General features: G+C 39.3%; 2 protein-coding genes across 5 annotated transcripts; both read left to right on the top strand.

Moving 5' to 3' along the window:
• Nucleotides 1–5,391: 5,391 nt before the first annotated feature.
• On the top strand, nt 5,392–118,097 carry LOC137252977 (uncharacterized). Of its 4 annotated transcripts, none has more exons than XM_067789165.1 (6): nt 5,392–5,670; nt 70,034–71,037; nt 73,651–79,396; nt 111,672–111,800; nt 117,125–117,531; nt 117,588–118,097. In XM_067789165.1, the coding sequence occupies exons 2-6, from the start codon at nt 70,051–70,053 to the stop codon at nt 117,795–117,797; spliced, it is 7,479 nt and encodes a 2,492-aa protein (XP_067645266.1). In that variant the 5' UTR covers nt 5,392–5,670; nt 70,034–70,050; the 3' UTR covers nt 117,798–118,097. The 4 variants fall into 4 exon arrangements, with proteins under 4 accessions (XP_067645266.1, XP_067645265.1, XP_067645267.1 ...); XM_067789164.1 differs by having other exon boundaries at nt 5,610–5,849; XM_067789166.1 differs by having other exon boundaries at nt 5,610–6,105; nt 70,034–70,776.
• Nucleotides 84,145–85,554, top strand: LOC137252978 (ATP-dependent DNA helicase pif1-like). The gene is made up of 2 exons (XM_067789168.1): nt 84,145–85,405; nt 85,476–85,554. The coding sequence occupies exon 1, from the start codon at nt 84,170–84,172 to the stop codon at nt 85,130–85,132; it is 963 nt and encodes a 320-aa protein (XP_067645269.1). The 5' UTR covers nt 84,145–84,169; the 3' UTR covers nt 85,133–85,405; nt 85,476–85,554.
• Nucleotides 118,098–121,536: the final 3,439 nt, after the last annotated feature.

The raw sequence follows: 121,536 nt of genomic DNA, 5'->3' as shown, positions 1-121,536 counted from the left end.
GAATTTTCAATGGGACTCTTCATTTAATCTTCCACCTTATACTAATCGATTAAAACTTATCAATCCTCCAACTCTTGCTAGTCGTAGAGAAATGCTTGGTGTAATATTTATGACAAAACTACTGAATGGATCGATTTCAAGCCCATTTCTTCTGAATGAAGTGAACTTTAGTGTTCCCTGTCGCACGAAGAGACACTACAAACCTCTTCTTTTAAAGCAATGTACACCGAATTTCGAACTTAACGAATCTTTCCGGTGTTTTTGCCAAGATTATAACTCTCACTCAAACACATTTGATATATCGGACTCCCTTTTTTCTATAAAAAAGACTGTCCTCATCTCTCTTAGCTGTTAATGCTGTATATTCTATATTCTATTAATTAAAGTTTTACCCTCAGCTGATGATATTTCTTCTGTAGCTGAGCAGTTCTAGATCTCGACGCTTGACAAACCACTGCCCATCAATGACTCGGCCACAAAAAAAAAAAAATTAAAAATATGCTGCCACAACGTCGAATTAAAATATTGCCAGGTTACGCGAGGTGATAACACTAGAAAAATCGGGAGATAGCTGTTTATTTCAGAAACAGGCGGCCACCGTGGTGTGATGGTAGCGTGCTCCGCCTACCACACCGAATGCCCTGGGTTCACACCCCGGGCAAAGCAACATCAAAATTTTAGAAATATGGGTTTTCAATTAGAAGAATTTTTTTCTAAGCGGGGTTGCCCCTCGGCAGTGTTTGGCAAGCACTCCGAATGTTTTCTGCCATGAAAATTTCTCAGTGAAAACTCATCTGCCTCGCAGATGCCGTTCGGAGTCGGCATAAAACAAATAGGTCCCGTCCCGCCAATTTCTAGGAAAAATTAAAAAGGAGCACGACGCAAATTGGGGACCCCCAGCGGGTTAGGGGATCAGAATATACCCGCGGTAGGTATGCCTGTCGTAAGAGGCGACTAAAATACCAGATTCAAGGGGCTGTGTAGCGCAACCCTTCAGGTTGACAGCGCAATATATAGCTTCTCCAAACCCAATTGCCAACCTCACCTATCCGCGGCGAATCCTGTTTCACTAACAGACGAGGCTCTGGCGACCCCAAGCTCCTCATGGAACTTGGTGGTAGGGAGGGAGGGAATGGCCTGAAGGCTTAATGTGGCCACATAAATCGTTCCCGAGATGGTCGGGCTAGTACCTTAATGGTGCTATGGTACCGGAGCGTACCGGATTTGTATCCGGCAAAGGACCATCACATCGATGACACTCCCCAAAGCCTTCTAGGAGCAACTTTATCGCTACAACAACAACAAAAACGCAAATTGGGAGACAAGCTCGGCCTAAAATCTCTTCAGTCGACGGCATAGTACCTTCTTCGGGTGGGGAAGAGAGTTTTGATACGTAGAAATTAAACCGAAAAGGGGATAGGACACCAACCTGCACCCGGTACAGCCAGTTAAATATCCTTAGGCTTTGAGATTTCGTTCCTAAATTGATCCGACGCCTGCCGACCGTTCAGATAATTTGCGTTCGATCTTGTGAAGTGTGTGCCGTGATTGACTGTGTCAAAAGCTGTATATTGGAACGATTTTCGGGAAACCGGTTTCGGCGTTGTGCCATCATCAGTGTCGATTTTCCTTGCCTTTGACTGTCGTGCCAAGTGTACGAGCACCGTCCTGTGATGTGGTTTTTCCTGATTTAGTCCATAATTTATCTGAGTGTTTATGGCGTTTAGCGCCGTTGTGGTGTTGTTAATTTTGCAGAAGCCATTTTGGTGGGTGGTTAGGCAAAGATTTGCCGTGAAATGAGAGAGCAAGACGGTTTCCAATGTCTTAGCTACTGGCGGAAAGAGTGATATCGGTCGATATGACTCGCCTTCGTTAGCTAGTTTGCCATGCTTTCGTAGTGGAATTATCCTTGCCATTTTTCATTGTTCGTAAATGACAAAGAACTTCAGCGACAGGTTGAAAACGTGCGTTAGGTAGTTTATTCCCTCAGCGCCAAGGGTTTATAACATTGAAATGGCTATTCTGTCTGGGCCTATTAATTTAGAGGGCTTGGCTTTATGGATGGCTTCATCAACCCCAGTGGGGGTGGCACGTCGTGTTTGTTTTCATGTGCCCGTCTGCTTGCAAGACGTCTGGCCTTGTCTACTGAAGAATGCGATCGCGCATTTCTTCGAGCCCGATAAAGTTTTATCGCAGAAGGCTATGGATACTTTACCATTGTGTTTTGTTGGATTGGAAAAGGATTTGACGAGTTGTCTCGCCAGGTCACATTCTCTAGCTAAGTTTGCAGCTTCAGCCGGGAATTACGGTATGATTTCAGGCATTCTCCCGGCCCGAATAAAGCGTTCAGTTGGAATAGGGAGGGCAGCAAAATATTGATTTGTTAAGGTTGTGTAGCCTTCCCAGTTAGCTTTTTTGAAATTAATAAGAGTCGGCTTTTCAGATGTGATAAAAGTAGCAGAATATGTATTGAAAAGAATATGAGCAGGTGGTAAGAAGCTACAGTAATCACCGGATGCCCTTCGAAGCAGTTTATGAACTCTGCGCTAACGACGGAAATGTCTGGCGAGCTATGAAAATTGCCTGCAGTTATGGTGTGGGCATCGCCGTTTATCGTCGAGTCGTTTTGTATACTTGCTGTGCTAGTTGCTTGCCTCTAGTGTCGACTGGCAAGCTGGAATGCCAAGGGTCGTGATGACCGTTGAAATTGGCAAGATTAAGGCGGTTTTCGCCACAGAGTAGCGCACTGATATCAGGGCCATAGCCACTAGGAAAGCTGGTGGCAGGAGGGATATAGATTACACTGGATCACAAATTCCAACTTTTTTTCTGCACCAGAGATGCCATTATGAAATTCCTATGTAACATCACGCCCTATTCCGAAAATTAAGGATATTTTTAATTCTATGGTAACGTCATTTGAGATATTTACGAATTACCGTTTAAAAAAAAAAAATTAAAATTGGGTCCACTTAATCTTATATATCTCAAGAACGAATTGAGCAATTTCTAAACGGTTTGAAGCCTTTAAAGGCTAATAAAATTTGCCATAAACTGCACATACAACACTTTTGGCTACACCCTGCAGATTCAAAGATAACGAAAAATCAACACGGATTTTTTCAATTTTTTTTGTAAAAATTTAAAAAAAATGTTGCTTTGCGAGGAAGGATCTCGAAAACTTTTTATTTTTTGCAGATTTGTTTTTCTCTCTCTCTAAGCTATGTTTTATTACAAAAAAAATAAGTTTGCATTCAACAAAATCGATGGACTAGTACAAAAGTTATAAGCATTCAAGTAAATATATCCATTTAATACTTAAGTACCCTACTGGTACATATGTCTTAGTATTCTTGTGTAAAAAGTTTTCGAGATCCTTCCTCGCAAAATACAAATTGTTTAATATTTTTACAAAAAAAATTGAAAAAATCCGTAATGATTGTTCGTTATCTTTGAATCTGCAGGGGCTAGCAAAAAGTGTTGTATGCACAGTTTATGGCAAATTTTATTACCTTTTAAAAGCTTTTTTTGAAAAACGGTAATTCGTAAATATCGCAAAAATACTATAGAATTAAAAATAAGCTTGATTTTCGGAATTAGGGGTTGATTTTACATAGGAATTTCATAATGGTGTCTCTGGTACATTTTGGCTGTAAACCAGTGTTATTTATAGGTCAACAATGGCTTACCGGATGGTTATGCCTTCACTTTCTAAGGTTTTGTCCTTGCGGCTGATGTTGCATTAAAATATACTATATTGCACAGTGCGATGAGTGCTAAATGTAGGGTTATGTTATTTTAAAAACGTATTGTAACAAACATTTGGGAGTCGCTAAATAAAGATATTTTATAAAAATAAAATAGTGTGTGTATAATTAAATAGTGGTATATTTATCGAATACCACATTGGCGATCATCCAGTCTTTTTAAAAGCGTGCAAAACAACCCCAAATATAACTACAGCAAGATTAGCAGAAAATTTACAAATGCTCAGTGCCATTACTCGGTCATCTTGTTGAGATCCTGAACGCTGAATGTATAAAAAGCAAAAGCATTAGCAACAACAGCAAGAAGAAAAAACGCTCCTCGTTGATGTAAATTGCTAGATCAACAATTAAAAGCAGAAAAATATCTCAGCTAAAGCAGTAACGTTGGTTCATACACAATTTTCATTTTTTATATGATATCAAATAACAGTAAAACACAATAGTTGGAGCTGAACAATACATATTGAGCTGAGAGCGTAATCCTTGTGCATTTAAGCCAAAATTTGATTCAAAGCCAAAAATTAAATACACACAATAAGCAGTGCGATTTATTATTCTTATTTAAAAATTGAAATATAAAAAATTAAGAAGAACGAAAATTGAATTTCTTTAAAGTAGATTCATTTGAAGTTGAATATAAATATAACCAATGTTAACATCATGAGTAAAATGACGTAAACCTACACTAAAGTCAAGGCCACCACTATTGTGCGATATGACCCTTGGATGTTGTAGCCATCGTAAGTTCGGAGGTCCGAAATGGCAGTTAGCTTTGCTTCTTGAATTGCTGCTATACGGATATTATTTTTTATTCATGTAGCCAACTATCTGCGTGATCTTTTCAGCGAATCCGTTATAATTTAGTTTCAGAATGCTGAAGTACAACGGGGAGCCAGTCGTCACTTTGGAAGTCAGAGATGTGTGGATGCGCCTTGGAGGATATAGGCTTTGTCGAGTGTGCTGTCCGATTGCTGCTGGAGTACCTGGTATCGATGGGTTGGTACTAGTGTTTTGACAGCGTGTTGCAACGAATGCACCGGTCGGGCGGTTTGCCTTTTCTAAGCCCAGAGCATCTATGAAGGTGGCATCGGTCAAGGCATGAACTGCATTGGGCCGATGTCGCGATCAAAAAAAATTATAGTTGGCATACGGAGCACATGGTGTGAGGTACCAGTAGTTGATGACTCCTTTTTACGCGAGTGCGTGTGTCGGAAAAGGAGGGGTGGGGCAGGGGTTAAAGCTGGTGCTCGGCATTGCTACTGTCCATGCTTCGTAGATTGTAGTGCTGGGTTGGAGCAGCCACGTCTCGGAACAGAAGGGTATGGAGCAGTCCAGCTGCAAATACCTGCTCTGAGGATGACAATTTGTGGGAGGTAGGCAATAAATTAAATGGGGTTACACTGAAGTGACGGCCCTTGGTCGGGAAAAAAATCCCGAGCCGTTCCGTTACATAAAAACGGCTGTTGTGGGAAGTGATGAACAGTTGTATGAGCTGAAAGCGCTAATTATCAATATATTTAACGTGACCGTAGCCTTATAATAAACAGTTAATTTCTTTGCAGTCCTGATAAGTGTGGTCAGTACTTGCACGGTTGCATTTGTAATGACAACACGTCATTCGGATGGTTTAATAAAGCATTTGTTTTTCCTAGGATATTTTAATACGGCCACTAAATAAATAACATGATATTTGCGAAATTTTAAGAATGTATTTTAGTTATTTGTGTCGAAGGCCGCTTGTAAAATTCTAATACATTTTTCAATGCCAAGTTCGAGCAGGGCTGTATGGTTCGTACTAGTTTTCTTCAAAAACAACAATGGTCACACTGTCGTCTTTTTCATTTTTATATCGTCGTCGTTGTCTCGTTTTGTGAAAATGAAGCAGTGATTTTAAAAAGAAAGAGTAAAGATAATTGTAATAAATATCCTAAATTTAAAATCTCCAATATATGAATATTTCGGATTGTATATATTACATATAGATAATAATTTGTAGATTTACTACTTCAAAATAACTACATATATTCGGATATGAAGGAAACGTTAAATTGTCCAAAGTAGGCCAAACAACAAGTCAAGCAGGCAAGCACCCGATCAAAGAAGACAAGTAGAAGTAGAAATTTTTTGCTTTTTGCTCATTAAATTTTCCTCAACAGCAAGTTGCACAGCTAAAAGTAAAGTAAAATAAAATATGCAAAGCAGCATAAAGTCAAATCAAAAGCAAATGCAAAGAAAAACGAGTCTTCGAGTTTTTTTTTTATTATTGTAAATGTGTCGAGAGGCGATTTTTTGTTAATAATGCGGGGCATAGTGGAAGTGATCAATCATAATGTGTAAAGTGAGTTCTAATTAAAAGAAAGTATGAAGAAAACAAAACAGATAAGCCTTTAAAAATCATTAAAAAATAAGCGAAAATGTAGAATTTGCTTCAATGACCTTTATTGTGAAGATGTTTTTCAAATTTCCTACACTGTATGCAAACAGCAAAAGTACATTCGAAATTAAAACTTGTGTTTGGGAAAACGGTTTGGTGCAAAGTAAAAGTACTCAAAAATCAAAAAAAAAAAAACCTTATTTATTAAGTACCTTATCTTCCCAAATCTTTTTCAGAAGATTTCTTTGTTTCTGCTTGAATATACATGTTTTTTATTTGTGAAATTTGTATTAATATGTGCATATATACAAATATACCTACATACATATATGGTATGTCTACACAAAGCGCTAAATCGACATTCAAGATGATCACATGTACACCCATATATCCTAGATATATACATACGTATGTAGGTACACTTGTGCACAACTGGTGCCCAACTTGAGTCAACATCTACTTTGTATTCATCCAAATGCTCCGCTAATAGCACCAGCCTTGGTTTTATCCACTGGTGGATCGGTTGAAAAAGAAAGGGTAATAGTCTAGTTGAGGGGTCGACTGCTAATACGCTACCAAAAATATCGAGTGAGGTGTCAAAAGACGCGTATTAATCTCGAGAACAATAATCCGAAGGCGGAAAAGAAAAATTTTATCTCTGTCCGGAGATATTTGCAGTTGAAGTTGGCGATTTCCATGTGGTTGTTGTTGTGTTGTACCCACAAAAAAAAATTGTGCATCACCGTGGCGGTAGCCACGGTTAAACCACACACCCGGACGTGGCATGGCGTAGCCCAGGGTTATTTTTTATAAGCGCGGCCGAAGGCCGCCAACGCTGAAAGGTTTTCTGCGCAAAAATACTATGGATCCGACCCCCGGTTTCGGAGGTACCCGCGGGTCTTTTTTCGGTTTTTCGTTAATATCTTTTGAACGAGTTAATATTTTTATTTTCCGCCTTCGGATTATTAATACTGATGTCAAGACGCGTCGTTTGACACCTCTCTCGATATTTTTGGTAGCGTGTTAGCAGTCGACCCCTCAACTAGACTATTACCTCCAACAGAAGTATTTTGTGAAAGAACTTCCTCCAGGCAGACACATCAATATAAGTAACTGAACAAATAATTATTTCGAGTTTTGCGGTAGTGACAGTCCTTGGATGGGCCGTTCTTATGCCAGGTATTTGAATAACCGCGCAGGTATTAATTTCTAAAGTGGTTTGGGATAATGCTTTTCAGCTGTTTACAAAAACGAATTCAGCGTCGACAGCCGAATCCCTGCCAGCCTTCTCTATAGCGCAAGTTATCTATTCGATATGACACTTCTGAAGAAATGATTGCCGGAGATATCGCAGTTGTTTCGACTTATCAGCCTTCGGGCAAATGGCAAACATTTAGACACGAAAGCGACACAACCTTAAATATTTATTTCGATAGGAATAGGAAGTAACTAAAGCTGTAACTCGAAAAATGTCGAGGAAGGTAGTACATATTTTTGTATCCTATTCGATAGTACATTTTGAGAAGTGGAATAGGCAGATTCATAATCATGAGAGAAAATCTTTTGACAAAAGTTGTCATGTTGCCATTTCTGGGCCAAAGAGACAAACCGTCGTCAAAGCTGGGTTAACAGGAAGCACTACTGGGAAGTCAGGTAAAACACGATAAACTTATCAGAAAATTGCTGGCTTTTCTCGCGCACCTTTCTATAGTCTCTAAGGATGGAAGCTAATAATTATGACCGTACTACCATTGCAAAGTCTCCTTTATTCTTATTTAATTTAATTTATTTATTCTCTTATTTATAATCTTTCTAATCTAATCTAATCTAATATGCTGTCGGAATGCCATGTGATTCCGATCAGCATATTTACTAGCATGACAAATGGACGAGTCTGGGAGCCACTCTTTAAGGGAGGTTAGAAATACGCATTTCCAATCCTCCAGTGCTCCCAGCATCAGGCAACAAAATTTTGAACATATATTTTCATTCATGACGCTGTCGGAATGCATGAAGATTCCGATCAGCACAGCTCAAAATATTATGGGAGGTTGAAAAGGACGTGTTTCCAATCCCCCCTGTTCCAAATTTTGTTTGGTCTTATTTTATTTTATTATGAGTGGTATCTCAAAGTGATGAGCAATGTTTATTGGAAGGTTGGAAAGAACGTGTTTCCAATCCTGTTGTTTTTGTTGTTCTAGCGATAAGGTTGCTCCCCGAAGGCTTTGGGGAGTGTTATCAATGTGATGGTCCTTTGCCGGGTACAGATCCGGTACGCTCCGGTAACACAGCACCATTAAGGTGCTAGCCCCACCATCTCGGGAACGATTTATATAGCCACATTAAATCTTCAGGCCATTACTCCCCCCTCACATAAAGTCACATAAAACTATTAAACTGAACAATTATTATTATTATTAGCTTCTTTATTTAGCCGTAGATATTTAAAACTTTCAGGTACAGCTTAGTAATACAAAATCAGTAATCTTAGCAATAGCTAATTGGCTCATTGTGAGCTATAATGTTCTCTAATATGATATATTATCAGTCTTTTAAATACGTTAATATTTCTTTCGTTTTTTATATTGCTTGGCAATTCATTAAAAGGTTTTAGGCCTTTATACATTAAAACATTTTGTGCCTTATTGGATTTATAAAATTTAATTCTAAATTCATCCTTGTTCCTTAAGCCGTAGGGTTGCACATCTCCTACATATTTGGCTATTTGGCTCGTTAAGTACTTTGGTAGTAGGTGATATTTCATTTTAAACACAAAAAGAAGTACGTTCATAATTGTTCTTTGATTAATATTTAACCATTTCAAGAGTTTCTAACATATATGTGATTGGTGTCAGCCTATTACATAATAGTGTGCACCGCATCCCTTTGTTTTGTAGTTTTTGCAGCCTGTTTTTCATCTGTGTGGATCCCAGGAATAAAATGGTTGAACAAAATGGTTGAAAAATCCAATTTTTTTCGAGATTTTACTGCAGATATAATCTATATGCTTATCGAAATTAAATTTTTTGTCGATGACAATGCCTAGATATTTAATTTCGTCAACTTTATCTATTATTTCATCAGCTTGTTCATACTAATATGGTTATAGATAAATTTTAAGTTATAGTTCAACCTAGCAATACACTCCTGACATGAATTTCCGGTAGTATATAGTAGTGTATCATCTGCAAATTGACAGATTTCAACTCCTTGTAGTATATTTTCCATATCATTAATATATATTAGGAACAGAAGAGTGCCAAGCACTGCACCTTGTGGTACGCCTAGTGTTATTTGTGCAGGCTCCGAGATGCCTTCTGCGAATTTCGTGCGTTGCCATCTGTTACTCAAGAAGCTTTCGAACCACTGATTTTCGACTCCATCAATTCCATACCTTCTCATTTTCTCTACCAAAATAGACCTATCAATTGTTTCGAATGCTCGCTTGAAGTCCAGTTAAATGACACAGTTTTTCATTTCCAAATGTTAAGCGCAAAGGGGTTACGGGTTGCACGTTGCAGTGCAGGTGTGCAGTTGCAGTTTCCAAATTGTATTTGCTGGTCGGCTGCTGTTCTTGACGATGATGAATTTGCCTCTGATTCGTTGGAATAATGCAAAAAGAAATCGTACCCAAAATGTCTATCCAAAGTATGTATGTATTTGGGCTATATGCGAGCCGGCAAACTTGTCTTTCGTTTTGGTATAAAATGACATTGCAGAAATGCAGGAATGCAGCGATGTGAAACTCAAAACATAGAGGTACAGGGTGCCTCTACACCACGCCCACCGTGAATCATCTCGGGATTCACCATCCAATCTCAGAACTGCCAGTTCCGAAGCTGGACGACGTAGTACCCCGCCCACTGTTTTAACTTCAGCGAAACGTACTTGACCATCTTTGGCTGGAAACACTCGTGTAATTCACCCTTTCTGCCACTGACTACGCGGCTGCATTGCGTCACATGTTAACACCAAGTCCTTCACCTTTAAGGGCTCAACTTCTTCCTGCCATTTTTGACGCAAAATTAACTGTGGTAAATAGTGCCGTGTCCATTGTTTCCAAAATCTATCTTTGAGACTTTGAGCTATGCGCCACAGTTTTCAAACATAGTTTTTCGTCTACTGGTTGTGGCGTTTGCGTCGAATTGGGACACCCCAAAAGAAAGTGATTTGGTGTAATTGGAGAATCTTCCTCTGATGAAAAAGTTACTTCGGTTAATGGCCTAGAGTTCAATATGTTTTCCATCTCTATAAGTACGCTGCGTAGCGTCTCCTCTCTTGGCACCTCGCCGCGTATGATTTTGAGCAAAAGTCTTTTACGGTTTATATGAGGCACTCCCAGCAGCTACCAGAACTAGGATTAGAAGGGCAATTGAATTTCCAGTCTATTCCGCGTTGGGAAACGTCGTTAGAAATGCGTTCAAAATCTAAGATGCGTTCGGATTCTTTTAGCTCTTTCTGGGCGCCTATAAAATTCGTACAGCGGCGGTTGATAAAATTACGTAGGGTTAAAAGAAAGGTATCTGTTGACAAGTCGTGCGCAAGTTCTAAACGAGCAGCCCTGGTGGTGAGGCACGTGAATATGACTACCCATCTCTTTGCGGCAACCTATCGCCACATTAAATGAGCCGAATAGATCAACCCCTGTGTATGCAAAGGGCCTGAAGTAAGGCGTGACTCGGTCTTCCGGCAGTTGAACCATTAAAGGCGGTTTCGGTGTGGCTCTATCAATTCGGCATTGCGCACAACTTCTTTGCACAACTTTCAATAACGATTTAGCGTGAGGAAACCAATATGTTTGACGAACCCCATTCAAAATTACTGAGGCATTCTGGTTATGATACTTTTCTGGTTGTTGTTGTTGTTGTAGCAATGCTCGCCCCACCTAATAGCCGCGACCGATCACAAATTGTCATCAATATCCTTTAACGGGAGTCCCAGGAAACTTGCCGTTTCAACAGGGGTGGACCATAAGGAAAGGGGTGTTAGAGGCGTTGGTTCCACTTTACAATTAAAGAGATGGTTGGTGTCATGTGGGGACACATTGCAAGCGGGGCATACATTTTGTATGTCGGGGTTGATTCTGGATTAGATTAGATTAGGTTAGGTTAGGTTGCAAGGGCTGAGCTGAACACTATGGTAACAGCTCACTACTTAGGCCACCAGTGGGCCCATTGTAATACCCTATACGGTCTCAAAAAGAGGACCCCTACCCTGCCTAAAGCGGGTCAAACCACCTCGTGGAAATTATAAATTTTGCCAGAGCCTTTACTTCATAGCAAGAGACCTCAGTGAGGTCATGTAGAAAAGGTTTACCGAGGATAGCCATCCTACGCCTACTAAGCGCTGGACAGTGACAGAGAAGGTGCTGGACGCTCTCTTCCTCTTCTGTACATCTGTAGCTGCGACAATAGTCGAGCACCCAGATAAATTGCGGTTTAAATCAATACTACCACCATAGAACAGTACTCGTAGCGCTAGACCTATCAAAAGCTTTTGATACGGTCAACCATGGCTCGTTACTGCAGGACCTGGAAGGGTCTACCCTTCCCCCATGTCTTAAAAGGTGGACCGCAAATTATCTTGGTGGTCGGCAGGCATCGGTGCAATTTAGAAACGAAACATCAAAACCAAGGAGAATTAAACAGGGGGTGCCACAGGGTGGTGTCATATCCCCACTTTTGTTTAATTTCTACATATCTAAGCTACCTTCACCACCGGAAGGAGTCACAATCGTTTCCTACGCCGATGACTGCACAATAATGGCCACAGGCCCAGGCCCAAAGATCGATGCGCTATGCAATAAAATAAACGGCTACCTCCCTGATCTCTCCAGTTTTTTCGCCTCGCGAAACCTGGCATTATCACCGACTAAATCTTCCGCGACCTTATTTACAACATGGACGCCCCAAATGTCGACCATTTTGAACATCCACGTCGATGGCACTACGCTACCGACTGTCCGACACCCCAAAATCTTGGGTGTGACGTTTGATCAGGATCTACATTTTGGTGAGCACGCAGCCGCAATTGTTCCGAGAATTCAGAGCCGTAACAAAATCCTCAAATCCCTCGCTGGCAGTACTTGGGGAAAAGATAAAGAAACGCTCATGACTACATACAAAGCAATTAGCCAGCCGATTACGTGCTACGCGTCACCCATATGGTCGCCAAGTCTAAAAATCACTCACTGGAAGAAACTACAGGCCTGCCAAAATACTACTCTCAGAATCTCCACGGGCTGTCTTCTTATGTCTCCAGAACACCATCTGCATAATGAGGCGAGAATACTCCCCATCAGGGAGAGAAATGAGATGCTGACCAAACAGTTCCTGTTGAATACCCAGAAACCTGGGCATCCCAACAGACATCTGATTGATGAACCAGCACCGCCTAGGGGCTTAAGGAGTCATCTCCGTAAGCATTTTGAGGAAATACGGCACCTGAGAACCCAGCCGTATGAAGTGAAAAAACACAAGCAGGTCCTTGGTGAACTCCATAAACAGGCGTCGGACCTTTATGCCGGGAATTGCCCGGTGAATCCAGTACTTAACGAAAATTATCCAAAACTTGCGGAAGAGGAACGCATACTCCCCAGGGAAACGCGTGTTACTCTTGCTCAACTTCGTTCTGGATACTGTAACAGGTTAAACTCTTACCTATCCAGAATCAACCCTGACATACAAAATGTATGCCCCGCTTGCAATGTGTCCCCACATGACACCAACCATCTCTTCAATTGTAATGTGGAACCAACGCCTCTAACACCCCTTTCCTTATGGTCCACCCCTGTTGAAACGGCAAGTTTCCTTGGACTCCCGTTAGAGGATATTGATGACAATTTGTGATCGGTCGCGGCTATTAGGTGGGGCGAGCATTGCTACAACAACAACAACAACAACAATAGTCGAAGGTCGTTACCCCCATTCTAGCACCGTTCGTGCCTATTAAGCAATGCCCTGTTAGAACCCTTATCAGGGACGAAAGAGCTGATTTGTTTAAAATCAGAAGCGCTTCTGTGCACCCCTTGTCATATGAGGGCTAGGTTTGCCTGGATGTCTCACACGATATGGCTGACCATATTCCATTTGCGATTCTTATAGTGCTTGTGTTCACACGAAGCCTGAAAGGGGCCATGGGTATGCCTACCGAATCATTTCCCGGAAGGATATGGTCGGTGGTGCCTCTTCTTGCCAATACGTCTGCTCTGCAATTGCCCTCAATATCCCTGAGCCAAGGTACCCATATAAGGCTGATACTGAAGTGCTGAGCCATCTCGTTAAGAGATCTGTGGCATTCAGTGACCGGCTTTGCGTTGTCGACGAATGAGTCCAGGGCCTTTAATGCGGCCTGGCTGTCTGAGAAAATAAACACCCGTTTACCATCCTTAAGCATAGACCCGAGATGGTTCACAGTCCAGTGTATTTGCCAGCATTTCCGCTTGGTAAACACTACAGTGATCTGGTAGGCGAAAAGAGACCGCTAGACCCAGATCCGGCGAAAAAAGGCCTGCTCCCACCTTCCCGTCAAGCTTAGAAACATCCGTGAATATGTTGATGGCACCCGGTACCGTATGTTGTCTGGTATTCCAGTCCTGTCGCGATGGTATATATATACTATAGTTTTTAACTAAGACGTTTTTTGGCGTGCAGTAGTCAGTGCGCACAGGTATTGGGACTGTGGCGTTCGTGCCCAGGATTGTTGCGTGTCCACTAGATCCATTTGACCCTTATGCGTAGAACGGCGATGACCGCTATTTCCTTCGCCACCAGGTCAAGAGGTGGAAGGTATAGCATTGTGTTGAGTGCTTCAGATGGAGTGGAGCCGAGAGCCCCGGTGATGCAGAGCTCCGAACTCCGTTGCACCTTTTGAAGCGTCTTAAGATAGGTAGTTTTGGCTAGTGCAGGCCACCAGACCAAGGCACCATAAAGAAGAATCGGCCGCACAATGGCTGTATAAATCCAGTATGTCACCTTGGGGGAGAATCCCGAGGAGGTGCCAATTGCCCTCTTGCAGGTGAACAGCGCTGCTGCTACCTTCTTGCATCGCTCCACTATATGGTCACTCCATAATAGCTTCCTATCCAGAGTTACTCCCAAATACTTGACTCGATCGCTAAACGCTAAAAACGTACCCCCAATTCTTGGCGGTGTTAGATTTGGTACCTTATACCTCCTCGTGAAGAGGACAAGCTCGGTTTTATCCGGGTTGACTTCGAAGCCTGTGGCTGTGGCCCAGTGCGAAATTTTGGATAGTGCCCCTTCCATTAGGTTGCAAAGAGTTTGCGGAAATTTCCCCCGCATGGTGACGCAGATGTCATCTGCATACGCGATCACTTGGTGACCTGATTCCATGAGGCGGGGTAGTTGGTTGACGGTAACCACCCAAAATAGCGGAGAGAGAACACCTCCCTGCGGAGTGCCTCTGCCGACCGGTCTGCGGATCACGCATCCACCTAGCTCAGTTTTAATCTGCCTACGCGTAAGCAGATTGTATATAAACTCCACCAGGCACGCGTCCACACCCAGATCGGTCAGCGCCGAGGTGATGACCTCCGGGAGAACGTTATTGAAGGCACCCGCTATATCTAGAAATGCCACCAATGTGTATTCCTTGAGGTCTAGTGACCTTTCGATAGCGGATACCAGTGAGTGCAAGGCCGTGTCAGTTGACCTGCCCTTAGTATAGGCATGCTGTGCTTGCGAAAGAAGCGGCGGCTCAATCCTCCTCCTAATGTGGCCCTCTAGAAGTCTTTAGAGCGCTTTAAGCAGAAAAGAAGATAAGCTTATAGGCCTATAATCATTTGGTTTAGTGTGAGAGGGTTTCCCTGCCTTGGGGACAAAGACCACGTTGACTTCCCTCCACGATACTGGTACGTAATTGAGCCTAAGACAACCTATAATCATCCCTTTAATCCAGGGCCTTATAAGTTCGGCAGTATACTGGAGCTGAGTCGGAAAAATTCCATCCGGCCCCCGCGATTTATAGGGCTTGAAGGTCTGTAAAGCCTAATCTATCCTTTTATCATCTGTGATTTCGCTTATCAGCTGATCATTAGGTGACCCTCCGCTGACAATACTTGAAGACACGCCCGTACTTGCTGGGAAGTGCGTATCCATTAGCAAGTTTATGGTTTCAGCGCTGTAGTCCGTCCAGTTCCGGCTTTTGGACGTAACTCTAGCTGAGTTGGAGATTTCGATGGCACCTTCCTTAACCGGAAGGCCGCGGATCTGGATTCAATCCTGCCGCAGAAATCCCTCAAGGAGGATCTCTTTCCATTCCGGATTGCTTTGTTATATATACTTATTTTCGCTTTGCTTTATTAAAGGCCGCCCTACATGACTTCCTAAGTTTATCTAGATCAGACGACCACCATGGTTTGTGAGTTTCCAAAACCTTTTTAGCCGGGCAAGCCCTATCTAAAGCATTCCTGCAATTTTGACTGAAATTATTTACAAACACGTCTAGCGCCTCCTAGCTTTCTGGGACTCGTACCTCCTCAGATAGCTTTTTACCTATAATCTTCTTATAGTAGCCCCAGTTAGTTCTTCTAATATTTTGTATGTACTTAGGACTTGCGTGCGCCTGCGATATAGAAAAACTTATATATCTATGGTCAGAAAAGGAGTGCTCCTTTAGAACTCTCCATGAAACGATCAGGTCACTGAAAGAGTTTGTGACCAGTGTTATGTCAAGGACCTCTTCGCGGTTCCTCGTAATGAAAGTGGGATAATTTCCCCTATTACATATACTCAGATTAGTGCCTAACATATAGTTAAAAAGATACTCACCTCGGTCATTTGTATCTCTGCTTCCGCCTCCGAGTAGGATGACATCGTTTCGTGGATTTCCCGCTCTCACGAACTCCTTGAAATTATCCGGTGTTAATGAGCCTTGGTGATCGTGCGCTAGGGGGAAGGAGGCAAGTTTAAAGCTCCTCCCTAGCACCTCGACGCTGACGGCTGTCAAATCCCCATCGCTATAATTGGGTAGAAGAAAAACATTAAGAGTAGACTTAGCCAATATACATGTGCGAGGCTTACCATTTTCCTGAGCGCTATAAAGCTTATACGTTGGTGTCCGCAGGCCACAGATCCTATTGCCAGCGTACCACGGCTCCTGGACTAGAACGATGTCTACCGCACCTGAAGACAGGTGCAGTAGGAGTGCAGCTGATGCTGCTTTGCAGTGATGCAGGTTTATTTGGAGGACCCGGATCACTGCTTGTTTGTGCTCTCCTCCGTGAGCGTCGCGTCGGAATCGCCATCCTCCAGAAGCTGACCCTCAGAGTAGAACCCTCTGAGAGTCAAGCTTCCGCTCGAACCTGACGAAGCATAGCCACCAGCTTCTTCGCCCTCGTCTACCTCCATCTCGTCTTCACTGGGGGGAGTTCAGCCACCTCCGTACGAGATGCAAGGTTTACCAAGGCTTCAACGTCAGCCTTATAAACATTAAGGTTTATATTTTTGAAGCCGTAGCTTACCCTGAAATCCTGCCTTTTCAACGCTTCGACACTTGCGCTGTCGAGCAGCAGGACTATCTGCATCGTGGCCCGTTCAGTCTTCTCCACGTTAACCACCTTTCAGTTTTGGGTCGGGAGACCCGGGTTGTACTCCTGGAGCAGTTCCAGGATATCAGCGGGGTCCGATGGCGTCACTGGAACCCAGGCTCTCGCCCTTGGTCGTGAGGGGATATCACACGCCTCCACTACCTTGAGGCGCGCGGTAGGATACACCTCCCCTATCAGCGAAACGGCGGCTTTGTAAAGCTTCGCCGACCTGGTGTCGTCACACGTAATTAGTTTTATATTGCCCTGGAACCACCCCGCATCGGTATAAGAAGGCGGCGGACCAGGGTTATCTTTTTTGACCTTAACGGCCACAGTAGCGAGCGCTGCCTCAATTCACTTTCACTGCTGTTTCGGGATCCTGCCATCTTCGCTGCTCTCGTCCATAACACCAATGATCTGCCGATCCTTGGCTATTTCGGCGAAAGACCGAGTCCAGCCTCCCTTCATCTTGGCCCTTTTCGGCGCCGTAAGGTTGGATTCATCCATAGACCGCTGGCGTTTCGGGGCTTCATCGCTCTCGACCCAGTCCGACCTGAACTCCGGCAACATCTGCTTCGCCCAAGCAAGATCGCGCTGAGCCTTCGCCCAGTCCTCCGCGGAAACTTCCCTCTCCCTTATCGGCGAGGAGGCATTCCTACGCAGGATCCGGGCAGCCCAGCGCTTGTCCTGATGACTGGGCTTTTTGACTCCCTTGACCCTAGAGAGAAAACACCTACGAGTCGACGGTTTGGGGTGACGCCCGTGAGCGCAAGGCGCAAACACCCCCATGAAAGGCAATTATCTGGGTGGTGGGCAGGCATCGGTGCAATTTAGGAACGCAACATCTAAATGTTATAAATACACCTACATACTAGCCTTAAGTATTAAACTCGATACTATTAAAAAAAAAAAAATAAGTATAATAATCGATACTAGCATTGAACTGTTATCTCTATTATTGAAATAAAACTAAGTGATTCTACAGCTTTACAACAAAGTGGCGACGAGGACGGTAGAATTACACGTGGAGATATCCAACTATTGTCCATATTTTGTCTAGCCACCGCTACTCGGACAAATCGAAATTTATTTCCTACATCATTATACAAAATTAAAATGACTCAACCACAGCAAAGTCCTATAAACGGCGACAACACGAGGAAGTCACCATTTTTTCAAATTCGAGGAATTTGACAAGGAAAAAATACAATTTGCTGCTACATCACATCGGCCATGCAACGTACAATACATTGTGCGACAAGTTAGCGCCGGCCGAACCGGAGAAGAAAAAATACGACGAAATTTGTAAGACACTGGCTAAAATATTTAAGCCAAAAGCCGCTAGAAATCGTGGAAAATTATCGTTTCCACCTAAGCCGGCAACATGACCATCAGTTGGTGGACGAATTTTTGATTGAACTGAAGAAAATAGCTACGCATTGCAATTTCGGTTCATATCTCGAGACAGCCTTAAGAAATCAACTAGTTTTCGGGCTGAAATGCAAAGTTATGCGAAATCGGTTGCTAGAAAAAACGGATTTAACACTCGAGAACACATTAAAGACAGCACGTGCAATGGAACTGTCTGAAAAAGGTAATGCCGAAATGACACATAACCTCAAAGATGTTGGGCAAGTATCACTCAAGGAAAAAACAAATCGTGCATCGAGAGGAAATCGGTCGAAGAATACCAATAAAATAAAACACTCAGGAAAAGAATCGAAAAAAAGCTGTTATCGTTGTGGCGGACCACATATTTCGCGACAATGTACAGAAAAAAATTTATACTGTACGGAATGCCGCATATCCGGACACACAAAAAAAAGTTTGCATCAAAACGAAACGGAAGCAGAAGGATCAAACGGTGGCTAACTACGCTGAGCATCGGGAAGTGGAGGAGATCTGCCATATCATCGGAAACAAAGCTAAGCACACACCAAGGGAAAAATTTTGGATTACAAAGCAAGTAAACTCTTTCTTTATAGATTTTGAAATTGACAGGGGCGCACCGGTCGCAATTATGAGCAAACTCGATTACAATCAGCAAATTGGACGCATTGAAGAACAACAACTACACGAACCGGACATAGACCTGGTCAGCTACACTGGAAATAATATCAAAGTATTCGGTTTCGTGTATGTCAAAGTCGCTTCTAAGGGGAAAACGTATGAGCTACGATTATACATTGTCGAATCAAAACGCCATCCATTATTGGGGCGTGAGTGGTTAAACCTATTGCCGTTGGACTGGAACAAAGTTTTTCTGGGCGAGCATATACTCGCGAAAATCGATGCCAAAATGTCTTTAGAAGCATTGAGGCACAAGTATCCACGAGTGTTCGACACAACATCAATGGGCAAGCTAACCGGGTTGAAAGCACGTATTCACTTGAAACTTAACGTAACAGCAATTTTCAAGAAAGCAACGCGACCAGCGTTCTCAATGCGAGCACGAATCGAAAAAGAAATTGACGACTCGGTACAAAATGGCGTATTAAAAAAAGTTCACACCAGCGAATGGGCAACACCAATTGTTCCAGTACCTAAAAGTAACGACAAAGTTAGAATTTGCGGCGATTATAAGATCACCATAAACCCTTGCATTCTCATCGACGAACATCCATTGCGTCTATCGAAGAATTGTTTTCACAAATGTCTGGTGGTGAGAAATTCACGAAAATCGAACTCACCAAAGCGTATCTTCAAATGGAAGTGCAGGAAGAAGATCAAAGGATTCTCACACTTTCAACACATAAGGGACTATACCAGCCGACTAGACTAATGTACGGAATTGCAACAGGGCCAGCAAAATGGCAACGCGAGATCGAGAACATTCTTAAAGACATCGATGGTATTACGGTTTTTCTGGACGACATCAAAATTACAGCACCAAACGATACATTGCACATTCAACGTCTAGAAACCGTACTACAACGCCTGGAAAAACACAACATGAGGGCAAATTTCAATAAATGTGAGTTCATGACAGACTCGATCACATATTGCGGTTATAAGATCGATCGTCACGGCATCCACAAAATAAAAAAAAAAATGGAGGCAATACAACATATGAAAGAGCCAACAAACAAGGATGAGGTACGTTCCTCTATCGGTTTAGTAAATTATTACGGCAGATATAACTTACTCAAAGACAAAGTGCCATTCGTTTGGAATGACAAATTATCTTTTAATACGGTCAAACAAAAAATGTCATGTCTCAAGTTATTTAGTACATTATAATCCAACGTTACCTTTAGTACTGGCAACAGACGCAAACCCGGTAGGAGTTGGGGCGGTTTTAAGCCACATGTTGTTGTTGTTGTGTTGTAGCAATGCTCGCCCCACCTAATAGCCGCATTTACCCAGACGGTACCGAACGACCAATACAATCGCTTCCCAAGGCAGTCGGTTCTATGTACCAGAGCGACTCGGGATTTCTCGCGACCAAGGACTGTCATTTCAGTGTAACCCCATTTAATTTGTTGCGACCCTCCCACAAATTGTCATCCTCCCAGCAGCTCCTTGCAGCAGGACTGCTCCATATTCTCTTGCTCCGGGAAGGTATCGAATCCAATCCGGGTCCGTCTCCTGAGCCCGGTCCTGAGAAATGGTTTTGCTGCATGTGCCGGAAAAGAATCTTTTTAGGACGGTCATACTCTGTTCAGTGTGTCTCGTGTAAGGGATGGTTGCATCGGACAGGTTGTTCTGGGCTTGACTCCAAAACTCGACGTCCACGTAAATTTTATAAATCTTTTGTGGCTCCTTGCTGTTCACGCCCAAGGGCGTCCCGTAGTCTACGCTTAAGCTCCCCCCCCCCCCCCCCCCCCCCACCTACCTGCAGCAGCCCCGCTGCTCAGCAAGCCACAACAAGTACCCCGCTGCTGCTCGCGCCCCACGGCGACAACAACTCAAACAGCTGCTACCACTCATAACTACTATCTTCGTAGTAGAGTCGGTAGCAATGCTGAGCATCAGCCCCTTCCCCCGTCTTCTCCCCCCTATTTTCCGGCAGCAATCGTGTAGGTCAGGGAAACAGACTTTTAGTCCCTACCTCCGTTTGCACCGTTTGCCAGCACAGAATATATACGTTTGCGACATCCGCCCAATGCGGCTCCTGCCTTGGGTGGTACCACATTCCTAGATGTTCTGGTCTCCGCGACGGCAGCCCCCCGACGGGTTTCATCGCGCTATGTTGCCAGGTCGCAAACCCAAATCATCCGGGTACCCCAATGCTTGCCCAAGAACGCCCAGTCCCATGGCCACAACAGCAATTGCGTCCCAGCCTTCCTCAACCCAGGCGTAGTCACCCGTCACTTACCCCCAGATTGGCGACGTCCCCCCCTATGCACTTCAGAATTCTGCAGTTAACCTGTAATGGACTAACTGGGAAGATTACGGAGATAGTCGATTTCATGAAGCGGCATAACATCCGCATTGCTGCGATTCAAGAGACTAAACTCACAGCGAGATCTGCATTGCAGACCTGCTCTGGGTATGATTTCCACAGAAAAGATCGCGAGAGCGGAAATGGAGGTGGCCTCGCGTTTATCATACACCACTCTGTGCAATACTATATATTTGATCCTGGCATCGACCGCAGGGACAATGTCTTAGAACGTCAAGGTCTATCTGTCCGGTCAGGCGATGCAAACCTAGAAATCATCAACATCTACATCCCTCCTGCCACCTGTTGCCCCAGTGGATACCGCCCTAATATCAGCGCCTTACTCACTGGCAACAATGGCATTATCTTAGGCGATTTCAATGCCCATCACGATCTATGGCATTCAAATTTGCGGGCGGACAGTAGGGGGGCGATGTTGGCGGATCAAATAGAAGAAACGACGTTCTGTACAATAAACGGAGACGCCCCCACACTTATGGTAGGAAGCTGTCACAGTTCGTCAGATATCTCAATCGTGAGCGCAGAACTCGTAAACTGCGTCAACTGGCAGCCAATGGTAACATTGGCATCCGACCACCTGCCTATACTTATTTCATAAACTTCAAAAAAGGAAAGTGGGACGAATATAAATCTTTTACAGACAACCTCTTTGCTGCCCTCCCTATCCCGACTGATGCCCGCCAAGGGGAGCGTGCCTTCCGCAAGGTCATTGAATCCGCCTCGGCACGTTTCATTCCCGCCGAGAGAATTCCCGAAATTCGGGCCCACTTCCCGGCGGAGGCCGCAAACTTAGCGAGAGAACGTGACCTTATAAGACAGCTTGATCCAGGCGATCCCCAAATAAGGGATATAAACCAACGCATCAGATTGCTTGTGGATGAACACAAGCGGGCGAAATGGGAGAAGCACCTAAGAGGTTGTAACCTCTCTACCGGCGTGGGTAAACTTTGGTCCACCGTAAAGTCCCTATCGAATCCGTTTAAGCACAAAGACAAAGTTTCCATCGCCTTTGGCGATAAAGTCCTGTCGGATGAGAAAAAATTCGCTCGCGCTTTCTGCCGACAATATATAATGAATTCTACGGTCGACAAAGATAGACGGTGGGCCAACAGACACGCACATAAACACAAATTCAGCGCGTCACCAATCACCATCACCGCTAAAGAGGTTGACGCTATTGGTCACGCTAAACCATCCAAAGCAGTGGGCCCAGACGGCATGCCATGCCGATGCTTAAAAGCCTAGGGAAATAGGGTTTCAAATATTTAGCGCATGTCTTCAACCTGTCTCTTTCCACTTTTGTCATACCCGAAAAATGGAAAATGGCCAAGGTGGTCCCGCTACTAAAGCCTTGGAAACCAGCTAACATAGGACAGTCGTATCGTCCGATATCTCTCCTATCGCCAGTAGCAAAGACGCTTGAAGCCATTTTGCTCCCCTATTTCCAAGCAAATTTACACCTAGCCTGTCATCAGCATGGCTTCAGAAAACTCCATAGCACTACCACCGCGCTAAATGCCATTAGCACCCAGATAAATTGCGGTTTAAATCAAAACCCCCACCATAGAACAGTACTCGTAGCGCTAGACCTATCAAAAGCTTTTGATACCGTCAACAATGGCTCTTTCCTTTTTTTTTTTTTCGCATCCCAAGGCAGTCGGTTCTATGTACCGGAGCGACGCGGGATTTTTCTCGACCAAGGACTGTCATCTCAGTGTAACCCCATTTAATTTGCGTCCCTCCCACAAATTGTCATCCTCCCAGCAGCTCCTTGCAGCAGGACTGCTCCATATTCTCTTGCTCCGGGAAGGTATCGAATCCAATCCGGGTCCGTCTCCTGAGCCCGGTCCTGAGAAATGGTTTTGCTGCATGTGCCGGAAAAGAATCTTTTTAGGACGGTCATACTCTGTTCAGTGTGTCTCGTGTAAGGGATGGTTGCATCGGACAGGTTGTGCTGGGCTTGATCCCAAAACCCGACGTCCACGTAACTTTTATAAATCTTTTGTGGCTCCTTGCTGTTCACGCCCAACGGCGTCCCGTAGTCTACGCCTAAGCCCCCCCCCCCCCCTGACGGGTTTCATCGCGCCATGTTGTCAGGTCGTAAACCCAAATCATCCGGGTACCCCAATGCTTGCCCAAGGACGCCCAGTCCCAGGGCCACAACAGCAATTGCGTCCTGGCCTTCCTCAACCCAGGCGTAGTCACCCGTCACTTACCCCCAGAGTGGCGACCTCTCCCCCCATGCACTTCAGAATTCTGCAGTTAAACTGTAATGTACTAACTGGGAAGATTACGGAGATAGTGGATTTCATGAAGCGGCACAACATCCGCATTGCTGCGATTCAAGAGACTAAACTCACAGCACGATCTGCATTGCAGACCTGCTCTGGGTATAATGTCCACAGAAAAGATCGCGAGAGCGGAAATGGAGGCGGCCTCGCGTTTATAATACACCACTCTGTGCAATATTATATATTTGATCCTGGCATCGACCGCAGGGACAATGTCTTAGAACGTCAAGGCCTATCTGTCCGGTCAGGCGATGCAAACCTAGAAATCATCAACATCTACATCCCCCCTGCCACCTGTTGCCCCAGTGGATACCGCCCTAATATCAGAGCCTTACTCACTGGCAACAATGGCATTATCTTAGGCGATTTCAATGCCCATCACGATCTATGGCATTCAAACTTGCGGGCGGACAGTAGGGGTGAGATGTTGGCGGATCAAATAGAAGAAACGACGTTCTGCACAATAAACGGAGACGCCCCCACACGTATGGTAGGAAGCTGTCACAGTTCGCCAGATATCTCAATCGTGAGCGCAGAACTCGTAAACTGCGTCAACTGGCAGCCGATGGTAACATTGGCATCCGACCACCTGCCTATACTTATTTCGCTCGAGCGTACCGCCGACTTCATCGTCGCCGAAAAGGGATATAAACCAACGCATCAGATTGCTTGTGGATGAACACAAGCGGGCGAAATGGGAGAAGCACCTAAGAGGTTGTAACCTCTACCGGTGTGGGTAAACTTTGGTCCACCGTAAAGTCCCTATCGAATCCGACTAAGCACAAAGACAAAATTTCCATCGCCTTTGGCGACAAAGTGCTGTCGGATGCGAAAAAATGCGCGAGCGCTTTCTGCCGATAATATATAATGCATTCTACGGTCGACAAAGATAGACGGAGGGCCAACAGACACGTACATAAACACAAATTCAGCGCGTCACCAATCACCATCACCGCTAAAGAGGTTGAGGACGCCATTGGTCGCGCTAAACCATTCAAAGCAGTGGACCCAGACGGCATAGCCATGCCGATGCTTAAAAGCCTAGGGAAAGAGGGTTTCAAATATTTAACGCAGGTCTTCAACCTGTCTCTTTCCACCTTTGTCATACCCGAGAAATGGAAAATGGCCAAGGTGGACCCGCTACTAAAGCCTGGTAAACCAGCTAACGTAGGAGATTCTTATCGTCCGATATCTCTCCTATCGCCAGTGGTAAAGACGCTCGAAGCCATTTTGCTCCCTTATTTCCAAGCAAATTTGCAGCTAGCCTCTCATCAGCATGGCTTCAGAAAACTCCATAGCACTACCTCCGCGCTAAATGCCATTAGCACCCAGATAAATTGCGGTTTAAATCAAAACCCCCACCATAGAACAGTACTCGTAGCGCTAGACCTATCAAAAGCCTTTGATACGGTCAACCATGGCTCGTTACTGCAAGACCTGGAAGGGTCTACCCTTCCCCCATGTCTTAAAAGGTGGACCGCAAATTATCTGGGTGGTCGGCAGGCATCGGTGCAATTTAGAAACGAAACATCAAAACCAAGGAGAATTAAACAAGGGGTGCCACAGGGTGGTGTCCTATCCCCACTTTTGTTTAATTTCTACATATCTAAGCTACCTTCACCACCGGAAGGAGTCACAATCGTTTCCTACGGCGATGACTGCACAGTAATGGCCACAGGCCCAGGCCCACAGATCGATGAGCTATGTAATAAAATAAACGGCTACCTCCCTGATCTCTCCAGTTTTTTCGCCTCGCGAAACCTGGCATTATCACCGACTAAATCTTCCGCGACCTTATTTACAACATGGGCGTCCCAAATGTCGACCATTTTGAACATCCACGTCGATGGCACTACGCTACCGACTGTCCTACACCCCAAAATCTTGGGTGTGACGTTTGATCAGGATCTACATTTTGGTGAGCACGCAGCCGCAATTGTTCCGAGAATTCAGAGCCGTAACAAAATCCTCAAATCCCTTGCTGGCAGTACCTGGGGAAAAGATAAAGAAACGCCCATGACTACATACAAAGCAATTAGCCAGCCGATTACGTGCTACGCGTCACCCATATGGTCGCCTAGCCTAAAAATTACCCACAGGAAGAAGCTACAGGCCTGCCAAAATACTGCTCTCAGAATTGCCACGGGCTGTCTTCTTATGTCCCCAGAACACCATCTGCATAATGAGGCGAGAATACTCCCCATCAGGGAGAGAAATGAGATGCTGACCAAACAGTTCCTGTTGAATACCCAGAAACCTGAGCATCCCAACAGACATCTGATTGATGAGCCAGCACCGCCTAGGGGCTTAAGTAGTCATCTCCGTAAGCATTTTGAGGAAATACGGCACCTGAGAACCCAGCTGAAGCGAAAAAACACAAGCAGGTCCTTGGTGAACTCCACAAACAGGCGTCGGACCTTTATGCCGGGAATTGCCCGGTGAATCCAGTACTCAAAGAAAAGTATCCAAAACTCGCGGAAGAGGAACGCGTACTCCCCAGGGAAACGCGTGTCACTCTTGCTCAACCTCGTTCTGGATACTGTAACAGGTTAAACTCTTACCTATCCAGAATCAACCCCGACATACAAAATGTATGCCCCGCTTGAAATGTGTCCCCACATGACACCAACCATCTCTTTAATTGTAATGTGGAACCAACGCCTCTAACACCCCTTTCATTATGGTCCACCCCTGTTGAAACAGAAAGTTTCCTTGGACTCCCGTTAGAGGATATTGATGACAATTTGTGATCGGTCGCGGCTGTTAGGTGGGGCGAAGCACTGCTACAACAACAACAACAACCAATACAATTCGCCAAGCAAACTCTGACAGCTACGCAACAACGTTACAGCCAGTTCGACAAAGAGGCATATGCTATAGTGTACGGCGTAAAGAAATTCTACCAGTACGTCTATGCCAGACACTTCATTCTACAATGTGATAACAAACCAGTTACACAGATTTTTCACCACAAAAGGGTCTCCCTATATTATCAGCAATAGGGATGCAACATTACGCAATTTTTTTGTCTTCGTTCGACTACGTAATCAAGTACCGAAAATCAGCCGAGCATAGCAATGCGGACGCATTCTGCCGGTTACCACGAGCACAATCGGTAGCAACAATTTCCGAAATTGATATTATAGAATTAAACTGCATACATAATATGCCTGTCACAGTGGACGATTTGGCTAGAGCTATAAAAGATGACAAAATAGTAAGCAAACTTGTGCTGGGACTAGAAACAGGAAAACCAGTTGCTAAAGAACACCGATTTGGAATAGACCAAGAGGAATTTGCACTTCAAGAAGGATGTTTGTTGAGGGGGACACGCGTTTACATTCCACCACTACTGAGGAAAGCTGTGCTTGAGGAACTACATCAGGCACATTTTGGTACATCAAAAATGAAAACACTGGCACGTAGCTACATTTGGTGGCCTGGGTTAGATTCGGATGTTGAAAACATCACTCTAAACTGTAGCCCTTGCCAACAAAATCGGAAAAATCCTAGCAAAACTTCAGCACACGTTTGGGATCCACCATCAAGTGTCTTTGAAAGAGTTCACATCGATTTTGCAGGACTGTTTATGGGGAAGTATTTCTTCATTCTGGTAGACGCATACAGCAAATGGCCAGAATACATATAATGAATAATATCACAACACAGTCGACAAAGTTTGCCGCCAAATTTTCGCAACGTTTGGAATTCCAAAAGTATTAGTCAGCGACAACGGGACACAAATCACGTCGAATGCGTTTAGTCAATTTTTGCGAAGCAATGGTATTACACATAAACGAAGTGCACCATTTCATCCGGCGACAAACGGACAGACCGAGAGGTATGTGCAGACGCTGAAAGATAAGCTCAAAGCTATGCACAGCAGTACGAAAGACATAGACACAAAATTGGCACAATCCGTCGTACCGTCGAATGGTAAATACATCCACGGGCGTATCACCAGCACAGCGAATGTTTAACAGGCAGATTCGTTCAAGATTGGATTTGCTATTGCCAGTAGCACAAGAAGATCGAGAAAAACAAATTAAACCGGCGAGTCGGAAGTTGTACGAAGGGGAACGTGTATCAGTGCGAGATTAATACGATAAAAAATATCAATTTGGTCGTATTCTCAGAAAACTTGGGGAATTGCACAATAACGTTCTCTTGGATGACGGCAGAATATGGAAACGACACATCAACCAAATTCATCGAATCGGCGACAGTATTCCCGAACACAGAAATGATCATTATGGTGAGCTACCAGATGAAGAAATCGCTATCTCAAAGACCATCGTTTCCAACCACGGCTCAAGACACCAATACTCAAGCTGAGGTAGAAGAACCACCGACATCGTCAGAAAATGAAAGTACTACTGAGGAGCAGACAGTATCGGAGCCCAGACGGTCGCAACGTCAGCGCGTCCCAAAACAACGTCTAACGTACGATGAAAATTTTCAGCCTACGAAGAATAGATAAACTGAAAGCTACACTCATCTCAACGTAATTTAGAAGTTTTCTTCTCTGAGGGGGGAAAGTTGTTATAAATACACCTACATACTAGCCTTAAGTATTAAACTCGATACTATTAATAAGCATAATAATCGATACTAGCATTGAACTGTTATCTCTATTATTGAAAAAAACTAAGTGATTCTACAGCATTACAACACTAAACCAAGAATAATTAAACAGGGGGTGCCACAGGGTGTTGTCCTATCCCCAATTTTGTTTAACTTCTACATATCAAATCTACCTTCGCCACCAGAAGGAGTCACTATCGTTTATTACGCCGATGACTGCACAATAATGGTCACAGGCCCAGGCCCACAGATCGAGCTCTGCAACAAAATAAACGGCTACCTCCCTTCGCGAAACCTGACATTATGACCGACTAAATCATCGGCGACCTTATTTACAACATGGACATCCCAAATTTCGACCACTACGCTACCGGCTGTCTTACACCCCAAAATCTTGGGTGTGAAGTTTGATCAGGATCTACATTTTGGTGAGCATGCAGCTCAGCCGAAAATCCGGAGCCTAATAAAATCCTCAAATCTCATGCTGGCAGTACTTGGGCAAAAAGATAAAATAAACGGTACAATTTAGAAATGAAACATCAAAACCAAGAAGAATTAAACGGAGGGTGCCACAGGGTGGTGTCCTATCCCCACTTTTGTTTAATTTCTACTATCTAAGCTACCTTCGCCACCAAAAGGAGTTACTATCGTTTCCTACACCGATGACTGCACATTAATGGCCACAGGCCCAGGGATCGATGAGCTTTGCAACAGAATAAACGGCTACCTCCCTGATCTCTCGCAGTTTTTTCGCCTCGCGAAACCTGGCATTATCACCGACTAAATCCTTCGCGACCTTATTTACAACATGGATGTCCCAAATGTCGACCATTTTGAACATCCACGTCGATGGCACTACGCTACCGACATTCCTACACCCCAAAATTTTGGGTGTGACGTTTGATCAGGATCTACATTTTGGTGAGCACGCAGCCGCAATTGTACCGAAAATCCAGAGCCGTAATAAAACCCTCAAATCCCTTGCTGGCAGTACTTGGGGAAAAGACAGAGAAACGCTCATTACTACTTACAAAGCAATTGGCCAGCCGATTGCATGCTACGCGTCCTCTATATGGTCGGCAAGCCTAAAAATAACCCACTGGAATAAGCTACAGGCCTGCCAAAATACTGCGCTTAGAACTGCCACGGGCTCTCTTCTTATGTCCCCAGAACACTATCTACATAATGAGGCGAGAATACTCCCCATCAGGGAGAGAAATGAGATGCTAAACAAACAGTTCCTGTTGAAAACCAGAAAACCTGGGCAACCCAACAGACATCTGATTGATGAGCCAACACCGCCTAGGGACCTAAGAAGTCATCTCCGTAAGCATTTTGAGGAAATACGGCACCTGAGAACTCAGCCGTATGAACAAAAAAACACAAGCAGGTCCTTGGTGAACTCCACAAACAGGCGTCGGACCTTTATGCCGGGAATTGCCCGGTGAATCCAGTACTCAAAGAAAAGTATCCAAAACTCGCGGAAGAGGAACGCGTACTCCCCAGGGAAACGCGTGTCACTCTTGCTCAACCTCGTTCTGGATACTGTAACAGGTTAAACTCTTACCTATCCAGAATCAACCCCGACATACAAAATGTATGCCCCGCTTGAAATGTGTCCCCACATGACACCAACCATCTCTTTAATTGTAATGTGGAACCAACGCCTCTAACACCCCTTTCATTATGGTCCACCCCTGTTGAAACAGAAAGTTTCCTTGGACTCCCGTTAGAGGATATTGATGACAATTTGTGATCGGTCGCGGCTGTTAGGTGGGGCGAAGCACTGCTACAACAACAACAACAACCAATACAATTCGCCAAGCAAACTCTGACAGCTACGCAACAACGTTACAGCCAGTTCGACAAAGAGGCATATGCTATAGTGTACGGCGTAAAGAAATTCTACCAGTACGTCTATGCCAGACACTTCATTCTACAATGTGATAACAAACCAGTTACACAGATTTTTCACCACAAAAGGGTCTCCCTATATTATCAGCAATAGGGATGCAACATTACGCAATTTTTTTGTCTTCGTTCGACTACGTAATCAAGTACCGAAAATCAGCCGAGCATAGCAATGCGGACGCATTCTGCCGGTTACCACGAGCACAATCGGTAGCAACAATTTCCGAAATTGATATTATAGAATTAAACTGCATACATAATATGCCTGTCACAGTGGACGATTTGGCTAGAGCTATAAAAGATGACAAAATAGTAAGCAAACTTGTGCTGGGACTAGAAACAGGAAAACCAGTTGCTAAAGAACACCGATTTGGAATAGACCAAGAGGAATTTGCACTTCAAGAAGGATGTTTGTTGAGGGGGACACGCGTTTACATTCCACCACTACTGAGGAAAGCTGTGCTTGAGGAACTACATCAGGCACATTTTGGTACATCAAAAATGAAAACACTGGCACGTAGCTACATTTGGTGGCCTGGGTTAGATTCGGATGTTGAAAACATCACTCTAAACTGTAGCCCTTGCCAACAAAATCGGAAAAATCCTAGCAAAACTTCAGCACACGTTTGGGATCCACCATCAAGTGTCTTTGAAAGAGTTCACATCGATTTTGCAGGACTGTTTATGGGGAAGTATTTCTTCATTCTGGTAGACGCATACAGCAAATGGCCAGAATACATATAATGAATAATATCACAACACAGTCGACAAAGTTTGCCGCCAAATTTTCGCAACGTTTGGAATTCCAAAAGTATTAGTCAGCGACAACGGGACACAAATCACGTCGAATGCGTTTAGTCAATTTTTGCGAAGCAATGGTATTACACATAAACGAAGTGCACCATTTCATCCGGCGACAAACGGACAGACCGAGAGGTATGTGCAGACGCTGAAAGATAAGCTCAAAGCTATGCACAGCAGTACGAAAGACATAGACACAAAATTGGCACAATCCGTCGTACCGTCGAATGGTAAATACATCCACGGGCGTATCACCAGCACAGCGAATGTTTAACAGGCAGATTCGTTCAAGATTGGATTTGCTATTGCCAGTAGCACAAGAAGATCGAGAAAAACAAATTAAACCGGCGAGTCGGAAGTTGTACGAAGGGGAACGTGTATCAGTGCGAGATTAATACGATAAAAAATATCAATTTGGTCGTATTCTCAGAAAACTTGGGGAATTGCACAATAACGTTCTCTTGGATGACGGCAGAATATGGAAACGACACATCAACCAAATTCATCGAATCGGCGACAGTATTCCCGAACACAGAAATGATCATTATGGTGAGCTACCAGATGAAGAAATCGCTATCTCAAAGACCATCGTTTCCAACCACGGCTCAAGACACCAATACTCAAGCTGAGGTAGAAGAACCACCGACATCGTCAGAAAATGAAAGTACTACTGAGGAGCAGACAGTATCGGAGCCCAGACGGTCGCAACGTCAGCGCGTCCCAAAACAACGTCTAACGTACGATGAAAATTTTCAGCCTACGAAGAATAGATAAACTGAAAGCTACACTCATCTCAACGTAATTTAGAAGTTTTCTTCTCTGAGGGGGGAAAGTTGTTATAAATACACCTACATACTAGCCTTAAGTATTAAACTCGATACTATTAATAAGCATAATAATCGATACTAGCATTGAACTGTTATCTCTATTATTGAAAAAAACTAAGTGATTCTACAGCATTACAACACTAAACCAAGAATAATTAAACAGGGGGTGCCACAGGGTGTTGTCCTATCCCCAATTTTGTTTAACTTCTACATATCAAATCTACCTTCGCCACCAGAAGGAGTCACTATCGTTTATTACGCCGATGACTGCACAATAATGGTCACAGGCCCAGGCCCACAGATCGAGCTCTGCAACAAAATAAACGGCTACCTCCCTTCGCGAAACCTGACATTATGACCGACTAAATCATCGGCGACCTTATTTACAACATGGACATCCCAAATTTCGACCACTACGCTACCGGCTGTCTTACACCCCAAAATCTTGGGTGTGAAGTTTGATCAGGATCTACATTTTGGTGAGCATGCAGCTCAGCCGAAAATCCGGAGCCTAATAAAATCCTCAAATCTCATGCTGGCAGTACTTGGGCAAAAAGATAAAATAAACGGTACAATTTAGAAATGAAACATCAAAACCAAGAAGAATTAAACGGAGGGTGCCACAGGGTGGTGTCCTATCCCCACTTTTGTTTAATTTCTACTATCTAAGCTACCTTCGCCACCAAAAGGAGTTACTATCGTTTCCTACACCGATGACTGCACATTAATGGCCACAGGCCCAGGGATCGATGAGCTTTGCAACAGAATAAACGGCTACCTCCCTGATCTCTCGCAGTTTTTTCGCCTCGCGAAACCTGGCATTATCACCGACTAAATCCTTCGCGACCTTATTTACAACATGGATGTCCCAAATGTCGACCATTTTGAACATCCACGTCGATGGCACTACGCTACCGACATTCCTACACCCCAAAATTTTGGGTGTGACGTTTGATCAGGATCTACATTTTGGTGAGCACGCAGCCGCAATTGTACCGAAAATCCAGAGCCGTAATAAAACCCTCAAATCCCTTGCTGGCAGTACTTGGGGAAAAGACAGAGAAACGCTCATTACTACTTACAAAGCAATTGGCCAGCCGATTGCATGCTACGCGTCCTCTATATGGTCGGCAAGCCTAAAAATAACCCACTGGAATAAGCTACAGGCCTGCCAAAATACTGCGCTTAGAACTGCCACGGGCTCTCTTCTTATGTCCCCAGAACACTATCTACATAATGAGGCGAGAATACTCCCCATCAGGGAGAGAAATGAGATGCTAAACAAACAGTTCCTGTTGAAAACCAGAAAACCTGGGCAACCCAACAGACATCTGATTGATGAGCCAACACCGCCTAGGGACCTAAGAAGTCATCTCCGTAAGCATTTTGAGGAAATACGGCACCTGAGAACTCAGCCGTATGAACAAAAAAATACAAGCAGGTCCTTGGTGAACTCCACAAACAGGCGTCGGACCTCTATGCCAGGAATTGACCGGTGAATCCAGTACTCAGGCAATAGTACCCAAAACTTGCGGAAGAGGAACGCATACTCCCCAGGGAAACGCGATTCACTCTGGCTCAACTTCACGTCCCTTATTTTAGCGGCGATAGGTTGGCGGAATAAGTTGAAAATTTTACATAATTAGTAGCTAATTAAATGTAAATTAAGTGCGAGAAAAAAAAATTTATAGCTTTACAAAATTTTTTTTTATGACATTCTGCGCTAAAATAAGACTGAAGTTAGCGAAACCAATCGGCGAAAAGTTGGCGGAAGAAGTTGAAAATTTTACATAATGAGTACCTAATTTATTGCAAATTAGCAGCGAGAAAAAAAATTTATAGCTTTATAAAATTTTTTTTTATGACATTCTGCGCTAAAATAAGACTGAAGTTAGCGAAACCAATCGGCGAAAAGTTGGCGGAAGAAGTTGAAAATTTTACATAATGAGTACCTAATTTATTGCAAATTAACAGCGAGAAAAAAAATTTATAGCTTTACAAAATTTTTTTTTATGACATTCTGCGCTAAAATAAGACTGAAGTTAGCGAAACCAATCGGCGAAAAGTTGGCGGAAGAAGTTGAAAATTTTACATAATGAGTACCTAATTTATTTCAAATTAACAGCGAGAAAAAAAATTTATAGCTTTACAAAATTTTTTTTTATGACATTCTGCGCTAAAATAAGACTGAAGTTAGCGAAACCAATCGGCGAAAAGTTGGCGGAATAAGTTGAAAATTTTACATAATGAGTACCTAATTTATTGCAAATTAACAGCGAGAAAAAATATTTATAGCTTTACAAAATTTTTTTTATGACATTCTGCGCTAAAATAAGACTGAAGTTAGCGAAACCAATCGGCGAAAAGTTGGCGGAAGAAGTTGAAAATTTTACATAATGAGTACCTAATTTATTGCAAATTAACAGCGAGAAAAAAAATTTATAGCTTTACAAAATTTTTTTTATGACATTCTGCGCTAAAATAAGACTGAAGTTAGCGAAACCAATCGGCGAAAAGTTGGCGGAAGAAGTTGAAAATTTTACATAATGAGTACCTAATTTATTTCAAATTAACAGCGAGAAAAAAAATTTATAGCTTTACAAAATTTTTTTTTATGACATTCTGCGCTAAAATAAGACTGAAGTTAGCGAAACCAATCGGCGAAAAGTTGGCGGAATAAGTTGAAAATTTTACATAATGAGTACCTAATTTATTGCAAATTAACAGCGAGAAAAAATATTTATAGCTTTACAAAAGTTTTTTTATGACATTCTGCGCTAAAATAAGACTGAAGTTAGCGAAACCAATCGGCGAAAGGTTGGCGGAAGAAGTTGAAAATTTGATATAATTAATAGCTAAGTAAGTGCAAATCAATCGGGGACAATTTTGTCTCTGATGTAACGTGAGTTACCATGGAAGTGCCCATATGTATGTTCAAAGGCGCCGTCCGTGGAATTGATTGATTTAGATCTATGTATATGGTATAAACATACATATGTCATGGCGCCGCAGCGCAAAAGACCAATTTCTTATGAATTACTGTGTGACATCCCAGTAAGCCGCTGAAGCTGCCAAGTATCAATACTTTCAACCTAACATTTCACCTGTGAGGCTATACAACTTCAACGACTTTTCTCCATGACTAACGCACGGCGATGGCCGTCTACTCGTACCAAAGAGGATAAATATAATAAGAGCCGCCACTCGTTATTTTTGAGGCATTTACTCTATGTAAACTGTGAGGTAGTCGCTACTTTTTTTTGGGCGAGATGTTTATAAATGTCTTCTACACATTTTCATGGGGTATTTGTGTTTATTTTTTCGACTGTATTTAATTAATTATTTAATTCTCTTTCCAAAAAACACGTTTGCATAAAGTGACAACACCGCATGGATAAATGGAAGGAAATTCAAAAATGTCCCTCATAAAACAAAAGTAGCGACTACCTCACAGTTTACATCGAGTAAATGCCTAAAAAATAACGAGTGGCGGCTATTATTATATTTATCCTCTTTGGTACGAGTAGGCGGCCATCGCCGTGCGTTAGTCATGGAGAAAAGTCCTTGAAGTTGTATAGCCTCACAGGTGAAATGTTAGGTTGAAAGTATTGATACTTGGAAGCTTCAGCGGCTTACTGGGATGTCACACAGTAATTCATAAGAAATTGGTCACTTGCGCTGCGGCGCCCTGACATATGTATGTTTATAACATATACATAGATCTAAATCAATCAATTCCACGGACGGCGCCTTGGAACATACATATGGGCACTTCCATGGTAACCCACGTTACATCAGAGACAAAATTGTCCCCGATTAATTTGCACTTACTTAGCTATTAATTATATCAAATTTTCAACTTCTTTCGCCAACCTTTCGCCGATTGGTTTCGCTAACTTCAGTCTTATTTTAGCGCAGAATGTCATAAAAAAAAATTTTGTAAAGCTATAAATTTTTTTTCTCGTTAATTTGCAATAAATTAGGTACTCATTATGTAAAGTTTTCAACTTATTCCGCCAACCCTACGCCGATTGGTTTCGCTAACTTCAGTCTTATTTTAGCGCAGAATGTCATAAAAAAAATTTTGTAAAGCTATACATTTTTTTTCTCGTTAATTTGCAATAAATTAGGTACTCATTATGTAAAATTTTCAACTTCTTCCGCCAACTTTTCGCCGATTGGTTTCGCTAACTTCAGTCTTATTTTAGCGCAGAATGTCATAAAAAAAAATTTTGTAAAGCTATACATTTTTTTTCTCGTTAATTTGCAATAAATTAGGTACTCATTATGTAAAATTTTCAACTTCTTCCGCCAACTTTTCGCCGATTGGTTTCGCTAACTTCAGTCTTATTTTAGCGCAGAATGTCATAAAAAAAAATTTTGTAAAGCTATAAATTTTTTTTCTCGCTGTTAATTTGCAATAAATTAGGTACTCATTATGTAAAATTTTCAACTTCTTCCGCCAACTTTTCGCCGATTGGTTTCGCTAACTTCAGTCTTATTTTAGCGCAGAATGTCATAAAAAAAAATTTTGTAAAGCTATAAATATTTTTTCTCGCTGTTAATTTGCAATAAATTAGGTACTCATTATGTAAAATTTTCAACTTATTCCGCCAACCCTTCGCCGATTGGTTTCGCTAACTTCAGTCTTATTTTAGCGCAGAATGTCATAAAAAAAAATTTTGTAAAGCTATAAATTTTTTTTCTCGCAGTTAATTTGCAATAAATTAGGTACTCATTATGTAAAGTTTTCAACTTATTCCGCCAACCCTTCGCCGATTGGTTTCGCTAACTTCAGTCTTATTTTAGCGCAGAATGTCATAAAAAAAATTTTTGTAAAGCTATAAATATTTTTTCTCGCTGTTAATTTGCAATAAATTAGGTACTCATTATATAAAATTTTCAACTTCTTCCGCCAACTTTTCGCCGATTGGTTTCGCTAACTTCAGTCTTATTTTAGCGCAGAATGTCATAAAAAAAAATTTTGTAAAGCTATAAATTTTTTTTATCGCAGTTAATTTGCAATAAATTAGGTACTCATTATGTAAAATTTTCAACTTATTCCGCCAACCTTTCGCCGATTGGTTTCGCTAACTTCAGTCTTATTTTAGCGCAGAATGTCATAAAAAAAAATTTTGTAAAGCTATAAATTTTTTTTCTCGCAGTTAATTTGCAATAAATTAGGTACTCATTATGTAAAATTTTCAATTTATTCCGCCAACCTTTCGCCGATTGGTTTCGCTAACTTCAGTCTTATTTTAGCGCAGAATGTCACAAAAAAAAAAATTGTAAAGCTATAAATTTTTTTTTCTCGCACTTAATTTGCATTTAATTAGCTACTAATTATGTAAAATTTTCAACTTATTCCGCCAACCTATCGCCGCTAAAATAAGGGACGTCTCAACTTCATTCTGGATACTGTAACAGGTTAAACTCTTACCTATCCAGATTCAACCCCCACATACAAAATGTATGCCCCGCTTGCATTGTGTCCCCACATGACACCAACCATCTCTTTAATTGTAATGTGGAACCAACGCCTCTAACACCCCTTTCATTATGGTCCACCCCTGTTGAAACAGCAAGTTTCCTTGGACTCCCGTTAGAGGATATTGATGACAATTTGTGATCGGTCGCGCTTTTAGGTGGGGCGAAACATTGCTACAACCCACTTACAAAGCAATTGACCAGCCGATTGCATTCTACGCGTTCCCGATATAGTCGCCAAGCCTAAAGACTACTCACTGGAAGAAGCTCAGGCCTGCCAAAATACTGCCTTCAGAACCGCCACGGGTTATCTTCTTATGTCCCCAGAACACCATCTACATAATGAGGCGAGAATACTCCCCATTAGGGAGAGAAATGAAATGCTAACCAAACAGTTCCTGTTGAATACCCAGAATCCTGGGCATCCCAACAGACATCTGATTGATGAGTCAACAAAATAAAATTTGAAAGATAAAGCGAAGAATGATAAATTAGAGGAATGAGGGATCTAAGAAAAAGGAAGAAGAGGTAGAGGGTGTAAAAAAGAAGGGGGAGGGATAAGGAAATTATAAAGGGTAAGAATGAGAAAAATTTGGAGATACATTTTGTAGAAGATCAATAAAATCTTATTTTAAGCGACGAACCAATAAAACTCGATATTACGATCTTCACTTTCTCACGTTTGTTCATCAACTGCCTTATATTTGAAATAGTTTCACCTAGTTTTGCCACAATCCCTTGAAATGTATATTACTATTGATGCCAATCGTTTATTATTTTAAAAGTATTGATAATGCTGCCACATTATATACTGATTGCTTGACTTTGAGTAACGGGAAGGAATGCGTTAAAATGCACCTTCCTATTTAGATTAGTATCTGCCCAACCCGAGCAACGCCGGGCACCCTGTCCCATATAAGATATAGATTCCCTTGCAGCCGCTGTTCTTCAAAAATTAAGTCGGAAATCATCTGCATTTCGTAGTTGTCGAAATTGTTGCATGTCCCGGACATAAGTGACTTTTTCTGTTAAATACTGTGGCGGTTTTTATGCTTGATTTCAAAAACAAAGAGTAGTGTACGCATTTTAAACCGCTTCCTTACGTTCAATCATTTAAGCGTAGTAAGCATTGTGGCAATTGGTGTATAGCGATAGCATCTAAGCTACACTTCATACCTTTGTTTTGAAGCTTCTATCTACTAGCGTAGCATTACAACATGTACACATAGTTGAAGCACAATATTCGAAATGTGGTTTTATCTATTTTATTGCGAATTCTCTTAAGGAAGCCAATTTTCTTACCGATTTTAATATAGACTATATGATTTTTAATTTTAATTGAGTATCTATTATAAGGCCGAGATATTTTATTTTCGGCACATTATCAATGTCTTTATTGTTTATCCTTATATTAATAATATCGCGTGTGTTAAACATCATTTTTGTCTTTTGTTCATTTAATTTCAATTTGTTCATACTGTGCCATTCATTTACCCCCTCAATATCACTTGTTTTTTATACTTGCATTCATTTAAATCTACACCTTTTACATATGTAAACGTGTCATCAGCATACATGGTAATTTTAGAATTTTTTATCACCATAACCATATCGTTTATATTGTAACGAATTTAGGGAAACTCCGCTTATTTCACAGCTTCTCCTAACATTCGTATCGCTAAACTGTTGAATAAATAACTCCAATAGTCAATAATGCTAAATGGTCTTTATTAAAGTACTTCACAATAACACTTATACTTCGCAACCAATAGCGTGCTTAAATCAAACTGATTCCTCGTGCCTCAGCTGGTGCTGCTTTTATACTCTTAGGTATTCTTGTTGACATATTTCTAGGCGTTTCTATTTCTAGAATTTACTACTTGTTTACCAGCTATAAATTTACCAGCTATAACTACAGATGCACGATTATAGCTTTTCGCATAGCCATATGCGCGTGTATATGTGAGTGATACTTCCACCGATGATTGCCTACTTTTGGGAGTATCTCAGATATATGCATGTGTTTGCGCGTTTCTCTCCACTGCTTGTATGGACATATGTGTAGACATAATGATTGATTTGTTTATGTGCATACAAGTCAATCCTTAGTTTTGGCTTAGAGATGATAGTATCCCTTAGTGTTGCTAATATTCGTCACAATATATATAATAAATAATAATGCGCCTAACACTGGACCCTGGGGGGACAACAAATACCACAATACGGCTTTCAGATATCGACTCATTCACTCTAGTTCGTTGAAATCTTTGGTCAAAAAACGACCTAAACCAGTTATTTTCAATCTTTTCTATGTCTTACATGTGTAGTTTTTGCAACAGCACATTCCTGTCGGTTGTTTCGAACGCCCTTTTAAAATCCAAAAATATAGCCATATTTTTTTGTTTCGATTCATTGTTTTTTAATTCGGTTAGCACATATATGTAATATATTACATATATGGTTTAGCACGAAGTTCGCTGCACTCTCGCATGAGTGATTTTTTCAAAAACCTGGGGCCGAAGCGTAACTTACGATCCGTGATCGAATGCAGTTTTCAAAATCACAATAGCTCCGAAATGGTGTGTCGGATTAATGAAATATGTGAACTAGGGACGAAGCGTACTCACTAGATCTATAATATATTATTGTTTTTTTTTTTTAAATATTTGGATAGCCTAATTTTTATTGCTTGAGCAAAAATAGTTTTCGGTCCGTGATGGTATGTTACGATTCCATAGCTGACTGGTATTTTGAGAATAAACAGGTCTTCCATATAATTCTGTAACTGTTTATTCACAATTTTTTCCAATAATTTTAATGCCATTTATAGGTCTAAACTCCTCACATTTTGTACTTGTACTTTTAACTTTTTCAACCTGCGTTGATGTTCTTAACGATGTTTGAAACTCACCAGACATGATCGAATTATATACTATCTGCGTGATGGTATCACGTAGTGTATACCAGTTATGTAAAAGAATCTTAGGACTTATTTTATCATAATCGGCTTTGTTTTTAAATTTTTTACAAGTTTCAAACACTTCGGTGTTCGAAACATCCTTGAATCTGAATCTTTTGTCTGTTCTCGATATAACATGAGTATATTGCACCTCAGGTATAGAAGAATATTGGCTGCACTATTTACAAAATATGCGTTAAATTTTTTGGCAGTATTGTTGTTATCAGTGTGCTCTTCACCTCGAATTCCACGGCTCTAATAATATTTTTTGCTTGTTTCAGCACCAGATTTTTGATATTACTCCACATTTCCTTTTGGGTTTTTGGATTTACCAATTTTATTCATGACAAAATTATTTTTCGCATTAGTAATACTAAAGAGCATGCTGAAAAGGTGGATTTTGCTAAATTGTCACATGCCGGGACCCCCTAGCAAACAACTGCTTGATCTAGTCCCGCCTCCAAGAGGTTTAACAGAACATCTCCATAAGCAATTTGATGAGATCTGGCACCTGCCAACACAGCCATTTGATCCAGACAAGCATGAGAAGGTCCTAGGCAAAATCCACACAGAATCGGTAAACACCTTTGCCAGGACGAGCCCGGTGAACCCTGTTATCATCATACAATATCCTACTCTTGCAGAAGAAAAAAGCACACTATAAAGGGAGACACTAGTAACCCTGACCCAATTTCGTTCTAGATACTGTAACAGGTTAAACTCTTACTTGTTCAGAATCATCCCCGGCATACGTAATGTATGTCCTGGATGCGAAGTGTCCCCACATGACACCAACCATATTTTCAATTGTTATTTGGAACCCACCCCTCTAACACCAATCGCCCCATGGTCCGCCCCCGTTGAAACTGCCAGTTTCAGTGAACTTCCGTTAGGGGACTTTGATGACAATGAGTGGTCGCAAATATTAAATGGGACGACGCACTGTTAACACAACAACATCAACTTAAATTATATGGACTATTAATACATGCTCTACCGGTTTGGTCGAACCCTACCATGATGAAGATTGTATTCACAACAGTTCAATGACTGCAATGCATCCTTGGCCACAACATATTCCAAGGTTATTGCTCCAAGTTGCCCAGTCTCTCATCAGTTATTCATATCTTGGAGTTTTATTCGAAAAAAGGATTTTGAAGTACATACATATATTACGTAAATACAAATAAAATTTTCAAGACAAGAAGAATCAAAGAATCCTATTTTATATACAAACATACACTCATAATATTTCATGCACATATAAAACTTTTTCCGTTCGGGTACCAACCTTGCCAGCATTTTCTATCGCGCAAGTAACTAATTCGATGCGACATTTATGAAAAATTATCGCCGGAGATATCGCCGTTATTTTGAATTCTTATCAGCTTTCGGGAAGAACTGTTCGCCCAAAGCGAAATGGCATTTAAATACGAAAGCGATATAGCACTTGGAAACTATTTCGACAAGAATTAAAGCGATAAGGCGAAAAATGTGGAGGAAGATAGTATTTTTGTGTCACGAAAGTGGCTAATTCATAGTATTTTTGTATCACAAAAGTGACTAATCCATAGTATATTTCAGGAAGTTGATACTGGTAAAGCAGATTCTTACTGGAGTGAGAAAAACTTTGGGCAGAAGTGGACTGAAACATGGGAAGCTATTTGTGAGGCAAAGAGAGATACCTTCCTCCATATCTGGCCAAAGCTGTGTTAACAGCACCACTGGAAAATCAAGTATGTAAATGCGAATCAATTCATGCCTCATAAATATGAGTGCCAAAGTGTGTTCTTCCAAATTAATAGATTGGGGAAACATCTAGGTGTTTCTCATCTTTGGACCATTCACAAAAATAAAATGTTTATTCAAGTTCAGGAAATGAAAAACATGTAATTCTCAAAATTTATTGAAATAAATTAAAACTAAAAGCGTTACAGTTATTTATTACCTAAATATCTGCTTGGAGGAAAATATTATGTTAAAGTATTTTTTTGTTTGTGAAATGAGTTTAGATCGCCTTAGTAACTACCCAACGTTTCAAATTAGTTACTTCTTGGCGATACACGATCAAACTATCAGAAAATTGCTGGCAGGGAATTAATTATTCTTTATCTTTATCACTAATATAGCACACATACTTTTTGTATAATTAAATATGTTTTCAATTTAGTAAATATGAATCTCACCTTCTTTTTCATGTATTAGAATACATATATCCTACCTATTCAGTAACTGTGAGTTTTAAAATGTACACTTTTTCTTCATATAATTTGTATGAAAGAAAAATGTACATTTCAAAACTCATAGTTACTGAATAGGGGTCCTGGATGCATACAACTTATTTCAACTGCGTACATAAGGGGATTCTCTCTGTCTAGATACCATAGAAAACGTAGAAAGTTTTCCATTTTACTGTCAGAAGCTTTCTACACGCAACAACAAAATACATTTGTGAAAAAATGTCTACAGTTTCTACATTTCCTATATTCAACCCCGTGTATATTTGAATAGTAAATTTCATATTTTGACAAACTTGCTGAAATCTAAAATAAAAAAAAAAAAAACAAGAATTTTTGTGCGCGGCAGGATTGTGTATAAAACAAGTGTGATATCTTATCCGTCAACTACCTGACAGGATGTTCAAGATGGATACTTTTAACCGTTTTGGCAACATTTTGACAGGATGCTCAATATGGCGACGAACGCCGTCGGCTATCTTCAGCAAGTGATAGAAAGAGATATAGGATGAAATCACGATAGTAACTTTAAAAATCGGGTGATCCATTGTATTTTTAATTTTGACGTCTATGCAGAAGATATCGCACTTGTCTTATCCACAATGCGCGGCAGCTTCTTAAAATGCTTCATTGCAGAAAATATTGTTACGAATGTTGGCGGCACTAAGGGGTACTGCCATCTCTAGGCCGATGCTAAGCAGTACGTGAATTCACATCAATAATTCAAACATTAAGTCTACACATACGCGTGCACGCGGCGGAGAAGCAACGCACAAGCACATGCAGATATCTTATATGAAATGATCCTAAAGCTATGCAATTGTGATTGGGGAAATGTCGCTCACACTTACAAGCGCATGGGGTATGAGAGAAGCTATAAAAATTATACATCTGTAGTAGAGATATACGCCGCCGATAAACGCCGCCGCCGCCGCCGATTTTGGTCGTTTTTCGCACGCCGCCGCCGAATGTCAAATATATCGGCGCGACGGCGCGGCGTCCGGCGCGTTGCTATATTTTCTACTCGTTTAAGACTGTTTAGGCCATTTATTGTTTATGTCGAAAATTGGTCGGATATGGTCGAAAGTGGTATCAACGGATGCGCATCACTGGAGGTTATAAGAAATTAATTGCGAAATTTAACTCTTTATAACTATTCAAAAGTTATTTAAAACAACAGGCGCTTTCGATGTCAGCTTAACACGGACTTTGCATCACCCAATTCAGCAAGTTATTAAAACAAAACACTAAAAGAAAAGTTATATAATAAATTGATATGCTCACTTTGCATTTTTGAAAAAATTAATAATGAACAATTAATTCAAATAAAATGGCCCAAGGCGAACATGTTTTTAAATTGTCCTCTAGAATAAGCGAAATCAGTGATGCAAAATCTTTTAGTAGGTTCTAGGGGCATAAACACTCCTTTGAAATTATTCTTACCTCATACTTAAGTTGGGGATATATGTACTTATGAGAACGGTTTGAAAAATCACTAAGTCTTGCAATCAAACATCTGTTGTTTATTTGCGAAACTATACAATAGCGTCTGAAATGTTAATTTTGATTTTCACACTTCATCCTTCAACACCCAAGTCTCCCGGTTTGATATTTCCTAAAGTTGGCGGCCCTATCCAAAACTAGTCCCTTGGAGTGAATCACATTGATTATAGCCTATCAACCAAGTTTAAATATCACCTATACGTTACGGCTCCTTTTACAAATGTGAATACGTAGGCACATATGTCTACCAGGTGAGGCTTTCTCCTTCGCAAGAACACTCAGCTTTCCCAAGAGAGTGGAACTAATGACCGCGTGTGATACTACCCTAACGTAGTGGACATTCGAACTTGTCTGAAAACTGAAGCTACGCGGTAATCCATAATGAGCTCCTATATCGTAAGGCCGGAAAACAGTAGTTAACAACTTTCAACTTAAAATCCGTCGACTTTCATTCTAAATTTGATTTAACGAAGACTATTGAAATCAATGTTGTGAACACAAACGTTCGCAATCTTTGGTCTACATTTTAAAAATTTTATCGAAGGTCCTTGTAAAATTTTAATTATGTAGATGCGCCGAGGATTATACGATTTTCACCCATGACGCAATGACATCCACTTAGACTGCTTATGATTTCGAGGGCGGCATCCTTGGCCGAATAGTCACTCCCTAACGTTTAAAGGTGTTTCTCTTGTGTAGCTCGGCAGCATAGCGCGACAAAAGCATCCGTTGGAAAGTCTTCGGAGCTACACCTAGAGCTTCTAGGAAAGTGACGTCGACGAAGGTATGAGTTCGAAGTCGCAGTCCTATAGCTTCTGTACTGGCATATGGTGTGAGGCTCAGGAGGCGTGGTAGCGATTGGTGGTAGGGATTTCTACTGTTCGCACATCGGGAATTGTAGCTCTTAAAAACAGCCGAAAAAGCTGGAGGCGCCCTGTGCCACGTGAGTCATGAGTATTAATAGACCATTAATAGCAGCCCTAAGTCGCCTTTAAAGAAATTGTGTTCGCGACGATTATTAGGAGTTAACCCTAGGTGAAACTACGCTTTGCACGAGATATACAAGCAAAAGTGTGACTATTTTATGTATCTCTATTTCTTTTCAGCAGACGTAGTATTACCAATTCCAAAGACCGGGGTTAGGTTCGAAGCCTCTCTGGAGCAAGCGAACGAGGGACAATTCCTTCGCAAGGAGCTACCTACTCCTGAAAATTTTTGAACGGTCTGCGGGATTTTGATGCAAAAACTCCGGATCTTTCCGAAATGTCCAACACGTTGATTTCCTTAAATACATATAAACAAAACCTTTCCTAAATATTATTTTTTTAAATAGAAAAATCAAGCTTTTAAAGTAAGAACACCGGCGTATATATAATAGAGCCTACGCCGCCGCCGCCGATTAAGTGATCGGCGTAAACCTCTAATCTGTAGTTGTAGCTGAGAAATTTATAACTAACTAGTAAGTTCTGGAATTAGAAAAGCCTAGAAATATGCAAGGAGGAGGTCGGACAGTATAAAAGGGCGACAACATTGGAGGCAAAGGTTGATGGAGATTGTGGGACAAACAAATTGTGGGTTGTCGAAGCAATAAATAAGCACTGAACATACTTGTAGGAAAAACCCTGGCTAGGACAAAACAAGATGGACGTATTCCGGTAAGAGTACTCAATGAGTTCAAGTCACCATTCAATTTGACCAAAGGAGCTATTTTGGGAAGATGCCAAGAGGCCGAAGTAGTTATTAACTGTGAACAGCTCCAGGAATACGTTTCATCTAGTAATACTGATCTTTCAAATAATGTCACGGCATTGACGCATGGGCTAGAGGAAGCCTATCAGAGTAAGGCAAAACAACTGCTCATAAAATACGCGAACATATTTGACCAGGATGGTTCCAAACCAGGCCGCACCAATGTTGTGAAACATCACATTGACACTGGAGATGGGAGGCCGATCCGTCAAGCTCCACGTAGTGTTCCACTGGCGAAGCGGGAAGTTGTGAGTCAAATCATACAAGAAATGAGTGACAGCGGCGTCATCGAACCATCAGCTAGTCCATGGAGCTCACCGGTAGTACTTGTAAAGAAGAAGGATGGAAAAATGAGGTTTTGCGTGGACTACCGAAAGTTGAATGACGTTACGAAAAAGGATAGCTACCCGTTGCCAAGAATTGACGACACTCTGGACTCACTATCTGGTACGAAATGGTTTTCCACACTGGACTTGAAAAGCGGCTACTGGCAAGTTGAGGTGAAGGAGGAAGATAAAGAGAAAACAGCCTTCAGTGTCGGTGATGGTCTTTGGCAATTTACAGTGATGCCTTTTGGACTTTGTAATGCACCAGCTACTTTTGAGAGACTCATGGACCAGGTACTGAAAGGACTACATTGGAAAACATGCTTGGTGTACCTGGAGGACATCATCGTATTGGGCAAGAGTTTTGATGAACATCTTAAAAACTTGGAGGAAGTTTTCCAGAGAATAGCTGGCGCTGGTCTGAAGTTAAGTCCCAAAAAGTGTACGCTATTTAAAAAGGAAGTAAATTATTTGGGCCACAAGGTAACGACAGGTGCCTGTACAGCGAATGAAAAGATAGAGGCAGTAAAGGATTGGCCAAGACCACAGAATCTGCATGAATTGAGAAGTTTCCTTGGGCTGTGTACATATTACCGCCGATTTGTACCAAATTTTGCCAGCGTAGCCCATAGTCTCCACGAGCTAACAAGGAAAAATAAAGCTTTTGAATGGAAGAAGGACCAAGAAGTAGCTTTCCAAACATTGAAAGAGCGGTTGTGCACTGCCCCAATGTTGGCATACCCGATTCCAGGAGCAACGTTTATTCTAGATACAGATGCGAGCGGATATGCTATAGGAGGCGTTTTATCACAAGTGATCGATGGACAAGAGAAGGTAGTTGCATATTACAGCCGTTCAATTGGAAAACCAGAGAGGAACTATTGCGTTACACGGAGAGAGCTGTTGGCATTGGTAGAGTGCATTAAACATTTTCACAAATACCTCTACGGCCAGCGATTCCGTGCCAGGACAGATCACGCAGCGTTGAAATGGCTTCCGCAGTTCCGTAATCCGGAAGGACAATTGACACGGTGGATCGAGCGACTACAAAGCTATGACTTTTCCATTGAGCATCGAAAAGGTAGTACCCATGGAAATGCTGATGCAATGTCACGAAGACCATGTAGTCTGGAATGCAAGCACTGCTCAAAGGCCGAGGCTAAAGAAGACATTATAGATGTCCGGCTAATGACTATAACGTGTACGGATGAATGGGACAAGGAACAACTAAGAAAGTGTCAGCTAGAAGATACAGATCTGTCACATGTTATGCAAGGGCTCGAACGAAACGAAAGACCAAGCAGAGAAGAGATGTCAGCAGAGAGTCCCATTGCGAAGTCATATTGGGCACAGTGGAACAGTTTAGAATTGATATCCGGTTGCTTGCATCGAGTATGGGAGAGTGAGGATGGTCAATGCAAGAAGAAACTGATAGTTGTTCCCAGGAAGAGGATTCCTGACGTGCTCAGCGAGCTGCACAATGGTCCAAGTGGAGGTCATCTTGGAATCACGAAGACACTCGAGAAAATTAAGCAGAGATTCTATTGGATTGGTTGCCGTCAGTCGGTCACCGAGTGGATTGCCAACTGCGAGGTATGCAACAGAGCGAAAGGGCCCAAAACCCGAAGTCATGGCCAGATGAATTAGTATATTTCAGGTGCACCATTTGAAAGGATCGCCATGGATGTCGCAGGTCCATTTCCTACTAGCAACCGCGGAAACAAATACGTACTGGTGGTTATGGATTATTTCAGTAAATGGCCAGAGGTATACCCAATCCCAAACCAAGAAGCGGAAACAGTAGCAGAAGTGGTTAAAAACGAATGGGCTGCAAGGTATGGTGTACCAATGGAGTTACATTCTGACCAAGGCAGGAATTTTGAATCAGCTGTGTTCCAAGAAATGTGCAAGAAGTTGGGCAATCGAAAAACACGGACAACTGCATTGCATCCTCAGTCCGATGGTATGGTGGAACGCTTCAATAGAACATTGGAGGAGCATTTAAGGAAAGTAGTAGACAAGTACCATAAGGACTGGGATACACACATATCATTATTCTTGATGGCCTACCGATCGGCAGTACATGACACAACGGGCCAAACTCCCGCAAAGGAAATTTTTGGCAATGACCTTCGACTGCCAGCTGATTTGAAGTAAGGGATAGATGCCGATGCGGAGAGGAATGTCAAGAAATCCACTGGTGTCTTGGAAGAAGAGCTGAGAGAAATACACGATCTGGTAAGGCAACGAGCAAAGATTATGAGTGACAAGATGAAAGCGAGGTACGATAAAGCAATTAATTCGGAAGGATTTCAGGAAGGAGATTTGGTGCTGCTATACAACCCACAACGAAAAAAAGGTTTGTCCCCGAAATTGCAGTGTAACTGGGACGGCCCATACAAAGTTGTAAAACGGATCAACGATGTAGTGTACCGCATACAAACCACTGCCAAACTTCGAACCAAAATGAAAGTGGTTCATTTGGAGAGATTAGCAGCGTTTAGATCGAGAGATTTGTCTGACCGGGACGATCAGACTTAGGTGGAGGGCAGTGTCACGGATATTAACATCACTAAGTTATACCATGACTAAGGCGATGCTAAGGCCACGATAAGCAGTATTTACGTCAATAATCAAATCATGTATACACATATATAAGGCAGCCGAAAGATGTCACACACAGATGCATTTACTTATACGTCTATGTATTCGCGAGAGACTGTAAACTACAAACGTTCACATCAATAATTCAATCATTATGTATCTACATAAACGAATAAATAATTGCGTATACACATATGTACGTATACGAGCAGCGGAGCGGCAATGCACAAACACATGCATATATCTTATCTGATTTTTCACAAGAGAGAGCAATAATTTGTGCACGTAGTTGTGGCTGGCGATTTTGTAGCCGACACTAACTAGTAAGTTCTGGAAATCGAAGAGCCTAGAAGTATGCAGCGTAAACTATAAAAGCGGGGCAGGCGAGTAAGAAGTAATTCAGTTTGAGTTGAGCAATCAATCAGTTATTGATTAAGCACGCGATCTGGCGGCCAATAGTAGAGTTTCATTTGAGTTATCAATCAGTTTGGTTATTAAGCCAGCGAGTAGCAAATTATAAGTGTTATTGTGAAGTACTTTAATAAAGGCCATTTTTCCATTATTCAATATTGGAGTTATTTATTCAACAGTTTAGTGATACGAACTCAGCAGAGGATTGCAAATAAGAGGATTTGCAAGCAAAATCGTTACAATATCATAGAAGATATCCTGAAAAAATCACTTTGATTGGAGCTATATATAGTTATATCCCATACAACCGATCGTTCAGATAGAAAGATTTTTGGCCATTTCTCCCTTAATTTAGAAAGTATAAACGTGAAATTCGGTGATATATATTTTAATATATGATAGAAGATTTTTTGAAAAAATCACTTTGATCGGAGCTATATAGAGTATATATCCCATACAACCGATCGTTCAGATAGAAAGATTTTTGGCAATTTCTCTTTTAATTTCCAATATAAAAACGTTAAACTTGGTGATATTTATTCTAATATATCATAGAAGATTTCATGAAAAAATTTCGATCGGAGCTATATATAATATATATCCCATACAACCGATCGTTCAGATAGAAAGATTTTTAGCCATTTCTGCCATATTTTCCAATATAAAAACGTTAAACTTGGTGATATTTATTCTAATATATCATAGAAGATTTCCTGAAAAAAATCAATTTGATCGGAGCTATATGTATATAGTATATACCTATCCCATACAACCGATCGTTCAGATAGAAAGCTTTTTGGCCATTTCTCCCTTAGTTTCCAATATAAAAACGTGAAACTTGGTGATATATATTCTAAGATATCATAGAAAATTTCCTGTAAAAATCATTTCGATCGGAGCTATATATAATATATATCCCATACAACCGATCGTTCAGACAAGGGGGTTTTTTGCCATTTTTTATTTTATATTTATCTTAAAAACGTTTAGGTATGTACATCTGTTCACTATATATTTCTCATCCGATTATTTGGAGATTACGAACGGGATAAGATTATTGTTCAGCCCCATTCATGAAAGGTATGAAGTCTTCGGCACAGCCGAAAACAGTCCCGTCCTTACTTGTTATTTTTATAGAGGTTGACCCGGGCTTAAAACCTGCTTTCTGTAGCCGAATTGTTTTGGTAAAATTTCATTCTTCATCTTAACAGTTGTTTTTAAACGGTTTTATTTAGCTTGACTTGACAGCCTGGTTGGTTGGATGGCTGGTTGGCTGGTTGGCTGGCTGGCACGAATTTTGTAATTGAAATTTAAGTAACTTCCCGATAAGCTACAAGGTTGAAACTTGGAGTATAGTTCAGAACCCGATAACAATGCAATAATAAAAAAATCGCCGCTGGGTGGCGCAAGGATCGACATATTCACAAAAATCGTATTTGTGGTCCGATTTGGTTCATATTTGGAACACATGATACATACAAGAATACAAAGCGACCTATGAAAAAAATCGCCGCTAGGTGGCGCAAGGATCGAGATATTCACAAAAGTTTTATTTGGAACACATAATACATACAGGAATAGAAAGCGACCTATGAAAAAATCGCCGCAAGGTGGTGCAAGGATCGAGATATTCACATAAATCGTATTTGTGGTCCGATTTGGCTCAAATTTGGAACACATAATACATACAATAGAAAGCAACCTATGAAAAAATCGCCGCTATGTGGCGCAAGGATCGAGATATTCACAAAACTTGTATTTGTGGTCCGATTTGGCTCATATTTGGAACACATAATACATACATGAATAGAAAGCGACATATCAAATCTTATTTGTGGTCTGATTTGGTTCATATTTGGAACACATAATACATACAAGAATAGAAAGCGACCTATGAAAAAACCGCCGCTATGTGGCGCAAAGATCGAGATATTAAAAAAAAATCGTATTTGTGGTCCGATTTGGTCCATATGTGGAACACATATACATACATGAATAGAAAGCGACCTATGATGTCCGATTTGGCTCATATTTGGAATAAATATTACATACAGTCCGGTAGAAGTGACATCAAAATATTTTGGATTTCGGGGAGGGACAAGCATACGTGGCGCAGAGTCGAGTAAAGTCTTTGGAAGGATTATGTATTAGGTACTTATATTGTAACAAATTGTCAGGAAAGAGTCCTTGTAATAATGAGTCACTAAATGAACTAAATAGAATGAGAAATAATAGGCAATTAAATAAAGACTAAAAACTTGAAAATAAAAGTCCCCCAGCGGGTTAGGGGGTCAGAATATACCCGCGGTAGGTATGCCTGTCGTAAGAGGCGGCTAAAATACCAGATTCAAGGGGCTGTATAGCGCAACCCTTCAGGTTGCCAGCGCAATATACAGCTTCTCCAAACCCAATTGTCAACCTCACCTATCCGCGGCGAATCCCGTTTTACTAACAGACGAGGCTCTGGCGACCCCAAGCTCTTCATGGCACTTGGGGGTGGGGAGGGAGGGATGGCCTGAGGGTTTAATGTGGCCAAATAAATCGTTCCCGAGATGGTCGGGCTAGCACCTTAATGGTGCTGTGTTACCGGAGCGTACCGGATCTGTATCCGGCAAAGGACCATCACATCGATAACACTCCCCAAAGCCTTCGGAGAGCAACCTTATCGCTACAACAACAACAACTTGAAAATAAAATAATTTAAAAAAATTTTTATTTTTTTTATTAATTAAAACGTTTTTATTTAATTGTCTGATCAACGCCCTAGATTCATGAGGAGTGTGATGAATAGTACCTGGGACTTACCTAATTATTTTCTAGCTTTTAGTATTATTATTACTTCATGTAAGTATTGTTTTCAATAAAACCGTTTAACTTAAACAATTTTTTTAAATTTTTTTATCTGTGGTCTTAACCAGTTTTTTCCTGGCTGGCGGTACGAAGTGGTTTAGAGATATGCTCCCACTGCTTCTGCTTTCAGTAGGGTTAACTTGTGCCTTCAGAAAGCGGGAGTCGAGTTGCGAAATGATTCGAAGTCTGTTGCGATGACAGCCTTTCGACGCTAGTTTTCCTTGTGCATTTTGTTTCTTAAGGAACGAACATTTCAAGTAATCATTAAAGGGTTGTCACCTATACGCTACGGCTCCTGTTACAAATGTGCACATGTAGGCAAATACCATAGTTGTGAGTAGTGCACTAAATTATGATTGCATTACACATTCATTAGCATTACACTAGATTGGATAAATTTGGGTGCGCACTATTTTTTTATCACTATAGTCTGCCTTTCTCCACTAAGACTAAAAAAATTTATTGCAGTCATTTTATTTTTTCACTACCACTCAGCTGAGTGGATAACAAAAAATATTATTATTGGAAGTTTTCTATGCCTCCTCAAATGAGTGATCTTTGTGCAGCTTTAGTGAAAAATTGGTCAGCTTCGTGGGAGTGAAGTGAGTGACTCTGGTATTTATTGCATTACCACGCAAATGTAAGTGAAGGCTGGTGCATTAATGCACTACCCCTCATCTCTGACACATAATTTTACTAGGAGAGATTCTGGCCTTCCCAAAAAGACTCTAAGTGGTAAAGCAAAAGCTTTCCAAAAACAGTCGGCCAAATCACCGGGTGTGTTACTAACCTAACGTAGTGGACATTCGAACTAGTCGGAAAACTGAAGTTACGCGGTCACCAAAAATGAACTCATAGATCATAAGGTCGGGAATTGTTAAAGACTCGCGGCAGTGGTAAATAACTCGCTACAGAACGGGTAGTACTGAATAGCGGAGACTCGCACCTCTGTTGGTCATAGTATATAATCGAAGCTGAATCACTTGCGAGGAATAGTGGGCCCACATCCTTTTCGGTCATAGAAGTGGAGAATAGTGTAGAGATAAAATGGAGAAACACACTTCAGTTGCAACTAAGTATAATGCATACTGATATTTAGCAGTACTAATTTTCTGCGCATCAATTTTATAAGTGTGGATAAAGTTGAACACATTAGCAGTCCATATAAAATTTAAGTGCATATGTATATACATGTAAGAAAACACAGCTATACATACGTTATTAATTATTATTCTAATTCAAATTACATTTTTACATTTCCCAAAAAAGTAAAATTCAATGGGTTAAACATTTTTTTCATTTGACGCAAAAATTCCTACGGAAAAGAACACCTGTCAAGTTCACTACGACTTCGTTTAATATATTTTGTTTATAACCAAAACTTTAAAAAACAAAGCCGGCCAAAAGTTGCACATTGTGCAATTTGAGTTCGTATTTTCACACCGACACTAACGATGTGTGATCACGATCGTTTGCATTCGCTTGTCACTCACTAAAATCAACAGTGAATGCAAAAGGAAAAGTACATGCTACTTTGTGGGCACATAATAAAAACAATATGCTGCAATGTTAAAGTGACTTAATACGTTTTAGTTAGTATTAGTAAGTTCCTTTGAACATAAATATTAATATTGACAATTAAAATATTAATTATTAATAATTAATAATAATAAATTAATTATTAATAAATATTGACAATTTAATATAAATATATTTGTATACGTTCTACTTAGTTTTATTAATTTTCATACATTTTTTTTTAACTTTATGTTTTGAAAATATATATTTCTATCTTTACATTTACTTTGTTTTATAGTTATTTCTTAATGAAAAAGTGAGTTTTATCTGACCAGCTCGACCTCCGCGTTCTTAGTTATATGAATATATGTAAATATAGTCAGGATTAGCTTGAAATCAAATAACCAAAGTCCTTTTTAATTTCAAACTTGGCAGTCCACATTTTCTTTTAGCACACTGTCGGGAGTTGTCACTCAATTATTACACACACTTATGCAATTGTTTTAGTATTTGTGTGGCCGGCTCTGCTTTAAAATGTCAAAAAACTGCCAGATGACAAAAAAAAGGTTGAGTGAATCATAATGTAATGATAGAAGGTGGCGGAAGATTTGACAGCTGTCATATCGACCGCCCTTAGCGCCAGTGCGCTCCTAGTTGTATGTTGGAAGTACAAGAGAATAGGGGTAAAAAGAGGTCCCCTTTTTGAAATGGTACTTAAATTCCAACTTTTTCAATAATGATAAAATACAGAAAGGAGTGCATTTGGATTGATTTTTGCGCAATTTAATCATAAAAGTTATGACATGAAGATTGCTTTTTTAAATTTTTAAACGTTTGCAGCTTATAAATTTCTATTGAACGCATCAATTTTGCTGGTAATATTCTAGGACAGGGGTCGAATGCTAATAAACGACCAAAAATGCCGGCGGAGGTGTCAAATGACATGTTTTTACTTTGGTATCAATAACCTGAAAGATTTCACTAATGCCAAAAGATATTTGCAAAAAAAAAAAAAATGTTTCAAATTTTATGCACAAAAGTATTCTGCGAAAAAGAGACCTGGATCTTATCCCCGGTTTTGGAGCGGCCCGGGGTCATTGTTCAGATTATTGGTACGGAGGTCAAAACGTGTCTTTTGAACACCTTCTCGACATTTTTGGACGTGTATTAAGAAGACCGGCGGCCAACGTGGTGTGATGGTAGCGTGCTCCGCCTACCACACCGTATGCCCTGGGTTCACAACCCGGGCAAAGCAACATCAACATTTTAGAAATAAGGTTTTTCAATTAGAAGAAAATTTGTCTAAGCGGGGTCGCCCCTCGACAGTGTTTGGCAAGCGCTCCGGGTGTATTTCTGCAATGAAAAGCTCTCAGTGAAAACTCGTCTGCCTTGCAGATGCCGTTCCGGCCAATTTGTAGCGAAAATGAAGAGGAGCACGACGCAAATTAGAAGAGAAGCTCGGCCTTAGATCTCTTCAGAGGTTATCGCGCCTTACATTTATTTATTTATATATTAAGAGTCTACTCTTCTGGAGTATTAACTAAGGTAGTTTTTAATATATTACATGATGGGAAAAGATATTCAGCACACAACAGGAGGACGGGCAAGGCAGCAGGTATACTAATTTGGTGCAATATTAATTGAGGTTCTGGGTTTAATCTTGATCACTTAATCCTGAGATGTTTGAGCTGTGAGAAGATCCGTTTTTGGCCACCTAACATTGAAGTCGACGCTGCGGCGAACTGTAGGCAGGGGCTCCTGAGCCGAAAAGATCGTGTACACATCTGGCCAAGCTTTCGCTGACAGTAAAGATACCAGGCGAGCTGCTACCACTTTTCAGATGCCCGTTCGGTACACCGTCATGTGTATGTTGTAACGAGCATAACGTCTTCATTATATAGCGCACGTGAATTAGCAAATACTCCGAGTGTATTTCTGCAATGGAAAGCTTCTCAGTGAAAACTCAACTGCCTTGCAGCTGCTTTTCGGAGTCGACATAGAAAAAAAATTGAAGGTTTCGTCCGGCCTATTTGTAGGAAAAATTAAATAGGAGTACAACGTAAATTAGAGGAGAAGCGTTGTTATAACTAGCACTACGTCTACATTATATAGCGAAAATTGTTTTTGTTTTGACGATAAAGATATTCCCCGAAGGTTTTGGGGAATACTATCCTTTGCAGGATGTAGTTCCGGTACATTTAGGTAACTAGTACGATTAAGGTACTAGCACGACCATCTCAGCAACGATTTGATATGAGCAAGTTGATCTTTATAGGTCATACGCCCACCTCCACAAAAGTAGAAAAGCTTCACATCGTCATTCACCTGGAAAACACCACCATGCCGGCTGACTTATAGATGAATCGTATCCCTATACAAAGGTATAATGTACTGGGCGTGGGACCCGCCACATAAGAGAACATTAAAATAACAACAAAAGAAAAGCTACTTGGCTTAGAGAGGGCGTGTAATATCATATAAGAGAATCATATAAGTATATCTCACGAATATATTTGGACAGCCGTCGATAGATGTAAGGGCGGTACCCGAAGCAGAAAATTGTGCACCTATTACACTCACTTGGTTACTCGGTCACAGGAGCATTGACGACAATGAAAAAGTGGATGGACTAGCAAAGGCCTATGTTTCGTTAGACATTTCTGAGGCAGAAATGGCGAACGAAGTAAACTTGGCCCTTCAATGCGAGGTGTAGGAGCTATAGTGAGGAAAGTCACTAAATTCCTCTGCGAGAGTCCAGTCCTAGGAAAAAATAGGTGCCGAACTTTAGGCAGTATGTGCTACCTGATTAAAGGGCGGAATCAAAATGCCCCATAAAGAACATCAGCAGGTATATTGGCCTAACCAAACAGTTTGAGTAAAATAGTAGCAAAGTATATTAAGCATGGTTGCTTAAACCACCACAGTAGCCCCGGCTACTGCCACTTTTGAATAAGAAGGAATGTGCTGGCATTTTGATTAGGTCATGATTAGTTCGCGATTTATTGAGGCAACAGTACGGTGTTTAGCGCTTTCGCTACAGACAAAGGTAGAAAAAATCTATCGATTTGATTCAGCTGAACAGATACAGGTAGAAAACATTCGTTGATAACTTCCTCACAGCCAAGAAGGTTCATGAGCCATATGGGGACGTCTATCTTTACGAAACAAGCACATAAATTTCCGCGAGAGCATATCGCAGTGTTGATCTCAATGTTGAGTTTGTGTGAACTCTACTTACGATTTGTAAAAATGCGTTTAAAGTGGATATTGGAGGGCTTCCAATAAGCGCATCCAAATATGAAGCAAATAAATAAACTTTAAGTTTAACAATTTAACTTTTATTTGGTTTTTATAACTTTAATTGTCGAAACGTTGCACAAATATATTTTTTGTAAGTTCAACTTACTGATTTCGCTCCCAAATTATAATGGCCGAGCCACTCACGCGCCGGGTTGCATTCGCCCGTGCGAGCGTGTTCGGTCAACTAGTACATACATCAGCTGATGTATGGTTGATGTGGTGAGTTGCTCTTAAGGTGTCGTTACATCACGCTCCTTTGGGAAGAAGAAGTCGGCAGAGTGATCAATTCTGCTGGCTTCTTCTTGCCTGACATTATTTGATGTGAAATTTGTTAATTTAATGAATTCAAGCATACATCAGCTTATCTTACAATTTATGAAAAGTTTATGAGCTTATTTAATTTGTACAATAGTTTCAATTACTGATAATGAGATTTGTTTATACATGTTATTGAAGTCATTTAAAGTTTTAATTAATGATAATTAAATTTATTTGTAAAATGTTATTGACATTTTTTGCATTGCAATATGCAAATAGTAGTTGCAAGATATATGTATAAAATTTTGATATAAGTATTCAGTTTTTAATGAATTTTGTTTACTAAAACTATTAGTCAGAGTATTTTATTGTAAAGTTTAAGTATTAGAAACTATAATAAATTTTTTTTTTCGTTTGGTTATAATTTCATTTATCTTAAGTGTATAGTTTAACATATTTTGTATTATATTTTTAAAGCTAGATATGCCAATTGGCATATTTGATATATAAGTATATAACTAAAAGAATTTTCGGTTTTTTTTTGTGTTTAAATTTAGATTTGTATGATTTTTGTTCTACCTTCTTGGCTGTTTGTAAAGAAAAAAAAAATAAATTTTTTTTGTGTTATGAACAATTTTTATGAAATAGGTTTTTTTTTTTGAATATACTAAATTTGTGTTATTTTCTCTTTTTTTTTTGTTTTAACAGTTTTTAAGCCTTCGTGGCTGCTTACATGCTAGTTAAAAAAAAATTTGGATTTTTTCAATCAAATTTACGGTTTATTCGACGTATTAAAGTAATGTTAATTTACTTAGGCGATTTTTATGTACTATTTTTTCTTTGTTTTTAACTTCATCGAAAATAGTTACGTTAGGTTCGTTAATTTTGGTTATAATAAACGGACCTTGATAAATATTTTCGTGTTTATGATGTGGTTCTTTATGTAAAAGTACTTTATCTCCGATTTTGACAACTAACGGCACGACCTCGTTTTATCATACAGGTTTTTACTTTGTAACTTTTTTTATTAATTAGGTTTTGTGCCATTTTGTGTGCTTTTTGCATCCTAAACTTAACTTCTTTGGCATAGTTTTCGACATTATAAATTGGGTCAATTGTTTCTTTTGTCAATTTATTAGGCAAAGTTGCCTTTTTCCAAAAGCCTAACTCGAAAGGCGAACCTTGATTGTCGAAAACTGTGCTACTCGTAGTATTGTGTAGGAAAGTAAAGTATTTTAAATAAACATCCCAATCAGAAACAGTATCTTTCAAATACGCACGTAAGTATTCATTAAAAACTCTATGATTACGTTCAATCGTGCCAACAGTTTCGTGATGGTATGCAGTTGAAAATTAATGTTCAATATTTAGAAGTTTAGTTAATTCTTCAAATAATTCATTTTTAAATTCTGTACCTAAATCTGATTTTATGGCATTCATTGTGCAATATGTTAAAATGAATCCTTCAAAAATTGCTGAAGCGATTGTTTTTGCTGATTTGTCTGGCACAGCGACTGTTACCAGGTATTTAGTCATGTCGCAAATCATGGTAAGTGCGAACTTGTTACCATATTTGGACTCAGGTAGGGGTTCTATTGTGTCAATTACTAATATATCGAATGTTTTACAAGGAGTTGGTGCTGAAACAAGTTTTTCTTTTATTTTAGGTTTAACCTTGTTTAAAAGACAATCCTTACAATTTTTGATATATTTCGAGATATCACGAGTCATATCTTTCCAATAAAATTTTGTTCGTACTTTTGCGTAAAGTCTTCATTCCGCAATGTCCACCAGAAATGGGATCATTATGGTAAATTTTCATTAGTTTTAATTTTGTATCTTCATCTGTTACTGTCTCCACTGGATCTGTTAGTATAATTTCTAATGATTTTAAAATTTTATTTCCAATATTTTTTAAATTTGTAATAGTATAATGTTCGAACAAAATATCGTTTTTAGGCCATTCAATTTTCTTAATTTTTCGTTTGCCGGCTTCTGATTCAAGCCTCGAAAGTAATTTCTCTAAAGTCATTATTTCGTTAACAAGCTCAAAACTAAGTTACTCGAGTTTCTTATGTTTAATATGTGCAAAAATTCTTAAACTTGTTGTTTTATTATTTTTATCCTACGTAATTGCAGATCTTATTCGTGGAACTTTTTTCGAAAAATTAAATGAAAATTTGTCGTAGACGTGTAAAGTAAGTTGTTTTTCGTCGTTTTTGTCTGTTTTAATAGTCGTTTTGCCGTTTTGTCATTGATCTTGTCTGTACTGCTAAAATTTTTTTGTTAGCTTCTTTAATCTCATCCATAGTCATGCGCGATAGTGAATCAGCACCAACGTTTTATTTTCCCTTAATATATACAATAGTAAAATTAAATTCAGCTAGTTCCAGCCTTATTCCTGAAAGAAAATCTTTGAAGATGGGTCTTTCATATTGAAAAGGTATACTAGAGGTCTATGATCGGATTTTACAATGAAATGGGTGCCATAAACGTATGGTCGAAATTGCTTGATTGCAAAGTAAATAGCTAAAAGCTCTAATTCTATTATTGGATTTTTCTGCTCTGCTTTATTAAATGCTTTAGAAGCGAAACAAATTGGTAAATCACTACCTTGCTGTTCTTGACTTAAAATAGCGCCACATCCAGTTGTGGAAGCATCAACGGTAATAATGAATTGTTTAGTAAAATCTGGATATTGAAGTAATTTTGGTGAAAGTAACGCTGCTTTCAAAGATAAAAATGCTCTTTCGCACTATACATCTCAAACGAATTCAACTCTTTTTCTACTTAATGGATTTAGAGGCGCTGCCAGAGACGCAAAATTTGGTATAAATTCTGTAATAGTTTGCAAACGCGACGAATCGTCGTACCGCGTCTTTATCAGTTGGCTTTGTATACTTTTTAATTGCGTTTATTTTGGAGTCGTCTGGCAACAAACCTTTGGCTGAACATTTATGACCTAAAAATGTAACTTCTGCTCGTAAAAAGTTGCATTTATTTGGGTTAAGTTTTAGATTGAAAGACCTACAAGTATCGAAAACTTTTGAAAGATTTTTAATATGGTGTGCTTCACTACAACCCATGACGATAATATCGTCGGCGTATAAAAATGCGACGTTGGGTGGTATACCCGAAAAAGCTATTGTCATCATTCGAATGGAAGCACTTTCGATCTAAATCCACCTCGGTCAGTGCTGAAAGACGTAATGTCACGTGAGTCAGGATGCAAGGGGATTTGATGAAATCCAGAAAAAAGATCTAATGTGGAAAAATATTTTGCTCTACCGGGATTATCTAAAATATCGTCAACTCTAGCTAGTGGAAATTTATCAGCAATGAGTTTTTTGTTTACTGCGCGAAAATCTACGCACATACGATATGCTTTCTGACCATTAGTATCCTTCTTTGGGACTACAATCAAAGGACTATTGTAATTTATTTACTTGGCGATTTATTTCTTCGCGTTGAGAGTATGGCAATCTATAGTTTTTAACATATACCGGCTCGTTGTCTCTCAATCTTAATTTTTGCTCGTAGAAGTTGTTTAAAGTCATTTTGTCCGTGTCAAGAGCGAAAATGTCGGCATAATCTATGCAAAGGTCAATTAATTTACTATGAGCATGTTGGGTATTTGATTTTTTAAAATTGAAGTCAGTTTTTTCGTACGTTTGTCTTCTGTTTCTGTGTTGTTGATTGTATAAACATTGTAGTTTGAAAGACGTTCTGTTCGAATACTGTTTCTTTTTACATACTTGACATCATCCGTGGTGTTTATGACTTTAATTATTGGGTTACTGGAATTAAAAATGCACCTAGCTGTGAAAACACCTTTTTCAATTTCCTGCGAGTCCACGAAAAGTGGCTCGAGTGAATCTCCTAAATCAAAAAGTCTGAATATTTCACATCTTGGTGGAATGATACAACTATCGCCTTCTGTTCCATGTAGGATTGGTATCGCGATTTTTTCATTACCTACCCAAAAGGAAATACTATTTCTTTTATAATTAATAATGCATTTGTTAATTTTCAGAAAATCATTACCCAGTATGCCATCGGATGGAATATTAAAGTCTTCATCGACTACATGTAAAGTATGTGAAATAGAAAAGTTTGAAAAATTTTAATTTGCTGTAATTTTACCTAAAGTGGAAACTGAATTGGAAGTAACACCGGTAATGTTAATAATGTCGTTTGTATTTAAGGAAATATTACTGTCTAGACATGATATTTCTATAAAAGAAATTTCTGCTTGCGTGTCTACTAAGAATGAACAAAATTTTTGTGACCCGTTAAGTTGTAATTCTATGAAATCTGAATAATTTAAATTTAAACAGTATATGCCTACTGGTGAAAGAAATTCGCTTACTCGCTTAGTTCGTCCCTCAGTGTTCGCTCCTGAGGGGCACTCGCGTTTAAAGCGCGTACGTTTGCGTTTCTACCTCTACCGTTTGACGATCTTGAATTGTTGCTTCTATTGTTACTATTAATTGGATTTGAATTTGAGTTTGCAAGTGTATTGCTATTGTTACTATTTTGGTATCTATTTATATTGTCATATCGATATCGCTGACTTGTTACCGTTACGGTTGCTATTGTATGAAAATGAACTGTTATTTCTATAACCAGTGTAGCTGTGATTTGGGTAAAAACCACGATAACTACCACGTGAATTTCTGAATGTATTGTTACCACGTGATCGAAAAGCTAAAACCTGACGCTCTGTTACTTCGTTGTTTTGTTCTACAATTAATTTCGCTACCACGTCTTTCGGAGCAGTAAATGGCGTTGAGGCTAAAATGGTTTTTACTAAATTTGATTTAGCATTTAAACGACACACGTTAACAGTTTGTTCGACTGCCATTTCATGAGCTTTCGCTTGAGTGATCCCTTCAATAATAAGAGACCGCTCAAGTGAGTCAGCTAAATCTTCAACTTTTTTTGCAAAATCTGTGTAATTGTTATTGCTAACGTGCAACGCTGCAATTCTCCCTGCTACAACTTTCGAGTTGCCCGGTTTGATCCTACTACGTAGAGCTGTTTTAATTTCATTAACTGAATTTACTTGTCTTGGTATTGCTTCACGGGCTTTACCCTCTAGTTTTGATTTTAAGAACGCTATAAAAATACCTGTTAAATCTGCACTAGCGAATTGTTCAAGTAATTCAATTTTGTCTATAAAAGAATCAAGTGCAAGAGGATCACCACTGTAGTTTTCTCTAATAGAATTAGCACATGTGTTAATGAAAATTTTCTTTTCCTCAAGTGTTGCCATGATTTGATCGTTAAGATCTGAAGCTGAATTAGAAGGAGGTGAGGCCACGTTTGTTTGGATCGTTAAGATCTGGGTTTACGTCAGAAGAAGGGTTAACTAAGGTTGTACTATTTGAGTTGTTAAGATCTAATTTTAAAGTAGAATAAGTTGAAGTTAATTTTGCACTATTTGAATCGTTAAGATTTGAAGCTAGATTAGAAGTTAAATTTTTACTGGAAGAATCTTCGAAGCCTGGATCTGTTGACAAAGAAAATCTATTTTCCTGGTTTGTGACTTCTTCGGTCGAAGATGAAGCTAAACTTTCGTAGCTTGAGGCTGAATTGTCGGAATCGGATTCTGAATCTGAAGTTTTTTGCACTTGCTTACCACTTCTAAGGTACATATTTAGTTATCAGAATAGCAAAAAAAAATAATTTAGTTCAAATTGCTATGAAATTAATGAAGTACTTATTTGAATGTCTGAATTTATGTTTGAAGCTGAAGTGTTGAGGAAAAAGAAAAAAAAAATTTTGTAAAAAGGAACTGGTTTACATGTGAATGGTCGCTAAAAAAATATTTAACAATTTATTGGAAGAATTAATTGAAACTGCAGTATACTTGTATGAAAATCTGTAAAAAGTAATTGAATTTAAAATTTGCACAAAAGTATATAGGTATTAATTGGTAAAAATCTCAAAATTGTGTTAACTGTTCAAAAAGAATCCACTTATATTCATGGACGCACTGCTTTGTTCAAAAAATTCGTATATTTTCACGGACGCACCGCTTTATAAAAAATCTCACTTGGCTTTTCACGGAACCACCGTTTATATCAAAAAAAATTTTAATTGGTTTTTAACGGAACCACCGCATATCAAAAAATTTTTAATTGGTTTTTAACGGAACCAACGCATATTTCAAAAAGAATTTTAATTGGTTTTTAACGGAACCACCGCATATATCAAAAAAAAATTATCAATTTTATAGGGTACTTGCAGACTGTTTATCTAGTTCACTCAGTCTTATATGGTGATATTTTGTTGAAAAATGAATGTATTGAAGAAATTCTACCTGGAGTAAGAGAAATCTTTAAATGGAAGATTTGTGAGATGATGATGGAAGCTTGAAAATATGACAATTTGTAAAATGAATTGATAAATTTTTAAATTAGAAATTTGAAAATATGAAAAATTTGAAGGAAATGTAAATTTGTAAAAATGAGTTGAAAAATTTGAGGCAAAATAAAAATTGCAGACTTGAAAATGTCGATACTTATAAAATAATAGCTGGACGACTATGACATATACTAGAAAAGCAACATATAAATTGGCAAATTTCTTTAAAAAATACAACATTAACACAGCATTCAAAACATCGAACAATCTAGGGCGAAAACTAAGAACTAACATTAACTCAGAGGATCCGTTTAGCAGCCACGGCGTATACAAGCTTACCTGCGGATGCCAGCATAGTTACATAGGACAAACAGGACGGCAAATAAGAACGAGGTTCAGAGAACATATTAGAGATTACAACAAAAAAATACGGAATCCAAACATTATACCCGAGTCTAACTTCGCGAATCACATGGTCGAGAATGAATGTTCCCCAGCAAACATCAATAAAACAGTTAGGGTTCTTCACATACAAGAAAAGGGCCGACGTCTCAACGTACTCGAAAACATGGAAATCTACAAACAGAAAACATTCGACGGTAGAATAATAAACGAACAGATAAACACCATTTCTGACACAATATTCGAGCCTTTAAAACTTGTTTACAGGAAACAACTTAATCACACAGGTACAACAGACAAACGCACAACAACAAATAAACACAAAACAATTAACACACCAAAACAAAAAACCGACAAAGAAGGTCAAACGACTAAAATCACAGATTTCTACCTACCCCAGTCAGCCACACAAATCGATTAGTAAACCACCCTCGGTTCTGAACGAACACACAGCACATACACATAACTAAATATACACAAGCATCAATTTGACAATAACTGCTCATATACCTACGAACTATAAATACAGGACAAATGACAACAACAGATCAGAACGAAAATCGACACTGATGATGGCACAACGCCGAAACCGGTTTGTCTCAAAACCAAATTTGACAAGGGATGACGGAAAATCGTTCCAATATACATCACTTATAAAATGGTTTGAAAATTTTAAAACTTGTTGAAAACTGCGGAAGTATTAATGGCTAAGTTTAGAATTTAGACGCACACACCGTTTTAGTAAAAAAAATCCAGGTTTTTTATATTAACATACGCACCGTTGTAATCAAAATCCAAAATATATTATGCGAACGCACCGCATTTAATTAAGATTGCAATATTTCGTATACATACATATGTGTCTAATAAAAAACTTAAGTAAAAAAATGTAATACATACATACATACTTTGCTGGTTCCTACTGGTGCTTGTGCCTTGAAAATATGCCACTTACTGTGTTGTAGTCGAATGGACTAAAATCGGCACCCGGAAAATGTTTGGTAGAATGAATGTAGCATGAATGTGAGTTAAAGTTTGTGAAATTGTGATATTCAGAATTTGATGATATTGTGAAATTTTGAAGAAAATCACCATTTTGTATTCCGCGCCGCGTGGTTTCGATGTCACGGTCGCCATGTGAACTCTACTTACGATTTGTAAAAATGCGTTTAAAGTGGATCTTGGAGGGCTTCCAATAAGCGCATCCAAATATGAAGCAAATAAATAAACTTTATGTTTAACAATTTAACTTTTTAGTTTTATTTGGTTTTTATAACTTTAATTGTCGAAACGTTGCACAAATATATTTTTTGTAAGTTCAAATTACTGATTTCGCTCCCAAATTATAATGGCCGAGCCACTCACGCGCCGGTTGATGTGGTGAGTTGCTCTTAGGGTGTCGTTACATTTGTTATTTTGAAGATCACGTTGGCTGAAGTGGGGAGGGCAGCGAAGATGATCTTCATAGATTATAGGAAGCAATCTCAGGGGATAAATACGGATATCCGATCACTTTAGAAAGCCCGATGAGGAGAATACATTTGTACCCAGTAAACACAATTCGCATTCGTAGTCCTGGGTGCAAAGCGCGTCTTTGGACACCATTATGTTTGGACGAGTTTTAGTAGTTGTAGCTAAACTAAAGAATTACAAAACCTAAAAGGAAACCTGCAAAAATATATTTAAAACATTAATCATCGGTTTTTTATTAATATTGCAACATCTTACCATCATTAAATGTTGAAAATATGCGAGTTTTAATAATTTTGTTCAAATAAACAGAATAAGAATTGTCACACGTTTGAATCATATAAAAGTCAACACAAAACGGAACTTGAGAAAAAAGTGATGCCGTTGTATATTTTTTCAGAAAAAACCATTTGTATAGTTTTACATACATTTTTTCCTCTGAATAAAAAAGTAGTTTTATAAAGCGACAACATTCTTATTTCTAAGGGCGTTCAAGATGGCGGTGTTAGAGCAAGCAATTGCTTACATCCGTCACCTTCTATAATTCCATCATGGAGTGAATGTAGCGAAAGCAATTAAGATTCAGTAGTTTGACGCAGAATCCAAAACGTTGAGTGCATCAAAAATACTGAACGGTGCGTTCAAAAAGTTATCACTGAACGATTGATCAACAGTTGCTGTGTGAAAGTAGATATTTTTAAGGAATTTATGGTTTTTAATATCTACATGTATAAAAACCAGAGATCGCAAATAACATCTTCCTAAAACGTTATTTTTATTTTATTTTTAAAACGTTATTTGAAATTAAAATAGTTATTTAATGACCACTCCTTCGCCATCAGCAATTTTGACGCTTTAGATGGTAAAATTATTTCTGACTCATGACTTATGACATTAATGTCAGCCTTAAAACTTAGCTCAAATAGTATTAATTCTCACTTTAAAAATTTCTATACCAGCCATGAAATGTTTTTCAAAAACAAAACCCTCTATCAGCATACTTTTGTAGACCCATTCAAAATGGTCGGTGTCATCAGTTTGTTTGATTGGGCAAGGCCCGATTGCCCGACCGTCTGCGGTTACCAATTTTGTATACCTGCCTTGAGAACCAACATCAAGGCCCCCGATTTCGAACTCTAGCTATACCCACTGTTGCAAGGCGCCATTCTCAAAACATGGTTCAACATAAACGGTTCATTCAAAAAACTAAAATTTTCATTGCTCTGTAAAATTCTTTATCAACACGAATTTTTATTAAAATAATTTTCATTCGAATAGCTTATATATTGCACTATTTCTATATTTTAAAATGTTTGATTGATAGGCTGTTGCAGTAGCCGAATGCGAAGGATCGCGGGTTCAGATCGTTGCAACCTTTGAGCTTTAAAAAAAAATTTGGTTTAATTTTGTATTTCTCATTCTTATATCAATTAGTTTAAAAAAATTATAATAGTTTAAAAAAAATTATAATTATAAATAGCTAGCAAATATTGCAATTATTTTGCTTTTGACACTATCATTATCACCTTCGTTATTATTTTCGCAGTCCATAAAGAAAATGCATTTAACTACGGTAAGGGTTGCATTTAGCATTAAAATTCTTATTATAAGGATACAAAAATGGGTTATAGTGAATTATTTATGTATTTGTGCAAATACGGCATTAATTTTTTCATGCGTGAAGAATAGAAAAGGAAATAAAAGATAAAATGTAAAAGGAAAAGATAAGGAGAGAAAAAAGCTAATGGAAAGAAATTATGGGAAATTTAGGAAGCGAGGATAACTGCCGTTACTTACTTACTTAATTGGCGCTTAACCGTCTAAACGGTTATGGCCGTCCAACAAGGCGCGCCAGTCGCTCCTTCGCTCCGCCAACCGGCGCCAATTGGTCACACCAAGGGAGTTTAAATCGTTTTCCACCTGGTCCTTCCAACGGAGTGGGGGCCGCCCTCTACCTCTGTTTCCATAGGCGGGTTCCGATAGAAACACTTTCTTGGCCGGAGCATCATCTTTCATTCGCATAAGATGGCCTAGCCAGCGCAGCCGCTGCGTTTTAATTCGCTGGACTATGTTGATGTCTGCGTAAAGCTCGTACAGCTCATCATTAAATCTTCTTCGGTACTCGCCATCGCCAACGCGTAGATGTCCATAAATCTTTCGAAGAACTTTTCTCTCGAACTGCCGTTATCGACGTGTTATACACTTATTTTGAATTAGTTACCGGTTTGTTATCCATTTGTTATCGGCATGATTTAGAAGTATTTTCGATGAAAAAATTCAAGAAAAGTTTTTCCTCAAAGAAATTAAAAGTTGTATACAAATATAAGAAATTCTTACTCATTGAAAATTAATTAAAAAAAAAAATAAAAATTTACAAAACGATGATGGTTGCTAGGACGTGTTTCTGAATCTCCAACATTCGAAATCTCCAACATTCATAGTTCATACTGGTTGTTCTAAGCTCAGCTCCCGAAAAGCTAGCTGATGAAGAAGTGAATTTCACGGCGCTTTCAATCACAAGATGCACAGACTACCTGATTCCATATCTGCGCTTCGAGGGCGATCTTAAGGCCACAATAGAGGTGGACGGTTGGCGCAAGTGTGCTCAAATGGCGGACGAGGCGATACATGTGTACGCAGATGGTTCAAAAGTAGTGGAAGGAGTAGGGTCTGCGGTATACTGTGCTGATCCGGAAATAAACAGATCCTACAGGCTGCCGGATTACTGTAGCGTTTTCCAAGCGGAAATAGTAGCCGCAACCAAAGGAGTTGAAACCCTGGAAGAAAAATAGCCCAAGCTGCAATCGTGTTAACTTTTATATTGACAGTCAAGCAGCAATTAAGGCAATAATATCGCATACCACAGCATCTAAATGCGTGGAGAGAATCGGGACAGGGAGAAGCATACATCTATATTGGGTCCCAGGGCATATGGGAATAGATGGGAATGAAAAAGCGGATGAAGTAGCTAAAAAGGGCACATCCCTTGAAGCTTGCTCCGTAGACGTCCCAATTAGACTGGGCGAAATTAAGCGAAGGCGAGAGGTGCACATGATCGACCAAGCAGGAAAGGCGTGGGTTCAAGCGCGGGGCTGTAAAGTGTCGAAGATTATGTACAGGTCTTACAACCTTAGACTAACAAAGTTGCTTCTATCATTAAAAAGAGAGGACTGTAGACTCATGACGGATATTCTGACTGGGCACTGCCTTCTGGCGTCACATGCCTTTAAATTAGGCTTGGTCAGTGATAGCAGATGTAGGAAGTGCGGGCTGGAGGGGGAAACGATCGAGCATGTTCTGTGCTCGTGCCCTGCGCTTGCCAGGCTAAGACTCCAGCTATTAGAAGTGATACAGCTGTCAGATCTAGAAGCAGCAAGTGGCTTAAATCCTACGAAGCTCCTAGTATTTGCCAAGAGGACGGAGTTATTTTATAACACAGGTCCTGGTTTTTGATAGGGTTTTTCAGTTTGGTCGTTAAAACAAACTTCTGGTAACACTACGGACTTATTCAGTCTATGTGATATGTATTCTGGTAACACTACGGACTTATTCAGTCTATGTGAGGTCCTCATGGACCGGCCAGTTCAACCTAACCTAACCTTGCACTCTTAGATTTTAACTTTTGAACTAGGTCACCTAGCGCTATGCCAAACGGTTATATTTGTTGGTAACATTTTCTTATTTACTTGTGAAAGGAACATATAAACTCAAGAGAGAAAGTAGAAATCAACAGGGAAAATTCTTTTCAGAAAAGGAAACGCCATCAGAAACATGTCCTAGTAATCATCACCAAACAATTGTATAAAGCAATATGAAGCTCTCTCGCTTATTAAATACACAAAAAGAATCAAATTGTGCAACTGTCACGGCAGTGGATTTCTAGTCGAGGTGCTCAACTGTACAGTCGAGGGCTCTTGTTCACTGAGCTAACGCGTACTTGTAAATATTGTGAGCGATATTCTTGATTGAAAGAAGGGCAAGTTTTTACAAAAATTAGGGAATCTTACTCATAAAATTAAAATTTTCCTCAACTCAAAGAAAATGTTTTCCTCATATTAGGTCAGTGTTTTTTCTAAGTGTAAAAGTTATTGAAAAAAAAATCGATTTGTTATCGTAAAAATGTTGATTTGTTGTCGAAAAATCATTGACTGTTTATCGAAAAAATATGGATTAACGTTGATAACAAATCAATAACATGCCGGTAACAAGCCGATAATAATAACTGCCCAATATCTCGAAATGGCTCCGGAATGATCCCATAACGATCTCAACATAGCAGCGCCACATCCTCGAAATAGTTCCAAAATGTTTCCGAAGTAGTGGTGCAATTATTACCGAACTGTTCCCTAAAATGATCTTGAAATATTACCTGAAACAACACTGACGAAATCCAAAATAATCCCGAAGTAAATACAACAATTACATGATCCCAATGTTACAAAAATAAAGTCTCGAAATGATCAAAAATTTATCGCCGAACAGTCCAGCAATGATTTCAAACCCCCATTGACCCCAACAATATACTATCGGGAGGTAGTATGATTTTTCTGGTTTAAGTTTTGAGGGTGAACAATTATTTGCAGATGCTATTATTAACATAGTATTAGGTTTAGTTTATTTTAGTCCTCAGAGAAAGTGAGAAAACATTTCAAAATAAAAATTAATCACTGAAAGATCGAAAAATTAAAAAAAGTATATATATGTACATATATCGCACTGAGAAAGCCCTTTTTGTTTTAGGATATCGGTTGTTTTCCGTGATAAACCGAATTGATGTTTCTGGCTAACCTGAAAATATCTGATAAAAACTATCCATCCATTCGCCATGGGTACGTGAGGTTGACAATTGGGTTGCAGAAGCTATATATGGCAACCCTTGAGAGGGTTGCGCTACACAACCCCTTCAATCAATTTGGCATGTTAGTCGCCTGTTACGACAGGCATACATATGTATATACCTACCGCGGGTATATGGTATATTCTAAGTCCCCTAACCCGCTGGGTGATTTTTGCTTATATATTTATTATAATAATATGGAAACAATTATTGAAATAATATTTTAACGGTAATTCTTTTTTAGATTCTTTTTAGAATACTATGGATCCCAATAGACATCACGAGTTCATTTGTGGCAATGATGAAAGACAAAGTGCAATGTATTTTAATAGGGGAATCGAAGAAACCCGATCTAATACTCAATATTTTTCACAGGAAAGAGTAGTAGTTAGTAATAAGTCCTGTATGTGCCCAAGCATGTCAGGTAATATCTCGTGCAATGCATGTCCTTCTACACCAGAAGGAAATTGGACTCAGGAGCGAACACATAGTGCTGACGTTCAAACTACTGATGTGCCCAGCGGTGTAAAAGTTAATCCAAACTCAATGTATATTCACGAAAACAGGCAATATTTTCATTCAAGCAACAACCAAGCATATACGACGGAAGTTTTGCCCATCAATAGACACATAGTGGGTACACAAAAAGATAGAAATTTATCTTCTAACACAAATTGTGTCTTGGAATCCAATTATAATTTCAAACAGCAACTTCAGCAACAACAACAACAACCTCAATTTCAGACGCAGCCAAATCTCACACAAATGCAAACACAATCCAATATTGCCACTATGTCTAATTTACCAATACAACAGTTACAACAACAGCAATATCATCAACATAGTGGGATTGGCAATTATACTAAGGAAATAATATATGATGAAAAACTTCAATCGAAACTAGATATGTATAAAGATATTAAAATAAATTACACTCCAGTGGCAGTGGATCGTGGAACATTAAATACAGCAACAATGTTTAATGAGGTAATGGAAAGACAAAAGTCAGCTGCATTACCTTTAGAAATAATACGTAACGCTAAAACGGAGCCCAACAATATTATCAATCCAAGCAACTCTTTAGCATTAAAGGAACAGCAGTCTAGCCCGAACTATGCACGACAGTGTCCGCAAATTTTTTCACATAACGACCTTGGCAACACGCACACAACCCATCAAAGTCTATATATGTCAACACCTCAGTTTAGTTCAGATATCTTCAATAATGTTCACGCACAAAATTGTGGTGTAAGTAAACGATAGCAAAAAGGCAGTAAAATACACTTACTTCATATTTCATGCCCTCACTGCATTTTAGGAATTTTAATGCCATAAACATCTGCGATCTTACTCATTAATTAAATGAATCCTCATTTGGAATTCACAATGAAAAATTATAAAACAAGGTCTTAAATTTGAAGTTTACTTGAAAAATCTTAAACTTCCCAAATAAAAATTAAATTTTCTCCGATTTTACTTTTTATACTTTACTTATATATTACTTATTTTATATTACTTATGTTGACCTGAAGCCAGCTTTAAACAAAATAAGTAATTAATTAAGAGGTCGCCAAAAATCACAATTACTTATATATATTTTTTTAAGGGCCTCATTCTCTATTACGAAACGAACGTTAGTTTCGCCTCAGATACGAATCGCTGGTATATTTGTACTATGTTAAACGATGGGAACGTATCATTTGACAATTGCTTTCGCCTTTTTGTTTGACATAAAGTAAGAAACGTAAAGGCCGAAAGAATAGCTAGACGAAATCATTTGGAAGCGAATCGTTCGTCTGAGCTATCGTTCGCAATACAGAATGAATCCCTTAGTTTGTGTTACTCCCAAGGCAGGGAACCATCAAAACTTTCGAATTCACACCCAAACAACTTTTAAGTCATATCCATACCACGAGGATTAAAATTGCAAATAAAAATTTTAAATAAATTGCATTTTGCACCATCCAAAAACATTTACATGGGTTCAAGTAAGGCTACTCCATTATAATTTAACCTATTTTTGCATTTGGATTCTGTGACTAAATCGTAGTTCGGTTCAAAGTTGATAACAGGATGCATTAAAAAATCTTTAAAATCGTAATCGTAGTTACAAAGATGTTTTGCGAAGATGCTCTTCTTTTACAAACACCAAATTAAGCTGCGGCGAATCTGACATACTTTTTCCCTAAATCGCAATAAATCTCAAGATCTTTAGAAGTGAACATCTAAACTTTAAAAGAAATGGTGTCGTGACCGTAACAAGAAAAGGGGTGAAAGTTCGGTAACATGAGAACTAGAATTTTCGCAAATTTTATTCTTTGCATTAGTGTCAAGCAGCGTCTAAATATTATAATACCAATTTTCAATAAGAAATGTTAGACCGTTTATTTTTTTTCTAACTTTTTATACTTGTCGCGACCGTAAAATTTGGTAAATTGTCCTTGGCAACGAAGGCCCAATTTTTGAACCGAATTTTTTTTTAATCATGCGGGAAACGGGGCAGGTACAACTATACCAAGTCCGCTGAATTCCGTGGTACTAATCATTTTTCTTTGTTAGCTCTCGTTTCCGAGATGTTGAACAAATACCTGGGTGACCTCAGGATATTTTACACCAATATAGATATCACACGAAAGGAGCTGTTTAGACTATCAAGATATGATGCATTTTATTTATGCATGGATATAGCAACCGGTTGTGGAGATATCGCCTATCGCCCAAGATACGCTAAAAAAAATTAAAAAAATATAAAATATCTCGACCGTAAGAAAAGTGTTAAGAGCTGTTTTTTCTTTATTGAATTTAGTGCGAGATCACTACAACAACAACAACAATGTAAGCTAGTTGAGTTGGCTAACCGGTTTGAGATGAAATCGCTTAAGCAACAGTCGACCAAGTAAAGAACACTATTGTGAACGAGCGAACGATATGCACATACGAATGTGCAGATACACGAAAATAACACTATAACAACGTGGGGCAGGGTGACATACATACACACAAACACACGCATTCCCTGTATCTCGCTTCTGTCATTCTCTGGATAAGTGTCAAAAACGTACTGAGCTAGAAGTAGAAATGTCAAAGCAGCTAAAAAAATTCCAATTAGCTGATTTCCTTCCACCACCTGTATAGTTCCCCCAAGATGAAACTGTTTAGCTATATGAAGCGTTTCTTTCAAGCTCGCAAAAAAAGCAGCAAATGTCGCGACAGTAACGCTCTTCTCTTTAGCCTTTCCTGGGATAGTAATAAAACCGTTTCCAACCTAAATTCTCCACGTAGATGATTTTGTACGATACACTAAGAATGTTGAATGAAATGCTTTCCAAGCTCAGTCAAAGCGACTTAACAACATACGTGAAACTTCAGTTTTATAAGACAGCATTTTTGAAAGCGATCACCTTTCACGTGACCTAGGGCAAAGTGGGCAAATTATGATTGTTTCTTATATTATAGCTCCTTTTCGTGCTTTAAATTAAATTCACTAAGATTTCGGAATAAAAAGTTTTGCATTGTCGGTTCTTTGCTACGAATATATTTCTCTATAGCACGCTTTTCTTGGGAGCTGTTGAACTGTTAAAGCACTGTTAAAGTTTTTGCAAAAAAAAAAAAGGAATCGTAAATTTTAAGGGGCATTATCTCAGAAACCGATAGCAATAGCGATTGAGTGGATGAATGCCTTATCTCAGAGCTTTTGTAAAAATTGTACTATCACAGAATCCGGCTTAAGCGCACCTTATTTTATTGGGCGTTAAAAGAAAATTCTGAGATAGGCAAGTTGCCAATAAAATATTTTAATATTTAATATGCTTTTTGCACTTTTTATGATTAATTGAATAAATATTTATTTTTAACATATAGGAATCAAGTACCAGCCCGGAGAGATCTCAGAAAAATGACTTTATAAACTCAAAATTTTCAATCTGTGCCGACAATAACTCTTCCCGTCATAATGAAACTTACAAGTCTACCAGTGGTAGTCCCTCTATGGATGGAAAATATGTACTTACCCACAGGTCGCTACCAGCCTCATCTACCCAGTGTCGAATAACACAAGAAAAAATTCCATACCTTATAGACGAAGTAAGAGAACGTGATAGGATTCATCGTAAATACGGAGTTATATCTGATAAACCAAATGAAATGCAAATGTCCTCCATGAGCGGGTACCCATCAAATAGTAATAGTAATAACAGTAATTGTAGAAGTCGTAGTGGCAGCGGGAAATTTCATCATCAACAAATACATGATGCGGCAATACAACAAAATGAAATACCTCATCACTTTCAAGAACCTTTAATGACCGTCGATGTTGTTCGTAATCCGAACTACTACGTATCTGGTGCTGAACGGCAAATTGCGACTGTAACCGAAATGCCCCCTGTTATTGCGAAACAAGCGCAAATTACAAGTCAGTATTTAAATAATCCGAAAGCGTTACCATCTCGTTCCCAACTTCAATCTGTTTTGCCACATCAATCTCATCATCAACCAGCGAAAAGTACCACCACACACGATTTGATAAATTTTAAAAGGAAAGAAGATATTTATGAGCCTATGAATAGTGCTTTATATTCGAACCCCTACAAAACATCATCGCCGATAGACTCCTGTTGTAAAGATGTCTCCACGCCTTATGTCAACATGACTCATACTTTTAATGAGAATATTGGTCAACAACAGAATTATTATAAATACGGTAAAACTATTAAAGATACAGTTGGAAAGAATAACATATGTCCCCAAAATCAAAATACTCCTCCACCCACACCTGTGCACAGAACAGCTGGATATAAAACTCAGCCATATGTTTATGAAACTCAGCATATAAAATATGATGGTAATGCACATAATACAAGCTTAAATATGTCACCAAATGTTGCAACTATACCATCGCCGTCTCCTTCCCAATCAACACCGCCAAACCATGTACAAGTTCAACCTACAAATATAACCGGAACCACACCAAAAGCCCGAAATCAATCACAATCGCCAGCAAATTACGCTCAAACAATTCGTTACCAGCATCACAACCAAAATGAAGTTTATCGGCCTTCAGACCACACACATCTCGAAGGCGCGGCTATGCATTCGAATGCTAATTTCTGTACTTATGATCGAACGCCACAACGTTCTGATATGCTACACTCTCAACCTGCCACTCTACAATCTCAACCTATAGAACCGCAAATACATCCTAAGAACATTCAAGGGCAAAAGACAAGCTCTGTAAAGAAATCTCAAGTTCCTAAAACGAATTATAGAGAATTGATAAATCAGGTAGTTGCAATGAGAAGTGCTACGTCAGAAAAAGAATTGGACTTACAAATTATTAAAAAGGCTTTAAACTCTGCAGCGGGATCTCCGGTGGGCGGACAGCCGTCACAAATTGTGGTTGTGTCAAGCAACAACAATATGCCCATGTCTGTTACTCCGACAGTGTCTAATTTAGAAAATGTCTTTTCAATGGAAAATTCAAGTACTCCTACGCAACTTAGTACGTCAAAAATTTGTGTTGATACAAACTTGCGTAACATACAACGAACAATCAAGGTGGAAGATACATTAGGCACATCACCCTTGGACTTGTCAATGCGTACTGTAAGAACAAAGGCCGACTCTACGGAATATCGTTATCATCAAGAATTTTTTAAAAATCCACAAATTGATTATAAACATGCACTTCCCAGAGTCGATTTTACTCCAAATTTTTCACTCCACTCTGACGAAAGGTCAATGTTACCTAAAATTGTAATAAATCATCAACAAAATGCAAATTTATATGTTTCATCACCAGAGGGTCCAAATTCAATTGCAGTTCCTATTGGTTCTAAAGGTTTTTTGGTACAATCACAACAACCCACACAACAAATAAAGAAATATTCCACGGAACAAATATCCAGAGTATCGGCAGTTACACAATGTGCCGTAGTAGCACCACCTAATGATCCAAAGCAGAAGTCTTTGGTATTAAGAACATCAGATGAAAACTTGAAGATGTGTCAAATACGACCTAGTGTTGTAGAAACAAATCCATTCGCAACAGTAAGATCAATAAAATCCGAACCAAGTTCAGTCCTCGATAGAAATGTACCAACAACAGTTGACCACCTTCAGCCACCATCTAGTAATGTCGTTACATTACAAAAACCAAGTCATTCAAGTGGTACCGAACTTAATTGTACTCCTAGTTATTGTAGTGGCAACAGCGTTATAAAAACGCCCGACCAAACTTCTTTATTTGAGATGGAGAAACCGTTGCTCAATACGGCGAGTATTTCAGTAAATATGAATGAGCAGCGACATGCTAATTACCTAGGTAGAAAACGACATCTTCAAGAGTACTCAAATTCACAGTGTAATGAACCAATGGTCAAACAACAACGCTACCAGGATGATCGGGATCTATTGCCGGCAACTGAATTGATACGTATGTCTACAATATCAACATCGGTTGTAGCATTAAACAATCGAACAATAGATGAAAATAAAGAACGGGGTGTGAAAACAATTGAAACCCCAATTCAAGCTAAAATAAGTCCCTGTTGTCAAAGGGAAAGCTCCATAATTGTTAACAATAATATACCTATTTGTAAAATAGAGTCGATAACGCCGACCATGAACGATACTCCACCACTTACGATTACGCAATCAATTCCACCGGTTGCTACTATTAAAACGGAAACAAGCTCAGTTATAGCGGCCCGCATTAGAACCAAAGCAGAATTAAAAGGTTTTACATTCCACATACCAATCGATGTTGGAAACACAAATAAAGAACCGATCAAAATTAAGGAAGAACCAATACCTTGTCAAAAATTTAATTCAGAGTTACCATCCATTCCCGGGCTAGATGAAAAATACGATTCGAGGAGTTTGTTAGATTTCAGTTGGAATAATAAATGTAATGATTTTATGGAACAGTTACTTGCGCGTTCGCAAACAAAAAAATGTTCAAATTGCAGATTTTTAAATGTTAGTACTGAAAGAAGTCAGGATTGTCAAGCCCTTTCAAACGCGCCTGCTGGCGAACAAAAAACTTTACTAAACTCCGAATCGGACGAGAATAGAAAATCCTTGGACAGAGTGGTCGACACAATGATTGATAGTACGATGACGGGTGAAAATTGTTCAAATAAGTCACCGGAGGGCAATTCTTCTCAGTCAACTACAATGAACACTCACAAAAAAATTAGTAAACATGATCGAGAAAAAATTAGATCACATCAAGAAAAACGAATAGCTGCACGTCTACAAGTAGAAAGTAGTTCGGAAAGTGACGATGAAATGCATAAAAGAAAATCAGATCGTTCAAAAAAGTCACCCAAAAAAATTAAAGTTCGTCAAAATACTCAATCTGCTGACAGCAAACAATTTTCCGATTGCGGTTCTGATACATCCGATATTATTGATGTAAAAAGCTCTCCTACAAAAGCCTCTATAAAAGTGAACGAAGGAAATGACGATATACAGCTTGTGGAATCGACTTCGAAACATAAGGTCAAAAGTGTTGAACAGAATGCGATAGAAACAGAATTGATTGGCAAGGGAACAGTGAGTAGGATTGAAAAATGCCTTTCAATATCTGGTACACCGAAGTTATCGGAAAATGGAGACGCGACCGAGTCTTCTTCGTCGAAGAAACCTCGGTTGAGTGCAATCCAGATCGGAAATGAAGAAAAACAAAGTAAGCAAGAAAATCTATTAAAAACAGAACAAGGAAATTGTAAAAGTAAAGAGGAAATGGGGAGAAGTGTAAAAAAACCGAAAGTGCTTTTAAAATTAGGTTTGAACACAATGACACGTTCGAAACGAAAACGAGAAATGGAGCTACAATTAGCAAATAGCAAAGTATTACGTAATGATAAAATTATTCGAAATTCTACAACAAAAATAATGTCAATCAAACGAAAATATGTACGCAAATTCGTCAATCAAAGTTCTGTATCAGCTGCTTGTAAACAACTTACGCACAAACAATCTGACGGGGAACTTCCAATGCGTTTGCGGTCCAGAAATGACAAGCCTTTAAAAGACGATAAAACTGAAAAGGTACCTGGTTCGAATAATAAGAAAATTAGTAGATCAGCTATAGGAGTTTCCAAAAATGATACCCATGAGTTGAAATCTAAGAGTAAAGAACGACAAAGCGATATGTTTTTAGAGGTTTACAGGTATAAGCGCTCACTAAAAATCCCACCAAGCCTTATTACAATAGACCATCCACATAATATCAAAATGGCTGCATCATTGCCAGACTTAGAACTCGAACATGATTCCTCACATGTGAACACTAGTAAAAATTCAACAAAATTTTCAAAATCAATAGAAAGATTGCTTCAAAAATCAACTGGTGACGTCAGCGACAAATCAACACAGCTAACAGCATCTTTAAAAACACAGCCAGAACAGAAATCTTGTGATGAAAGGCGTTCGATAATTGATTTACTACATTCACGTGTTATAAATTCAAATATCACAAAAAGCATTTCGAAGGTTAAAAATAAGAAAAATGCAAATAGTCACACTCTTTCACGTCAAGTGCAGAGCGACGTTTCCCGTAGTGCAGAGTCATGTTCGGTTACGGAAATTTTATCTATTCCGGTAAAAAAGGAAAACGAAGAAGAAAGCGGCGATGGTAAGAAAAGGCATTTTAGCATATTTGAAACAACTGTTTTAAAAACTAAAACACGAACAGAATCTAAAATGCAGCAACGGAAAGAGATTATACGAGAGATTTTTGTAGGTGATGATCGGCCAGCTTCAGCGCCACCAGAGATAATTTCTCAAATATCAGAGCTTAAAGATAAAATGACATTCGAACAGAAATATGAACAATTTTTACAACAATTAAATATTGTTATTAACGATGATAAATTACGAAAGTATGGGAAAACAGCAAGCACTTTATCGTCGCATTCTGTTTCGGGTTCAGCTACCGCATCAAATTCGACTGCCAATCACTATGTAAAAGATGAGGAAGATACATTGGCAAGTAATGGTGCCGCAGATGCTGATGATAAGACATTAGAGAATAACCATAGAAACTGCAAAATCACGGAAGTTGATTGTGCAACGTCTAGCTTCAGACGCCGACGGCCGGGGAAATACTTACGGCGAAAAGGAAGTTCTGGCTTTGATTATATTAGAAAAAAGAAGAAACCACAGCCTTCAGTAAGTGGTAGTTCAACGCAAATATTGGCCAAAATAGAAAGGAAAACAGAGGATGAGATTTATGAAAGAAGAGTTAAGACAGAGAGCGATGTTTGTCGTGAAATACAAAAATGGGTATTAAATAAGAGCGTCGGCCAGAGTGCAATGCATAAAGCAGCACGTCTAGGTTATATAGATGTTGTTGTTTATTGCTTAGATCGTATGGGTATGAATCCAGATCAGAAAGATAACGCTGGTTACACACCGTTACATGAAGCTTGTACAAAAGGTTGGCTGGAAATAGCTAGGGTTTTATTACAATATGGCGCTAATCATTCTGAAGCGGCACATTCAGGCATTCGTCCATTGCATGAAGCAAGTGAAAATGACCACGGAGAGATTGTGCGTTTGCTTATTTCTTATGGGGCTGATCCATTACTCGCAACATATGCAGGTTTGTATTAATCCACATACTTTTGAAAAAATAAATGTTTTTCCTGTGGTCGAGATTGTAGAACTGTGAAGAGGCTAATGTAATGTATGATCCGTTCTAAAATATACCTTTTGACTTAACTTAAAAACAAAAATCTAAGTAAAAAATGATGGATGAGATCACGTTTTGTGAGATCAAGAGAGGTTTGAAATAATATAAAAGACGCTAATAACATATCTTATCGCTTCCGCGCATTTAATGTTTGTTATGTTTTTCTCCTCACATTATCTCTATTGGGATTATGACACTTCATGGAAAACACCTAAATCTCAAGTAAAGTCCTTAGAGGATATGGTTTTTCTTCTTAGAAGTATGCCACTTGGGACTATGTCATGGCACACCAGATTTCTTTTGTCTTATTGCCAATTTAACATGAAGCATGGGATGGTTACTAGGACATGTTTTTGAATTTCACTTTTTCATCAGCTAGCTTTTCGGGTCCTGAGCTTTGACGAGTTCAACTTATTTATACTGATGTTATGCCAGATGCCTGTATCCACTCGGTCATTTGAATGCTCCGCTGCACGCTTTGCAAACTGTCTCCAATTCTCCTAGTAACCAGGGGCCGCCGTGCTGTGGTGGTAGCCTACCCCATCGAGTGTCCTTGGATCAACTCCAGGGCACAGTAACATCAAATATTTAGAAAAAAGTTTTTTCAATCAGAAGAAGGTTTCGAAGGAGGTCGCCCCTCGGCAGTGGTTTGGCAAACACTCTGAGTGTATTTTTCCACGAAAATTTTCTCAGTTAAAATTCGTACCGATGCCGTTCGGGGTCGGCATATAATATGTAGGTCCCATCTCGCCAACTTGCAGGGAAAATTAAAAAAGACCGCGATGCAAATTGCAAGAGAAGCTCAACCTAAACCTTCTCGGAGGTAAATTGCGCCAAGAATTTATTTATTTATAACCATCACCGCGTGCGAAATTTTGTAATTTTTCTCTAATTTCAATAACAGAAAGAACAAGTAAGTAAGTAAAGTTCGTCAAATCCGAACATTATATACAAAAGGAGCCCTGACATTTATTTATACTAGAATACTCGGCAGACCTTGTTCTGCCCGAAAATTAGTTTGCCTACATTTCAAAAAAAACCTCGATTCACCATCCATCCCAGTCTATTCTGTTTCATCTTCCATTTTTTTCTTACTCTTGCCTATTCCTTACTCCATTATCTCCCACTGCAGCTCCCACCCCTGTTCCCACTCATACTTTCACTCTCATCCTATTCCCACACCCAGTCCTACACTTCCATCCCCGCTCCCACGTTCACTCCCTTGCTCCTCTCAACGCTTGATCCCTGTCTCTTCTTCCTATCTTCCTCCTTTCGCTTTACCGATTTTTTCTCTTCTACTCTCAATTAATTCCTTTTCCTCAACCTCCCTCTATTATTCTTCCTCTATCCCTTATCTAGGTTCCTCTCCTTTCTATCTTTCTTTTGCACATTCCCCATTTCCTATTTCTTTCTTCTCCCTCCCCCTTTCTCTATCCCCCTATCACCTTTCTCTTTCTCTCTGTCTCCGATTCTCATTCTTATTTTCCTTTTTTTCTTTTTCAGCCTATGGCTTTTAGTAAATCTTTCTCTTTCCCTCTCGCTCTTCTTCTTAACCACCGCCCTTTGGTTAAGGCCCTCATTGGCACATCCTATTTGATACCCATATAGTCAGAACACAACAGTTTGGTCTAATCTCAGAAATGGAACCACATATACAACCAAACTCTTCTTACAAACCATCTACGAAACCTACGAAGCTATTATGATTTTTTGAATTGGTTCATCAGATCTTGAGTTATAAAGTTACCAACAGATTATGCACTCGCTTTTATATATGAGAACTAGAAGACCCGGCAGACGTTGTCCTGTCCTAAATTTGGCCTATCTGCATACATTTTAATAAGATTTTTCCGTCTGACTCTGCCCTCCCCCCTCTTCACTTTTTCCTAATCTTTTTATTCACTCCTCCCTCCGTCTTTTTCGCTTCATCTATCTCCATCTTCGTCTCATTTTCTTTCTCAATCTCCTTTTCTCTTTTCTCTTCTCTCAATTTCTTCTCATTCTTCTGCATCCCTTATTGCCTGTCCCAGAGGGTGGTATGTATTTTATTCCAGTCCCAGTCCGTCTGGATAATATATTACTCTGTAGCACTCATCAACAGGCTTCATTTGATATCCATATTGTATAAACACTGTGTAGGCATTCACTGGCCCACGTTTTGGCCTATATCTCGAGACCCTAGTCACCAAGGGGTATGAAAATTACCCTCTACACAACTAAATACTCTCCTGAATTAAAAAAAATGTCATAGTACCTCTAAATCGCGGGCCGCTCAGATATAAAGCTTGTTTATCAAATATTAACTTGGTGAAAGAGACACCCCTGTACCGAAGAAGGTCGGTCCTTGGTTCACCTTCCGGAAATAACAAATAATAAGCCAGTGAAGGAGCTACCCCCGTGCCAAATTTTAAGCAAATCGCACCATAAATGAGATTGGAGAAGAGGAATCCTTGTATCGAATTTCAAGCGAATCGCACCATAAATGAAATTTTTTGGAATATGTCGGTCTTGGTCTACTTCCCGCACCAAATTATGAATCAAAAGCATCCTTAAACCCCCTTTAACAAACATCAAAATCGGCGCAGTCGTTTAAGAGATGTTCAGTCACAAAGTTATCTATATATATAAAAATGAAATGATGTTCGTTCCTGTCCATGTTCTGGGGCCGATACGAGGCCAATTTTATTCGTTCTTTTTTCATATTATAGGGATCAAATAGGGGAAGGTTTTTAGCAAAATATAATTTTTTTAAAATTTCTAGGGTCTTGAGATATAGGTCAAAACGTGGACCCGGATAACCCTACGATGTGTTTGTATAATATGGATATCAGATGGAAGCTTCTGATGAGTAATTTAATGTGGGGTACTTTTCGTACCCCTAGGTGACTAGGGTCTCGAGATATTGGCCAAAGTGTGGACCCGGGTACCCCAAGAATGTGTTTATACAATATGGATATCAAATGAAAGCTGTTGATGAGTGGTTTAGTACATGATAACTTTTCGTACCCCTGTGTGACTATGGTCTCGAGATATAGGCCAAAACGTGAGCCCAGATACCCCCAGAATTTGTTTATACAATATGGATATCAAATGAAAGCTGTTGATGAGTTCTTTAGCAGAGGGTAATTTTCCTACATCTGGGTGACTAGGGTCTTGAGATATTGCCCAAAACGTGGATCAGAATAACCTTAGGATGTGTTTTTACATTATGGGTATCAAATGGAAGCTGTTAATGAGTACTTCAATATGGTTATCAAAAGGAAGCTGTGCTGATGAGTGGTAATTTTTCTCTGGGTGACGAGCGTCTCGAGATCATTTCATGTGTACAACATTTTTTGAATAAATATACGAATTTTTCGATTTGTGTCGTACTACTAAGTTGCAAATTTTTTTCGAAGGAGAGTAAACATAAACACCGAGGTTTGTACACTGTTTATGAGAGATGCTTCAGCACACATACACAAACGCACTTTGAAAATGGCCAACGCGTTTATTTTACTCCTGAAAATGCAGCGCTTCCAGCAACAAGTCCACCGTATATAACTTCGACAGCCTTTTTTCATTTATGTCAATCGGACGATTTTGCAAGAACATTGCTATATGCAGAAATGCCACAATATTTCACATGGGATAAATCCATGAAAACATTTCAAAGGCGAAAACAAGGAAAACCAGTTCAAGGTCATCCTAATGTGTTCTCAACAGATGCATTAGGATGCATTTATGCAGTTCATACAGATAATGCTGAGTGTTTTTACTTGCGATTGCTGTTAATTAATGTTCGTGGCCCAACATCATTTCAAGCTTTAAGAACAATTAATGGTGAATTGTGAGCTACATATCATGAAGCATGTCAACAATTAAATTTGTTGGAGGATGATAAGCATTGGGAAGATGCGCTTGCCGTTTCAGCTGTAATAGCCAGTCCACATCAAATACGAACATTATTTTCGATAATAATTGCAATGTGCTCCCCATCTCATCCATTGGAATCATGGAATAATTTCAAAGATTATATGGCAGATGATATTTTAAACCAAATGCGTCGAAATACTGCAAATTATGAGTTGGAATCCACATTGGAAATTTACAATGAAGCATTGATAAGGATTGACGATATTTGTTTGTCGATGTCAAACAAATCGTTAGTACAATTGGGCATGCCAGCAGCAAATCGTCCAATGCATGAAATGTTCAATCGAGAACTGGAGCGTGAATACCATTATGATTGTAATGAACTCAACATATTTGAAACATCAAATTTAACGAAATTGAATGACCAACAGCAACATGTTTATGATACAATCATGAATAATGTTAGCCATGGAACTGATGGATTGTTTTTCTTGGATGCTCCTGGGGAACAGGCCTTTTTGATTTCATTGATATTAGCAACAATTCGATCAGATAATAACGTTGCATTGGCACTCGCTTCTTCCGGAATTTCGGCTACATTACTGGAAGGCGGTCGCACAGCACATTCTGCATTAAAGTTGCCTTTGAATATGCAGGTAAATGAAACACCAACATGTAATATTTCGAAAACATCTGGAATGGCAAAAGTTCTTAAAGTATGTATGCTCATCGTATGGGACGAGTACTATGGCACACAAGAAATAATTAGAAGCACTTGACAGAACTTTGAAAGATCTACGAGGAAGCCAAACAGTCTTTGGAGGTGCCATGATTTTATTGGCTCGAGATTTCAGGCAAACATTACCTGTGATCCCAAAATCCACGGCTGCAGATGAAATCAATGCATGTTTAAAATCATCGTATTTATGGAGACATGTAAACACGCTTACACTTACTACAAACGTACGTGTTCAACTACAAAACGATCCGTCAGCAGCTGAATTTTCACAGCAACTACAGAAAATCGGAAATGGCCAAATGTCTGTCGATCCGACAGGAATGATTATATTGCCTAACAATAATTTCTGCACTTTTGCACAGTCTAAAGAGGCATTGATGCAGAGTGTATTTCCAAACATAGTTCAACATTATAAAAACTATGATTGGCTCAGCGAAAGAGCAATTTTAGCTGGGAAAAATAAAGACGTCAATGATATAAATGCAGCTATTCTGGATCAAATACCTGGTGACATAGTTGCATATAAGTCAATGGACACTATTACTGATCAAGTTGATGTCGTAAATTATCCAACTGAATTCTTAAACTCACTCGATTTGCCAGGCGTACCACCTTATAATTTACGATTAAAAATTGGAGCACCGATTATTTTGCTGCGCAACATTAATGTGCCGCGACTTTTCAACGGTACCAGACTCGCTGTGAAGAAGCTAATGGGTAACGTTATCGAAGCAACAATTTTGAAAGGGAAGTACAAAGGAGAAGACGTTTTGATACCCAGAATTCCACTGATTCCGACGGATTTACCATTCGATTTCAAATGTTTGCAGTTCCCTATTCGCCTTTCCTTCGCTATGACAATTAATAAGCCACAAGGGCAGTCTCTACAAATGTGCAGTATTAATTTAGAATACCCAATTTTTTCTCATGGACAATTGTATGTAGCTTGCTCACGAGTAGGCAAACCATCGCCATTATTCATTTACGCGAAAGATGGAAAAACCAAAAACGTTGCCTACCAAAAAGTGTTACAACAAAGTTCGAATAAGTGAATGCTTTGTTTTCGAATGATTTGCTTTGTTTCGAATTAATTTTATTCTCTTTCAGCAAATCATTGAATTTATCGCCTAGCGAAGCGGGCGAGGGTACGCTAGTATAGGATATATGTATTTAAAGAGGAATGTCACGAACATTAAATGATATGAAATCATTATATACTGGCAAATATCGCCTGCCATAAGCAGCTATAAAACAGTTAATGCCATAGAAACAATGCTCTTAATAGATCTGGTAAAAATTTCCCGCTTTTTTTCGAAATTTTTTGTGTGCGTACCAAAACAAAATTTTTTCAATTTTCGTACTTGCACTAACATATCTTTTACCGTTATATTGTAGTTACGTGTCATAAATATATTGCTAGAGTTGGGATTCTACCGGGTATTTACCATTTTTATGGGTTTGCACTCGTTATGAACTCATTTAGAAGCCTGAAGTGAATGCTATATGAATTCTAGTATGCTCATATTTTGCCTCTAACATATGTAAGTCTTATAGGTCTCCTTCCGATATCATATACATATGTATGAGCCTTATTGGCGTCATATACTGCTAATTTTGAGCCTTTTCATGACACGACTTTTCTTTCTAGGAAGAATTTTTGGCATACATATATCCGAAGCGGAAAACATAGGGGAAACAATTGTTGTGATAAAACTCCCATGAGGATAGGATAGAAATGAAATAAGTATTAGTTGAATTATTTATTTATTTAGAATAAATTGTCGCAGAAAAATTTCTGAGTTTTTATTTCGGAGCTGCGTAGTTCATAAAAGGCTCTAAGGTGATAGCATTTTTGAAGCTGATATTTTTCGGACCCATATTGACCTCCAGAACTGTAAGAGAATGTTTATAGGGTACACATATTTACGCAAACAAAGGTACCCCTCAAACATGCTCACGACGCTCATGATTTAAGAATCCGAAACGAATCCAAAATAAATGGGCAATGTGGGAATCTGAAAAGCGTCGAAACACGTAGGAGGGTGAAAGAAAATTTTATTTTTGCCTTTTATTTAACGGTCTAAAAGCTTTTAACCTAGCATGCAAAAATTATCATTTATCAACTATTAACGTTCGTCACTGCGAGTTTGGAACAAATTTTGAAATTTTGTTACGACAATTTTTAATTTTAATACAAAATGAATTACATTTGTACATTATAGTTACCCTTGCTATTCTTTTCTTTGTATAAGCATCGACGTTTTCTCGCTAATGGATGCTTCTCGACATCTTTAATGTGACCGCAAAGCTGCCACGCTCTGTTCAGGTGTGCCGAACTTTATATGACCCCTATAAGCGCTGACGATGCCTAATAAATAGACACGTAGGAGGGTGAAAGAAAATTTTATTTTTGCCTTTTATTTAACGGTCTATAAGCTTTTAACCTAGCATGCAAAAATTATCATTAATTAGCAACTATTAACGTTCGTCACTGCGAGTTTGGAACAAATTTTGAAATTTTGCTACGACAATTTTTAATTTTAATACAAAATGAATTACATTTGTACATTCTAGTTACCCTTGCTATTCTTTTCTTTGTATAAGCATCGACGTTTTCTCGCTAATGGATGCTTCTCGACATCTTTAATGTGACCGCAAAGCTGCCACGCTCTGTTCAGGTGTGCCGAACTTTATATGACCCCTATAAGCGCTGACGATGCCTAATAAATAGGCCATATAGGTCTCAGATAATCAGAGTTTATTAGAGTTAAAAATGACGTCGGAGAGTTCCAGTAGAGTATAATATGAGCTTTTTAAACGCCTTTTAAGACTTACTTATGACTTATAGGAAATACATTGGTTACGGCATCCCAAATGAGCACATACCGACTGTAAACGTTCCAATTTATATATTTTTCCGACTCTTGTTTGACTTAAAATGTTTACTGGGTAAACTAAAATTTTTGCAACGGATATATTATTGTCTAAATATTTTTTAAAAACGCTAGATTACAGATTAAAACCAAACCCATACCGTAATGGCTAACTACCCACCAATATAGGACAAATTGGGTACATTTGGGATTGAATGTGTGTTTGTTTCCCATGTTTTCCAAAAGATTATTTTTACCCTTCTTTTTGGTAAATATTTGGGTATTTACCCATTTTTACCATATATACCCAATTTACCGGGTATTTACCATTTTGGTATTTACCCATTTCCCATCTCTATATATTGCCAATTTTGTAATGGTTAAAACTTTAAGCATCTTTTGTTTAAAAAACGTGGACGCAGTCGTTAACGAAGTTCCCCAGATCTAAATATGACACTAAGGCCCGGTTTTTCAGTACAAGTTCAACTCAGTTTGTTAGTTAAACTACGCTTATACTTATTCTGCATAATTTAAAGAATAAATAAATGTGACGCAATAAACTCCGAAGAGATTTTATGCAGAGCTTCTCTTCTAATTCTCGTCGTGCTCCTTTTAATTTTTCTTACAAATTGGTGGGACAGGACCTACTTGTTTTATGCCGACTCCGAACGAATGAGTTTTCACTGAGAGCTTTTCATGGCAGAATTACACTCGGGGTGCATGCCAAACACTGCCGAGGGGCGACCCCGCTTAGACAAATTTTCTGCCAATTGAAAACCCTTGTTTCTAGAATTTTGATGTTGCTTTGCCCGGTGCGTGAACCCAGGATCTTCGGTGTGGGAAGTGGTGCACGCTACCATCACACCACGGCGGCCGCTTTAGTGATCAACCAATTTAACTTTTTTTTTTTAATTTTTTTTTTTTATTTATTTGAAGTTTTTTTATTTACTAACAAAAATTTTCCTTTTGGAGGAATTCAAAAATTTTCATATTCAAAAGATAATTCAATTAAAAATTATTTAAAAATTAAAGTACAAAGTATCTTGGGTCTCTTCGTACTGGGTAGGTAGAAAGCAAACCGTTGTGTTTAACAATTGCTTGTCTGAATTCATCAATGTATCTTCTGGAGTTCCACAGGGCATTCACCTTGGTCCAGTGTTGTTTCTGCTTTTCACTAATGACCTCCCAAATGTTTTGAAGCGCTGCATACCGCTGATGTACGCTGACGATGTCAAACTGGTTATGCCCATTCGCTCACCTGAAGATAGGGCACTTCTTCAATCGGATCTGAATAACCTGGTTGAGTGGTGTGACGTGAACGTCATGTCACTAAATTTACCGAAGTGCAAGTTTATGTGTTTTACGAGGAAATCTTTTAAAACCTATCAGTACATGATAGGCGATTATATCATTAAGCAAGTCACAAACTTTACTGATCTTGGCGTTATAATGGACCCTAAACTGGACTTCAAATTACATATCGAATCGTGTGTGAATAGGGCTAGAGGCACTTTGACTTTCGTAAAAAGGTGGTCAAAGGAATTCAATGACCCCTATGTCACTAAAACTCTTTTTTTATCGTTAGTAAGACCTATATTGGAATATGCTTCCATTATATGAAACCCGCGTTATCAGGTTCATTGGAATCGGTCCAGAAGCAATTTTTGCTCTTTGCTTTAAACCATTTGCCCTGGGATCCATCAAGGAACCTACCGCCCTATTGCAGCCGGTTAAAACTTTTACAGCTGCCTTCACTACAGAGCCGTAGGGAGATGCTTGGCGTTTTATTTATGGTAAAACTATTAAGGGGGATGATAAACAGTCCATTTCTGCTTGGCGAGGTGATGTTTAATGTCCCTTTTAGGGCCTCTCGGTATTTCCAACCGCTATATTTAAATACATGTAGATCGAAATGCATGAACCTCTTCGTTGTCTGTGTCAAGATTTCAATAATCACTGCAATAATATTGATACTTGCGACATACTTTACAGTATAAAAAAATATATACTCACTGCCTTGAATTCATAACTGTTTCAAAATCACATGTTAAACTAAATCTGTTACCTGCTCCAGTTACTTTGAGTGGGTGGCTTGGAATCACGTCTTTTCCAACCTCCCACGCATCGCAGCCCTACTCATTGTGTGTTAAATATACATCAGCTGCTCGAAATCACGTCCATTCCGACAGCACTAATAATCAATAGTTATTTTGGGCGGGTGGCTTGGAATCACGTCCTTTCCAACCTCCAACACATTGCAGCCCTACTATTGTGTGTTAAATATACATCAGCTGCTCGAAATCACGTCCATTCCGACAGCACTGATAATCAATTCCGTTGCTCGGCATCACAGTCCATCCCGACAACTGATTCAATAATATATGTATATACATATTTTATAATATAATTTTTGCTCACTATGTATGCTTGTTAATTTTACACTGTAATCCGCATTTATATTCATTCATTCATTCATATTTAGTCTGATTAATTGTAAAATTTGTAGAATAACAAATAAATAAATAACAAAATAGTTAACACTATATTTACTCCCCCTCCAAGAAAACTTAAAACAAATAAATTATTAATTAATATTAAATGTAACCTTTCTTTCTTTTTTGTTGTTTAATGTATTTGTATTTGTATTTAAATTAGTGTTAATAAGTATGTTTGCCGGTTTAAGTAAATAAATCGAAACATTTTTAATAGTTTTTTTTTATTGAATTGTAAATTTTTTATGTTTCTTAGAGATAACTATAAAAGGTCCTTCATACGGTAATTCTAAATTAGATTTACAAAGAACTTTCGCAAAAACATACTCACAACTTTCTAATTTTTTAGGAACGAAAAAGTTTTTTTATTATGATGAAAAACTTTAGAACGAACAAGCGAAAAGTATTCTCTTAATTTGTGAAGAGCGTCATTAGAAAAATCATATTCTTTATTACTATTGGAAACAATTAATTCACCAGGTATTCTAAGTGTTTGGACATAAACAAGTTCAGCAGATGAACATTTTAAATCTTCTTTAATAGAAGTTCGTAAACCAAGAAGAATAAATGGTAAAATGTCAGACCAATGAACCGAGTCGTTTGATGCTATAATTGCTGCTTTTAAAGTTCGATGAAATCTCTCTATGATGCTATTTGCTTGGGGATGGTAAAGAGATGTATGAATTTTATGAGAACTTAAAAGTTTTTAATTCCGTAAAAAATTTTGAAGTGAATTGGGAACCTTGATCTACTGTAATACTCAATGGTATCGTGGAATATAATTTTGAATAAAAGTTTTTACTAGATTATTTGTTGAAATGTCTTTAAGTGGATGAGCTTCAGGCCAACGTGAACATCTGCCAATAATTGTTAAAATATAACAATTTTCATTTGAAACTGGAAGAGGTCCGACAATATCCATATGAATATGTTCAAAACGACCTGATGGTATTTGAATTTTTTCAAAAGGAGATTTAGTATGTCTTGAAATTTTGGATTTTTGACAATTGGTGCAAGATGATTTCCAATCGTTAATTTCTTTACACACGTTAGGTCAATAATATTTATTTTGAATTAATTTTCTAGTTGTTCTTATACTTGGATGAGATACTGAGTAAATTTTGTCAAATATAATACTTCTCATAGAATGTAGAACATAAAAAAAACATCACACTGTAAATTTGAACTAATTAACTTTATATGTTAAGGGATCCAAGCCGATTAATTAAAACACGCTTTTAGTTTTTCACCGAATCGAATAATGGCGAACAGGAAACATAGATCATTTCTTAATCTGTACATAATAGCACGTTCCCGACACAATGTTACAATAATGGTGCGTTTACAACTCGGCCAAACCTGACAAATGATCGGCCTCTAGTGGATCCTGCTCTGTATTCTCGTCGCACACCAGCGGTGGTTGACACCACTTTTGCGGAGTCGTACTCCTGTCTGACGGCAATTGAGGCAGAGGCATCTCTGCGGATGCGACCTAAGTCTCTCTCTGCATCGGGATTCGCCTTATCTTGAAAATATTCCGTGAATTCGTCAATAATGACCCCTCGTTGCTCAACTCCGAACAAGAGTCTGCTCGGGGTATCTCGACAGGTGCTATGCATGAAATTGTTAATAGCATACTCGGCCTCTAGTAATTTCTTAACCCAATCGTCTGTTTACCCTTTTTACCTGTCCATTCGCTTGGGGAGACGCCACGGGCACTTTAACATGGGAAATATTCCGTTTTGTCACGAAAGAACTGCACTCAAGGGATGTAAAGCATGTGCCTCTGTCGCTAATGATTCGTCTAGGCCTACTATAATAATTGAAATATTTTTCAAGGGCAGCGGTGACCTCTCGGGTGCTAGTCGAATTGGTTGGATATAGTTTAACGTATTTGGTAAACGCGTCAATGACGACTAAGATATGCTTTCTTTTGGACCTAAGTGACGGCAGTGGTCCAAGGTGGTCTATATGAATAGTGTCGAATTGTAGTGAGACTCTGGGGATAGGATGCAAAGCTCTTTCTTTAGTCCGCGGTGGAGTCGCATACATTATGCACTTCAGGCAATTTCTAACGAATTTTTCAACTTTTGGTCGCATGCTTGGAAACCAGTAGTACAACTTCAGCTTGTCTACCGTCTTTTCCACAGATAGATGCCCTAATTTTTCGTGTATCGACCGTATCACGTTATCTTCCATTTCCTGGGGCACGTATAGAGCAATCCTTTTGTCTCGACCCTTCCTATACACAACCCCATCTACTAAGCTATATTCTTCGCTCTCTGAATGTTCTAACTGGCCCCGGATGGAACTTATTCCTTTATCTCTTTCCTGGGAAACCTGTATCTTGAACTCAACATCATCGTCATCAAAGTCAAAAGGAGAGTTTCTACGGAGTAGATTCTGTAAAGGCTTGGCTATTTGGGAGAAGGACGGCACAAAACGGCGGAACTGTTTAGCATTTGTCGGAACAGGGAAATTCTGGATACTTTTAATATGAGAACCATTTGGCAGTATTCATGATCGTGATACGATGTATCCTAAATAATCTATCTCGTCATATCCGAACTTACATTTCCCGAGATTGAGCTTCAGCGCCCGCAGGGTAAGCCGTTCTAATACTAGCCTAAGAAGGGCCTTGTGCTCTTCAAAATCCTGAGTCGCTATAATAATGTCATCCATGTAAATTATCATCTTTCTAGTTTCGATCAAATCCCTAAAAATATTATTGATAAATCGTTGAAATACGGCAGGAGCATTTTTCAGCCCAAACGGCATTTTCAAGTATTCATATTGGCCGTGAGGCGTTACGAAAGCAGTCAAGGGAACGGATTCGGAAGCCATTTGCACTTGGTGGAAGCCACTTTTCAAATCTAAAACCGAAAAGTAGTTCTTATTTTCCAAGTACTCTATACAGTCATCTATAAGGGGCAGTGGGTAATTGTCCCTGACCGTAATTTTATTCAATGCCCTATAGTCCACGCACATGCGGACTTCACCATTTTTCTTCTTAACTAGCACTATTGCTGATGCGTATGGTGAATCACTAGGTCTTATGATTCCATCTCGACAAAGTTCATCAATGATGGTTTGAACTTGATTTCTCTCGGAATAGGAAAGTCTACGCGGCGCAAAATGAAAAGGTACATCGGTCGTCAAATTTATCTTCATTTCGTATTTATGAGGTTCTTGTCTCATATCAGGACTGAGATACGTATTCTCTATAAGTTTCTCTCAATCTTTTTGCTGGTATCAGGTACGTCGACCGCTGTATCGGCAGTGGTATTATAATCAACCTTACCTAAGGAGTCAGTGACGGCATCACTTTCATGTTTTTTTCTCAATGGGTGTTTTAGTTTTGTAACCTCGAAGTGTGCGTCGGAATCAGTTACAAACTTCTGTAATTCATTCAAGCTATGATTATTGACAATATTTCTAATATATAAAAGTTTCTTCTTAGTATATCTCTTTCTCATATTAGTGAGTCTAATATCAAACTTGCTAAGGAAGTCTCGTCCCAAAATAACTGGCATACTTATATTCTTATCTTCAATAACGTTTAATTCAATTTCTTTTATTTGTTTGAGGAATTCAATATTACATTTGATTTTGAAAAGTATTTTGATTCTGCCTCCACCGATACCTTTGTAACCAGGGATTTCATCGAGGGTGAAGTTTGGCCACAGTTGTTTCGGGATGGAGGACAACTGAATTAAATTAATAGGACTGCCGGTATCAAAAAGGGAAACAACGTTAATAGTGATTAATTTTATAGGAGTTTTGAAAACTATACTCACTGAATTATATTCGCCGATGACATCAACTGGTTCATGTTGTTGTTGTTCATCTTCGTATCCGGTGACTGTTGCTATTTCCCGCTTCCTCAATATTTTGGCCGGGTTTGGACAAGAACGGTGGTCATGGCCCATCTGCCAACATTTAAAGCAAGAGCCATCTGGGCGTGTTGGGAATGGACAGTTTGGCTTTATGTGCCCATTCCTAGAACAATTGTAACATTTTAGTTTTTCAGCTTGCTTTTGCTCTATCTGCCGTTGGTTGGATAGTTTCGTCCGATGGTTGGATGTTTGTGTCACACCTGACATGAAATACTTGTGTTGATATCGGTTGATTAACGCCTTGAGCTCCTCCATATTTCGTGCCGTCATGAGGATTTCGATATGTGGAGTTGAGTTACCAATGCCATCTATAATAAAGCCTATCAGTTCCGTTTCGTCGATATTGGCTCGTTTACCAATCGCCTGTATGGCGAGCGTATAGCGTCGTTGCGCAAGCATTTTGTACACCTCTTGTCGGGTGATTCCCATGTCAAATTCATTGTGTAGCGCCCTCTTCAGTGCTTGGTAGCTTATTGCTGACGTAGTCGACAAGAACACCCGAGCTGTGCCCGTAAGTGAACGGCGTAGAGCGAGCAAACGGAAATTCTCATCTGCAGCTGAGGAGTCCATAATCTCCTCGAGGTCACGAATGAAATTATGTACAGGATAGGTGACGTCATCCCCATTGAACTTGGGGAGAGCGTGTTCGATATCGCCAAATTGCAGGCGGTTTTGGTAAAAATGCTTTGGAGGTTTTTCTATTTCCTGAATTTGTCTTCGCAATAACAAAATTTCCAGTTTTTTTTAGAGCTATAACCTCGGACTCTAATTCGGCGTGCTTGGCGTCGGCGGCACTACACATGGCGGTGTTGTCAGTGGTATTGATATCGGTGGCTATGAGACTAGTGGCAGCAGCGGAGTCCCTAGCGGCGGCAATGTTGGTGACGGCAGCAATGTTATCGTAAACGGCAGCTACGTCAGTGGCGTCATTGACGGCGATTATATTGGTGGCGGCAGGAGTGCTATTGACAGTGGCGATAGTATTGGTAACGGCAGTGGCGTCGGCAGAGGTATTGTTGGTTGCGGCAGTGACATCGGCCGAGGTACTGTCGGTTGCAGCAGTCACGTCGGCACATGTAATAATGGTTGCGGCAGTGGTCTCTGTGGCGACCGGAGTATTAGTTGGAGCATTGGTATCAGTAGCGGCAGTGACGTCAGTATTGGCACCTATGCCACCAGTTAATCAGCAGCAGTATTAGGGGCATTAGCGGCAACGTTATGGGTGGTTCCAATCGCAGCAGTTTCACCATTGGAGGTGATGTTAGTGGATGTTGAATGAGTGGTCACTCCTAGCGATGGAAAAGTCCAATCGTTGTTATCACCCACTACATTATTCAAAAGTTTTCGTAGTTGCTGTAGCGTAGCTGATGGTGGAACATGTATTCCTGCCTGTCGCAAGGCGTTCATGACATCTTCCCTAGTATTTGGCATGTTGATTTTATATATAATATTATTTTTCGTTTTTTCCGGGTGAACCTCGCACCTGAGTTGTAAATTTGAATTAATTAACTTTATATGTTAAGGGATCCAAGCCGATTAATTAAAACACGCTTTTAGTTTTTCACCGAATCGAATAATAATGGCGAACCGGAAGTTCGCCTTCTCCTTCTTCTTTATTTCTTTTCTTTCTTATTCGTACATAGTTGCATTTTCCTTGTTTTTTAAACATAGATCAGAGTTGTATTCTGCTTTTCTTAATCTGCACATAATAGCACGTTCCCGACACAATGTTACAATAATAGTGCGTTTACAACACCATATATTTGAATTAATAACTGGAATATGAATTTCTTTTAAATTATTTTTAGAATTTTGATCAGAAATGGTTTTTTGGTTTCTATATATAAAGTTTCTAAATTTATATCTTGAGTTGAAATTGCATTTACTTCTGGCTTACGGGAAAGTGTCGGAAACTATGGTGTCTTTTCCACATATATATTGTATATCATTTGTAAATTGAGCAATATATTCAAGATGACGTAGTTGACGAGGAGATTATCCACTTTAGAATTTAGAATGTGAGTTAAAGGTTTATGATCAGTATAAATTGTAAAAGTTCTACCTTCAAGAAAATGTTTAAAATTTTTAATTGAATTATAAATTGCCAAAAGTTCACGATCAAATGTTGAATATTTAGTTTCTGTTGGAGTAAATTTTCGTGAAAAATAAGCTAAGGGTTCTAGCATACTCTTGCTAGTTTGTCGAAGAACTGCTCCAATAGCAACATTTAATGCATCTACTGCTAATGATAAAGTACCATTTTTGTCGAAATGTGTATGTAAAGTATTTTTAGCAAAAAGTTTTTTAACATTTTCGAAAACTGTTATGGTTTCATTTCTCCAATTTAATTGTTTGAATTTGTTTTTAATTGCATGTGTTAACATTTCATGCAGAGAACTAAGTTCTGTTGCTAACATTTTAATATATCTGTGATAGTAATTTACCATACCTAAAAATTTTTGTAACTTATTTATAGAAATTGGTTTTTCGAAATTTGTTATAATTTCAATTCGATCTAAAGATGGTTTAATGCAGGGATGCACCTTAACGTTAAGCTAATCGTTTATCAAAAAATTTCCACCGTTTCCGTTGAAACACTTCCAAATATTATCGATAAAGAAATTATCAAGATAAATTGTATCTCGTCTTTAACCGAAACGAAAAGCTTTCGTTAACGTTAAAAACGTTAACAAAAACGTGATAATTTATGTTTGAATTGTGCTGGCAATGCTATAGCCATGGCGAAGCCGTAAGGTGGTAACAGCGAGCGGACATACACACAAACTCCATGTAATTTGTTTGTGTAATTCGTTGCTGGTGATGTCAAAAATACTCTGAGAAATGTTCGTACTGTCAAAATTCATGAGAAAAGTTGCAATCAGCTTGGCTAATGCTTTCGCCTTAATGACTCCGCCATCAATCAGCTTTGCCAGCATAGTTTGAAATTAATAATCAACATAAACGATTTGATTTCGTTTTGATATGGCAGAAAACGAAACAAAATCATTTCGTTAATTTGACGTTCTTAACGTTAATAAACGAAACGAAATGACTCTGTTTCGTTTATTAACGTTAATTATCGTAACGAAATGATATCGGTTCGTTGGTTAAGCATGCCTGGTTTAATGCCTTCGCCTGAAATTTCGTAACTTAAGAAATTCAATTTATTTACACCGAGAGTAAATTTTGAAGGTTTGATATTTAAATTATATTCTTCAAGTCTTTTGAAAACTGATTTTAAATGATTTATATGTTGATCTTCATTATCACTGGCAATAAGAATGTCATCAATGTATGTAAATACAAAATCTAAATCAGAAAATACTTCATTAATAAGGTATTAATAGTTTAAAAGTTTGAGCACTGTTTCGCAAACCGAAAGGCATTCTTACGAATCCAAAAATTCCAAAAGGGGTAGTTATTGCTGTTTTATGAATGTCTTCTTCTGCCATTGGAATTTGGTGGTAAGTAAGCACGCACAAGATCAATTTTGGAAAAAAATTGTTTGTTTTTTAAATCAATTGTTCAATCGTGGATATGTGGTAAAGAACACCGATCTGGTGTAGTAATAAAATTTTGTCTTCGATAGTATCCGCAAGGGCTCCAATCATTTGGTTCTTTTTTAGGAACGAGATGAAGTGGAGATGCAATAGGAGAATTTGACGGTCTTCATATACCTGTTTTAACTAGGAATTCAAATTTAACTTTAGCACCTTTTAATTTAATTGGATCAAGTCTTCTATGTTTCGAAAGTGGTAAGATACCTTTTGTTTCTATCCTGTGAACCGTATGGTGTTTCACTCCATTAGTATAATTTGGTTCACAGGTAATAGAAGGAAATTCATTAAGTAGATTTGTAAATTTATTTTCATTACTTGTAATTTTAAATGAAAAGACATCAGAAGATCCAGCAACTTTAATTTTTGTAGTAGAATCCATTATTTATTTATTTTTTATATTGACAATAATTACGACTTTTTCTAAAAAGTTTGCTCCTAAAAAGGGTGTATGGGTGTATCAATGTTTGCAATAATGAATGGAAATTTAAAGTCTCTGAAACCTAAATCAATTTTAAGTAGGTTTGTACCGAAAATTTCAATTGAAGAACCGTTTGCTGCAGTCAAAGTAAGATCCGAATTTCTTTTATAAATTTTAAATTTAGAAAAAGGAATAACTGATACATCTGCTCCGGTATCGATAAGAAAATTACGTTTAAATTGAATTTATCAAATATGAATAGGCGACGAGTAGGTTTAATAATAGTTCCATTATCCGTCACCGTCATAATGGATTGTTTCAGTTTAAATTTTGTTCGGAATTTGAATTATGATTTTGATTAAAATTCCATGGGGTATACATTTAAGATCGTTATTCTTAAATATTTTGTGATACCAAGAAATATTTTGTGAACTAAAATTTCGATTTTTAGAAAAATTTCTGGATCTTGAAAAATTTCGAGATTTAGATCTATTTCTTTCATTAGATCTGAAACGGATTTGTAATTGATTAATGTCATTTGAAATTTTATTTAGATTAGATAAATAGCAGTAGTTCAATCTGTTAAATTTTTAACACATTGTTCCAAAATGTTATTATTTATAATTGATACTATTGGAGATTTGGAAGATTGAGGTTTATTAATGAAATCAAAAAGTTTATCTGCTAAAATAATTACTTCATTGAATCTCTGTTAAATTTTCTCGAGCGTCTTCGTGATTCCAAGATGACCTCCGCTTGGACCATTATGCAGTTCGCTGAGCACGTCAGGAATCCTCTTCCTTGCATTGACCATCCTCACTCTGCCATACTCGATGCAAGCAACCGGATATCAATTCTAAACTGTTCCACTGTGCCCAATATGACTTCGCAATGGGACTCTCTCCTGATATCTCCTCTCTATTTGGTCTTTCGTTTCGTTCCAGCCCTTGCATAACATGTGACAAATCTGTATCTTCTAGCTGACACTTCCTTACCTGTTCCTTGTCCCATTTTTCTGTACATGTTATAGTCATTAGCCGGACATCTATAATGTCTTCTTTAGCCTCGGCCTTTGAACAGTGCTTGCATTCCAACCTACATGATCTTCGTGACATTGCATCGGCATTTCCATGGGTACTACCTTTCCGATGCTCAATGGAAAAGTCATAGCTTTGTAGCGGCTCGACCCACCGTGCCAATTTTCCTTCTGGATTACGGAACTGCAGAAGCCATTTCAACGCTGCGTGATCTGTCCTGACGCGGAGTCGCTGGCCGTAGAGGTATTTGTGAAAATGTTTAATGCACTCTACCAATGCCAACAGCTCTCTCCGTGTAACGCAATAGTTCCTCTCTGGTTTTCCAATCGAACGGCTGTCGTATGCAACTACCTTTTCCTGTCCATCGACCAGTTGTGATAAAACGCCTCCTATAGCATATCCACTCGCATCTGTATCTAGAATAAAGGTTGCTCCTGGAATCGGATATGCCAACATTGGGGCAGCGCACAAACGCTCTTTCAATGTTTGGAAAGCCACTTCTTGCTCCTTATTCCATTCAAAAGCTTTATTTTTTCTTGTAAGCTCATGGAGGTTATGGGCTACGCTGGAAAAGTTTGGTACAAATCGCCGGTAATATGTGCACAGCCCAAAGAAACTTCTTAATTCATGCAAGTTCTGTGGTCTTGGCCAATCTTTTACTGCCTCTATCTTTTCATTTGCTGTACGGATACCTTCTGTCGTTACCTTGTGACCCAAATAATTTACTTCCTTTTTAAACAGCGCACACTTTTTGGGACTTAGTTTCAGACCAGCGCCAGCTATTCTCTGGAAAACCTCCTCCAAGTTTTTAAGATGTTCATCGAAGTTCTTGCCCAATACGATGATGTCGTGCAGGTATACCAAGCATGTTTTCCAGTGCAGTCCTTTCAATACCTGATCCACGAGTCTCTCAAAAGTAGCTGGTGCTTTACAAAGTCCAAAATGCATTACTGTAAATTGCCAAAGACCATCTCCGACGCTGAAGGCTGTTTTTTCTTTGTCTTCCTCCTTCACCTTCACTTGCCAGTAGCCACTTTTCAAGTCCAGTGTGGAAAACCACTTCGTACCAGAGAGCGAGTCCAGAGTGTCGTCAATTCTTGGCAATGGGTAGCTATCCTTTTTCGTGACGTCGTTCAACTTGGGGTAGTCCACGCAAAACCTCATTTTCCCATCCTTCTTCTTCACAAGTACCACAGGTGAGCTCCATGGACTAGCTGATGGTTCGATGACGCCGCTGTCGCTCAGTTCTTGTACGATTTGGATCACAACTTCCCGTTTTGCCAGTGGAACACTACGAGGAGCTTGACGTATCGGCCTCGCGTCTCCCGTGTCAATTTGATGTTTCACAATATTGGATATTGGATTGGAAATTTGGAACCATCCTGGTCAAATATGTTTGCGTACTTTAGGAGCAGTTGCTTTGCCTTACTCTGATAATCTTCCTCTAGCCCCTCCGTCGATGCCGTGATGTCATTTGAAAGATCAGTATTACTAGATGAAACGTGTTCCTAGAGGTGTTCACAGTTAATAACTACTTCAGCCTCTTGGCATCTTCCCAAAATAGCTCCTTTGGTCAGTTTGAGTGGTGACTTGAACTCATTGAGTACTCCTACCGGAATACGTTCATCTTGTTTTGTCATAGGCAGGGTTTTTCCTACAAGTATGTTCGGTGCTGATTTGTTTGCTGCTTCGACAACCCATAATTTGTTTGTCCCACAATCTCCATCAACCTTTGCCCAGATGACTGCTTCGGATTTTGGTGGTATTTGCTGACTCTCTTCCACCAGCACTCGTTTACTGCTGTAGCCTCTCTCGTAGCCGAAATTAAGTGGCACATCCATGTTCTTATATCGCATCGTCTTGCTTTGCATATCGATCTTGATGCCTTGGTCGGTTAAGGAGTCCACTCCAATTATGATTTCATCAACAATCTCTGCCACTATAAAATTGTGTAGTACCGTGACGTTCCCGATTGCTACTTCACATGCTACTTCTATAATTACCTGGGTGTCCTCTCCCGTGGCTGTACGTTATCTTGCTCCAGCAATGGTCTTATCTTCTTGTTGACTAAATCTGATCGAATGATGGAATGATACCGGGATTGTCACATACACAACCTCTTTGGTTAGTGCAATTATTTGATCTTTGAGAACTTGTGTACCTTTTTATTATTTTATTAAATTTGCCCACTGCAGTAAATATTCAATTCTTAATCACCAATTTGTCCCTCAGGACAACTGTGTTTTTCCTTATAAATTTCAAGTCCTGGATTGCCGGCATTACTTGTATGCCTGGTCGAATATTGTCCTAAGTCAATAACTTCCTCAACAATCTGGTTGCTTGATAATTTTTCTACGCTAACATTATTCTATCCTAAGATGAAAATGAGCGCGACTAGTCTTTTATTGCAAATTTATATAGCGCTTTAACATATACATATATATATATATATAGGTTCTCTTTCTTTTCTTCATTTTTGTTGTTAATATTGGCTGGTTGTAAAAAAATTTTTTTTTTCATATGTCCACTGGCGCAAATTTTACCAGGGCTGTTTTATAAATCTTTTCCTTTGACAGCCTTCAAGGATGTTATTTTGATAACTTCCATGGAAACTATTACTTTGAAGTATGCAAATTATTGATTTCTCATTAAATTTGGGTAAGTCTAATGAAATTATTGATTTGTCATTAAATTTGGGCAAGTCTAATGAAGCTGCCTTTAAGGTCGTTTGCGACATTTTGAGGGTTAATAATTGAATTGTTTATCGCTCTTCCTCAGCTTTGGTTTTGGTACTAAAAATAGAGTTCTTTAGATACGAGTTTGAACGGGCTTTTGTTGGCTATATTTAAATTTCATATAACTTTTGAGCGTCATAGCTATTGTGACGATCAATAGCATGAATGCGCAAATTGTAACTGCTAACCAAACATCTGGAACGTTTGGCGAGTTTTTTGTGTCTATTTCTGTTACTTACTTACTTAATTGGCGCTTAACCGTCTAAACGGTTATGGCCGTCCAACAAGGCGCGCCAGTCGCTCCTTCGCTCCGCCAACCGGCGCCAATTGGTCACACCAAGAGAGTTTAAATCGTTTTCCACCTGGTCCTTCCAACGGAGTGGGGGCCGCCCTCTACCTCTGCTTCCATAGGCGGGTTCCGATAGAAACACTTTCTTGGCCGGAGCATCATCTTTCTTTCGCATAACATGGCCTAGCCAGCGCAGCCGCTGCGTTTTAATTCGCTGGACTATGTTGATGTCTGCGTATAGCTCGTACAGCTCATCATTAAATCTTCTTCGGTACTCGCCATCGCCAACGCGTAGAGGTCCATAAATCTTTCGAAGAACTTTTCTCTCGAACACTCCCAAAGCCGCTTCATCTGCTGTTGTCATGGTCCATGCTTCTGCCCCATATAGCAAGACGGGTACGATAAGTGACTTGCAGAGTATGATTTTCGTTCGCCGAGAGAGGACTTTACTTTTCAATTGCCTACCTAGTCCAAAGTAGCATTTATTGGCAAGATTGATTCTTCGCTGGATTTCAGTGCTGATGTTGTTGCTAGTGTTGATGCTGGTTCCCAAATAAACGAAGTCTTTTACTATTTCGAAATTATGGCTGCCAACAGTAGCGTGGTTGCCAAGGCGCATATGCGCTGACTCTTTGCTCGATGACAGCAGGTACTTCGTTTTGTCCTCATTCACCATCAAACCCATCTTTACCGCTTCTTTTACCAGTTTGGAGTAAGCAGAACTAACAGCGCGGGTGTTTAGGCCGATGATATCAATGTCATCAGCATATGCCAGTAATTGCACGCTTTTATAGTATATTGTTCCAGTGCGGTTAAGTTCTGCAGCTAGTATAATTTTCTCCAGCATCAAATTAAAGAAATCGCACGATAGGGGGTCACCCTGTCTGAAACCTCGTTTAGTTTCGAACGGCTCGGAGAGGTCCTTTCCAATTCTGACTGAGCTGATGGTGTTGCTCAACGTCATTTTGCACAGCCGTATAAGTTTCGCGGGGAAACCAAATTCAGACATAGCGGCATATAGGCAGCTCCTTTTCATGCTGTCGAAGGCGGCTTTAAAGTCGACGAAGAGGTGATGTGTGTCGATTCTCTTTTCACGGGTTTTTTCCAAGATTTGGCGCATTGTGAAAATCTGGTCGATGATAGATTTACCAGGTCTGAAGCCGCACTGATAAGGTCCAATCAGCCGGTTCACGGTGGGCTCCAATCTTTCGCACAATACACTTGAAAGGACCTTATATGCGATATTAAGAAGACTGATTCCACCATAGTTGGTGCATTTTGCAGTATCCCCCTTCTTGTGGACTGGGCAAAGAACACTTAGATTCCAACCGTCGGGCATGCTTTCGTCCGCCCATATTTTGCTAAGAAGCTGCTGCATGCGCCTTAGCAACTCGTCGCCGCCGAACTTGAATAGCTCCGCAGGCAATCCATCAGCGCCCACGGCCTTGATGTTTTTCAATCTGGTTATTGCTATTTTAACTTCGTCATAATCGGGCGGGGGGACATATATTCCATCATCATCGATTGCGGGATCGGGTTCTTCATCTCTGCGCGGTGAATTGCTGCCTCCATTTAGGAGAGCAGAGAAGTACTCCCTCCATAATCTAAGCACTCTCTGGACATCAGTTACAAGGTCGCCGTTTTCGTTCCTACAGGAGTTTGCCCCGGTCTTAAAACCTTCCGTCTGTCGCCGAATTTTTTGGTTGAATTTTCGGGCGTTATTCCTGGTGGCTAGCAGCTCAAGCTCCTCGCACTCACGCCTTTCTGCTTCTGCTTTTTTCTTCCTGAAAAGGCGTCTCCCTTCCCTTTTCAACTCACGATAGCGTTCACACACTCCTCTTGTCGCGCTCGTTTTTGACGTAGCCCTGTAGGCAGCGTCTTTTCTTTCGGTTGCAACGCGGCATTCTTCATCGTACCAGTGGTTTTTTTGTGGCCGCCGGTAACCAATTTTTTCCTCGGCGGCATTACGAAGTGCTTTGGAGATATGCTCCCACTGCTCCTGTATTCCTTCAGGATGAGTTGTGCCCTCAGAGAGCAGGTGTGAGAGTCGAGTTGCGAAATCATTGGCAGTCTGTTGTGATTGAAGCTTTTCGACGTCCAGATTTCCTTGTGTTTTTTATTCCTTGGTTTTAGCCGCGTTGAGGCGGGCGCGTATTTTGGCTGCAACGAGATAATGGGCCGAGTCGATGTTAGGTCCTCGGAGCGTGCGCACATCTAAAACACTGGAGGCATGCCGTCCGTCTATCACAACGTGATCGATCTGATTGCGAGTATTTCGATCAGGAGACAGCCATGTAGCTTGATGTATCTTTTTATGCATGAACCCAGTGCTGGATATGACCATGTTTCGAGCACCGGCAAAGTCAATCAGCCTCCGTCCGTTAGGAAAAGTTTCGTTGTGTAGGCTGAACTTTCCGACTGTAGGGCCAAAAACACCTTCTTTGCCCACCCTGGCGTTAAAGTCGCCAAGCACGACTTTTATATCGTAACGGGGGCAGCGCTCGTATGTGCGTTCTAATTGTTCATAAAAAGTGTCTTTCACCTCATAGTCTTTCTCCTCTGTCGACGCATAGGCGCAGATGAATGATATATTAAAAAATTTTGCTTTTATTCGGATAGCGGCGAGACGCTCGTCCACAGGCGTGAACGCCAGTACTTGGCGACAAAGTCTCTCTCCCACCAGGAAACCGACGCTGAAACTGCGCTTATTCGTATAGCCACTCCATTATATGTCACAATTTTTGATCTCCATTCTTCCTTGCTTTGTCCAACGCATTTCTTGGATGGCGGTGATGTCAGATTTTGCTTTGACGAGGACATCAACCAGCCGGGCATCTGCACCAATCCCATTCAGGGAGCGGACGTTCCAGGTGCATGCCCTCAATTCATTGTCCTTCAAACGTTTGCCATGGTCGTCATCAATAGAGAGTGTATTTATCCGAGGCTTGTTATATTTCATTGGAGTATGGTTTTACGTGGCGGGTCCCAAGCCCAGCGCACAACCCGCTCAGTCGGGGTGAAAATATTACTTGGCACGTTTATATAGCGAGCCGCTTGCTCCAAGACAGACGCCCGCTTGCAGCCGCACCTAGAGGTGTACAGACGCTGCCGATGAGATCTCCCCCGGCTAGCCCTTAAACCGATTATGTCAGAGTGGCCTAGCCAGGTTGTCGCTTTCTCACATTAGCTCACCGCTAAACGGATGTTTAGCGGCTACCCAGAGGATACTTGGCCGCAAGCGACCGGCAGTAGTGAGCTGCTGGAACCGCATGGAAAAGAATCGCTCTGGCCATTCCCAGGTGAATGGCGGTCAAAAGCTTTCCCCACTTTCGTGGACTTCTACACACGGCCCCACCCTCCCTCTATTTCTGTTGGTGGTTCATATTTTACGACTCCATTTTCCGTTGATTCCGAGTTTTCCTTCCCTAACTCGTATCCGGCAATCGCTATCATGATGCCTTGGGCTATTTTTGCCCACCAAGACATTTTAAAACTTCTCTAATTTTAATAAAATGTTAAATATTTTATTTTATTTATAACTTTTTATTGTAAAAATTGTTATTCTAAAATATTTCTTAAAATATTTTTATTTAGGTAAAAAAAATTTTAATATTTCAAAAAAAATTTTATAATTTACTAGCTTAGTATAGTTTATAAGATATTTAAAAATATTTTTATCTATTCATAGTCAAAAAAAATTTTTCAGATGCTATTTTAATTTAACATTTGGCGTTTTCGGGGAACACACTTCTCATCATCCGCATTATTTCCTCCACCCTGGTTGCGGGGTTTATTATGTCTTCTATTGTGGGTTCCCTTTCCATTCCTACTATTTTCCACAATTTCTTTAATCCTTCTAATTCCTTTGGTCCCTAGTGTGTAGGGTATTTTCATCCCACCATTGGAGGGGAAAGTCTGAGGAGTCCCTTTGCATTTTTACAGAGTGAAAAAAGTTTATAGAATGTCCTATAGGATTTCTCCTCCGTGTTTATTTTATTCCTAACAAAGGGATAATTGAAACTGTCGGAAGTTAACTGACTATTTAAAAAAACGTCCTAAGCATTCCAATTTACGAACTTATATTATTTTACTAATTCTCTCGTTTTTTTGTTTTTTTTTTTATTTTAGCTGAACAAATTAATTATAATTATAAATTTCAAGTATTCTCTTAATTTTTAATTAACATTCCTGATTAAAAAAAAAAAATGCCTAGGCAAAAATAAAATTTTTGCTAATGGGTAAGAGTCCCTAAGGCCGCTCAATTTATATACTTAACATAGTAAAACTCATTGCCAATCTTGTTGCTAGTCGTACTGCTCATCTGGTCCTGCTTATTTGCTATTGTTGGTCTCCGGCCGTCAGTCAGATATTATATTTATTCCACCCTTTTTTATGCGTGGTAATTGCGGTTTGCTGATGGCCATGAAGTATGCCCTTTGTTCTAGTATATTGTCTTCTTTTGCCTTTGTTCGTTTTAAAATTCAAATCAGTTGCCTGTTTGGTCTTCCATATCGCTCTGGTGTGCTTTCAAAATTGTTTGGTGACTCAAATTTTGTGGCAGGATCTTTGAGACCTCCTTCGATATATTTTGCTTCAGACTGTCAGGATTTATGTTAATGAAATCCTTTTGGCATTGCTTGATCAGCAATTTTGCCTTAAATGTTGAACTGGCAGGATCTTCCTCCAGCTAATCGTGCTTTACGACAGGTTGTTCTGACCAGCTAGATCTTTAGCAGTTTTGCCAATTTTGATCTAGACTGGCAGGATCGCCATGTACAATGTATACTTTTAGATTTTAAAAGAAAATGGTTTTTGTTGGCGCTAATGTTCAGCGCAGACATCAGATTAATAAATCTTCTTTATTGAATAAATTCTTTCCTATTTATACAAAAGTTCTTAACCTATACATATATACATTCTTACATTAATAATTACATACTAAGGGTGCATGACTCAATAGTGAGGAATGCTTTGTTAGCGAATTATTATATTGACTTATATATTGTATTAGGTGACTTGGTGAACGCGAATGAACTTATGGTAGTTCCCTGGGTCAATGAACGTATGTTTGTAATGTTAAGCGTGTTTGAAGTGAGGTGAATTCCACGCGATACTACAGTAGTAGTTTCTGCGAATGTGGGTTTTGGGTTTGCATATGTCGCTCGCTTCGTTTCTACGTCCCGTATGCCATTTATAACTCTGGATTTTTACACTCTCGGTGTATTCCACGGGTGCGTCCGCATTTGCCAAATGAGCCAACCTTTCAACATCCGAAGCAAACTCTTATTAGCTTTTTGGTAACGGTTTTGCAACTCTATTTGGTGCATCTACTTCCTGTGTTCGCTTCCGTATCGCCTCTCTAGAGCACTCATCAACGTTTCGTAGTTGTTCCGTTCCCCCTCGGGAATAGTCTGTAGGATTTCAGCAGCAGATTCTTTCAATGCCACGAATAGTGCAGCAACTTTATCTTCAGCACTCCAGCTGCTCACTGCTGCGGTCTTCTCAAACTGAATCTTAAACACCTGGAAAGGAACAGAGCCGTCAAAAGATGGAGTTTTTACCTTCGTATTGCTTGCTGAAAAAACTGGGCGATTCAGTTGCAACTCCTGTATATGACCTCTCAAAGCTTCTATCTCGGCATCCATTTTGTCCTCGAGCCGTACAATTTTTGTATTCTGTGCTTCTAATTGCGAAGACATTTGTGCCACCTGCAATGATAAGCGCTCCTCTTGTGCTTCCATCTTGGATGTAATCTGTGTCGACATTTCTGAAATACGCGTTTCTTGTGCTTCCATTTTCTATGTTATTTCTGACGACATTCCTGCAATACGTGTCTTCTGTTCTTCCAGTTGGGATGATATTTGCGACGACATTGATGTTACTGTCGATGTTTGTGCAGATATTGCAGCCAATATCATGTTCAAGTCTGTGCTCGTAACTGTCTGCGATGTTTAATTTTTCTCCTCAATTTTTGTTGTCTCCTCGCCATCAAGAGGAGAGACATACTCTTCCACGTTAATTCCTTCTGCTTCCATTGCCTCTCGTAGTCGTGCTTGAAGTTCGATTTTAATGCCGCTTGTATTCAATCCACGGCTCTCCAACTCCTTCTTCAACTGATGGATCTTCAATTCACTCCACTTTGCCATGTCCAAGTTGTATTCGAATTCTTCGGAATTTATTCAACAATTCCTCTTCTGACACCAATTGTAACGAATTTACTGCAATTCCCCTTATTTGCAATCTTCTGCTAACGTTCGAATCACTAAACTGTTGAATAAATAACTCCAATATTGAATAATGGAAAAATGGCCTTTATTAAAGTACTTCACAATAAATAACTCTACTATTGCCCGACAGATTGCGTGCTTAATCAAAACAACTTGTAGCGCCTCTATTGTTGAGGCCTTTTATACTCTTTGATTTCCTCGTGGCATCTTCTAGGCGCTTCTGTTCTCGAATCTACTAGTTGGTTATCTGTTATAATTATACTTCAGATGTGCGTGTATAGCTCTCCTGTGCGCGTGTGTTTGTGAGCGACACTTCCACAATTATAATTGCTTATCTCAGATAAGATATCTGCATGTGTTTGTTGCTTCTCCGCTGCGTATACGGCATATGTATAGGCATAATGATTGAATTATTGATGTGCATTCACGTCACTGCTTAGCATCAGCTTAGATTTGACAGTACCCCTAGTGTTGGTAATATTCTTTATAATACGTTTAAATAATTATAATTTCATTATAAATTATGTTCTATTTTAATTATGTTTCTTTTAAAATCACATACATTATATAACGTTCCAAATTTTATTAATTAATTCAATTCGGTAAAATATTGCATTTTTAAATAGCCTTCTCACAATATTTAATTATAATTATTTTTGGTAAAATTACTGTTTGTTCATTCTTTAAATTTTGATTGAAGAAATTTCTTTAAATAAGTACTTGTGTATTTTTCTTCTTATTGATTCGCAATGGCTTCAAAATATCCAATTATTTTCTTAGTGATTGAATTCTCAATATATTTAGATTAGTTTATTGTAGTTGATGGTCCGAAGAGCAGGATCGCCAAAAATATTTAGTGATCAACCAATTTTATTTTTTATTTATTTGTTTTATTATTTACTAATAACAATTTTCTTATTGAAGGAATTCAAAAATTTTCATATTCAAAAGATAACTCAATTAAAAATTATTTAAAAATTAAAGTACAAAGTATATAACAAAATAGTTAACTCTATAGCCGCCTATATCATTTATTTTTGATTAACTACGCTTCATTACTGCTATCAACCAGTAGCCAAGACGCTTGAAGCCATTTTGCTCCCCTATATCAAAGTAAATTTGCAACTAGCCTGTCATCAGCATGGCTTCAGAAAACTTCATAACACAACCACCGCGCTAAATGCCATTAGCACCCAGATAAATTGCGGTTTAAATCAAAACCCCCACCATAGAACAGTGCTCGTTGCGCTAGACCTATCAAAAGCTTTTTATACGGTCAACCATGGCACGTTACTACAAGACCGGGAAGGGTCTATCCTTCCCCCATGTCTTAAAAGGTGGACCGAAAATTATCTGGGTGGCCGGCAGGCATAGGTGCAATTTAGAAACGCAACATCAAAACCAAGAAGAATTAAACAAGGGGTGCCACAGGGTGGTGTCCTATCCCCATTTTTGTTTAACTTCTACATATCAAATCTACCTTCGCCACCAGAAGGAGTCATTATCGTTTTCCACGCCGATGACTGCACAATAATGGTCACAGGCCGAGGCCTACAGATCGATGAGCTTTGCAACAAAGATAGGAGTGTGTGGGATTACAGCTCACAACACCACCACCTCCATAGAAGAAAGCTAAGTCTTCCTCCAGCAGCCTATCTCAACTCAGTGGAGGGGGAAGCCTTACTCTGCTTTCGAATGCTTCCTAACGCATGTTTCCAATTTGTCTCAACTTCCTTCGTATCAGCAAGAATAGTCCCACTAATAAGGCCTAGTAGACTAGCTAACCAAGCTAACTGGTATCGCCGCAAATCACTAATTTCGCCTGTAGTGAAGGCATTGGATACTGTCCTAGTCCCGCATTTCACTGCGTATCTTCGCCTAGCCACCCATGAACACGGCTTCCGCTAAACACATAGCACTACCACTGCGCTAAACGTCATAAATAGTCAGATAAATTACGGACTGGACCAGGAAAACCCCTATGTTGTTGCCGTTGGAGCAGTGCTTCGCCCCATCCAATAGGTGCGACCACTCACAAATTGGCATCAACATCCCCTAACGGTAGTCCAAGGAAACTTGAAGTTTCAGCGGGGGTGGACCAGAGTGAGAGGACGTTGGTTCTACATTGCGATTTAAGAGATAGTTGGTGTCATATGGGGACACTTTGCAAGAAGGACATATATTATGTATGTCGGGGTTGATTCTGGATAGGTTAGAGCCCGTGGCCCTCGACCTGTTAAAGCTTTTGACACAGCCAACCTCCGGAACGTACCGGATCTATATCCGGCAAACGACCATGAACATCGGTAAAACTCACCAAAACCTTCGGGGAGTGTCTTGATCGTCAATACAACAACATCAAGTAAAGGCGTTTAAGTTCGGGTGTAACCGGAGATTATATACTCAGCGTGAGCTTCAATTGCACATTTCATTTCAGATAAATTACTTTTCTACCGCCCGTTTAAAAAAAATGTCTCCCCATTTCCTCGTACAATAAAACTTGATAAGTGAAATATCATTGATTCAAAACTAGTTTTTGCTAAGTTATAGCTTATTATTTTCGTCTACGACCCTCTAAAAATCTTTTATATAAAAGCGGGCGTGGTCTTTAACCGATCTCGTCCATTTTTTCTAGAAATATTTACTGCTATAGGGAAAATCTGTGTACCGAATTTTATTACGATCCGTTAATTTTTCTTCTAGTTATGGCTCCCGCAACATAAAAAATTGCTTAGTCATAAAAGGGGCGCTGCCACGCCTATTTTTTTAGATTTGAAGTTTTTCCTATTTATTGTTATAAATCCACTTGGGAAATGAAATACCATTGATGTAAAGCTCTTTTTTGCAAAGATATAGCCTATTTTATTCGTCCACGATCCTTTAAAAAATCTTTTATATAAAAGTGGGCGTGGTCCTTAACCGATTTCGTTAATTTTTATTCAAAGCATTCCTTATAGTAAAGGCAATCTCTCTGCCGAATTTTGTTACGATAGGTTTAACGATTTTTGATTTATGATTAATAATATTTGTAAAATTGATTTTATCACAAGTGGGCGGTACCACGCCCATTTAAAATTTTTTTTCCAAATTCTGGATCAAGATAAGCTCGTGTACCGAATTTGGTGAAGATATCTCAATATTTACTCAAGTTATCGTGTTAACGGGCAGACGGACGGACGGACGGACATGGATCAATCAAATTTTGTTTCGACACTGATGATTTTGATATATGAAAGTCTATATCTCGATTTCTTTATACCTGTACAACCAACCGTTATCCAATCAAAGTTACAGTTGAAACTGCCAGTTTCCTTGGACTTCCGAATGGGGCGAAGCACAGTTAACACAACAACAATCGGGATCTACTATGACCTTTCAGACTGCAAAAAAATAAATGGCTTGATAACAACAGAGGATTTATGCCGAGCTTTTCTTCCAACTCGCGTCGTGCTCCTTTTTAATTTTTTCTAGGATTCGGTGGTGCGGAACCTACATGTTTTATGCCGGCTCCGAACGGTATCTGCGAAGCAGATGAATTTTCACTGAGAAGCTTTTTCGGGGCAGAAACACTCAGAGTGCTTGTCAAACCACTGCCGAGGGGATACAACTTAGAAATATTTGTATTCTGATAAAAAAAAAAACGTGTCTCAAAATTTTTGAGGTTGCTATGCCCGTGGCTTGAAGCTAGGATCTTTCAGAATGAATCAACAAAATATTAAAGAAAAAAATAAAAAGAAAAAGTGACATTAATTTGCTTTTACAAAGAGAAAAAATGACAATGACATGATCCTGCCATTGATTCTCTCGCAGGGTTGGAATAAATGTCATTGACATTCAAAAGAGAATAAATATCGATTGACATTAGTGCCATTGGCACTATTGCATCTCACCGAAATATGTAATGCTGGCATACCTTATTTTAACATTGCGAAGCCATGTTTTAGCACCTTTTTTTGAAAAATGTTGAAACGAAAAATTAAACGAATTTGTTTGTAACCAGTCTAATATACGTACATACATAACTTTATATTATTATATTATATATTAATTTGTATTATTTATAGGTCAGACGCCTTTGATGTTGGCTTCAAGCACTGCAATGCGAGATCTTCTTAATAATCACTTGAGTGATGTGCAGAACATTGGGTCGGACAGAAAACCTTGGCAATTTAGAGGACCATGGGAGATTTTAGGTTAGTATGTAACCAAATTTCAATACAAACATACTTATTTCTACCTTTCATGAAAATCTAATGGTATACTAGTTTGTCCAAATTACAAGATAGATCCACCAATAAGTATACCGAAATGATCAGGAGGACGATATGAGTTGATTTAGCCATGTCCCTGTATCTTTGTGAACGCAAACTAGTCCCTCAATGTTTGACGAAATTTGATCAACGGGTATATTTTGGTACCGACCGGATCGGTCCACTATAGCATATATCCCCCATACAACCACCCGCTACGCACTCTTCTTTATTCCTTATCGTGTTTTCTTTTCTGAAAAAAGTGTTAAGCTTTTTGTACGCTACCCAAGGCTTGTAAATATATTTTGTTATATTCTAAAGTAGGCAACGCCTTTACGAGGTATTTTGGTTGTTGTTTTAACGATAGACACTCCTCAAAGGTTTTGGGGAGTGTTATCGATGTTGATGGTCCTTTGCCGTATATAGATCCGGTACGTTCCGGTAACAAAGCATCATAAAGGTACCAGCCCGAACATATCCGTAACGATTTATATGGCCACATTAAACCTTCTAGGCCATAATACCCCCTCCCCCACCTCCTAGTTCCATGAGTGAAAATTGTTACCTGCTCACAAGGCAAAAGCGTTACAAATTTACTTACCCTGCAAAAAATTACGGTGTGACGCAATGCAATAACGCCCGCGGGCGTTTTTTATTCCAAATTTTCATTTTGTTTTTGTGAATTAATTAAATACACGGAGTTTGATGAAAAAGGTCCGTTTTCCTTTTTCAGTCGCTAGTTCTATTAACCACATCAGTGTTCGCGGAAAGTAAATAAATAACTTATTAAATTATACAACAATACACTTAAACAGATTAAAATAGTGGTTATTTCCTTTTCTGTTGTCGTTGGGTTAACAGTGATTCACCCCATTCAATGCCCCATTCAATGGGCATGACCACTCACAAATTGCCATCAAAGTCCTCTAACGGGAGTCCGAGGAAACTGGCAGTTGTAACAGGGACGGACCATAGGGAGATTGATGTTAGAGGCGTAGGTTCCACGTAACAATTGAAAAGATGGTTGGTGTCATGTGGGGACACATCGCATGCAGGACATAAATTACGTATTGCGGGGTTGATTCTGGACAAGTAGAAGTTTAACCTATTACCGTATCCAGAACGAAGCTGGGCCATGGTGACTCGTGGCTCCCTTGGTAGTGTGCTTTTTTCTTCTGCAAGAGTAGGATATTGTATATTGATAACAGGGTTCACCGGGTATGTAATGGCAAAAGCGTTCACCGATTCTTTGTGGATTTGGCTAGGGCCTGCTTATGCTTGCCTGGATCAAACTCCTGTGTTGGCAGGTGCCGGATTTCGTCATAGTCCTTATGGAGATGTTTCCTTACCCTCCGTGGAGGCGGGGCTATATTAAGCAGGCGAAAAAAGAAATGCATTTAACCATGTCCGTCCGTCTGTCCGTAAACACGATAACTTTAGTAAGTTTTGAGGTATCTTAATGAAATTTGCTACGTAAGTTCCTGGGCACTCATTTCAGATCGCTATTTAAAATGAACGAAATCGGACTATAACGACGCCCACTTTTTCGATATCGACGCAGAATAGAAAATTAGTAAAAGTTTGACAATGGGCGTGGCACCGCCCACTTTAAAAGAAAGTAATTTAAAAGTTTTGCAAGCTGTAATTTGGCAGCTGAGTATGTAATGTTCGGTTACACCCGAACTTAGCCTTCCTTATTTGTTTGTTTCCATTTTATTCCAATGTGAGCATGGACACGTTAAATTAAAGCCCACGGGCGTTATTGCACTGCACAGCGGCAGAAATTTTAAATGGAGGCAATAGCATCTAATTAATTTTTATTATTACTGACAGCGCGCTTGTGAGAAACAGCTGATACACAGGACAGCAACTTCAGGGATAGGAGTAACTCTATTAAGGTTTTATCATTTATTTAGATAACAATTTTTTCAGAAAAGAAAACGTTATTTTAAATACACGCGCACGTGCCAGGCAATCGGTAAAAGAGAAATTCTTCGAATGTAATTTGTATAGGGGTGTGCACAGCGATATTGGTTGCTGTGCTCTATGAGCATAAAAAAGAGAGGATTAGAGATTAATACGAGCCGTGTTTTTTTTTACACGCGTATACGTTTCGTTTGCGCGTGAAAAAAAACGCCTATCCTCGCTTAGATAATGCTTAGGAGACCCATCTAGCGGCAGTGGTTAAACAACTAGCTACAGCTACAGGGTGTACCGAAAAGCGGAGACACAACCCTCTGTTGTATTTCTGTGTATAACATATAGCTGAATCAGTTGTGATAGATAGTGGACGCGCATAGAATACATGGAATTAGTGCAGAGGGTGAAACATGGACACATATTTCAGTTACATCTGAGTATAATGCGTATTGAAATTTAGTAGTACTAATTTTATGCGTAGCAATTTCAGAGGTGTATTTAAAGTTTGACGCTTAGCAGTCCATATAAAGTTTAAACGTAAACGTATATAGACGTGAAAAAAACACAGCTATTATGTCATTCGTTTATTTTCTCCAAGCATAAACGATTGCATGGTAAGCAGTTAAGGTAACGTTAAGCAATTAAATTGAACATGATTTTATTAAAAATTACTATTCAGCAAATACCCCTAAGAATGTAAATCTGGGCAGACATATATCATTTTAAGGCTTTAATAAGGATTTTAAGTAGATCGGCTGTTTTGCTCTAGGCGGTCAAAGTCTTAGTAGTAGACATACGTAAAAAGAAATGGATTAAAAAAGTACCTGTTATCGCTTATATAAAAAAATAGCCCAAATATCTAACATATCACATCCTTTAACAATTTTGACCTTTATGTTATTTTAATAAGTTAAATAAGTATTTAGGCAAACTGCAACGAATTTTACGCGGGCAAAAACTTAGTTGTAACAAATTGTTTATAAAATTTTGACATAACTTTTAAATAACGGTGGCTATATTTTTTTTTTAAATGAGTTATGCCTAGTATTTAAGTTAGTATTTAGTTGCATGGCTCTTATTCTTTACAATTGCAGCACACCGACATGAGATTCAGTCAACAAGTGTTTGGCATTTTTCAACCGAAATCGACCGTCATGTACTTTTTAAAGCTTCCCATAGTTGAGTATTCGTTTTTGGCTTGCGTTGTGCTACTGCGTCCCCACAAATTTTCATTTTGCTTTATGTCTGGTGAATGTGGCGGCATTGATCTGACCATCTTTTTGCTTCTTTGCTCGTATATTTCGGGTGATTGTCTTGCCGGAACGTCCGAACAAGTGGCATTTGGTCTCTGGCATATTACAGCATGATGTCCTTGAGTATTTCAACATATGAAACGCTAACGATAATTTCCTTCACGGTTTGTGCTGTATACTTCGGATGGTATTCGGAGTTAGGTGATTGTCTTACATATTGGCGTGATCCCACCATACACGACAATCTTCGAATCGTCCGACTATAAAATGTTGCGCCATTCGGCCCAAGGCCAATTCAAATGTTCTTTGGCAAATCGAAGTGTCTTTTGTACACGCGTACCCAGGTCATACTCACACAGATGCCAACGAACAGTCTCAACGCTTGACGATAATTTAAAGCATCTTTAATCTTAGTAGAAGCCGCAAATGGATACTGCTTTGAGTATCTGATGACGGACTTAACATAGAATCGCTACGGGATGTCTACTTATGTCCCCAGGCAATATTGCACCCCATTAGGGAGAGAAATGAAATGCTGAACAAACAGTTTCTGTTGAATAACACGAAACCTGGGCATCAAACCAGACATCTGATTGAAATGCCCCCATATCCTAGGGGCTTAAGAAGTCATCTGCGCAAGCATATCCAGAATTAACCCCGACATGCAATATGTATTCCTGCTTGCAATGTGTCCAAAACGGCTCTAATACCCCTTTAACTCTGGTCCACCCCTGTTGAAACTGCAAGTTTTCTTGAACTCCCGTTAGAGGATATTGTTGATCATTTGTGAATGGTCGCATCTATTGGATGCGGCGAAGCTCTGCTACAACAACGGACTTAACTTCTTTTATCCACATTGCTGGCTTTCTTCTACGCTTTTTGCCACTTGGTTGGTATTTGATGGCATTACGTTCCATTTTTCATTAGCAACGAATGATATTTGCACCGACACATAAGTTTTGCCATCAGTAATAAATTTTTTTTATGTGGGCACGCTGCTAAGGTGCAATTCGAATTAGGAGTAATCATATATGTAATACTCCTATATTGCTACAAAAGGCTAGGTACATTCCCAAACATCAGAGTGCCGATATATTGCTGTTTAAACGTTTTTGTTTTTGTATTTAATAATCGAATGTCGGGCGGCCACCGTGGTGTGATGGTAGCGTGCTCCGCCTATCACACCGTATGCCCTGGGTTCGCACCCCGGGCAAAGCAACATCAAAATTTTAGAAATAAAGTTTTTCAATTAGAAGAAAATTTTTTTTAGCGGGGTCGCCCCTCGGCAGTGTTTGGCAAGCGCTCCGGGTGTATTTCTGCCATGAAAAGCTCTCAGTGAAAACTCATCTGCCTCGCAGATGCCGTTCGGAGTCGGCATAAAACATGTAGGTCCTGTCCGGCCAATTTGTAGGGAAAATCAAGAGGAGCACGACGCAAATTGGAAGAGAGGCTCGGCCTTAGATCTCTTCGGAGGTTATCGCGCCTTACATTTATTTATTTTATTTTTGTTTAATCGAATGTACCTAAATTTAAATTTTTTCTTGTCAACTTATGCTGCTACAATCACAAAAATTGTATAGGCTGTCTTGTTTTGATTTCGAATTCAAAATACATTGCTAGCATTTTCTATTAGCAATATAGGAGTATTATATATATGGGAGTAATGAAAATTTGGCCATTACCTATAGAATATCAATCAAATAAACTAACCTTGCCGTTACTTTTAAAACTTTCATAAAGATACTCGCGATAATATCAATTTTTTTTTTATGCAATACTAAGATTTTGACTGACTAAAAAACCGTTGCAACTTAAATTTCATACAAATTTAATAAAACCAATCGGTAGGACGTAACAAGTGATTGTACGTTTTGAAGCCGACTTGTTAGTCTAGTGGATTTTACAGTGCATACCAAAAAATTGTTGCGATAAAAAAAAACTTGGCCACTTAAATGAAATGGGCACTAATAAAATTTTGACCGAAATTGTATAGTTATGATTAATGCTCGTTTAAAAATGACGTAAATCTGCGTTCAAGTTGTAACGGTCCTGGAATTTGATAAAGTTATAGATCATCTTTATATCTAATTGCAGATTCATCAATATATGGTTATGATATATTCGGAGGAGCACCGAATTTCACTTGTGATATGAGCAGAGCTCTTAGAAAAAGTTCAATATCTAATTCGATGTCGAACAAAAAACAATTAACCTCTTCGAATTTTGAGACGGCTAATAATTGTAAGGCTATGATGGAGAATTGTGCAGTCGTGCTTGACAATATTGATCGATTTAATTCCGTTCGATTGTACAATGATAAGAAGCCAGAAATTTTGGTTGAGAATTCCGATAGCGAAGGTGAAATGTTTGAATTTGAAGAAGCGGATATATTACTACCGCCGTTATATTTACTCAAAGATGAAGGAACAGATAAATGGGTTCTGTTGAGTGATTTGTGCAATTTGCTTAAAGTAAAATCGAAAGATACTCTTTTAAATAAGGTAATTTTAGTTTTATATAATTTATTCATTATATTAATAATTTTTTTGTTGTTCAGATATATCCACCTTCTTCATCAGCATCTTCCGCACACAAAAGTCTGATGAGGGAACTTAAGATGTCCGATTTCTTAGAGAGAGCGACATGTCTGCAACTTCTTTGCTCTGGAGAAAAAATTAATATTTGCGCTTCAAAGGTTGTTTTAATTAAATACAACGATAGCGTTCGAAATTTATTAGGTGTAAAAACAATATTGATGAAATTTTAAAACAGATAAAAGAAATTTAAAAAAATTATGTGTAAAGAACGTGATACTAAGGTGCTATACAGAAAAGTTATTGAATGAAGTGTAGATAACCTGCATGTTTATGTAAATGTGTTTTAATAAAATAAAAGCAAAATAATGAGAATTATCAAGAAAATATAATTGTGAAGATTGTAAAGAAAAAGCATAAGATTGTAACTGTATTTGTAAGAAATAGGCTAAAAATGTAATTGTTTATAGCCATCATTTAATTATAGAAAAGCATATTTTCATAATATAAAGAGATGCCGTTTTAATACAATATGTACGCATAATTTTTTATTATTAAATCATACACGTATTATGAATACAATTTGAAAAAATTTTGGAATTTAATAATTTTACTTAGGTATCAGAACCACAAGTCGATTGTAAATATGTTCGCCTTGTTTTGGCTTGTAACTTTGGTTGAAAGTCAAAGAACAGGCCATATTTTAATTTGCAAAAATACCAGCTAACACGGTATTTCAAAAGCTGCCAGAGAGCTGCCATCCATAATCAATTTATGTATATAAAAATTAATTGCATGTCGTTGGGCCCGGTAAAACTCGAAAACGGCTGGACCGATTTTGCTAATTATGGCTTCGAATTATTTTTCGAAGTCCAGGTGAAGGTTTAAAAGGTGAGTAAATATGATAAAATTATTAGGAACTAGTTGACCCGGCAAAATTCGTACCGCCTCAGAATCTATATTTATATAAATTAATTGGTGTGCGTTTTGCGCGGTTTCTTAGTGCGAGTTTAAAATCCAGTTTGACTATAGTTTAACCTTCCCACTTTGTTCTATAACAACAAATTTTGCTGCTCATCTCACTTTAAACGCCCTAAGTGGCAGGGTTAAACTCTTATCAACTCTAACTGGAGTTTAAACTCTCACTGGAAAACCGGTCATTAGTCTCACTAATGAGCTCAGTAGATACAATCCGTCACCGTCACGACTTATGCCATTTTCTGATGAGATCACGTAGAGTGAGACATATAACGAATGACATAAATAAAATTGTAGATTCCATTTTCGAAATAAAGCCAACTAAGAGCATTGCTTAATTATAAACACCAACATAGACGCGTGCTAAAAAATACTGGCGTATGTCAAAAGTAGATAATTGGCAAAATGTGATGGATTTGACGTCTGATACGTCGCCTATCTGGCGTAAAATATTTAAATAAACATCCAACTCTGCTTTCAGTTCTTCCTTGTCCCCCAAGTAAGTGACATTTTGTATCTGCATAAGCCATAATACTTGACCGTTTTGGATACATTTCTTTTTTGTTTCATTCGTTATTGTTCTAGGAAATACTTGAAGAAGGTTTTCAATATAGATGATGCATCCTGCGCAGGAATGCCTCCTCGCCGATTAGGGAGGGGGAAGTGTCTGCGGAGGACTGGGCGAGGGCGCAGCTGATGGATCTTGCTTAGGCGAGACAAGTGTTGCCGCACTTCAGGCAACCCCACGGCACCGAAAAGGCCAAAACGCAGGGAGGCTGGACGCGGTCTTTCGCCGAAATTGCCAAGGGTCGGCAGATCATTGGCATTATAGACGAGAGCATCGAAGATGGCAGGATCCCGAAACAACAGTGGAAGTGGATTGAGGCCGCGCTCGCTACGGTGGCCGTTAAGGTTAAGAAAGACAACCCTGGTCAACCGCCATCTTACACCGATGCAGGGTGGTTGCAGGGCAATGTCAAGGTGATTGCCTGTGACGACGCCAAGTCGGTAAACCTCTATAGAGCCGCCGCCACGCTGATAGGGGAGGTATATCCGGGCGCGCGCCTCAAGGTAGTGGAGGCTCGTGATATCGCCCCACGACCAAGGCCTAGAGCCTGGGTTCCAGTGACGCCAACGGACCCAGCTGACATCCTAGAGCTGATCCAGGAGTACAACCCGGGTCTACCGACCAAGAACTGGAAGGTGGTCAACGTGGAGAAATCTGAACGGGCCACGATGCAGATAGTCCTGTTGCTCGACAGCGCTAGCGTCGAAGCGCTGAAAAAGCAGGACTTCAAAGTAAGCTACGGCTTCAAAAATATAAGCCTTAAGGTTTATAAGGCTGATGTCGCAGCCTTGGTCAACCTTCAGTCTCGCACGGAGGTGGTTGAACTCACAACTATAAATCGCCGGGGCCGGATGGAAGTTTTCCGGCTCAGCTACAGTATACTGCCGAACTTATAAGGCCCTGGATAAAAGGGATGTTTATAGCTTGTCTAAGGCTCAATTACGTACCAGCATCGTGGAGAGAAGTCAACGTGGTCTTTATCCCCAAGGCAGGGAAAACCTCCCACTCTAAACCAAATGATTATAGGCATATAAGCTTATTTTCTTTTCTGCTTAAAGCACTAGAAAGATTCATAGAGGACTACATCAGGAGGAGGATTGCTTCTTTCGCAAGCTCAATATGCCTATACTAAGGGTAGGTCAACTGACACGGCCTTGCACTCACTGGTATCCGTTATCGAAAGGGGACTTGACCTCAAGGAATACACACTGGTGCCTTCAACAAAGTTCTCCCGGAGGCCATCACCTCGGCGCTGACCGATCTGGGGGTTGACGCGTGCCTGGTGGAGATTATGTACAATCTGCTTACGCGTAGGCAGTTTAAAACTGAGCTAGGTGGATGCGTGATCCGCAGACCGGTCGGCAGAGGCACTCCGCAGGGCGTCGTTCTCTCTCCCTTATTTTGGGTGGTTACCGTCAACCAACTACTACGCCTCATGTAGGCAGAAGGTCACCAAGTGATCGCGTATGCAGATGACATCTGCGTCACCATGCGGGGGAAATTTCCGCAAACTCTTTGCGACCTAATGGAAGCGGCACTATCCAAAATTTCTCACTGAGCCACAGCGACAGGTTTAGTAGTCAACCCGGATAAAGCCGAGCTTTTCCTCTTCACGAGGAGGTACAAAGTACCAAATCTAACACCGCCAAGAATTGGGGGTACGTTTTTAGCGTTTAGCGATCAAGTCATGTATTTGGGAGTCATTCTGGATAGGAAGCTATTATGGAGTGACCATATAATGGAGCGATCCAAGAAGGCAGCAGCAGCGCTGTGCACCTGCAAGAGGGCAACTGGCACCTCCTGGGGGTTCTCCCCTAAGCCATTGTGCGCCCGATTCTTCTTTATGGTGCCTTGGTCTGGTGGCCTGCACTAGCTAAAAGTACCTCTTAAAATGCTTCAAAAGGTGCAACGGAGTTCGGAGCTCTGTATTACCGGGGCTCTCGGCTCCACTCCGTCTGAAGCACTCAACACAATGCTATACCGTCCACTTTCTGACCTGGTGGCGAAGAAAATAGCGGTCATCGCCGCTCTACGCACAAGGGAAACAGGTCTCTGGTCAAATGGATCTAGTGGACACGCAACAATCCTGGCACGAATGCCCCAGTCCCAATACCGGTACGCATTGACTACTGCACGCCAAAGAACGTCTTCGTTAAAAAACTATAGTATATATATATGTAGATCAAACGTTGTTTTAAGTTAAAATAAGATATAATTTATTGAATTAAATTAGTAGGTTATATAAACATTCAAATATTTTATTAGTATATAAGTATTTTAAAATTTATTTAAAATTATTTTGTAAATGTGATAATTTCCCTCGATGTACGTACGATCAGTTTTTTAATATTCGTTACAACTGAAAAAATTCTACAAGTATTCCAAAAACTAACGTGACACGTATAGATACAACAGTAGTTTTAAAG

This window comes from Eurosta solidaginis, chromosome 5 (assembly GCF_040869045.1).
Source record: "Eurosta solidaginis isolate ZX-2024a chromosome 5, ASM4086904v1, whole genome shotgun sequence".
Classification (NCBI taxonomy): Eukaryota; Metazoa; Arthropoda; class Insecta; order Diptera; family Tephritidae; genus Eurosta; species Eurosta solidaginis.
This window is presented reverse-complemented; position numbering and strand designations above follow the sequence as displayed.

Coding starts and splice junctions, on each gene's coding strand:
- LOC137252978 (XM_067789168.1), top strand. CDS start 84,170: ATGATTTTATTGGCTCGAGATTTCAGGCAAACATTACCTGTGATCCCA.
- LOC137252977 (XM_067789165.1), top strand. CDS start 70,051: ATGGATCCCAATAGACATCACGAGTTCATTTGTGGCAATGATGAAAGA. Junction 71,038..73,650: donor TTCACGCACAAAATTGTGGT/GTAAGTAAACGA, acceptor TTTAACATATAG/GAATCAAGTACCAGCCCGGA. Junction 117,532..117,587: donor AAGATACTCTTTTAAATAAG/GTAATTTTAGTT, acceptor TTTGTTGTTCAG/ATATATCCACCTTCTTCATC.